Source organism: Pempheris klunzingeri, chromosome 7 (assembly GCF_042242105.1).
Source record: "Pempheris klunzingeri isolate RE-2024b chromosome 7, fPemKlu1.hap1, whole genome shotgun sequence".
Classification (NCBI taxonomy): domain Eukaryota; kingdom Metazoa; phylum Chordata; class Actinopteri; order Acropomatiformes; family Pempheridae; genus Pempheris; species Pempheris klunzingeri.
Window position 1 is genome coordinate 9695432 of NC_092018.1, and position 132387 is coordinate 9827818.

General features: G+C 43.1%; 1 protein-coding gene across 2 annotated transcripts; it reads left to right on the top strand.

The window, feature by feature from the left end:
- The first annotated feature begins 3443 nt into the window (after positions 1-3443).
- On the top strand, positions 3444-108729 carry sema6a (sema domain, transmembrane domain (TM), and cytoplasmic domain, (semaphorin) 6A). 2 transcript variants are annotated; one of them, XM_070833597.1, is made up of 19 exons: positions 3444-3806; positions 47684-47843; positions 48710-48827; positions 60781-60841; positions 62284-62346; positions 62964-63065; positions 69659-69749; positions 71108-71227; positions 71730-71818; positions 74150-74367; positions 76121-76252; positions 78196-78351; positions 80999-81172; positions 82905-83045; positions 83203-83280; positions 87803-87861; positions 88750-88770; positions 92076-92255; positions 104378-108729. In XM_070833597.1, exons 2-19 carry the CDS (start codon positions 47744-47746, stop codon positions 105538-105540), a joined length of 3066 nt encoding a protein of 1021 aa, XP_070689698.1. In that variant the 5' UTR covers positions 3444-3806; positions 47684-47743; the 3' UTR covers positions 105541-108729. The 2 variants fall into 2 exon arrangements, with proteins under 2 accessions (XP_070689698.1, XP_070689699.1); XM_070833598.1 differs by lacking the exon at positions 92076-92255.
- The last annotated feature ends 23658 nt before the right edge of the window (positions 108730-132387 follow it).

The window sequence follows — 132387 nt, forward strand, 5'->3', positions numbered from 1 at the left end:
ACGGAATTTAGATGTAACTACATGTTTACTCTTTTCCACTTTACACCCTTTGGGGAAAATAAACAGGCTGCAGTGCCCATTAAAGTACTAAGAGGAGCGGTAGCAGACAGATTCAGTGATTGGCCTGCAAAAGTGCTATGGCAGTTACCGCTGTAAATTCACTCAGTTCCTTTCTCGGCTGTCTGTATGATCCACAGGTGAACAGCAACCATTAGGACTCTGACAGCAGTTCCAGTGGCAGTTTTAACAAATGATGCTCCTCAAGTGGTCCAGCTGTAAAACACGTAGCTCAGCAGGCCTCGAATAGGCATCTTATCAGCTACGTCATATTGTGATATAAAAGCACAACAAAACTCCTGGGGCTCCAGCAGGCTGAGAGACCCCTTCTGTGGGTTTGTTACTTTTTTACAAACATTTTCTGCACCGGTTAATGTTTTGATAAGTAGTGTATGTTAGATTGTTAGTAGGTGTGCATGTTTAAATTATGTGTCATTAAGTGTTAACATACATACATATTCAATGTATGTTCATTTTAATAGGATATCTACTGGTGGTGGTGGAATATAGTCAAGTATTATACTTTACACTTTCACAATGAAATAGTGCACTTTTAGCTCACTGCAATTATCTCACAGCTACTAGGTACTTTGTAGATCCCAATTTTACATACAAAAAATATGATAATCTTATAAAACATTATATATTTTATAGATCAAACAAGCCAATATGTGAATATATAAAATTGTTGAGATTAGCTCTACCTTGACCAGCTTTGATATAAATAGTAAATGCTTGCCGCAGGCAACAATGATTATAAAACTATAAAAGCACCACCCTGCAGAATAAATACTTTTATTTTACTTTTACAAAAGTAAAATTGTAGTGTAGTTAAATAGTTGAATATTAACTATTTAAGTAGATAAACTAGCTCTACATCGACCAGCAACAGTGAAATGCTTCTTACACAATAGGCATTAGTATTATAATCATAAAAATATCAGTCACAGGGGCTATTTTCTGCAGAATGAGAACTTTTATTTTTGATACTTCAAGTAAATTTTTCTGATTATACATCTGTACTGTTGAATAAGTAGTACAGTATAGTAATATTTTCATTTCTGTGAAGGATCTGAGTAGTTCTACTACTGGTGTGGGGTGACAGCTTTTCATCAACAGTGGGGAAGGAGGAGCAGAGGAGGATGAAGTGTCAGAGGCACAGGAAATTGCTGGATGCTGTTACAAAGATTTTAATTCTACACGCTGCCTGACAAAGGGTGGGTGCAGCTCCTTTAGTATCTTTTCAGGCCGGCACAAGGGCGTGAATTAGTTGTAGGACATTGCTGGGAGCCAGTAAAATGAGCAGATGTCTGTGACACTGGGAAGGTAATGTTTAGATCAAGTTCCAGGGGGTTGGAGTGGAGACAGGAGGGTATAAGAGCTGCTGTAGTCTAGTGACGAGATGAAAAAAAAAAAAGCCTGAGTATGGAGCTGAGCTGAGTCCCTGAAGAATGGCTGGTGTGTTCCTTCTGTCTGTCCCAGCCGGGGATGTGATGGTTGTTCTATTTCAACTGCCTCTCCTCACACACACACGGAGTCCTAATGCGCCTGGGACAACTTTAGCAAGATAAACGAGATAAGCTCTGACACGAGCATATTTCCAGAGTTCAAACTAACCGGTGTGTATCTTGACATTATTGAGCTCGATTATACCCTGCCCGCCTCCCACACTTAGCAACACTTCAACTTCAAAGTGCATGAGAGAGAGTGAGAGAGTGCGAGTGAGATAGAGAGGGAGAGATTAAAGAATGTAAAGACGAGTTAGAGTGTGTGAAATACAGAAGGTTTGTATGTAGTTTGTTTTGGTTAGAGGCTTTCAGCATTTGCATCACTGTTGATGTTAGCAGATCAAAATGCTTTTTCTCATAGTATCCATAATGATTCACCTGAATATGCCAACTTGCACTCAAACACATCTCTCACAGAGAATTTTAATGAACTCGAACAAGCTGATGGTGAGATGTATGATATATGCACTCCAGGCAGTTAATTGGCAAAGAAGTGCTTGCATTTGCATATGCCCCGACCATATTTTAACTCGTCTGTTGCTTGTGAGATATTTTAAATAAATGAAACACAAACAGATTCCAAATCTTTCTGAGTCAATGATAGAAAAACAACAGAATGATTATGTTTTCTCCGTCGTATGCACAGCCCAGTGTGATTGCTAAATTGCATGATGGTAAATGAGTTTTGTTTTGAAAGGAAATTAAATGATAACAGACGAGGAAAGGATTGGCAGATATGCTTGTATTAGTTCACATTAAAGAACAACAATATAGTGTTTGGCATTGAGCCGGTGGAGGCAGCACTGTGCTGAGCTGTTACAGTAACAAGACAGCAATTGTGCCTGACAGGTCACTACTCTGGAGCACAATAACACTCACACGCACACACACACACACACCTACGCATACACTGCTGCTTTAACAGGTGGTCTGTTATTATATAATAATACACAATATCTTTGTCCCCGTTGGAGCTTATGTCCCTGTAAATGATCTAGATGTCTGCACAGGTGTGTTCACACTGTAATATAATGTGTGTCTGTGTATCTGAGAGCATGTGCAAGTAGTTATGTTTGTGTTTTGTGTCAGTTTTGCAATGACAAATTGATGCTGATTTTGGCTTGGTTATATGCTAAGAATGTGTGTGTGTGTGTGTGTGTGTGTGTGAGAGAGAGAGTGTGAGAGAGAGTGAGAGAGAGAGTATGCAGAGCATAGATCCCTGACATCAGATTATAGCCTAAGTGTACCATAAATGACTGTTAACTATTTGAACTTTACTGTTATTTGCAGACTTCACCTGATGGCCCCTCTGATGAGATCAGGGCCAGTTTAAGCAACGGCTCATTTGGAAAAACCCAATGACTGCAAAGCATGCGTTTCTGTGTGCATGCCAGCCTGGGACCGGGAGGGACCACCAGGGAAGGAGAGGCGGTCCAGAGCCCAGAGACAACAGATCAGAGAGCCTGAACACATACCGATTGGTATCGGCTGTGCACAAAACCCGGTCATGCCGGTGGCGCAATGGAGGACCCGCATCTTTATTGTTCCCTCAAAATGATCATTGACATTTCACATGACACATAGCCAGCAGACCAGCCGGCATGACTACACAATGCCAATTAATCTCATTTGAATTTCAAACTAACATTTTAACATTGAATCTGTTAATCGCGCTCAAGCTTTCTCCTTCTCCAGCGCGCATTCTTAAGAAATGCCGCTGCGTAAAAATAGAATTACAGTTGTCCATAACTAGCACCCATTGACACAATACCTCCCGTTCCAGAGACGTAGCTCCTCCCTGTGTATGTGTGAGAGCGCCCGCGTGTGTGTGTAGCGGGTGGGTGACAGCTGGGATCGCAGCGCTCCGCTCCAGTCTGGTAAAAGGCTTCATCTCCAAATAGGATGACCGTCGGCTTTTGTGGAAGGGACCGCATTCAGCGCCGTAGCTAGTTCTGGGACACCCGGTTGATTCCGTGCGTTCAGTTTACCTGAGGGGAGAGGAGTTTAAAAGCCAAAAACGTCGGTTTTTCTCTCTAGTGTGGATTTCCGATGGATATTCCCATTTGAAGAGGTGTGATTTCAGCGCGGCATGTAACAAAAAGAAGCGCAAGAGAGAAGTAGCGCTCGTATTGTTATTCTGAAACGTGCACCGTCTGAACTGCTTTGAGAGCCTCGTCTCATGGATTACTAAAAGACAGAGCCGTAAAATCACTCCGAGGCATATCCATTCATGAGCTGAAGGTAAGATTTCTTTGTTTATTTCAAACTTTAGGTGCGCTCGTAGCCCGTACCAGTCTCTCTCCGGCCCCGGGGGCTTGTTTTCTGTACAGCCAGGCTGCCGGGTGACAAGTGCATCAGCTTCACATGGTTACTTTATCATTTAAGGGTGGTTTCGCGTATTTATAACCCATTTTAAAGTTAAAAACAATCAAAAAGTGCCTTTTATTCAATTCATAAGAGATCTGCGATGATTTCCTGCAAGAAAAAACACCCCCTGTCGATATAAACAGAGCCCAATTTCGTGCGTAATCCCTCCTATACTGTTTAGCCATATGGAATAAAGAAGTGTCAGAGGACAGATTGCGAATCACTGTTGCGGAGTTGACTCTAAACACAAGAAAAAACAATGTCAGTATTATTCCGGGTAGCAGGTACATGTAGCCTATTGGAAATAAGAAATGTGCTCATGAGGAACTTGCAAGACTCGGAACGACTGTTCGCTCCTCTGACAGTCCTGTTTTTTTATAACCTCGTTGACTGTCCAAAGGTGTTGTAAAACTACAGTCAAATCTACCAGTTGTAGATTTAAAATAAAAATAGGATGCAGTAATCACACGAGTTCAGGATTTGTTATGAAACACTGTGTGTTTGCTCCATTAATACAGTGCACGATGGGATTCTCATTTGCCATTTATTTTCACATGATGAGCAATTTACATGTAGACTAATGATGCCGCCCCGTTCACAATGTTTGTCTCAGTTTTCATTCTTTCTGTACAACTCTAATCTGAATCATAGAGATTTGATGTGAATGAATCAGTCATATTAGATGGAGATTTTTGTTATTTTTATTGTTCTTAAGTGAGTTTCTCTGCAGGGTGAGACTTTCTCTCTCTCTCTTTCTCTCTCTCTCTCTCTCTCTCTCTCTCTCTCTCACACACACACACACACATATGCACACATCTACTAGGGTGTGTTCAGGGATGTGAAGCTACCAGGAGGCGGAGTGGTCACTATTACTGTGGTCCGAAAGATCAATGAAATGTTTGTAATTCTGACCAGGAGACAAAATTGCACAGGCCTCAAAGGTGGATTTGCCATTAAATGAAGTGTTTCTGCACATTATTTCTTTAACAAGCTGGGAGAGCAGATAGAGGCCTCACAAACCACAATCAGCAGCCTGACTGCCAACACCCAGTCATTGCCAGTGGTTTCCCTCTCCTCTCCTCTCCTCTCCTCTCCTCTCCTCTCCTCTCCTCTCCTCTCCCAGTATGATAGATCCCCCCAGAGGCACTGGGAAAGGCTGGAAAAAGGATTCAGCAACTCTAAATGTAGGTTATAGATTATCAAGTGTGCAGGGGTGATGATATAAATGGATGAAAAAGGGAGTTTTGAATGCCCACAGCAAAATGTGCCTCTTGTCAGCTGATTTTCAGCAGCAGGACATGGTGTTTTGGAAATGTGATTCTAGTATCAGCCTTTACAAAAAAACGAAAAGAAAAAACGATTGAAAGATTTAATGCCAACTCTGAGAGGAAAGGTTGCTGTATTTCATCTGTTATTTTTTTTAGATCACTGGAAATATTTGGTCTTCCTGTGCATGTTTTTTCATATGTAACCTTATGTTTCTGTGCAGCCAGTACACATGCTGTGCTTGGGATTACACACAGATCTTGAATATGAAATAGCAGAATGTTTTAACATTTTGCCAGTGCTCCTCCTACAACATTAGCCTCAAGGCATTCAAGTGTCCTGAAGGCATTTTTTTTTAGATGTTGCAAAGGCTGTAAACCCCACCACACTGTTTCATGATAGCTACAACACCACAAACCAGAGTGGAAATCCTGCTATTAACATATTATACAATGACATGTTGTGATGCTGATACATGAATTACAGCATGATTACCTTTGTGACAGCAGCCTGCCTGTTCTCCTCCTGGAGAGCCAGAATAGAGCAGTGCGACCTGAGTTGTTGCTTGTATTTGGAGCAATGCTCCGTGGAGCGTTTGATCTGCCGATCCCTCAACAATAGCAATGGGGATGGCATTGTGTGTGACTGATGTGGATTTGTCACACTGTGTTTGTATGTGTGTGTGAGAGAGAAAGGGAGAGGCAGAGAGAGAGAGGAAGAGAGGCAGAGTTAGTTTTTACCTTTGGCACTTAAGGACAGAGGCAGATGCAGACTGAATATGGGCAGTCTGAATAATTGATAAATAGCTTTGCTCCCGTTCAAATGAATTGGTTCTCTATTATAAACAACAAGGTCAGTAAGCTGCTGTTAACCATTGGTCCTCATTCAGTTAGTGTCAATACCAGCATTCAATACTGTGTGTATTTATGCATATTTTATAAAAAGCCATGTTTAATTGATGCATGTCCCTCTTGTGTGGGCTAGTGTTTTTTTTTGTTGAAACAATTAGTGAGAGAAAGCATCAAACCCCTCTCACTCATCTGGATGTGATTTATTGATGCTTAACCCATTTTCCAGATTCCACATCTTTCTAAATTGCTGTTGCTTCAGTTATACTGACAAATGACAAACTTGCTCTCGCAGCAGAATGTTAAAAGAAGGATAATCATGAGTTTGCGTATGTGTTTTAGCACATTTTGTTTTAGAAACACAGGTCAGCATAAGCAAAGAAGCTTGTTGTGTAATGGAACTGTCCATCACAGATGTTGCACGGCACATTTTGCTGATTTTAGCTGCACTTAAGTTGGCTTTCTTTTCAGATTCAATGGGAGATTGTTATGATTCAGAAGGTGAAAAAAGAAAGATATTCTAACCTGCTGTAACCTATTGCACAACTCGCCCTCTGTATAAACATTTTACTTAACCTTCTGCAGAACCATTTCTCTCATTTTTTAGGGGGGGTTACATTTCCCTGACCCTCTTAAGTTGAACTCATTATTTGACAAATGCCTTTCAATTTATCCTTTATCATTTTATCGTATCAACTTTGTTGATATGTTTGATTTTCTAAAGAGCCAGCAGTTTATTTGCTCACTGTCCCCCATCCTGTCCAATTTAGTTGGAACATATCACCCCCTGTTTATAGGAGATGATAAATGATATTCAGTGTCCTATAGAGACCTATTATATCTCACTGTGCAGTATGGTCTAGTGTGCTCTATTTACAGCATGGCTCATTGAAAATGTAATCACTCGCTAATCACCTGCTTCAACGTGTTGTTCTATGTTTTCTCTCTCTCTCTCTCTCACACACACACACACACACACACACACACACACACACACACACACACACACAGACACACACACACACACACACACAGACACACACAGACACACACAGACACACACACACACACAGATTCCAAGTTTCATTGTGTTGTTCTAACTGGCTGCTTTCTCCCACTTAGCCTTAACCCTTCCGGCTCCCTATAAATGACTCTACAGTGCAACCATTGAATTAACTGTCCATGTGCTAAATGCTCTTCATACTCGTTACATTAGCATAATTGATTGAGCTTGTTGTGTATGCCAAGAAAGCCAGAGGCATGAAGGACCAGGCAAAAGGCTTATTTGGGCTGGGCGCCGCAAGTCAGTGGCAGAATTGGCAGAGTGTCTGTTGGTGTGTTGGCTGTTGGTCCTTGGCAAAGCTTTGTTGTTAGAAATTAAGTGAATTACACAGTGATAGCCAGCGCATCTAGGAGAAGATTGTTGAGGAGCCAAACTTTACCGCTTGTGTGCCAAATGAAAACACAGCATGATGCTTCTAAACATCAAGTTTCTCTACATGGAAATTTTGCATTTTAAATACTTAGTACATGCGAGATTAGCATGCGGTAATACCTTTGTCACAGAGGAGTTTGGTCGCCCGTCATTACTGAAATGGAATGGAAAGGAAAATGCATTTGCAGGGATAATCCAAAAGCAGCAGGGCTTTGTGTGATTGCCTGGGAGATGGATGAATGACTGGCCTTGGAAAGAGCCAAGTCTTGTACTACAGATCAGATGATGTAAATTGTGGTAAACAGCATAAAAATAAGATGTCCTAATTCCCATCCTGCTGTTGCACTTTTACAGGTGAAAGCATCCAGCGGTGAGTCACTGAGACAGCCACAGTCTGTTAAGACTCATTAGGGCCGCATCCGCAGCTGTGGCTGTGGTTATTTCTGTGGTTAGTTTACTTGTTGGCAGCTAACAAGGAGGTGTGTGTCCTAAGGATGTTAAGCATCAGGAAACTCTGCCGCCTCTTCGTTTGCTCTTTTAGCCCTAACTCTGCCTATAAGGCATGTGTCTATGTGTCTACGTGTCTATGTGCGATGTGTAAGTCAGGCCCTTTCCAATTTTCTGTGTGTGTATTACCACAAAGCATGGAGGGTGGCAAATGGTGGTGGTGGTGGTGGTGGTGGTGGGGGGGGGTTTGAGTGTGTGTACTCAGTGTGTGTACTCTCTGTGACTATGCGTGCTTGTTTGCGTGGCGTTTGAGTGCATCTGTCCCTCCTCCCCAGGCCCCAGCGATTGGCACTGCATCTCTCATCTATTAATCATAGAGAGCGCTTGCTCTCTCATTCTGTTGCCATAGTTTCAGGACCTGAGACAGTGTTGGGGTGCCTGGCTGCCTAGAGAGAGGAAAAGTGAGAGGAAAGGAAAGGAAAGGAATGGAGAGAAAAGGAAAGGAAAGGAAAGGAATGGAAAGAGGTGTGACTACGGAGGAAGGGAGGAAATTATATAAACATTGTAGCGAGGGGAAGGCGGAACAATTGAAAAAGAGCGGAGGAGAAAAGAGGGGAAGTGATTGAAAGAGCAGTGGCAGGCTAACACACCAAGCAGGTCCTCACACCGTGGATGAGTGTGCTTCAAGAACCAAAATGGATTCCATTTTTATCTCAGCAGTGAAACCTCCATCTCCTTCTGTGCGTGCATCTTTTCAGTCTCTCTCACACACATATATAAACTCCACGTCTCTCTGTGCTCTCCTTCCGAAAGAGAGCAGAAGAATATTTTCACAGTAGGCATCATCTTGTGAATAGCATGCTCATGGGGCTGGTGCATCTCCAGTGTGTTACAGTACATTGAACGGCTGTTATTTCACCTTGCTTTACAATGAGAAAGCCTTCCACTGAGCTGAGATGGGAGATGGGCCCGTGCCTCCTGTTTCATGCTCAGTTGGATGTGTTGATGGCAAATCATGCTGAATTCATGTGTTATTCAATGATGGATTACTACAGAAATCGACCACTATGGAAATTTTCAAAGCAGGGAGTATCTTGTGCTATGAAGCCTTGTCTATCTGTGTCTGTCTCTCTGAATTTATCTGCCTGTCTCTCTTTCTTCCTTTTCCTGGCCTGTATTCCTTCTCTCCACCTTCCTCGCTGTGCAGAAGGAATACTGAACATGGACTGTTACTTTCAGAGAAGAGGTTCTTGTTTTGGCTGTAGGCTTTGTACCTCCCATATGACCTCATAATCTCATTTGGGTCTTTTAATGGCTAACCATGCACTAATGTGGTGGTTGTATTATCGCCTTGTCTCATCACATCATAGCCCGCTTGACAGTATTTCCAATGGGAGCTTTTCGGAGAGCAGGCAACCAGCAGCACTGTAATCAGCGGGATTCTCAGCACGCTCAACCGCCTTTCACTCACATTCGTGTACACAATTAAATATGAACTCACTCACAAAACACATAAAAGACACATGTAAGAGCACACAGTTCTCTCACCAGGGCAGTTTCTTTTATGTCACTAAGAGGGAAAAGGAATAAAGAGAGCTTGTCATTGTTACAGTGGTGCACAGTAAGTGCCAATGGGCAGAAACCCAAGAATACCTGATTGTAGAGTACACTGTGTAATTCTCCCTTCACCGTGTATGGACTTTCTGTTGGGGAATTACCATTAGGGGACAAAAGGACAAAGGAGGAAGTGAGAGGGTGCATTTGTTATTTGTGCTGATGGCACCGAGGTGCTTTTGTGCCTTTGAAGTGATGGGATTGCAGGTGACATCATAGCGGTCGCATTCCCAGGTGCAGCAGGTGAATTAATCCAGGTGGGGGAAGAGGTAAGGCTGTGTGTGTGTGTGTGTGTGTGTGTGTGCAAATCCGGCGTGGTAATGCTCCCAAGTATCTGTGGAAGCAGGCATGCATGGCTGTGTGTCTGGACGTGCATGTGTGCGAGTGCATCAGTCATCAAAGCAGAGGAAAGCCAGTGTGTAAGGTGATCTGTATGCTCATGGCAGAGCAGCAGTCATACTCTCCCAGAGGCTATAAGCCTCACTGAATGTGGAACAAGCAGGTTCTTCTTCTAAAGCCTCACTGCTGGTTTCCATGTGGCGGCCAAACGAGGCTAGACAGATTTGGTTTATCATCCATGTTTCTGGATTTCCTCCACAGCAACATTTCTGTTCAAATTATCTGTCAGCAGGGTTACAGTTTCACATGATCTGATATTGCTTTCTATCTCATGATGCAAACATTTATTTGATGGCCCTAAACCTGCCAGGGCGAGCACAGCACAAACAAGCAAGCATCGACTGATATCCTAGACAGCCAGTAATTTGTAACAACCATCCCTAGCTCATCTGACACGCTGATGATGATGACAGATTGCTTGTTATTGGCCCAGGGTGGGTATTAATTATTTCCAGGTGAATGGTAACTCTTTACAATGACCTGTACTTATTCTGGCACATAAACATGAAACATACAGTGATATGAAAGCAATCAAAACATTCTAGATACATTTAAGTTATGGATATTAGTTGCTAATCCTACACCACAAGTGTTATTTTAGCTTATACACACAGTGTCTCTTGCAGTAAATAGAAAAATACTGATTGCATGTGTTTCTTCAGAGTTTACCTTAAACCTTGTTAAGAAATCAGCCTTCTCCTGGTCACAGTGGCTGGCAGACTACAAGTGATTCCCCTGAGGGTCCTCTATTTCAGAATCCAATCAGGCAGAACTCAGAACAATATATACCTCTGTGTGTGTGTGTACATTTATTACATAGCTAATGAACAAATTGCAGCCATGTGGCATGGTCTGGTGGCGCGGCTGGTGAAAAAAGAGAGACACACACGCACAGGCTGACACACCACCACGCACACACACCCCAGTCCCCAGCCACGTCTTCCCCCTTCCCTCTTTTCACCACAATGCGCACACATGCACACACACTCAACCACAAGGCCCCCAGTGTTCTTGCCCTGTCTGTCCATCAGCTCATGCGGAGCGCTGGGCTGAGAGTACTTATCATCACTCTGCTGAGTGGAGGCCTCACAAAGGCCCTCTCACATCACACACACACACACACACACACACACACACACACACACACACACATGTACACAATTCAGTCAGCACAGGGAAACTCCTCGGTATAGCCAGGGCTGCTGAACTGATTAAATGTATGGTGTGACAGCAGCCTGAGCCAACACTGGGAGGAAAAGCGTCTGATGGAGACTAGCAGGCAGGTAGACAGATGAGACAGACCCTATCTTGAAAGAAAATACATTTAGATACTTTTAATTTGCTTTGCCAAATGCCTTGTGGATGAAATATAATTGCTGTCTAAATTTAATTGACCGGAAATGTTTTTACAATCCAAGAAGTGTAATATCCTTACACAACTCAGAGGTGAAGGGGTCAAGGTGAGCAGTTGCATAATGTAAAACCCAAGACTTTGACAGCAAGACCAGGGATCATGTTGTTTAGGCTGATAAAACATGGTTAAGGTTAAGGTTAAGGTTAGGGGAAAATTGTTGTTTTGGTTTAACGCTACCTCTCTCAACAGTGTTGACTTTTCCAATATTTAACCAGACTTCAGGAAGTTTTGTACCCTGTACATCACACCCTGTAAATAACACTCCTGTTGTTTTTACACTTCGGTTTTGTGGAGGTTAAACAAATTAGATATAATGTGTTAATTAGTGACCTTCAGAGTTGCAGTTAGGCAGATTACTTTTGGACAGAACCAGATTAACTGTTTCAACTGTTTCCAGTCTTTGTGCAAAGCTATCTTAGCTAGTTGCTGGCTGTAGCTTCATATTTACTGTACAGACATGAGAGTTTTATTGATCTTCTCATAAAATTCTAGGCAAGAAAGGGAATGGACGTGCTGCTCAAAATGTCAAGCTATTCCTTTAATCATGCTTTAGTTGCCAAGATATGATAAAGATATATTCAGTACGAACATTTTGAAATGGCAATTAACACTTTCCTCTAAATTAAACAGAAATGCAATCCAAGTATCAGTGTGTTTCTTTTTCATGCAAATTAGTCGTCTATGAGTGTAACTTTTACGTGACAGGAGGAAACATTTTGGGAAAGATACAGGCTGGCTAACAGACAGCGAAGGAGATATCCAGTAGAGGCAGATATTCAGGGGTTAGGGGGTATGGGGGATTGCACGGCCTCACAGAGGTATCTGGGATATTTAAGTAGACAGGTGGAGTGGAAGAGAGCCTGTCAAAGAGACTAATAGAAAAGCTGGATAGTTAGCAAGGGAGGCAGGCAGTGAGGTTTTAAGACAAAGAGTAAAGAAACTCAACACATCTACATTTCAAAATGAATTCTTGTGAAAAGAAATAATTTTTTTACCTCGCCCCCAACCATGCCCCTTTATTCTGGACAAAAGGAGCTCTGTATGTGGGCAGGTAATCAGGCAAGCAGGTTGATAGGCAGGAAGACAGACAAGCTGTTAGGCAGGAAAAAGAGAAGTTGTGCCTTGCATGATAATATATTCATTCATCCCCCACTCTGATAATGTTCACAGCATGCTTGGCTTGATTCATTCATCACAGTCTACTGGGGGCCTTTTTAAGTTATTTGTTAAAAAGCTTCTTTGCTTTTCTCAACTTGTTAAGGTTTTGATTTGCGTGCTGACGGGATTATTCACGAGGTGATTGCTTCTGGGTTTGTGAAGGTGTGTGGGGCTATGTGCATGTATTTGAGCTAGTTTCTTGTATGTGTCTAAATTGGTGTGTGTATAGCCTGAGAATTCTGCAATGAGACCTATTTTGGTCTCTGAGTAGTTTGGTTTGATTGGGCAGTGCAGCAGCTGCATACTGAAACGCTTCGTCTTTTGATCTACTCCCATCCGCTAACTAATCTGGGACCGTCTCATCTGTTTCGCTGATAAGTTCTCTGTATTTGTTTCTTGTGGGATCTGTTTAATTTCATCCAAATAACCAAGAAATCCTCTGTTTATTGATGGTGGTATTATACAGCAATTGAACCTTTGATTATTTAATTGGGTTTGGAGTCTGAGTGAGGAGGCATGGCTATGCGCCCAGCTCCACTGAAGAGAGTTTGATGAGTCAAAGCCGGTCAGACATCATCACAGAGAATGATTCCTGTTTTTGGAAGAGATTATTAGAATGTGTGTGTTTTTCTCTGTGTTGTATTCTGTTTACATAAAAGCTTTAAACTGCTGCTCCCAGCTGTTCGACAGGTAGGAGAAACAGAAGACAGACAATTCATTAGTCACCCCATCTTCAGTTTCTCTCTTCTTCCCTATGTTTCTTTCTTCTTCTGTGTACTTGTGTTAGAGTACATGTGAGCTAACCCTGGGTGCACGAGATCTAGTAATACTAGCTAGTCTAGTAATGCTACCCTGGTAACTAGATAGGAACACAGGCCATCTAGACCCACTACCCGTTAATCATTTACAGAACCTACCAATCTGGAAATGTTCTTTTTACAAGTTTGCACATCTGCAGTAGTTTGCACTAGTGTTTTGTCTTTTGCTTTTAATTAACCAGCTGTTTTCACACCTTGATTTAAGAAAACCCCAATCTTTCCAAGTTTTGGAGCATTGTTTTTAGTTCCTCCTTATTGACTCGATTATTAGAGCGAATAATGTTGCCATTGTGTTTTCAGTACGTGGCTCAACTACCTGGTCTCAATTTTGAGTTTATGCTGCAAAGTTACAGTATGTTTCATCACCACACATGGCAACAAAGAAATCAGACAGCAAAGAAAGGAGGTGGGATGAATCTTTGGAGGTGCAGCTCTGACCTAGATAAGATTGGGAGTTTGGAGCATTGAGTTGATCCTGCGGTGTAGGCCCATTGTTGTCATTTAGTCTGTACCACTGATCTTCATCCTTTTCCTGTGGTGCGGTGGATTTGTGTCTCTGTTCGGTCCTGTGAGATGCAGTCATCCAGGGCCAGCTGAATTCCCTCAAGCTGACTGGTTGATTGTTGCAGACTCTATCTAGAACAAACAGGTTTTCATGCAGCCAGTCGATAAGATGGGACATGGTGGTGTGTTCACACTGGCGCCGCTGCAGCAGTCATTTGCTTCACACATTAACAGGTGAAGGACTTGCGTGTTTGCATATGTGTGTTTGTCTGTCTGTGTGTGTATGTGTGTGTGTGTGTGTGTGTGTGTGCTCTTGTGTTAGTCAAGCATCTAACTCTGACCCAGACTTTAGTAAATGAACAGGCACAGATAGCCCAGACTACTCGGACATATTTCATGTCACTACAACACTGAAGAATGAGGATGTGGATTCAAATAAAAAAGATGATTTGTGTACATTACCAATAAAGTAGGCTCACATATACTCAGGTCTATGTACATCTTACACACACACACACACACACATCCGCATGCCCACACACATGCACACAAGCATGCGACATAATCATGTGAACATAAAATAATAAATAAATAAAACAAGACCTAATGCCAATAAACCTATGACAGCTGAGCAATTAAATTATAGGTTTGAAATACAGCCCATGGTAGAATATAGTCCATAAGTGGGATTCCACCTTTTTATGGCTAGCATGATTTTATGTACTTCTACTTGTACGTATCGACCATGACTATGTACAATGTACGTGGTGCAGCTGCGCTTGTAGGCACAAGAAGGAATGAGCAAAGCTTGTATTACAATAATGTGGGAGCAATTTTAGCAACACGTACAAGTCTGTTATTCAAATTTCATCGAGGAGACTCACTCACCTTTAGTGTAATGCACTCACAATTCCCCATTTTTTAATATTTAATAGTTGATATTTTATTCTGGACAGTGAGATATGCTGATTATGAAGGGCAGACCACTGCTAGGTTTCCGCTGTTTTCATTTCCACTTTACACTCGCGTCTCGTTGAGTGTGATTGTCTGTAAGAGGCAGCCTACATGGCCTCAATTACCTCGGGAGACTGTATTTCTTACCTCCACCACTTGCATAATAAGGCATGACTTTTTATTGAGTATTCTCGTTGCCTCTCCCACCATGGAGGCAGTCAGATAGTTATTCCTTCATCACGGGGATTTCCATGCTTGTAACATGTGGCTAATTACTATAGTAAATACTGCCTGAGTTGTGACCTCCGCATCAGCTGAATGAAAGGGTTGAGCACGGGGGAGATGCATTTAATTAATTGATTGTTATTTGGATTTCTCTGCGAATGATTGGAGTCAGTCTGACACAACAGAGGAAGAGTGGTGCTATATTTATCCAAAGCACCTTACCGGATAGCAACAGAGTGGATATTGAGCATGGATAAATCAGTCTGAGCTAGTTAACATACTGTTTGACTGTAGCGTGCAAAGTTTGGATAGGTATTAGGGATGTAGTGGCAGTCCTTTAGTCAATTTAGGATAATCCAAAGGGGGCAAAGTCTCTCATTCTGTTCTGACTGAGCAATTTCTCATCCGCTTTTCATCCTTAATTCTTTGTGCCACTGTATTGAGATTAAATAAAGATTGTGGTCAAGGGAGGTATCGATTTTAGTGGCTAGAATGCTAGCCGATTCTCAGGAGCTTTTATAGCCATTAGCAATAGTTATTCATTCCCCGGGATGCATTGTGTTACATCTAAGGAGAGTGTTGGAGTGGATGACGAGATTGTGATCAATAGAAACATTAATACTGATTTTGCCCTGTGTATCGTTGTCCGGCTTATGAATGACCACTGGCTTCCTCTTTAAAATGAAACCACTCATATCATGAGTTCAGCTCATGGTTCAAATGTGTTTAAATGTTGGCATCATATGATGTGGTCATAAGAGTGCAGTAGCAAAACCATAACAGGAAGGTTAGTCACAGGAACAGTTTGCTGACTACGGTAGGCCTGCCATATGCCTCAAGTAAACAGAGCTAAAAGGAGATATTATTCACAGTGGGATTTAATGAGGAGCTGAATGCAGAGAAAAGGGGAGGATCCGACAAGTGAGGAGGCTTTGGTTACCCTTTTAACTGATAGCTATCTCTCAAATGGACAGCGAGAGGAACGCACCTGTATTGCAGCCATTTGTAGAACAGGACAAATAGTGTATTTTATTACCTGGTGTATGATGGAACCTTATCCACCTCTGAGGGGTTTTATGGAGAAGTTTGATGAACAAATATGTGCGAGAGATAACAAGCATTGTGACGGTTAGCTGGAAATTCTAGATGATGAGCACACAAGAGTGCATACACACATACTTGCATGAGTACACACATACACTCACTCAGGCATGGAGGTATGTGCACACAAGCAAGCATATATCATAGATATAGCCCCTCCATGTCACACATACATTCAGAGCTCCACAGCACCACACATTGCCTCAGGTTGAAGACACACTATGCTATGGGTTGGGTTGTGTAAGTGTCCCTCTCTGGTATCTACTATCAAGGTTTTGGGCTGGGTTCTGTGTATCAAGTGTCTGTGGGTCGGACATGTGCTGGGAGTCAGATGACTTTGTGGTCAGATGAAGATCTGATCCGTTAGAAGCCTGATTCTCTGACTCAGGTCTTCTTTGTTTTGTCGGCGTCAGGTGCCTCCCGGAGACCACAATTAAATGATGAAAAGAGGTCACCCAGTATGTATTTGCTTATTAACTGAAACTATTAGCGGATTAACTGATTAGGCAATCAACAGAACATTAATTTACACTCAGTCATTTCAGTCACTTTACTCAAAAACAAAAACAACAGTGGTTCTAGCATTTCAGTTATGAGGATGTGATGATTTGTTTGTCATATATGATAGTAAACTCAATATCTGTGGGTTTTAGACCATTTGCAATTTAAATACATCACATTGGGCTCTGGGGAATTATATTAAATATGGTTTATATCTATTTTTTACTTGAAATTTTACAAAATGATCAATTGATGAATTAAGAAAATAATAAACAGATCAATTTGGTGAAGCCCTAATGTGGACGCAACACCATTAATTCAATGTACGGGTGGTAAATATGTTAAAATATACTGTGAGATGAAGGAAATGGAAAATTTGCTATGGCACATATATACTCATACCATGGTCATCATTATGAAATAACTTTCAAAGAGATAGAACATTTTATCCATGTTGCCCACCCTTACTCCAGTGTAATCAATTTAATGCCTTAGTCACAGAGAGACTAGTAAACCTCACACACCTAACACAAAATGAGGATTGTTCTGGCTGATGGTTTTTGGCACAACTACTTCCTGCAACTCAACTGGGAGCACTAAAACAAGGTATGACACAATATTGCTGCATAAAATACCACTTTGTCACACCATCTGTTGTTTCCAGTTCCTTTCAATTACAATATGTTTGTGAATTTGAACATCAAAGTGTGGCCAAACTAAGAACCCTGAGTCATGGTTTCCAGCAGCGTGACTATATCTTCAATTACAGATTTTGGCAGTGCAGTGAATATAGCATCTCTTCTTCTTTGTGATGTGATGAAAAGACATGTCACAGTGAGTGTAGGTAGATCTAATTGCAGGGTGTGTTCTGTATTTCCTGTACTGAAACACATTACGGATCTAATTTTTCACGTTAAAACAGAGAAGAACATGATTCCAGTGAGTGTTGAGTTGTCTACAATCAAGCCTATCTGATTGTGTTTCTGCCCACCCACCCTGCAGGCCGTGGATGTAAGCCTTAGTGGTCGATCACAAAGAGGCATTCAAGAAGACTTCCTCCCCCAAACAGATCAAATGTATAGATAATACAAACAAACTCGTGTTGGGTGCCTGACCAAAATACATGATATTTCCCCTCGTCTCTGTTTCAGTCAATACGGCTGTTCTTTTGAATGTAGCAAGCCTGTCTTTTCAGCCTTTAAGGTTAGCAGAGGAAAGTGTCAGGTCGCTAGAAAAGCTGATCTATGTGCCTGCAGGGTGTGAGTTTCACATTTGTCACCACAGGAAATATTACTCACATTTATAGTTTGCCCTTGTGCACTTACAGATATTTTGAACAGGTAAGACAAAACAGGAACATTTTGTGACATATGTAGTAAGAAGCAATTATTGTTAAGCTGTATTTGACAGTTGAATGAAGTCAATTATTTTTTGTTGTTGTAAATCTGTAAGTTCTTTTCTCTTCAGCTACTGTACAGTGGCTCATGCTAATTACCCAGTTCTTTGTCTACTTACTCTATACAAACATGTTCCACATAAACTCCTGTGCACAAGAGGATGTTTCCAATAAAAGGTCCAACCTCCACTGGGCCTATAGAAAAGCAAACAGAAAAGCTTTCATGAACAGAGCGGAGCACGGCTGAATCAGAATTGCATTGTGGTTATCAGCGGCAGCAGCAAAGCGAACATATATTTATGTCTGAAATGACCCTAAAATAGAAACAGTGCCTGTTCTCTACCTTCCTAAAGATTTCAGTTGTTGACATGATGTGAGATTTGAAGTGTTTCTGTGAGGAGGAGGTGGATGAGGAGAGAAGAGAAATAGATCTGCCTTTGGTGGAGGCTGGCCTCTCAAGTGCACAGTATGGTGCTCTTGCACTTGAAAGTGTGTGCATGTTTTTTTGTGAACATGTGTGCGAGTGTGTGTACATCAAAGTTGTTGTTTCATGTATTTTCTCTGTACTTATGCCCACCCTGCTGTGAGCTTGTGTGTACTTAGGTGTGCGGGAACGAGCGTCTTTGCTGCTCTGTCAAACCCCTATGAAGTAAATATTGCAGCGCTGGGAAAGCTGAGCCAGGAGGACCAGGCCAGAACAGCGGAGGCGAAACAGGGCACACAACCTGCACACAGACCCTTCTTTATACCCCATTAATAACACAGTTCCACGAAGGACAGCCTAAGGCCAGAGAAGGTCTGTCAAGGTGGTTCATTGTGTGTAAGGAAGTGAGTTGTTCATATGGTAATCGCTGCTGGAGCGGGTTCCTTCAGAGCCCGTTTGTTTTAGTGTAAGTTGTAGTCACTCATTTAAGGGGACTGGATGGAATGTGACAGGGTGCACTGCTGTTTAGTTACTGTAGCTTAATTGACCCTGAGAAAGGCGAGCGAAGGCGGGGGAAGGAGCAAGAAGGGAATGGGAGAGCAGAGGAAGAGGGAGGGCGAGGGAAACGGCCAGAACAGTGGGGGGCAAAAACTTAGAAGAGAAATTGATAGAGACAGAAAGAAAGAAAAGAAAGGATGCTTCATTATGGGAGAGGCAGCTCTCTGCTAGAATCTGTTTATCTGTTCAGTCGACAGGAAAAGTCTTATTGGTGAATGCACAGCACAATGAGATGGATTCCTCTGAAGTCCTTTCTACTAATGAGGCAACTTGTCCAGAATCATCATCTTTTTAATTATTTACTTCATTTTTATTTATGGTTGCAATTGTGTTTTTTCTATTTATTGCATGCTGATCCACTGTTTTATTTTCTGGGTCAGGGGAAAGCTGAGTCTTGTCTTTTCTCATTAAGCTACATTTGGACAACAGTTACAAAGATGTTGAGGCCCAGCAGGGGAACATATTTGAAAAGGTCTCTGCAAAATAGAAATTTCTACACCTACACGGGATCATGGACCTGAGCTTACAGTATGTGGCGGTCTCCGTATGAGGCATGGGATGGCAGATATTGGGAAGATATTGTAAGCAACAAGGCAGAGTCAGAGCGAGGCTAAGAGTGTAGCAGCTCTGTGAGGCTAGATGAAGGTACTTAGCTTTGCAGATATTTGGTCATAAACCAGTATTGCACATATTAAATGCTGGATGAAAAATTAGGGGATTGCCAAGCAGTTCATCCTGTGGGGACCATGAATGTGTGTTTTATGTCAATCTGTGCAATGCTTTTGGACATTTCACTCGAAACCACAAATCAAATGCCTCTTTTTACCGCATGGTACAGCCTGGTGTGACTCTTGACTCACTTGAAACCATTACGTTTTGGTTTTCCATTGGCAAAAGTTGTGGATAGTATCTGGTACCTCAGACTTTTTCACCTCAGTAGAGGTTCCAAGCAGGCTGAGCCGATACTAAGAGATGGAGTGAAAACACTGCTGAAGACAGATTGGACAGAGGGAATCATCACTTAGGTGACACGGGACATTGTGCCATGCAGTGGAACTAGTCAAACTGCACATGGTGGTAGAAAGTCAAAGAATCATCAAAGCCATTAGGATTAGGATCCATCCTCTAGGGACCATAACTGTGTGAAATTTCATGGCTATCTATCTCATTTTTAGTTTCGGAGGTGTTTCATTCTAAAACATGGGTGGACCAACTGACCTATTGACGTCCCAAGAGCCACATTAGCATGGCTATAAAAGATTCATCCAACTTGGTAACAAAGCTGAGTTTAACTGAACTATTTTCCTCAACTTTTTGATGAAAGAGTCGTTACTGTTCTTTCGGTTAATACAGCAATATACCCACTAAGACCATTAAAGTTTAATCTTATCTTAATGTGTACTCAGTCTCGACTGCACTAGTCCCTTCGGAAGAGGAGGCTTTGATAATGCTTTGTTTGTCTAAGCTTTCATATTCAATGTCAAGCTGTGTCTTTTTCTAAAGAACACAAAGTGTTTCGTGGACAGAGATAGTGTGTGAGTGTGTGAGTGTGAGTTTCTGAGTCAATGTGGGTGGGTGGGTGTTTGACTGTCTGACTTTCCCCTGAAGCCATAGGTAGGTTTAATCTGACAGATGTGATGGATGATTACACAGAAGCTCCACACACACATGCACTCACACACACACACACACACACACAAGACTTGTTGTGCGCTGCCTGCGTTGCCACCTTACTCCCTGATCTTTTAATCAAACGGTCACCAAAACAACAGTTCAAGAAAGACTGGCAAGGCCACAGACAGAGGCAGTCAGATAGTCAGTCCTTTCTCATTTATCTATCTTCCCAGTATGAAATCTCTCTTCTGTCTCCACTCTACCCGGAGGTCACAGGCTAATCAAAAATGTAGAGACCTCCACAGACCTTGGTCAGCCTCCCCATTATTTGGGTTAAAGCAGAGCTGCAATCGGTGGAGCTATTTTAAGGCGCTGGCTGCTGCTTGCCCTGTACTTCCTATATCTCTCAGTGGGAACACAGTCATTGATCTATTGCCTAGCAGCCCTCCTGCACCCCCCACCCCCATCCTCTCAGTGAGAACTCAGAAAGCATCTTTACCCTGCAGCTTTCACCTTCGCATGGCATACCAGCTCTACTGTGAGGAAACAAAATAGCAGTGTGTGAGAGAAAATCAGTGGAAAATGCTTTAAGTGACACCATCAGCTTCACATCACAACACCCTGAACCTCTTGAAAAACTTTTCTGCTCAGTGTTCGGTACACAGAGGCTAAGAGTTGTAGTTCATAAATTATAGACCCCGAGACCCTTGCCCTGGCCTGTGCAGTGTTTGGGAATAGAAAAGTATTCCTCAGGTATGTGGACTGAAACAAAGATAAAAAGCTGGCTGACTCTCCAGCCAAGCATTAAATAGCCTGGCTGAGCACTACTGCTGATGATGATGAACAAAGAGCCCAAGCGCCTCTCCTGAGAGGAGATATTTTTCTGTTTCTCTTTTGCTGTGTTGCTGCTGTTAAGAGGGGAGCTTGGAATTTTTTTATTAATGAAACAGCTTTTTGGAGTTGATCTTTTACCTGAGGAGTGACTAGACAAATTTACTTGATGGAAAATACATAGTGAAATTACTGATTGCCTGGTAAGTTTTGGGAGAGGTTTGGTATTATAGTCAGTTTTTCATCCACTAATTAGAAATGCACATGAAAACCAAATAAAACTCTATACCTCACTGTAATACCTCACAGTGGGTTATTTGCTGTAATTTTAAATGCTTCTTTGACCAAGTATGAGGTCATTTTGCAAGCTTCACCTGTTCTGGCCTGTCGGGACTCAGTGACATTGGAGCAGGGGTGAGCAGCAGGAGAGAGGGTTGCTGGAGAAAACTAATGTCCGACATTCATCTTCCTCCCTCTCTCTCTGTTTCTCTCTTCTCTCATGCTATGCTCTCTAAACTTGCTGCTGATGGTCAGTCTAGAGGAGGTGAGAGGAGAAAATGGCACATTAAATTTTGGAGTGTGTGTGTGTTAGTGTGTATTAGTATGCTTCATGAGGGTTAGTACCAGACTGTGTGCGTGCTGCTTGCATGCCTAATCTCTCATATAAAAAGTCAACAGAATCTAACTGTTCTTTAAAGAGACACTGAGACTTCAGGGCTGTTTGAATGTTAGAATAGTTAAAAGGCGAAAGCGAAGTAATTCAGATGAAATCCTCTTGAGTCTGTGTCGAGATGTAATGACTATGGATAATTATGACTCATGAAAGCGTTTACCCAAACTACAGGCATGGAGAAATCTGCCTTTTCCGTAAATGCTGGTATTGAAATGAATATCATCAGATGTCTTTCAAAAAATGCAATGGGAGAGGGGTTCGCTGAAGTGATAATGCAACTATTGAGACATCTCGTCACTGTGACATGTGTTTTGGTTCACTAGCGATTGGGGTGGTTCACTTGAAAGTTCCCCCTGCGCCTACTCAATCACCACTTTAGTTTACATAGTCTGCCCCTCCATCTGAGGCTCTGGCTGCAGACTATCCTGCTATGTCTTTGTTTGTTTTGGTAATGGATTCCAAGTTGCTATTGTTGTTTATGTCACTTGGTGATTGATGGGAAAAATTCACCTTCTCTTAACTCCCCCTCTTCCTCTCCCAAAACCATCCACGTATGCCTTCCAGGGTGAACACAACAAGTTCCATCCCATTCTCCTGACAAAATGACTCATTGGCATCCGGATGCTCACTTTTTTGGACCAGCGGGCCGTTGCCTTTAAATCAAAAAGGAGACCTTTTTGAAAACAAGGTTGAATCTGTGTGGCTATGACATTGCAGCCTCCAAAGGGAAGACTGAGATTATATGCGTGGAAGGTTTGGGGGTCCCTCTATTCATCGCCCATGTCACCCCATGGGGGAGGACTAATTGGTGGCCCCAAAGAGCCCCCTGTTTTGTTTGCCGGTGCTCACAAAGGCATCGGGGTGCGGTCGGGTAGAGGATGGGGGTGGAGGGAAGCAGCAGCGGGGATGGAGAGAGGAGCAGGTTTCCCATAGAATATTTGGCTGGGATGAACCGGAGGGGGGCCTCGCCAGTGGGTTGCAAGGGGACACGACATACTCATTCACTCACCCACTCACTCATTCACACACACACACACACACACACACACACACACAGACACACACACATATACACACTCTCAGTGGGGGACTCTGGTGCCAGTTGCTGGCCTCCTCCTCTACAAATGATCCAAGGCTGACCCACATAGCCAGCCATGTGTGAGGCTTCCCTTTATCCCACAGCCCAGTTGAAACATTGAGTTATGGGTGTTCTCTGGTGCTCCCTGCCTTCTCAGCTGGGACTGCACTGAGGCCCCATGTGGGCTGACATTGTTCACCCCGACCCAAGGACAATGAAGCTGTTGGCTGGGCAGAGAGAGGGTGAGAGAAGGAGAGAGAGGGAGGGGTAAAGATGGGTGGAAGAAAGAAAGAGGGAGAAAGATATAAAGTGATTGCGATGGATAGAGTGAATAATTGAGAGAGGAAGCGAATGGTTGAGAGGTGCAGATAGACAGATAAGATGTATAGTGTTTGGGGTAAAAGAGACAGAGAGAGATGGCATCTTTCGTAACAGAGCAGAGAGGGAGGAGATAAGAAACTTAGATGACAGAGGTGAAAGGAGAGCAAAAGATAGGCATGAGAGATAGGAAGAGTGAGGCAGTCAGACAGATGGCGAGCCAGACATTGAGCAAAAAGACTGTATGAGAAAGTATTGATTGCAATGTGTGCTGGGTGTCTTCAACTGTCGTTGCTGGATCCAGAGCGAGGTCGTTAGTGTCTGCGAAGCATGGAGCCACGGACATTAGTGGCTCTTTAACAAACTCTGTATTGATTGGGACTTAGAGGAAGACTTACATGTATACCAAGGGATAATGTCCTGTATGTAATTAGCGCCACTGCTCTGATAGTGACATTGCACAGGACATAAAGGCTTCAGCAAAAGGGGGAAACCATCAGCTCCAATCAGATAAATGTTTTTTTTTTTTTTTTTTAAAGTAAAAGCTCAATTTTATAATTTCTCTCCTAGCTGTTTTTATGAGCCTTTTAGCCTATCCACCCGCGACCGACATTCAATCTAGTTTCAGGCATTTTATGCTGTTAAAAGCAGCTGATGAAGCTAATACTAATAGTTTATCTTAAAGGCATAAAGGGGATAAATCAGGGAATGGGAGCGACGACCGTGTCATGGATCATTTAACGTGTTCTCATTCTTTCCTCGCTTCCACCGTTTCTCCCTCTCCATTTAACCATGATTAGTGACTGGCCCCGGCTCTCAAAGAGAGGAGTATAATTGACAAATGACTTTAGCTAATTAAGTGATTGTGGTGATGATTACTGAGAGAAAGTGTTGCCTCATATGCAGTGTATCAGGTCAAGCGTAGGTAAAATTACAAAGTGTAATTCGTTCCCTCCAGATTCAGGTGTTGCTGGAATTGCTGTTTTCGTGTCTGCTGACTTAATTTTACGCTATTAGTCCTGCCATTAAGAGTCTTTTGTAAAAATCATGCATCGTGATTAATAGGGTAGTAGGAGTCGTGTACTGTATGTATAGGTTTCTAGCACATATGCATGCACACTTGCCAACATAGAGGATTGGGCGATGTTGGCAGTGGTGGTGAGCGCCCACCAAACATGAAACTGATTTCACTGGTAAACATGAACATGCCCTGAAAAATATAGTGGCAACTAACAGTGGGAAAATGGGGAAATAAAATAGAGGCTCGCTATAAAGTTATGAAGGAAATGGCCAGAGAGTGGCAGAGTTTGCACTGGATTTTTAATCAAGATGTTAGAATGGTAGAGGCTCAGTGGTCGATGACTGTCGGTCATAAGCGATGGAAGATGGAATTGGCCATTGGACCAACCATAATAGACACCCATACATACGGAATAGATGTTTACATTCCCCAAGACAAACAAATTCATCTGTCAGATCCCTCTTTCTTGAAGTAGTCCCTCCGAGCTTTTTGTTTTGACATTTTGCAGCACTGGTGCCTGTAGTTTTAGATGAAAGATGGTGCTGAATTGAATGATAAAAGCTGTCTGGCAGGCAGCTGATGTATGTGAGCTGTCATGTTTTTAGGTATAGCTACAAAGATCAAACACTTGTTCATGTTGGACAGTAAAGACATTGCGGAAGTGTTAGGTGGCATCTTGAGAAAGAGCTTTGTATCAAAGGCTTTGTTGCAGTTAATTACTTGTAGCATTAAAGCATGCATGGCAAAGCGCTGATTTATGCACTTTTGAGTGCTTCAGTCAAAGGCAAACACTTTTATGTTATTTCATTAAAGTTCTTGTCTTATTCTTGGCTCACATTCTTACTTTTGCTCAGTTTACGTGTAAGGGTTGTCATTGATGAACTAAACTCATATGCATCTCCCAGCACTCACACTCACCAAACCAGCAGCATGCCATCAAAAGCTTAGACTTAAGCGCTATGTGTATGCAGCACGCTTGCTTCTGGAACCCATTTTAGAGTGGGGTAAAACCACATGAAAGGTCTGCCCCTATCCTTCCGCCCATACCCCCCCCCCCCCCATCCTTCGTTTTTTTTTATACCACTGCCTCCTTCCCTCTGCTGCTGTTCGAAGATTAGACAACTTAACTCGATCTTATAATCAGTGATGTCAACCGCGGATGAAAATACCCAGCCAAATGCATTTTGATCGCTCCCAAGAAGACGGAGACATATGCGGGCCATTACGCATTTTCCTCAAAGACAGCTGCTGCCTCTGGATCTCTGGACTCCCTGAAAGTCTCTGGCATAAATGGAAGGTAATTACCATATCAGAGATCAAGACTCTGGGCTCTGACACCACTTTTTCAATTACTCAGACAGGTTGTTAAGATGCAAATTCAACAAAATGGCTGAAACCCCCAGAGAGGGATACAGTTTCACACCCAAAGCTGCTTCTTGAGTTTCTTAGCTCATCACATTTTGACAGACAGAGAGAGAGGGAGAGATACAGGTTGGGTGGCGTGATGCAAACTATCTATAATTAATTTCATTCGTTAGCGTGACAACATCCCAATATTTCATCTGAGCGTGCTTTAATTTCTTAGCGTGCAAAATCACCTCAGTCAACCTTGATTCAAGTCTAAATTTGTGTTGATACTTTGCATGGATTTTGAATTTTTAAACCTGGTACATGTTTGTCTGGAACTGGAACTTTAATCTGCCCTCGTACCAAAGCTCAAGCTCTTCCATTAACCTTATACCTAAGAAAGTTTGTTTATCTTTAGACAATGACTTGTATTTTCCACTTGAAACATTTCACTGGTGTTTAGCCAGGGAGTGCTTCCACCACCATTTATGGTTTACACCATTGTGTACAAAATCACCTCATTCAAGTTTAATCTGTAAGATTGTTTTCATAGTTTTTTTGGATGATACCTTGTAAGGCAGATGAATTATGCAGCAACAATGCCCAGAACAGTACTATGTGTCTCCTGCTATAGTAATGCAAATCTGTGATTCTGCCTTCAGCACAAGCTCAGAAGAAATTATTCATTGGATATAAATATATTCTAAAAAATATATTATATCCAACGAGGATAAAAGATAATAGACAGCTATTCTTACTCCTTTCAGACCAAAATTGGCTTGAGCTGACCTCCTGACTGACCATCGTTAGCATCCTTAAAAGCCCAGCGCTCTCGTTTCTCTGGACAGTCAATATGAAGATATGAATGATATGAACAATGAGTGAAACTGGCTGAGCTTGGGTTTCTACTCTTAAGTCATTTTACAGTTTTCAGGAGTTGAATAACAATAGAAATTTCAAGGTTTCTTGCGATGTGGTCTGGAAGCTACCAGCGAGAAAAACATCATATCATCAGAGACATGACTGGACATTATATTTTGTTTCTTATGGCTCCCCGTTGAATAAATATGAATACAAGTAATGGCAGTAAAAGAGATGAGGGGAGACCCAGAGGGTATCAGTAGAAACGGTAAGTGAAAAGTCTGGAAGAGCAGCCTGGTTTCACTGGTGCTGCCAGGAACGCTGGGAACACTGTATGTGTGTGTGTGTGTGTGTCAGGGTCTAGAGGAGGGAAGTCTCTTGCTGAGGTCATGCCTTGTAGGTCTCTCCACTGGGGCCCACCCTGCCTGCCTGGCTGCCACACACACACACATGCACGCACACACGCACACACACACACACACACACACACACACTGGGGTTAGTGCCAGATAGAGATTTGAGGAGACTCCACGGCTCTGTGGTATGAATGGCTGTCTGTTAACTCTGTGTTGCCCTCCTCATGATGGCCTCATTATGATGGAGCTGAATTGTGTGCGTATGTGTGTGTATGTGTGTGTGTGTGTGTGTGTGTGTGTGTTTGTATAGTTGGCAAGATAGAGAAAGCAAGAGGAAGAGAGAGAGAGACAAATGCAATGACATAAAGGCCTTCATGTGCGTTCATGTGCAGCATGTTCATTTAGTGTGTGTGTGTGTGTGTGTGTGTGTGTGTGTGGCCATACTCCCGGAGTATTCCTATGTGCTGGAGTGCTGGAGTGTATCAACAGGATGTTTCTTCTCAGTGAACACTTAAGGTAGGATGTCTTGATACTGCAGAGGAGGAAGACTCCTACAGTTTCTAGGAAAGCACTGAAGGGCTTATGTAATAATTCATTAGAACTACATATTATGCACATATACACTAAGTTCGCTTGCTTTCTATTGTTAGTGCCGTGCCCAATTTTCCCCTTGACAATCTATACACAGAACTCATGCATTATGCAGATCGCACAAGAAGACTGGTTTGCTGTGTGAGGAATAGAGAGAGAGAGAAGTATGACTCCATGGCGAATTATTATAGCACACACACGCCACAATGTTGTTTACACATTCTTACATATTCAGAAAGAAAAGGCAAGAGAGATGCAATGATTGGGGTGGTGTTTTTTTACATCTCCCTTGCCTCCCTCCATCTTTCATGCTGCTTCTTAGAGTTAATAAAAACACTTTGGTGGCAAGGGGGGATTTATTTGCATTTCCATGCCATGCTTTTGCGTTCCAGCCTTTGTTTTCCTAAAAGTAAACACGAGTGTATCCATGTGTAGTGCCCTCTCTTTCCTTACCCCTACCTTCACCACCTCTCCCTCCCTCCCTCCCTCCCTACTCCCTCTCTAGTCTAGCACTTATCTCATTACTCCCTTGTGTGGATTATTTGTGGTGCTTACTCTCCTTACCCTTCTTCATCCCCCGCACATTCACAAGAAACCCTCATATTTACACCTCACTCTCTGCTCCCTCGTGCCCTACTTTCTCCTCCCTCTTCTCTCAAGAAGTGTCACCCCCCTCGTTCCTATGTATCCCATATGTATACTTCCCTCTTTCTTGTCACCCACTTGTGTTGCTCCCCATGGACAGAGCCCCCGTGGCCCCACAGCTCCCATTCACTCACTGGTGCCATCGCGGCAGCATAATAACTTTTAATCGGCAGTCCTCCCTGCGCTCCCAGTGTTTCATTATTGCAGCCCTGGCTCTGCTCCCTACTCAGGCGTTTCTGATTGTTGCCGGAGCCGCTCTCAGTGAGCTTATGCCGGCCTCCTACTTGATTATTAGAAGGAAAGAAAGAATGAGCGCATGAGGGGGGAGAGTGAGGTGAGAAAGATAAAGACAGAAACTGAGCAAATGATATATTTGCTCAGAGAAGAGTGTGAGTGTGTGAAAACTGTGGAGAAAGAGAAAGAGGGACAAACAATTAGAAAAGAGAAACGTCATCTCGCACAGTTTGAGAGCATTGGTCGGACTGCACAGCGAGCCAGCAAAGACTTTACCTTTGCTTTTAAAATAGTTAATCTGCTCCTGGAGGGGACAATGACTGCTTTAAGTCCCTCTTCTCTCCCTCCCTCTCTCTCTCTCTCTTTTCTAAGTCCATCCCTGGAGCTAAACCCCTCTGAGGCACATTGCTTGGATTAGCTTGTGTTGTTGTTGCATCTCGTCAGTTCTATAGCACCAGCTCTGGTTGAAAACACAGGAGTTATATATATATACTGGGAAAACCATTCATATAAAATGTAATCTTATACATCTATCTAAGATGCTAATCTCTGAATAGAGGGAAGTGATTATTTGGTAATCAAATGTTGTATACACTGAATAAAATGAAAATATAAATGTTGATGTCAAAGCTATTGGCTATTGGCAAAACATATTGGGGTATTCCTTACACAACTTCAATCCTTGAAACTCTTGTTTCATTTGTCCTTGTACCACTTGAGCGAGACGCAACAAAAGAAAAGTTGACATTACAGCTGCAATGTAATCTGCGGATCTCTCTTGTGTAGTTTCACATTCAGTATGTGCTCTTTTAAAAATAGTATTCAGTGTTGCAAATAGAAGTATTTGGGAAGTCGCCCAGTGATGTTCTCTGGCTGGTTTTTCTATGTCATTTCCCTCAGACTGTATTCGGGGTCTGGTTGGGAGGGTAATTTTACACTGACCCATCTGAAACATGTAAGACAGATGTGGTTGGTTGAATTCTGAAGCTTCACAGCACAGTACAGCATACTGTACTGCTTGTGCTGCCATTTAGCCACTGTATTGGAGACAGTACAATGAACTGTACTGATATATATCCTGTTTTTTTTTAAGGAGATTATATCTCATACTAGATTATCCTGTCCATTTGGATTAATGTGATGCACTGTTTGCATTTTAATGATCTGATTACACACATCACTTACAGAGTCACATGTAAATGCACTGTAGGGATCCTTCATATCTACACGTCCTGTCCTCAAGTAGCCCTCATCCAGCTCGTCTGCCAGAAATTAAGTTTATATGCTGCTGATTTATTTTTCCAATTATGTTTTGTACAGCAACATAATTGCTACCTGGATTGTGTTCCATGGCAATGTGTTTTCTTGGACGTGCTACCTTTATGTATTGCATACAATTTATAGGAAGGTGGTCAGGGTTATTTGCTACGAGTGGATATTGTATGCTAGAGTGGATTTACACAAAACGAGAGAAATTAATGAAATTCGCTGTGGGTGATCATTTTACTGATGCATTCAGTATCGACATTTCATGAGAAATCTTTTCAAGATGTGTCTGCTGTTGCAAATTAATAGTATACATACATAGTTTCTAGAGGGATGCCTCATCACATCAATACATGATTCAGTGCGAATATGAGATTTGTATATTTGGATGTATTTGCAGTTGAAGTACTCAAAGTAGCAATAAGACAGCATAAAATGCTCTGCTACAAGTAAAAGCCATGCAGCCAACATTTGATTTAAATGGGCTAAAATTGCAGAAATTACATTACCAAAATATTTGTAACGTTCCAAAAGTAAAAGTAGTCATTTTGCCCATTGAATGGCCCATTTCAGAATAATGTGTGTTATATTATTGGTTGTACATCATCATGTTGCAGCTGGTAAAGGTAGAGCTAATTTTTAATGACTTTATATACTGCTGAGTGTGAATCTCCCTTTGGGGATCAATAAAATCTTATTCTAACGTATAATACTACATACTATAATACTACAATAATAACCCCTTTTTATTTGACTCATTTAATATTCAATTGTGATTCTCAGTATGATTTTCCCGTAGAGAGAACTAAGGGCTAAAAAGTTGGCATAATAAACATTAAAATAAGAAATTTTAAATTGAAGTCCTTCTATAAAATCATTTCTATGTTAATTTTCTGTGAAGGTCTCCTCTACTTCCATAGGAGCCTTTGTCTTTGAAACCTGTCACCTTTGACCTCTCTCCTCATCCGACTCTCCTCCAGCGAGTCAGCTGCATATCCTCGTGGCATGCTCTGCTGCTATGGCACGAGGGGATTAGCTGCTGCTGCCTGTTTGTGTTGTCTTGTCTTCCAACCACTCTCATCAGCCAGTCAACAGACACCAAGGAAGCAACAGAGGACTTGTAGTCGAGCAATCCTGAAGGGCCATTTTACTTCACACAAGCGGTTTTGACAGCACATCACTTGCCAGCTTCAGTCTTTTGACAGATGTAGACATGGTGTCAAAGGGCAAAGCAGATGTTTGTCTGTGTGCTTCTGGACACATATCAGTTGCAGACATACCTATGTGTCCTGGACTGTTTCTACAGAAACAGCTAGGATGCAAGCAGTGTCTTGCTGTACCTGCAAGACAGAAAGTGGCCACAGAACATCCTTACTGTTCCTCTACTGTAGATAGCATTTGACATTAAACCAGCTCTAATATACAGTAATATCCTCTGCCAATTAAAATATTTAGACATGCAGGGTCTGAGGCTGGACCTCCCTGCCGAATCTACCTAAATACCTTCGCTAAATCACCTCATAACGATTCGTAGCAATTGTCTCCTAACCTGTCAGTACGTGATTTTAATTCATCACATTAATATGCCACAAGAGAATGAATCTCTACAGCATCATTTCACAGATGGGTTATCTTTGCAGAAGGAAAATGAAAATGAAAAATGAAGTCTTCTGGAATGATGCACAGAATTGGTTCCTTCAGAAACAGTCGCACTGAAGTGACTACCAATTAACAATCTGAGTTAAGTAAGAAACAAAGATAAAGAATAATTAGACAGTATATAAATGTGTTTTACACATGCTAATGAATTCTGTCAATTATAGTTGAAGGTCTTATCTAGGCCGACTTTGTAAGGGACTAGTGGTTGTACCAAAGTCATTTATTATTATTATTATTATTGCAAAAAAAATCAACTTTAATCAAAATACTATAACCCCAGAATTATAATGTAGCAGTGTGGTGAAGGTTTTGAATCAGGACAAAGCATTTTTGACGGGGTGGAGTGGCAACTCTTGGGGTTTGGATTTGACTTGAGGATTTCTAAAATCCAGACTATGGGGCTCATTTTTGGTGGTAACACAATACATGACACTACAGCTTCTTTTTCCATGTACAGTACTGACTTCAGCAAAATGATTCTGACATTGTAGTTAGGAATTCTGAAAAAAACACCATGAAATGTCATAACAATTTTTCTTATTCTTAAACTGAAAAAGGAAAATACACCATTAGATCTGTTTGGATGTCATGGAGTCTGCCACCTATATTTCATAGGATTGCACAAATGCAGTCAGGTTGGACAAAAAGTTAGATGATCTTTTAAATGAATAAATAAATAATACATGTGTGCAGAGACTCAAGCTAAGAAAGTGTAAGATAAAGTCCACAAAAACCATCTGTAATGCTAATTATCTCATTGTTGTATTATCCGTCTTTTACAGATTCAGTTACCACAGAGTTTTAAGGTAAAAATAGTAATCCGTAGATCCTCCTTTAACAATGAGACTAGATGCTGTGGAGAATCCGTACTGCTGCACTTCAGCTCATAAGTCAATTACACAAAGTTTGCATTTACAGTAACAAGCTACTCTGAATATTGGTTTCAGGATTGCCATAGTGAAAAAATACACACACACACACACACACACACACACACACACACACACACACAAAATCTAACTTCATGATTGCTAAGTTTGTTTAAGTATCTCTCAGTAAGCAAGTAGTCTTATAAATTCTGCAGGAGTATTTTTGTTAAGCCAGCTTGATCAGGGTATTAGGCCTCAGCATTGTCTGACAAGATAGCTCCTTTGCATTGTTTTCTGTTTAAAAACTGCATGTCAGAGGAATTAAATGCACAAACAGTTAAATGGTTTAAGTTACCGGATGAGCAACTTGATCCTCTTATGTCTTTAGGGGCCCTAACTCTATCAGTAAAGTACAGATTTCATTGTTGCAGCAAGCAGACTGTAAAGTGCTGTCTTCCAGGCTTTTTCTGTGATTGCAATGACTTGAAGGTTTTCTTGCACGTGTGTGTTGCTACAGGCTCTGTCCTTGGATTAGAGATTGTGCTGGTGTTAATGGTTTGGATGGGATCATATCTGGATGGATGAAAGGAGGATTGGAGGGATGGATGGAAAGGAGGGGCAGGTTACCCCATGGGAATCATCAAAAGAGAGAATGAGGGAGTCAAGAAGAAAGGGAAAAAGGGAGGACATTGCCGATCTTCCTTTTTTCCTTTTCAAGGCCAGTGTGAAAGCAGCTGAGGCCTGCGTACTGTTGTTGCTTTTTAGCTGAGTGGATATTTGAACCGTGAGCAACCTGTCTATCTGTCCTCTGTCTATCTATTCCTCCCTCCTGCACCTCCTCGCTCCTTCATTTTGTGACTTCAATTCCATTAAGTTGATTTACATTATTCAGACAAACTCATTAATCACATTTCCCCCTGGATATAATCTGCTTGTCAATCTGAATCCTAGCGAGGGTGAGGAGGAGAGGGAAGCAAAAAGAAAAAAGAACGATTGAGGTAAGGAAAAATGAGGTAGACAGATGGATAATGTTCTGCTGGTAGGTCGCTTGGGCTAAACAGCCAAACCAGCGCAGTTCCCTGTGATTACCCTCATCTTTATAGATATTTTGTCTGCGTAAGGAGAGCCAGACTTGTGTTTATCTCAAGAGCCAGATGGACATGAGAGAGATAGAGAAACACAGAGAGAGGAAGGGAGAGGTAAAGACGGAGAGGGGAAGCCAGAGACGGGGGCAGGAATGGAACTAGAAAAAGAAACTAGAAACTAACAGAGAGGGAGAGATGAGGAGTCGGGGGAGGCTCCAGCCACAGTCTTTCAGTTGATGATGATGAATTACTTTGACAGAGACAATCAGGATGAAATGTTAATGTGAGTGTGCCAGAGGATGCAGTCACAGCCAGACTAAGTCCTCGTATGGGGAAATGGGATGTTTAGTTAAAGCACACACACACACAGGCAGATGTACTCAAATGTACACATACTTGCTTAGATATACAGTCATGCAGCAAATCATTGAGGAAATGGAAGTTATATTTGCCGGCTGTTTGTTTGTGTACATATAGCTGCAGTGAGGGGTGAAATGTATGAAATGCCACGGCTCTCCTGACCTTTGTATACAAGTAGGTGTGCATCTGTCTGGGCAGTGTTTGCTTCGGGAGCTAAGACGAGCTACTCATAGAGTGTACCAGCAGCTGCGTGGGCTGCTGGGCTTGCCTACAAATCCATATTTTCAAATCCCAGGATGTGCTGTCACAAAACAATTGAAAACTTTGGGTCCTAACACCTCTTGTGCACTCTGTTTCCTTTCATTCTATCTTTTTCTAATGATGGTAGTTTTGGAGTAGCCAAGAATTTATTTTGATAAAGATGGGTGGATTTTCTCACTTTATTTTTCATGCATGGCTAGTAGCGTGTCTCTATCGATGACGATGTCGGTTGGTTGGTTGAGACTGAAATTTCCTAACAACCATTTCATAGATTTCCATTAAATATTGTACAGACGTTCATGGTTCCCAGAGGAATACTCCTAATGACTTTAAAGAGCCTCTGTCTTTTTCTGTAAGTACAGCCTCACAGAGCCACTAGCATGGCTATCCACCACTAGTCTTGTTTAATAAAACAAGCAAAATCATCAATCATCTATAAAAGAATGTGCTTCAAAATAAAGGTGTACAGGCCTGCTGCTGTGGTCATGAATCAGTGTTACCTGGCTCTCAATCATTTAGGTTGATGGAGAGTTGCTATTCCTCTGTCTCTTTCAAATACCAAAGTGTCAGAGACAAAAAAGGGGCCTCCACACACACGATTCATCAAACTCTCCTGACAAGTGGACTGACATGATAACTCTCCATCCACTGAATAAACAGTTATGATAGATGTGTCTGCTTAGCCAAAAAAGGAGTTTTTTGTTCTCTTTAAATCCGCCCCTCCACTAACACACTTCAGCAACCATTCCGTAACTTCTCTTCAAACTCCCTCCTCAGATCTTTCCATGAACTATGGGAGCGTATGATTAAGAGACGCTGGTTTAAACCTTTTTATACCTGATGTGCTAAAGGTTTGTTGTCTGGCAGACAGAGCAGGAGACAGACAAAGAGCAAGACAAGGAGGCAGGCAGACAGAGAAACAGCTAGATTTTTTTCTCAGTTTTGATTGAAAGGAAGCAGTAATCTTGGCATTAGCTTAACATCACGGCGAGTGGGCTTGACAAGCTCCGGTTTCCCTCTGTGTTTCCGCTGCGTAAAGCCTAGGAGCTGCAGGTAGGCACACGCCCACCATCTGACCGAATGACTGTAACACAACACCTGCAAGGGCAAGCACATAACCACATGCTGGATCGCACAAACACACACAAAAGCCTATCACTGGAGTCTCTCTTGTCAGTCTCTTCACACTCCAGCCTTCATTCTCACTCAGACTGGAAACAATAGTTCAGGGCTGAGGCTCTTGTCACCTTCAGTCTGGCTGGCTTCGTTTTTATTCTCCCCTCCTCCATCCTTATGCTGACAGGAAGTCATAAATGCAGATCTTTAGATGTTGCCCGAGTGGGGAAACGGAAGAGGTTAAAAGGTTACAAGGTTAAAGATGAAAGCAAGAGGAATTGGTTGAGGTTTTAAGCAGAAGCCTCATGTGTGTGGTGCATTCTAGTAATCTCTTTGTCTACTGGTGAGTGGCCTTTTGAAAGTTTTTCAAAAAAAAGAAAAAAGTAATCAGAATTTGTAAGCGTGAAATGGGAGGCTGTTAAACCTTTTATCACTTGAGAGGAACAACACTTGAGTTATGGTGTGAAAAAGAGAAAATAGATAAGAAAGAATAATTGTATCCTCCACTTTCCAGATTGCAAAGTTTCAGCAATTGAGTTATCGTAAACTGTAAACAGGTTTTTCTTCCAGTTTGCTGCTCATTTGTACTCTGGAAATTATCTTACTTCTACCTGTTCCATTATCTTTAACTATTTTGAGTGGATTATGGATGCACCTGACTTCACATATCATTGTTTGTGGGTAAAACAACAATTTCCTAAACCTATTTAATTGAGTAAGTAATCCTTGAGTTGAAGTTTCAAATCATTTGGAGTGGAGTTTACTTTCCAGGACTCAGACAGAAGAGACAGTAAAAGAATATTTTTATTTTCATTTTCACTCCTCTGAGGATATGAAGAAAGCAGTAACATTAAACACTCCAGATTGAGTTTTTATATCGGTTGCCCATTGCCTCTTCCCTGAAAGCTAGCCTGGTCTGGCCTGGCCAGGCTCAGCTCGGCTCTAAGACCCCACAGAGGGGAATTTACAGCCATGATGTATAGCCCTAGCCACTGAATTAATGCAACATTTCCATTAGAAAAATTGCATGACACTGCTGATATAAGAAGTTAGTGATCACAAAGACGCTGTGACACAGCATGGAAAATTACTTATCGGAGAACCGTCATCTGCTGTTTGCGGAAATTTGTGACGAGAGGTAGAGACAGAGGCTGCAATATATACGTTCCTGTGGAAGGGCAGAGATGAGGGAGTGAAATGCTGAGAAGGATCTTGTAAAAGCCCGTAAAATTGTCATGCGATGCTTGAAATAAATTCAAAGTCTCCAAAATACGACCTGTGTTCATTGAAATCATGTACTGTAATTATAGCACAATTACCTTACATATGAGAAACAGCGATGTGAGTCTTGGTTCAAGGAAGCTGTTAAACAAATGCAAGGTCAGTACAGACTGTACTGAATGTCTGGTCTCTCTATTTGTTAATTTAATTTTCTCTTATAAAACTTCTGTTAAGTCTTCTGTTTTGACACGATCTTCCTTCAGAAAACAGCATGTATTTTTAGTTGTCACATGCTGTTACGTTTTCAATTAGCATTTGTACTTTTCGCTCATGCTACCCAACCAGCCAACCGTTTAAAGTGCTATGGGCACTTACCATTACCATTACCATTACCATTACATCACTTACAGTAGGTAACAACAGGACGAACATCGGGAGAATTGTATTTCTTTTCCCTATGCTGATCACATAACATTTTTAACTTGATTCACTTTTATCCCGAGGCTGTCTTTTACACTGCTGCATAAATGAACTTCAGAGCTGCAGAGCAGCTTCTCTGTATTGATTTTGTGGTCTCATTATAAAGAATACACCTCTCTTGTGGCACCAGAATTCATATAGCTCATTACATGAACCTGGCATTCAGAGTTTATGAACTTGTGCTTCAGTGCCATTCATGCAAACACTTTCAGTTTCAGTCAAACATCTTTGACATTAAAAACCTCACATTCTACCTTTAACTTGCTGTTGCAGTGTTAATGACTGTCTAATTAGCTTATACATTAGCTCATACCCAAAGTGTTATATGCACAGCAGCAATAAAAACATGTTGAATTAACTCAGGTTAACTAATAGTCCAGCCCCATGTACGTACAAACCTAAAGGGATTTTGTTTGCAGGCTCAAAGCTAATTGTTAATGGATAGTTAGTCTGCACTATTACGTGGGCTTTGCACTTAATAGGTTCAGCATCTTGCACATAGATTTCAGTTCTTATTTATGGCTGTTGCTTGCAGATGGGGTGATTGAACACCAATCACAGCCAAGTTAAGGTCATAAATTGCCTACTTTCAATACATGCACAGCTTTTTGGATTATTTGTTGCCTTTTAGAGGCAGTTATGGATTGAAATTTTACTTGTGATTTACCTCATAAGCCAAGACAGGGTACAGGAAAAGATTTAAATGTGTCTGTTTTCTACTAAAAATATCACACGCCCACAGGCTGTCACTGAATGAGGGCTTGCCTGTAGATAGTCCTGTACTCCTGTTGTCATGAGTGTCTTACAGCTAACTTGCAACAGACATACTAGTCTCCAGCATTGTGGGTATAGTGACACACTAAGCGGTCTAATTTCACTGATTGGCTTGGCTCTAATCAGGTTTAGAGACAGAGACATCGGTTTCCTGAAGGATTACATTCTTATAGCACTTCTCTTATGTATCGTTGAAAGAATCTATTTAAGTCTCTTCTTCTCTCCCATTACTTCTGTTTCATTTCTCCTCATCATTCCCCCTGCAGTGTAATTTATTTGCAGTTAAACCAAAGCATGAGCAAGACAGAAGAAGCCTTCAAAAGACATCCCCATGTCACAGTTGATCACTGCTTGCATTGCGTTACCTCATCTTGTGACATAACTGTAATGGTAATGGCAATCACCATTCTGCTGCAAACTGACAGCATTCATTTGCAATAGGCTGTACTGCATTGTGTTATACATTTTTTGTCATACATTTTGTTTTGCACACTGGCGGGGCGTCTCAATGATCTCCCCGCCTGAGCATTGTCATCTCGTTCATTAGTTTAGAGCTGGATGCATGCTGCATCGCTCCTACAATATGGTCTGTGGAGATAACAACATTCAGACAGATTCATTCTGTACATTGGCAATATGACAGCTACTGTGGTACAATGTGTTGTCAGTCAGTGACTGTGGCCTCGTGCAGCAGCAGGATTGAATGTCCTGGTTTATCGGAGATGATTCATAATGCTATTGGATATGATGCACTAACAGAAAACAAGATACTCTGTTATCAGTATCACAATATCACGGGCTAACACAGAACGTAATTGTATTTAGTTTATTCCATCCTCCATTATAAATATATGTTTCCTGTCATAGAGGAAAATGGAGAGAAACAGACTCTGTGGGATAAGGTTTTATTCCATTCTGAAGATATATGTGGTGTTTAGTTGCAGAGAGGGCAGGGGCGCTGAGAGAAGGAGGGAAAGGAGGAGAAAGCGAATGACAAAATGTAATGTACAGGGACTGATTGGACAAGGTGGTTTGTACTAAGTGAATAAGGAACAGTGACAGATAATGAGAGACAGGCTAAGAAAGAGGGTGCTAGTGGTGTGCTCTGCTCTCCCCCGACCCGTGGCCAGCACATTACCTTAATAGAGATTAGCATCATGCTCAGTCAGATCTGATAGGCCTGTTGCTGTGGAACGGAAGGCCAGCTAGCCAGTTATCAGCGAGGACACAGAATCAATCAGCATAATGGAACCTGCATCAAATGAACTGGGAGCTCAACAAGAGAAATGCCATTAACAGAGCTGAAATGATTTTCCGTGAGAGTAAATCAGCAAATGAAATCATGCTACATTTGCAGACTTTATGACTGAAACAGATGCACATGGTATCCTGTATTACTTACAAGGTAACATGCATTTTATGGCTTTGACTTATTTATTTGGTCAGAAGGGCATATAACGGATGATATGTATATGCTGATGTCTGCACTATGCTTCTCACTGTTTGCAGCATTGCATTAATAACTGTGCAGTTACTAAAAATGCACGACTTATAGTCAGAACGAGGCGGCAGAGAGAGGTTTACATTATGAACACAATGAGGCAAAGGCAGAGATCGCATCACACCTTGTAAAACTCTGAAACACACCTATTATGAAGAAGCAGGAGGCTGTGAGACGTGAAAACTGCACCAGATGGATGCAACAACAGAAAACCATCACACCTCTTATTCAGTCCCTGCAGGCCACCCGCTTATATCCTGTCTGCCTTTCCAGTTTAGTTTTGCAAGGAGAGTAAAAGAACACAACAAAAAAACAGCTGCATAAGTTGAACGATAAAGCACATGCATTGCAAAGTGAATACTTGGAGGCATTTAGACTTTTGACTTTTTTGCCAGATGTTTTGAGATTTTGGTCACAGAGCTGAAGCACACTACAAGGTTAAAAACAAGCGCTATTTCATCATCATGGTCTCTGTGCCTCTGTCCAAGAACAGAGGTCATGTCCGTTGCAGATACTGATGCATATGATTTTCATGACCTCATACATATATGCCATATTGATTCTAAGTTTATGTCTACTTAGTCAAGGTCCAGGAAGTATAAAAAATTCCATCTATTTCCTCCAAATCTCCTTGAGCCTATTATATCCATAGTAAAAACCACTTAGTGCGCCGCCGTTGAATATCGACTTTGAGACTTATCTCATTTACAGTCCAGGCCTGTCGAGAAAAAGAGTTTGTAACTATCCAGCTCTCGGGCCAGACTGCTATTGTTTTATTGATTGCTCATCCTCTTGTATTTGTGGGAAAACTACCCCAGGAACACTGTGTCCCTCAGCTACTTCTCCCATACTCCTCTAAATACCCAAACAAATTTCCGCAATGACTCAAAGAACTTGCGCATGAATTGCTGCAAGTCTATCAAGCTCTCCTCTCTTCTCCTTAGTGGACAACTTTTCCCTTCCTCCAGAAATTACATTAAAAAATCATTTTAGGGCTCATGCATTTTGGATTTGGAAATACTTAACCAGAGACCCACAGAAATGTTTTTTCTGTTATGCTTCTCCCAGCTGATGGCTTAGCTGATGCTTACTGAGGACAAGAGTCTGAGGATGATCTGCCCCTGCATTTAGTTCTTCCTGTATTGGACACACATCTATAAACATATTCTCACATGTTTTCAACCCCAGGCAGCCTACTTTAAAGCATTAATTGACTCACCAACCTTACAGGCTGGAAGTCCCAGGTTTGTATCATGACTAAGCCTAGCATGGCATGGTGCAGCATTGCCTCAAGGCGCCCTGCAGTCGGCCTTCGCAAAGTGAGTTTCCGAGTAATATGTGCATTATGCCGTGTGACAGTTTCAACACCCCCATCGCTGCTCCACAGGGCGCTGTGCTTCAGTCATTCTGGCATCTGTCTCTCTGTGGAGATAATGTGGCATTTAGCTCAGTGACATCCTGACATTTTTTTTACTGGTGTTTCTTCTCTCCAGAACCTCAAGAGAAATGCCGCAGTCTCAGTTTGTATCCTTCTGCTCTTTTGGCCACGGTCAAACTCAGCACTAGACTGACAATCTTTACTCAAAATGACCAGTTACTGTAAAGACTGTCAGAAGTTTGGCCTTATGTTATGAGGTATATAAAAAGAAAAGGGATAAACAGGGTGATGTCAAACAATCAGAAGGACAGGCAGAGTAGCATCAGACCCAAGAGATAATTGGATCAAAAGAGAGACGGAGAAGGCCATGTGCTACCAAGCATGTCCTTATCAGCAGCAATTTTCTCTGCTTTGCCCACACAGCTCTCTATCAGCTGCTTCCAGATTGATTAAGTTGCCCCGCTTGTATCATCGCGAGCGATGATTGACAGGCCTGGAAAAGGTTTTGATATTTAAATGTGTAACCTCCTTCTTTTTTTGGGGTCAATCTCTTAAGCACCAGTTGTGTGTGTGATGTGAGTTGGGCTTTGTGTTTGTGTGTGAGGTTGAATGTGTGTCACAGAGTGGGGGCTTGTTTTGATACATAAATGCTTTTTTTCCAGACAAAGCAAAGGAGCAGCCTGCACCACACTCACCTTTTTCTTCTTTGCCACCATTCTCGAGGAGATGAAGAGAAGTGAAAAGAATTAGGAGGATGAAGAGAGTGGAGAAATGATGGTGATACCATAACAAATGTTTTCATTAAGTCTGTTAGCAGTTGTGAGGGAGCATGGAGGACAAATGGCTACGTGGGCCCAGTAGACAAAGAATAAACAAGAGTCTACAGCCAAGCACCTCTGTGAGGCTGCACTTAGTCACAGCCGGGCTTTGAGCTAAATGCTAACATCAGTGTGCTTACATGCTTACAATGATAATGCCAGCATGCTGATGTTTAGAAGGTATAATTTTTAGTGTCAACATTTGCTAATCAGTACTAAACACAACATACAACTGAGGCTTTGGCTCTGCAGGTATAAATTGTTGGACAAATGAAACTTCTGACCTGATTATGATGCTAGATGAAAAGTTAAGGGATCACCAAAGTGGAATCAGAATTTGCCAAATTGAATGAAATTTTATGAAACATTTCACATTCACAAACAAAAATGTCATTTGCACATAATTTCATGGCAATTTATCCAAAAGCTGAGATTGCTGCGGATATATTGACCAACTGACTGACCGATATTGCCATTCCTGGAGAGAAATGGATAAAGAATATTTTGTAGGTATAAATGCCTGATATCTCCTTTAGTTGCTGAGTGTTGAGTCTCCATATTTTAAACCCCAATTTTTGGTAATGTTTTAGGCTATTCAAAGTCATATAACATATTTTTTGTCTAGTGCTAAAGCCTTAGAGGTTACCCAATTTTAGGAGCTCATCTCAGCCTGACTAACAAGTTCTTGACCTACTTTTAAGCAATGTAGTCAGTTATAGGTAGTTATCTCCTCTCATCTTTCTCCTTGCTTGATATCTGCTGTTGGCAGGGTGGCACTAACCTGTTCTCCTCTTCCCCTCTTTCCTTTCCTTTCTTCGTTATACTTTTTCCTTTTAGTTTCTATTTATTTCATTGGTAATTTGCTACAAAGAGTGTCTTCAATACATCCTGAAAAAGGATATCCATTGCTTTGCGACAGATAATTGTTTTTAATGATTAAGAAGCACAGAGGCATGTCCAGGCCTAATGGCTTTTAGATCACAGAGGCAGAGTTATAAGATAGCAGCTTATCTCTCGTCAGACGAATGTCTTTGTTAGGTTGCTGTTCTACCAAGTTGGAGGTTTTCCTCTGTTCTCTCACTGCTCTCATTTCTCTCATTCCCTCTCTTTTCCTTCTCATCATTTTCAGTTGTCTTTGGCCAGTTTCCAGAATCAATCCGTCACCTCTGTAAAGGGAGACGTTCTTGCATTTGGGCTTCTGTTTCAATAAAGGGCCTACAGCGACAGGGTGCCTCATTCATGTCCACTTCATTGTCTCTTAATAATCAAACCATGATGGATTACCTCCATACAGATATTCATTTGAAAGCTACATCAAACAGACAAAAAATGGGGGGAGGAAAAGGAAAACACCCGGTGCTTTTTGATAGCTCAAGGCCTATTTGTGGGAGTGTGCACATAATTGTGTGTGTGTGTGTGTCCATGTGTGCCTATATTGGATGCTAGTTTGGCTTTTGTTCTCAAAAAGACAGGCGGGTTCCTCCCTCTGGCTCCCTTTCCATTCCCTCCTCTTATCTTGGCCTCTTGGGCTCAGGAAGACAGCTCCTCCTGTCTTTTCTCTCTGATTTATCAGGCCAAGGTTGACAAGTGTAAACACCTGCCAGAGTATCCTTCCCAATTGGGAGCCCTAGGTGGTTGAATGTGTTCCATTTTTTACCCCCATGTGGTGGATCAATGTATTATTCTCATCTGGCTGTCTTTCCAAAGTTCTCTGCTTGGTCTTCTTCTCCTTTGCTTTCACACCTCACCCAAAACACCAGTTCCTCCTGCCTGCATGAGAACAGATGTTACTATGGATGGTGGTCTAAAACTCTGTTAGGTTTAACAATATGGTATTTATGAGTTGTAAAAGAGCACCATTGTAGTTTGGTCTGGTGTTGTGTTCACACCCATGTGTAAGGTCTGCTTGTCACACATCAGAAACCTCTGAAGTTGCTGGAGTTCCCCTGCTGTCATTCATCCACTCGTAAAATAACATATTCTTTTATTCAGTTCCAGCAACTATGAAAAGTGACACACAGACAAATCACTCTTCTTTTTCAGAATTTATTTTAACTTTTATTCATGTTCATTCATGAAGGGTTGTCTTATGTCTAGTAGTTTGGAGGTGTGCAGTTAGCTTTGCTTTTATTTGTCCAGTTTTTGAGCCATTCATCACCGAGTTTTCTACCGCCACCGAAACACAACATGTGATTTAAAGTAATCAGTAGATTAATCAATGAATTAGTAAAACAATGTCTGGACAGTCCACAAAACATGTTATGAACAGTTGTCTTTTTACTGAAGAAATAGTCCTGTTGACAGTGTGAATAATAATGAGTAAAGACAAATATTTTTTCCTTATGAATTACTACACAAAAATCCTGAACTGATGGAAAACACAAACACTCTGTACTGTATTCTGCTTGCATCATCTGTTATAAATTTCCAATTAAAGATACAAATAGCAGCACCTCCTCCGAATGTGGTGACTGGCCACAATTACAGACGCGTAACAGAACATTGCCAGTAAGCTACTCCTTCTCTTCGGCATTCCTGTCATCTGTAAACCCTTCAGCACCAATCTGCGGACATTGCCCAGACTGCCAAATATAAACACAAGCAGGCTGTGCCCGTATCAAAGCTGTCAGACAGCATTTACAAGAAGCTGCTACTTAAAAACCTTCATATGGAAGTCTTCCTCCAGACTTCAAAAACCTATCTGGAAAAAGACAAATAACTGTTATTCTCAGTAATGACAGTGACATGTCTGAAAACATCACTACTTCACTACACAATTTGATCACATGACCGACAACACATAACCTTACGTCCTTACCCAATGGACCAATTATTCTATACAGCTTTGCCGTAGAAAGCCACTTATATACAGAGCAGTCATTCAGACTTTGTGACAAGGAGACTAATGGCCATGAGGCAAGCAGTGAACAATGTGCAAACAAACACAAACACAGAAAAAGTCCAGAAAAAGTGGTGTGTAACTGATCTCCTGAATGACACATGTTTTCTGATCTGACGCCATTGTCAGCAGGGCTGCATCATCACTTTCTTCAATGATAGTTATAGATCACAGTCTAGGAACAAACACGACTTTGTTAAGGAGAAACTCAGCTGTCTCATGTGCTAAAGTCTGACTTTTATTGACCTATCCACACACCAGACCGCTTCCCTCTGCAGACTTTGCGGCTCTGTAACAACGTCACACTTCCTCCTCCTTTTTCCCTGATGGACATGGCTACTAGAGGGCTTTGTCACTTGTCACTTTGTCAAATGTTGTTGGACATTTGCTGAAACAAGTCTTTTTTTTGGGAGGACAGTTTCTGAACACATTCAAAAGCATCGGTCTATTTCCAAAAGGTCTGATGTAATTAAATGACAGCCTCTCATTTCATTGCGCAGTCTGATGGCTGGCACTGTGGGAGCCTTCAGGAGATCAATGGCTGGGATGTTCTCAAGATGCTAGCGTGTGTGTGTGTGTGTGTGTGTGTGTACGTCTTTGGGAAAATCAACCAAGCTTACTTATGTGTGTCTGAACCTGTGTTTTCTGTTTATTTGTGTGCTTAACTAGACTGACAAACTAAATGACATGTAGTATTTCCTTCCTTTTCCTCACCTAATAAATGTGTACCTTTGCATGTATGTTTAAGCCCCAAGCACCCGTAGCTAACATGTTGATGTAACAGCAGCAATAACATCATTAGGTCTGATGATGTGTTTATTGTTAAAGCTAATGCAGTTTGGGGCAGCTGCCCCCATAGGGCTGCTCAGTCTGGGGCAAGGAAGTGGTTAAATCCGTCTGTGTGTTTGTAATTGTTTGTCTGCTTTGAGTTTTATGAATTTGTTTATTACCAATATAGTTATAGTTTTAGTTTATGTGCGTTTTCTTCCAGTTTTCTGGTGCATTTGCTTCTTGCAAGGACACAAGGTGACTGAGTGTGTGGGTGAGTGTGTGTGTGCTTGCACATGTGTGTGTAGTTATTTCATAAGATGGTGGGATATGTAGAGGGATTCTGGGGGGTCCTTGTGTTTTTATTACCTGCTGGTGGCCTCCTGCCAGCATCTAGCTTGATTAACTCTCCCCTTTCTGCTTTACACACATGCACACGCACACACACACACACACACACATACACACTTACACACACACAACCAGCTACTTTATCACAGAGAGCGTGCGGGAGGTGTAAAGGAATAGCAGCTAAGGTTCTCAAAATGTTATTATCTATTAAAAGCTTGAGGAGGAGGCGGAGGTCTCCACTGTTACTCTTTATGTCTTCTCTTTGGTTGCTTTTCAAGGAGAGCTTTTACAAGAGAGGAAATCCACACACTTCCACCTGCGCAAGTATGGTTTTTGGTAGTAGGTAATTTTTTTTTGTTCAAGTTTGAGCACTTCTATAAGCCGTGATTCCTGGATCCTAGTGTTCTCAGTGCGTGTGTGTGTCTGTGTGTGTGTTTAAACATTAACTTTCTAGTGCTGTGCAAAAGTAGCATTCAACATCAGGATTTAACACACACGGTCACACTCACACACAAGGAAGCAATTTGCTCTTCCACAAAAAGAGTGTAATTTGGTAAAGACAAACCTCAGACAGGTCCTTACTGTACAGTGTAGAGAGAATAAAAAGCCCATTTTTATTTACAAGTTGGTCGGAGTTTGAATGTTGTAAGTGTAGCTCACTCGACTTTCACTGTATGATACAGGTGAGAGAGGTATTTCTTCATAGAATATAAAATAAAATAAAAAACTGTAAGGATAAGAGGTGTAGGCCAAGGAGGGAGAAAAGAGGGAGGGAATGGAGCGGCTTGTGAGATCAAGGTCGTATCCAGGCTTTAGTATTGGTATTCTCCTCAGTGTTAAAGTGATTCTCCCAGTGAATAGTGTTTTCATTCCTCTCCTGAATGAGATTCACAGGAGCATGGAGAGAAAGAGAGAGAGAGAGAGAGAAAGAGAGAGAGAGAAGGGGGAGAGAGAGAGACATTGCAAAGAAAAGTAACCCCCCCACTCTCTCTCTCTCTCTCTCTCTCTCTCTCTCTCTCTTTCTCCTGTCTTCCTCCCCCCCGTCCGTTTTCCCTCCTCGACATACAATAGCGAATAAACAACTTTTATCAGACTGGAGCAAATAAAATCGACTATTTTATTCAATTCTTCATCCCTGAAGCATCCTCTACTCTATCCACCTGGCAACATCTCACCCTTGCAGCTTTAAGTGAGAAAAAAGAAGAGCATGCTTTATGCAAATTAAATGCTTTATTCTTGATTAGATTACAGACGCAATAATTGTCTTGAATGATTTATGGGTGTAATTTGTTGCCACAAACTGCAGTGGAAAAAGCACAGTTGCTATGGTTTGAACACATTCAATCAACACAATTTAGGGCATCTGCTATAAAATTCACTTCAGTGGACATATATACATTAGCCTGCGTTAGAAAATTAGATTGTTGAGGTTGTGATTGTGGAGGTTGTGTTTCCAGGATTTAAAGATAAATAGTCAAGAAAACATCTGTGAGTCAACAGTTGGTGTTCAAGGTACACACCAAGTGCAATGACAAATAAGATGAAGAGGAAAGAAAGTGCAAGCGTGCAAGAGGTTCTTAAACCAATGCTGTGGTGAATTGGAGGGCTTAATGGCCATACTGATGCATGTATTTAGCCCCCGGTAGTCATAGGCCTGGTAGGAGTTAGGGTGTTGGATTGCTACCCTTGTAGGGGTCTGACAAGTGGGAAATTAGGTACTTGCCATGCCATCCCGCCCCATCTCCAGGTACAGCTGATACTTTGCAGCAGGCTAATCTCAACAAGAGCTCTCTCTCTTCGCTAAGACCCTGTCACAGAGAGAGAGAGCGAGAGAGAGAGAGAGAGAGAGAGAGAGGCACAGAGATCTTCTCTGCCTGACATCGATCTATGACGCATATTACCACCCTAATCCAATTAATTCTATTTCGCTTGCAACGCGACTAACTTGAGTCATCGAAAATGCATATATAAATATATCTCTGACAGATTGCAACGGGCCGTGCAAAATGCACAAACAGCTAATTCAGGTGGACTTGAATTTGTTTAGCTAACTCCTTTCTTTTCCTGCCTCTCCTCGCCGCCCCCCCCCCCCCCCCCCCCCCCCCCGGCTTCTGTGTTTCTTTGTTTTACACAAAGAATGCAGAAACCGAGGAGGGAAAGTAATCGAGGAGGCAGTCAGGTGAAAACAGATTGCTTTGACAAACTTTGTTTTCTTTTCCCTCTTTTTTTTTGTCGGCCTTCCCCATCTATTTCCCTTCATCCCCCTCCATCTCCTCCTCCTCCTCATCTACCTCTTCTATGTCTCTTTGCACAGGCTGAGGTAAATCTGTAGCAGAGGACCAGCAGCAGCAGCAGCAGCAGTGTTGGTGCGACCATGAGGTCAGAGGCCTTGTTACTCTACTTCACGCTACTGCAAATAGCCGGGGCGGGCTTCCCCGAAGACAGCGAGCCTATTAGCATCTCACACGGCAACTGTAAGTATATCTTTCTTTCTTTCTGTCTTTCTTTCTTTCTGTCTTGTACACTGTCCCTCCACTCATTACAAGTCCTCCGTCGTTCTCACCCTGCACTCTTTTCCCTCTCCTCTTTGTCTTTCGCTTCGCAAATCCCTCTCTTGGTATCTCTCTCACTTGTTCTATCCCTTTGCTCCTCCACATCCCTCTCAACCCCTTGCTTCCTCTGCAACCCCCACCGCCCTCTTACACTGAATGCATTTTGAAGGCATGGAGTGTAATTTGGTGCCCAAGGATAGGCTCTCTACACACACTGAAATGAAGGACTTAAAGCAGCATTTGAAACGGAGCCCACCCCACATCAAAGGATAATCCTCTATTTTTCTGTTGGGCTCCTAATGCTGTGTGTGATAGCGCAAACGCTGTAGCAGGCTATAAAGATAGGGTCATTGTTTCATCTGTTTTGCTCTGTGTTTCTCCATCTGTCCTGCCCCGTGCTAGCTCCTCTGGGCCGAACGCTGTACCCAAAGCTCCTGGCCAGGAGAGCTGAAAGAGAGGCCAGCCAGCCTCACATAGACCTGCTCCTCTACCAGATTGTTTGGCCAAACCAAGCACTTTCATCCAAAGTCACTAACAATAGAATGATTGCATGGCACAGTGCAGCACATTTTTAGCCTACAATTTATGGTTGCAGGAGGAGTGCAACCAACAACTGCGGTGGTGTTTTCTCATCCTCGAGTTAGACCTAAAACCCATGAGACACTTGACTAAAGCTGTGCAATTCATAAATTCCAAATACCTGTTGATATTGTCATAGTTAAAACACAAATAAGTGTAAGGTTAACACACGCAAGGATTCATTTTTGTTCTCTGTATTCTGTTTGCAGACACAAAGCAGTATCCAGCATTTGTAGGCCACAAACCTGGCAGAAACAACACCCAGCGGCACAAACTGGACATCCAGCTCATCATGATCATGAACAGGACGTTATACATCGCTGCCAGGTGGGTGATAGTAGCTTTTTAGTCCGATTTTTAATTTTTGATTTTTGATGCATTTTCACCACTTCCAGGAGATCCTGACTTACTGTTGCTATTTCAAACTTACTGCTGTGCTACTTTTCTGTGTGGGATAAAAGTGCAGGCCGCTGTAGATTAGGATTAATTAAACTGAGCAAGCGTGATTCCTTTGGGATTATTGAATCCTTCATCATCCCCTCTCATATTACAGTTGCTGATTGAATTTGACTTTCAGCTATGAATGATTCTCATCAGTTACTGCCAATTGAGGATTGTGATCATGCTTTTAACTTGATAATGGCTGAGGGCTGTGAGACCCACGGCTGCCGGGCTATCAAACTAAACTTCGGAGCCCTGCTGTCCTGTTTTCGTTTAAAAAATGTTGGGAATCAGGAGGAACGAACCAAGAACAAAACGCAGATACTTTAAAACACTTATCAGTCTGGACTTCCATTACATCTGTGTTTTCTTCCTCGGGCTCCCTGTCTGCATCTTGTAACAGTGCCCCTGAGGACTTGTGCCATGTTTTGGTGAAACATACAAGCAGACATACAAACACACCTACACATGCATTTATACAGATGATAATTATAAAAGAATTTCCTTTTTTTTTTTCTTTTTTAGAAAAGACTACTTGATATAATTCACATTTACAGTCATCTATACAGCCTCTGTGTTGCAGATAAACAGTGATATGGCACTAGTACAGAAGTTTTGACTCCTTATTTGTTGGCAGCCTAGTTGCCCTCACAAATCGATTTTTTTAAACTCTTTGTTCCTCTGTCTGGCTTTCCTTGTCTGTCACCTGTCTTTATTGCTTTCTGTCGCGGTCAATGTGTTTTTCACCTGCACGTCTTTATTTTTGTGTGACTCAACTTTCAGAGATAATATCGCCCAATTACTCCATCTGGGGCCACCGAGTAAACTGATATTGATTTTGTTTTCTTTCTTGTCATCAGTATGTTTGAAATGTTCATGTCGCTTCACCTCATGGCGAAGTGAGCTATCTGTGAAAACGGTCACCTTCACTGCAGTCTTGAATGTGCAGTATATCATTGAGGCAGCACTGAAAGGGTCTAAACAAAATGGATCCTTATCTGTTTGTTCTGTGCCGTCCATGGCTAATTGAGTGGCAGGCTTGATTGGATACTGTTAAAAGCCACAATTGGGGTCTTTCTTTGTTTTCCTCCCAAGCATGTCAAATTAAGTGGCTGAGAGAAGCTGCTGCTTCCAGTGGCAGCGCTTTTTAACATATATTGTAGTCATTAAGGGGAGGTGTGTGGAGAGTGGGGAGGGAAACAGAGAAAAAGAGGGAGCCTGTGCATGTGTGCGTGTGTGCGTGTGTGTGTGTGTGAGTGTGTGTGTGTGTGTGTGTGTGTGTGTGTGTGTGTGCGCGCGTGCGTGTGTGGTGGGGCACCAGAGACTTTGGTCTGCCTGTTGTCCACCTGCTCCACATGGGGTGGCAGGGGCCCGAGTGGTAGAGCAGGGAAATGAGACACAGAAGGTTTATGGGAGGGGTGTGTTCATGAGAGTGTGTGTGTGAGAGAGAGAGGGTGTGTGTTGCCTAGTTTAGTATGCTGACCAGTTGTCGCATGGATTTAAAAGTGATTTCGTGAGTGTGATGTGTGGCTGTGTGTGCATATGGAGGTACTTTTTAGATGACGAACATGTGTTAGCATGCCTGTGAGCTTGGGGACTACAGCCTGTGATCATGTCTGCAGAGAGTTGCACATGTGTTTGCGTGTGCATGTGTGAGGTCGCCCGGTGCGTTGGTCCCACACTTGCATACTTGCTTAAAACAGACGGGAATTCTGACACATGGCCGAGGTATGTGACCCCTGAATAACTGGAATGGCTGCCTCAGATTAGACCAAGCCGGATGACCGCCATTGATCCTGACAGAGAGAAGAATGTTGGAGTCAATTACATGGATGGGCAAATGACCGCCTGTGCACAGAAATCCATCCGCACTAGCAGGATATCGATAAAGACATGTAAAAGTTAAATGACAAACAGTTTAAGCCGAACAGCGGAGACAATCACCACTTCAGAAATCAATGTGAAAATGAGCCAACGGTTGAACCCAGCAAGACTCGAGCTAAGAAACAACGAACAATGCTGCAGAAAAAAAAAAAACTAGGCAACATCAATAGTTGCTTTTATGATAGTTGTCCAGTCAAATGACTTGTTTATTCTGGGGCCAACATCACACAGCTTTGCCATCATGCCTCGAGACCAGTAAGCCTCAGTTCTTGGTGCGTAGCAGCTTGCAGATGGCCACTGTGAACGCAGTCCAAAGCTCAACACTGTTTCAGGCTGTTTTTTGAATGGCTGCTCAGTGTATTAAATCCCTTTGGCTCCTGTTTTGGTGCTGGCAATAAAATCACAAGATTTTTAAGCTGTGAGATGCATACAAACATAGCAACTGATGAAATTGTAAATAGACAAAAGTGGCTTAATCCATAGAGGGAAAGAAGCAAGTCTTTGGCAACAGAGGTACTCTGCAACAGATGCAGTGATTGATAATTCATCCTCGGGTTTGAGCCTTGAATGAAATGTATTGATTTGATGGAATCAGATGCTCTTTTTGTGGTCCTGTTTGAGCCGTTATATGCAGACTGAAAATAGCCTCTGCTGATGAGGTCACATGTTTTTTTCCAATACTTGTTAAGTATCATTAGCCCTCTTACACTCATATATATTGAATGTTGATCATGAATTCAGTACATGGCTAGTTTAGTCCCTTAATATTCTGAATTGTATTCCATGACTTAGTTTTCATCAAGTGCATTATCCAAAGGGACAGTACTGCCTGATTAGACTGGGGTTTTTCATATGCAGGCTATCAAAAAGCCTCCTGTTTGTTCATTTTTTTACAAAACAGGCATTGGACTGAATATAGAGCTCACTTATCTAATTCTTTTTCAAATATCTGCTCTTAACAAGAGGGATCCACAGCAAAGCTTTCAAAACACTCTCTGAACAGATGCAGCTGCACACAGAGAAAGTAGTTAACTTTTGAATCATAGCAAGAAGTTTTTTGTTGTCTGTTGAGATTCAACCTTGTTTCAAGTTAGCTTATGTGCAGCTGCTGTTTCAAACGTTTTTTTGATACCAATCAGCTGTACATTATCCACAATACACTGAGACATGATGTGTAGTAAAGTACAGGAAATGAATATAGAAACATCGTCATGTACTATCTCAGCGGTTAATGTGTCTGTTGTCATATGTGTTTCACGTGTTTAGCAGCAAAGTCACATTCAGTAAAAAGCAGTAAACTGTTCTTGATGCAGTGAGGGACGGATGCAGGAGGATTCCTATCCCAGCGGTCCATATTTCATGGTCAGGGTGCACTATATACAGCATTCAGAGGGAATTCATCATGGGCCAGGGGGAGATTTATCATTCTGATCTCTGTGTGCATGTTTCTCTCTGTGTGAGAGTGTGTTTGTGCATGAATATAAGCGTGTATGTGTGTGTACAGCTGCATGTCACTCCTCTCCACTGGGTATATGTGTGTGTGTGTGTTAGTTTGATTGAAGCCACTTTCCATGTAGCAGTTAGAAACACGTATCCAAACTCTAATCTTCATTCTCAGGCTTTTTCCCGCTTTGCCTCAGGAACATCAAGCTCTCTGCTGTCAGTCCCGAGTATGTCAGTTGACACTGTGTGTGTGTGTGTGTGTGTGTGTGTGTCTGAACTTTTACCTTTTAGAGAACTATTTTGTGTTTTAGAACATTTTGCAAGAATTACATAAGCTGAAGAGGTGAAAACACTCAACGTGTGGCTCCCAACAGGATTACAGTTACAGTTAGGTATGAAAAAAAAGAAAAATGTATAAAAGACAACCAATCAAATACATACATATCAGCCAGTAGTGTACCTTCATTTAGATGGTTTGGGTATATGTTCATGTGGTTTAACCAGTGAGGCAGGGATGTTCACAATAAAGGACCGAGGTGACTCCATATTTGCTCCATTAACAGGAGAATCATATCTTTGAGGATGCACCAAAACTTGTATAGAGGAGGTAAAGAGAATTTAAACAGCTTTCACAAATCTAAATTCAGATGATTTAGTTTTTTTTCTCCTATAGTTTTGGTCATAATTTCTATAAATTAGGTTAACATTGCAGTCACAAAAGACATGCTTGTATATACACATGGGGCTGATGGAGTGAAATTCAATTCAGAGAGCTTTTACTTTATTTGGAGGTAAAACTGGGTGTTAGCGCCTCCTTAATACCCAAAATAGTAATAATCACTCATTACCCAACATGACTGCGTGCATGCACAACTACAGAAATGATGACAGTTCAAATGTGAACAAGGAAGTTGGACTGTAAACTACAATGGATGTTTGCGATAGACAGTTTCCTGTTTGTTCTCCAGACAAGTTTCACTAACATGGAATATTTTGTTGAAAATGTGATTTTCAACAAAAACTGCTTCTTTTCCGCCTTTCCACCAAGTTCCAAGATTTCAGCAATTTCCACACTACACAATGTTATTGTTACGGATAGAGATGAAGGCTAAAACCCAGTATGAAACTAGAATTTCCCTTTGAGATCAGGGTAAAGTTTGAGGACATGAGGAGAAGAGGCACACAGAAAATGAGACACACAGTCCGTACATAATTGTGTGTGCGTGTGTGTGTGGTTAAGTGTTACTGTACTGCCTGCCTAGCGAGCATGCCCCAGGTCTCTCCACATGCAGGGCATAGTCGCCATTCCTAGCCCTCAGTCGGCCCTCACCATGGTAACACCAACCACACTCTGTTTATACCCCTCTATGAGGCTGGGAAGCATGGGAACCAGAGAGAGAATGTATGTGTGTGTGTGTGTGTGTGTGTGTGTGTGTGGGAGAGAGAGAGTCAGACAGTGGGAGACAGAGAGATAGATCAGTGTGAGAGTAGAGGGACCAAAATTTGTGGTTGCCATTACATCTCACAAGAATACACACAAAGACGCACATATACACCCCCAAAAATCCAGATTACCTTCTTTCACTTGAGTCCTCTGGAACAGTCGTTCCACTGTGGCTGCTGTTCTTCCCTGTCGGGTCTCTTTGGGTCTCGCAGTGGAGGCCACTAGAGTCTCCATTATTGTAGCTGCACCAAATCCTGTTAAAACCCACTAATGACTGGGATTACACGGTTGCCTCCTCTCCCTCTCCTCACAGCACCAGCAACATCCAGCCACGTCCACACTCTGAAACAAAGCTTGCAGCTCCAGTAATCATAATCACCTGAATTAAAAGTTGGAACAAGTTTCCATTCAAAGCGTAAAATGTGAAACATGTAAAATACTTCCTTTATCATAAAGTTTTAACATTTTTTTATCAATTCATCCAGCAAAAATATACAGCGCCTGGGAATCTTAATTCATGTTGTCGAATTAGCGTCGAGTTATTGTAACAGCAGGAACTGAAGTTACAGGTTGTTGTGGCTACTGCGGTTAGTGAGGGAGGCACACCCAGAGTGTTAGAGGCAGGCTAGAAGTTGTGTTTTGATATTGGGATTCCTACACAAATACTGACTTATTTCCTTTACAGTATATCAACATTGTTAGGACATTGCATTGATTACTTTTTTCTTTGTCCCCTTGAAACTGTTTTATATTCAGCATTACTGGCTTGGTTTGGCTGTTAGCCTAATATTAATGCAGTGCAAAATAAATAGTGAAAGTTGTCAGGTTTTCACCAAAACAGTGAAAACAATCTAATCTAGATGAGCTGCCTGGGTTTGATTTTGAGTATGTGGACTTACTTAGGATATTGTGTATTAAAAACAAGATGGTGTAATCCTTTACATCCCTTCACCATATGTTAAAAAGTTGCCAACATTTCTTAATAGCATGTTCTGTTAGTTTGCATGCACGAATAATTAATTCATGAGCACAAATTAAGTTATTCAAAAACATATATTACTAACTTAAGAGCACTAAACATGCTAATTCCTGTACGAACATGGCTCTCTTGCAATAAAAATGGAGATGGAGAGGAAAATATTTTGAGACTGCTGGATAACTGTTAAATCAATAAATGTAAAGAAAATCACATTATTATGCATGCATTAAACATGCCCCCGCACCCCACTGACAGAACCATGCACAAAAACACACGCTCACACACACACACACACACACACACACTCACAAAAAGAGAGAATAAAGAAAACCATAATGAGAAGTTCAACCTTCGAAAAGAACAACCTGCCTCAGCTTGGGGGTGAGTGAACTCTGGCTTGTTGTATTTCATGCCACCACATCACTGAGGGCCTCTCTATGCCCTTAGCCCATTCAGTACCTCAACAACTCCCTTCACAGCCCAAAGGTGCCTGCTGGCTTCCCCGGTTCCCTCCCATCCACTTTGTGAAGAGGATTTGAACCAGGGAAAGCCAAAACAATGTACAATGGACCCTCCTCTACCACCCATGATCCAGCTTATGAAGACAGAGGAATATGGGTGAAGAGGGTGATGAGAGAGAAAGGGTGGGAGGTGAAGAGGAGAGTGGACGTGCAGGCATTTGGTTTGCGGAAAGAGGGGTGGTGGCCAAAGGTGCGGGGTGCATGCTAATCGCGTTCCTCTCTTTTCTACGAACAGAGTGCAAGATAGTTTGACAAAGGCCCGGCAGATGGACCAATCTGGCCCGCCGTCACCCCAGAAGAAACGCGCTGTTATGAAAACGACATTCTTCCACACAAAGCCCCTGTGTTCTCATGGCCACGCATGGCTACATGTCCGACGAAGACCCTCAGTGTCACTCTATTGCTCTCAGTCTCACACTCTTACCCGCGCTCACTTGGTCCACTGTCTTGCCTTGATCTTTCAGCTCTTTCTCTTTGCACCCATCTTTTTTCAGTGCCTCCATATTTGTCTCTAAGAGGATATTTGCATACCTTCCATCCTACTCACGCATTTTTGTCGCCAAATTGCGGGAAACGCAATGACCCCCGCCAAGTGATTCACATTGACAACCAATGGTCTACATTGACTGTCAAAGGCTTCCGTTATTTTGCTTTCCCCAGAAACTCACAGTGTTTTGAATTTCATCATCAGCTGCACAGCTATACACTAGACCCTTATCATCCTCAGAGCATGTTTGATTCATGGTTTACAGTTGAGAGTGAGAAAATGACGGGAAAGGGAATGACCTGCAGCAAAACATCTTCGGATAGATTTCAGTAAATGGAGTCACTCGTAGACAGTATCCAAATAAAGACGTGGTTGCACTCGACAAATTCCGTCTGGACTTTGAATTAAGAGTCTAAGAATGATGTGAACCAATTAGAGAGGTGAGGTGAAAGGGACAGTTGCATGGTTGTATTTTAAATACAACAGAAAGTTGTTTTTTGTTGATTTAGCCAACCTATCAACATGGTCAGCAGTTGGAGCTGCAGCAGTGGCTGTGACACACCGCTCAAGGAGGAAATTAAGATACTTTAAAACCCTCAGTGCCCGATTGCTACAATTTGCGTCAAAAATGACACGGTGTCCCTGAGTCATACCTCAGTCTTATCTGGACACACCAACAGAATATGCATATTTTCAGATTCAGTGTGACTTACACTCTCTGAGAATTTTGCCTGAGAATCGTTGCATTTTTAAGTTTTCTTCAGTATCAAAGTAATCCAGTGACAGATGTGGAAATGTCCATGGCAGCATTGCAAACCAGAACTGCTAACAGCTAACTTGGCATACTTTTAATGGTGCCAATTAGCCAAAATCTGAATAAATATAGGCTAGCTCACAGCCCACAGGAATGGGCACAGTGTCAGACTTTGAAAAACCCTGGTATGGAATAATTATAATGAAATCTGAATGGGCTCAGGACTACAGACATAAGCTTCCTGACAATTCCTGATAATATTGTTGGACTGAGTCTGAAACATGTGGTGTGACTGGTTCAAGATTCACCATGAAATGTGACGGTGACTGGGCAATGGTTAGAGAGAGTTAAACTGATGGTGGAGAAGAAAAGAATACATTAAATGGCATCTACATTGGTTTTTACTAACAACAGCTATTTCTAATCTCATACTGTGACTAGTAAAGATTCCGTACTGCGCTTTGTGAGTTATTAGTGAACTTATATAAAGGATTTTACTTGATCTAAAATTTCTGGAATAGTAAGCAAATTCATTACACAAACACTCATAACAAGCAAAATGTAAATGTGTACTTCGCTAATGTAAATGGATTATATTCTAGAAAACAATAAACAATAGACCTCTTATTTCTGCGTTCACATTGAACTGCTCAGTGCAAATAGAAAACAGGCCGTTGCATAATAGAATTAGGTTGTATCATTACTCTTTGCCATATTTTTTGCCCTAACAGCACGGCAGCTTTTGCTAAGGCCAGTTGTTTAGTCTGAACTATGCTCAGTGGGAAAGAAATGTCCTGAAATCTGACCTCAGCTTTAGGCTGCTAGGTCAGAAGGTCTTTTTCAGGTTTTCACGACTCATAACAAGAAAATATTTTAAAAAGCTGACATGCGATGTTTCTAACTACTAAGCTGGAAGTCTGCAACACTTTGTAAGACCACACATTGTGGGTTTCTGTTATATATAAACTTCCTGTTAGTGCTCCAACCTTTAAAATATCAAAGTGGAGTTCAGGTGGCCAGAGTGCAGTTTACCAGAAACCTTTCTAAGGCAAGAAACTCTCACATCTAACTTTTAAAATCATCTGTAGTATATTTAGTGATTGTCTGTTATGTCTTTTTATTTCGTGCACAACTGCATTAAGGAATTAGTTGATTAGTTAATTAGCAGAAATTTAATCAGCAACTATTTTAAAGACGCAACACGTATTTATAAGCACAAATGTTAAATATTCTCTGGCTGCACGTTTCCGTCTTTTCTCTGCTTTATGTAAATGTAGGTTGAATATATTTGGGTTTGTCTCTGACTTTACATAAACAAAATGATTAATAGATTAATCAAGAAGATAAAGAAAATAATCTGCAGTTTATTCAGTAAAGAAAATAGTTGTTAATTAGAGCCTTAGAACTCCAATAATAATATTGCATGCAAAGCGTTTTGGTAAAGGATGTCACATGTCAGATGATACCTCGTAATGATAATGTAACTTTGCGAGGAAATATGGGGAATGAAATTATGGCTGTGATGGATTGTGTATTTCAGGCAGGTTTCCCTCCTCAAGTTGATTTTCATAGGTTATTAGATAAATGGCAACCACTGGCTGCCTAGAAGGTAGGAAATCAATTCTAAAACTTCAGGCTTGCTTTGGAAAATGGCCTGCAATAATGTTAGCAATATTCAATCTGTAGTTTATGGTCTACAGCGTACAATACCACCAGTGTAGTCCTTGAAGACCCTGCTTTCTGGCCTCTCTTTTTCACCATGAAGTTATATAGATGTGACTCACACACCAGAGGGAAGTGACTGTAATAGGAGTTCAGGTGCAGTGGTGAAGAGGTGAAAGAGTGCCTGTGCGTGTTTGTGTGAGCATGTCTCCCTACACATGTGTGTGTTTAGAAAGCTGGTGTTGACACAGACACAGCCGCTCCATTGTCCTCCTCCATCTCGAGTCAGGATGTTTGAGGGACGCCTCATCGCTTGGCTCCCTCTAATCTCTGCTGGAACCAAAAACCCTGCGGCTGGAAGGCCTTGGCCCTTGAGGATGCTGTCAGCACCAGAACAAGAGAGGCACAAGTCAGGGAGCATAGCTAGGAAGGTTACTGTCGAAAATTATGAAGTAGTCAATTATAGATTTCTCATGAGCTGTTTTAAAATTGAAGGCAGTAAAATAACCCACGGGATTACACTAAATCTGCCAAGTAATCCTCTGATTTAATAGCTTTTGATTTAGTTTTAATATAAAGTTTGAATTTTAATATAAAGATATAAATGAAGTTAAATGAACAAGTTGCCGAACTTTAGGAGACATAGCTCAGTATTATTGTGATATCATCCATCGCCGGTATCATCGATACCGTTTCTTTCAAAAGCAATGGTGCTTTTTGAAATCTTTGACCAGTTATGGTTGCCATTTTACTAATCAAATTTACTGTAGCTCCATGATATATATCCTGTTACCTTGGCTGCAAGGCGAAAGAAACTCTGGGACAGAAGGGCTGTTCAGGAACCCTGGAAATTCAATCCAGATCAATTAGCCTGAGTAGCACAATGGTACTGTAGTGCTACCAGGGAGCCTTAATGAAAAACATTTTGCAGCAGAGTTTGCGGTTTTAGCCTGAAATGCTCCATTTTTAGTCATGGCTGAGTGCACAGTGACAATCAGCATCTGCTATTTCCTCCAGCAAGTGAACTTGAATCTAGGAAGGCCATGGGATTCATCTTGGTGGCCTAAAGTTGACCTGCTTCTCTCTTTTTATGATTTCATGGATACATTTGACATAAATTATTTCATTATAATTTCTAATCTGTAACTTAAAATTTTTTTTTGTCAGTTTCAAAAAGCAATCAGGAATCTAGCTAATTGATGAGCATATGAAGGTCAACCACAGATTAGGAGGCATGAGGAGTCATAGGTGGATTTTCAAAAAGAGGGTTTAATCATCTTAAAATGAAGAAAGTAATTCAGAAAATATACAACAAAGTTCTGGGCCTATAAACAAGGTCAACTAAATGAAACCAAACTCAGAGCTTTGAGACAGATCAATTGACTGTGCACCACTCTGATGAAGGCTAGATAGCCTAAAACATTTAGTGAGGTGAATGAAGCATGGTGTATTTTAGAGGAGTTTTGTGGTGTATTATTATTTTGACCCACCTGGAAAGAAGGAATAGTGACTGACAAGATTTTGCCCATGGCCTCACCGGAAATGTGTCCTCTCCCACTGAGAAAGCAGCACTGTTTTCTTAATTTCAACGGCTCTCAAAGATTAATTATTCAATTTAAGCGTTGAGGCTGATAATGTACAGTAGACTGGATTTTATCCTCGAGGAGATGGCGGTGGCCCCCAGGAAAGCGATATAAGTGGATTCATTTCAAGATGCCTGTTCCTCCAAAGACTTTATTAGATTTAGTTAATGAGAGAGCAAGGCAGGCTGACTGGCTGAGCGCAGGTTGGGGAGCTGGAACGTAATTAAGCCGTGAGTCTGACGATGCCACTGTTATACACTTTGATTAAAAACACGTTCAACAGCTAATCTCCAACAAATTAAAGCAGTTACATCGTTTGGCACGGTCACCTTTAGTTCTCTCCTCAAATGAGGAAACCCCCCCCCCCTGTCTTTCTGTCTTGTGTGCTCACACCTTCAACCCTCTCCCCACCCCACTGCACCCTCCCTCTCCCTGTCTGCACCCTAATTCTTCACGGTAAGTAGGTATAGCTACATGCCTGGTCCAGCCGGTCTGTCTGTCTGAGATGCAGTTAACCATTTGTGGGCTTTATGTCTTCCATATGCCCTAGTGGGCCCTATATGGCTGGACTGTGTAATACAGGAGAAGCCTGTGTATTTCCAGGCCAGCACACACAAGTCTTCTTGTCTGAGCTATAATGAGTGTTAGTATAGATTTCCTGTGGCTCAAACACTAGGCTTAATTGACCTGAACAGCTCTGAGTGACTTGGCACCTCCCGTCTCAACCTTCCCCTCCTCCCCTACACCCCCCTCTAGACCTTTCTTTGGGACAAAGAGGCTTTGTCCCCGGGCCTGCGCCACAGTGCTCTAAACCTTTGTTGACTGTTTCTGTCTGACAGAGCAAATAGCTCTGGCCTCCTTTTGTTTATTGTCATTTTTGAAGTTTGAACAAAGTTTATACAAAGCCCCATTTTCTGACGTTGTTCGCTGCCTGCAGGGGGAAAACAGAGGAAAGAAAAGAAATGGGTTTATTGTTTGTTGAATTTTTGACTGTCTGCTGCTGTCTGACCTTATATCTTCTCATCTCTCCTTTCTCTCCATCTCTCTCCCCCTCTCTCTTGCCCTCCCTCCATCGCTCGCAGGGATCACATATACACGGTGGACACAGACACTGCCAACAGTGACGAGATCTTTTTCAGTAAGGTGAGTGAGACGTCTGTCTCTGTGAGGACGTGTTGTTCTCAGCGTGCTGTGATTGACAACGTAACCCTAATAACCTGGCTCTGAGTGAGACTGTCTGTTTATGTGTGCACGTGGGTGTATACGTCTGCCTGCCAGCAGTCTTACTCTCCTGCTCACCGGTGCTCGCCTTGCTGACCCCGTTAAGAACATTATCCAATCAATCAGCTAGCAAACCGCCTGCGTCATCCGTGCTCATCAGTGGGATGGCGAAAGGTCAGATGAGTGTGTAACGGAAGCTGAGAGGACAGTAGAGGAAGTGAAGAAAGAGGAGGAGGGGAAGTGGGTAGGAGAAAATGAGCAGGAAAAAGACAGGACAAAAAGAGGCAAGAGTAAGATTAGATGGATTGCAGAAGGGCGAGAAAGACAAGGTGGATGCAGAGGAGTTAAAGATCACATTGTATATTTTCTGATTATTCAACAAGCGCCTCATATTTACTCAGGCCCTTGGTTGTAATAACCCACTCCAACCACTTCTTGCTGGCATCACTTGCTCTTAACATAATACATGCAAAGAGAATTCAAACAAGGCCAATCTCATGTATACAACAACCCGCCGCCCCTCCACCTCACCCACTTCAATGTCAAAGCCCAGCAAATGGGTCTTAATGAGAGCAGGCTGCAGATGAAAGGCTGGTGGGAGACGCGCAGATTGATTGATGACTGAAGGTCTTTAATCAGTGGCCGAGCTCCAAACATCTTGTACAACAGCAGCGGGCGCACGGCGGTCTGAACCAGTGGATCAGCGCTGACCCTCAGGCCACACGAGTGAGGGAGGAAAAGAGGTGTATGAGTGTGTTTATGTGTGTGTGCATGGCTAGATACCAGATATAAGTTACAACTGACTGGTAAGTGTGTGTGACAGTGAAAAAGAGTAAAAAAAGTGCTTATATGTTTATGTGTTGACTGTGTAGTTGACTGGCAGGTACTGGCTAGTGCTGACCTACAGGCCAAGGCAGTGTGTGTGTGTGTGTGTGTGTGTGTGCGCGCGTTGTGTGTGTGTGTGTGTGTGCGCGTTGTGTGTGTGTGTGTGTGGATACAAGGATGTCCAGCCTATCAATCCACAGAAATGAGCTCTCAGCTCTGAGGCGGGATCTGTCCTTGGACAGACTCTGTTCTGATCCGGGGTCAGTATCGTATTTCCTCCTCTCTGGCAGAGAATTAGAAGTTCAAGGAGGTAAATTGATCTGCAATCAGTGCTTAGAATAAAGTTCACCTCAGAGCAGGTGCTTCATTAGGAGAATCAATGACGCAGGATCTCAGATGATGATTATTGATCAAAATATAGATTGGTTATTCAGCTCTGTGGTCTCATCTGTTGTTTCTCTTACCTTAATGTTTATTTGTATGCTTTCTCCCTCTCTCTTTCTCTCATTCGCTCCTTTACTTCCATCGTTGTTCTCCAGAAAATGACATGGAAGTCCAGACAGGCAGACGTGGACACTTGCAGAATGAAAGGCAAACATAAGGTAGAGAAAACACACACACTCAAACACACAAATGCCGCCCCCCTGCTTCAACTTCATTTACAGAACAAATGCCACCTTACCTTAAACACTTCTTGAGTGAATCACACATTATACAGATGTCAATTTTCACAGTCTCTCTGTTTCCTTCCCTCTCACACACACATTAAGAGACACGGGAGACTGGATAACACATGTGTAGTTCCTTCCCATCACAATTTATAGAGCACATCAATGAGAATCTTCATTCAAATGGCAGAATAATTTCCTCCTGATGCTCTGTAAGTTCTGACAGAACTGTGCAAGATGAATAAAGATTTCATTATTGTGCTGTAAAGACACTGAAAGGTGCATTAAAATCAGCTGAAATTTGTCTTAATGTACCATGAGGAAATGCTACATTTAATGATTATATGCTTGATGTTTGTTACACATGCCTCTCTCTTGTCTGTAGAGCACTACATGGTGTGCTTCAAAAGAAAGAAAAGTCTCTCTTGTTTTAAAAACCACATGTGGTTTTCAGTGTAAAAGTGTCTGTTATAAAAGACACAAATGTCACCGTGGGCTTCCTTTCTTCTTTCCCTCTTTCTTCTTTGTGTCCTGGCCTGTGCTCCCCAAAGGATGAGTGTCACAATTTCATCAAAGTCCTCCTGCAGCAAAATGATGACACCTTGTTTGTTTGTGGAACAAATGCTTTCAATCCCTCCTGTCGAACATACAAGGTAAGGAAGCACACACATACACACACTCACACATATTTGCACATATAAACACAGCTTTTCGATCCTCTTTGGCCTTTTTTTGACCTCACATACTGCGCGCAGACAATCCTTTAAAACTCCTGCTCTCTCTATCCGCTGTCTCTGTTTTTTTTCCCCCTCTGTGACACTCTCATAAACACACTCAGGGATATTGTTCACTTGCAAACTCAACCATGTGGGAGTTTGGGGTGGGGGGGTTGAGCTATGAAGCGATGGACATAGATGGATGACTTTCACAGCTCAGCAGGCCATCCTCCTATGTCTTTATCTCCAGGTGTACTTTGACATGCTCGATTTAGAAGCTGATAATCTACCTACCATCTTGCATACACACACAGACACACACAGAAACGCAAGTGAAGGCGCAGTCCTGAAATCTGATTCATCCCTCTTTCTGCCTTTCTGGCAGTGTTCATGCGGGCATGTCTAGAATAGTTGTGCACCTTGTGAAGATGCTTTTTTAATGACCTTGGGTCAACAAAGAGTGTAGGTGGACATTAAGATTGACTTCATGGACACAAATAAAGTCGTGAAGGAAAGACGCAGATGGAGAGAGGAAGCAAGTTTGATATGCAGGGAAGCAGATGACCAAAAAAAGGAAAAATATACAAAAGAATATAAGTGAGGACATACAGGAAGGCTTAAAGACAAACATAAAAGCAGATGGGCTGCTGCTGAAAATGTCCCAATTCTTTCTTCCCTTGTGACATAAATCGGATGTATTTTGCTGCTTTAGTGAGCAGCACTGACATTACATTGAATAAATCTTAGCTCATTCACAAGACGATTTTAACAACTTTAGCTGTGGCAGGTGGGCTGACCTAGTGTCAGAAAACCAGGAAAAAATTGTTTTAAGTTTAATTGGTAATTACCAAAAATTGCATCAAACTCCAAGGCCCTTACTATGCCTGAAATATGCCGAGAACTGAGGAGTGCAGGAACTGTGGTTTCAAAATCATTGTCACTTCACTCAAGTATCCTGAGGGGTTATATTGTAGAATAACTATGAGCTGTCAGCCAGAGAAATCAGATAAGAACAACATCATACAGGAAAGAAAGAAAAATGCAATCAGACAGACTGGCAGACAGTAAGAAAGACAAGAGGACAGATAGAACGACTCAGCAGAGGCTCTGTCCTGAAGGATGTTATTGTTTGGTTTGTTAGGATGTGATGAGATGTTATCTAGGTGGCCTGTGGGGAAAACTCTTCTGCTCTGGTTCACTAGATCTGTTTACCAGAGAAGCAAGACATCTCCGTTCTGTTGCCTTTGTGCCTCAGCATGCTAAGCACACATAGCGGACATCTTTCAATTCACTGACTCCTCCTGCAGGGAAAGTGGAATTTATGCCTCTGCATTTATCAGGCGTGGTTAGCTTTTATAGCTCCTGCAGTTACGGTTTCAAGGTTTGTGTTTTAGCTGTTACCGCGTTGATATTGCTGCAAATACAGTAGACTTAATGGGAAGTGAGGGAAAGTGCTGTAAAACGCAGTGAGGCCTTTTAAAATGGCCATGCACGCTCGTTTGCCTGTTCAAACATAAAAATCTATACATAATGTACATAAATTACTGCACACGATGGCTGGTATTTCACTAATGTCAAAATAAGAAATCTTTGTTAAAAATATTTTGTTTAGTTTTGTCAAAAGTGTATATCCATAACAATATGGTAACATTTTATTTATCATTTTATTTATTGTGGTCATTAAAATATTTGTCAGTGGTTCAAATTTGGCCCATCCAATTAGCCGTTGTATATTTTAGTGTGGCATTTTAATGTGCTTCCAAGTGGTCTTTAAAAACACTCCTCAAGTCCACTGACTACACTGTAATTATTTTAGCTGAATAAAATGGCCATTTCAGACTGGAAATAATATAATCAATATGTCATGACTCAATTGTGATTAAAGGTTAAGGCTGTCAAAAGATACTGGCTGCATGAATTTTATAAAAACGACCACTCATTAGTTGCCTACAATACATACAAATGCCTGAGCACATGTGTAGGAAAAAAATACAAGTGTGTATGCACCCAAAAGAACACTGACAACTGTGCAAACAGGCAAACATACAACACACATATTTTACAAAACCATCAGACACACACACACACTGTGCTGCTGGCAGGCTGGCAGACTCTCTGGGCAGATACCAGGCCTTTGATAGCGTGCTGGGTTCATCCACTCTGCTTGGACAAAAGTGTGTGTATGTGTATGTTTGTGTGTGTGCTTGTGGTTAAATCCACCTTGGCCACAGTTTGCCTCTCCATCTCCCCAGTGTGACGGCGCTGAAAAGAGCTTCTGTTTTGGGGCCAGCCTCATCCCACATTAATCAACAACGCTGCAAGGGCAAGCGGGAGAGAAGGAGGGATGGAGAGGGAGCAGAGGTGGAGGGGGAGACAGAGGGGGGAAGACAGAGGGGGCAGGAAGGGCTCCAGCCCAAACTAGCAACACCCCACACTGTCTTCTGTTCGAACACCTTTCCTGCCTGGTTACCTCTTTATTTTTACAAAGCTACCAATCTTCTCTCTTCATTAATGTCTTCTCGTTATCCGCCCTTCACTTTGTGTTATTGGTGTCGACACAAAAACACACACGCACGCTGATACACACATACATGCATGAAGAAAAAACACAGACAGACACCTTGGCAGCCATGGCACAGTCCTCTCCCTCGACACCTCACAGCACCCAACTCCCTCTCTCCTATTCATCCTCCCCCTCTCCTGCCCTCCTCCCTCTCTTCTTCTCTCCTGCCAGCCTTAATTCCTCTCCCCCTCCATTGCTCCCACCACTCCACCATCTTTCCCTCTGTTGCTTTCTCCCTCTGTCACTCCCTTGCTGTGTTGTAATAATAAGCACCCCATCCAGCTGGGCTGATATATGACTGGAGTCAGTTTCATCGCCTGTTGCCGGGCGAAGCAGGGGGAATCAGTGGGGAGGCTGGGAGTCAGTGGGTCCCAGGTGATGCGTCCTTGACTTCATAGGTGAACTGAGGTGTGCTGGGAAATTTCATCTGTGCCAAGTCTTTGCATTTGAACATTGACTGAGAGATTTATTCTAATCAACAATGTGAAAATGTATGCACACATGCCATGACAGCTGTTTGACTGACTTATGCTCATTACAAAGACACACAGAAGTGCACAGAGTTAACAGTGATTAATAATTGCACATCAGGACACAGAAACAAGCAAATTATTGTCATATTAGTGCAATGCTTGTTCATCATTCTTGTACCAAACGATGTATCATTTTAGAAGTTGAAGGTTCAGATATATGAGGTTCTTCCTTCATTGACTAAAATAACAATTTTCTTCCAACAGCTGCAAAGACTCCAGTTTCCTAGTCCAGTAAAAGGTGGTCAGGGAAAGGGTTCATCCTCCCATAGCTTCAAAACAGGTTGCAGAGAAATGGGCCATGACTATTAATCTCCCAGGGTGATGTGTCCTTTTTTGGTTCACACAACCGCTTCTGGTCCAGGTGTGATCTTGGGCACTCGACCTTTATAGATGTGGAAGGTTGTGCAGGTGGAAATATGAATTGAATACAAAGAAATATGTGGGGACTAGTCTCCGCTGCAAACAAAAAGTATGTCAGGATCTGTAAGAAAAAGATGTACTTTTTCTCTTTTATAGCAATTAAGCTGTCAGTGGCTGTCCGTTCTGACACCAACAATTAGGACAAAGTCATAAATCAAAATCCAGGTACGTTTATTTTGGAGCCAGTGTCGTCACAGAAATTAGATTTGCCTCAGAAAATATGCGCTTTCCCGTTCAGTAAAATAAACAACGAGACAGTTTAAAGCAAACAGTTAATAAGTGGGACACTTACCCTAAGTTTGTCCACAGTAAGATTTCACAAATCCCTCAGCAATGGTAAATAAAGCCCATAAATGTGTTTTCACAAAAACAATAGAGACAGATCGTGTCCCTCACCCCGAGTTCTGAAGCTGATGCTGAACTAATTATAATACTCCTGATGGGCATGTTTTGGATCTACATTGTGTTTGTCTAATTAATTAGCATATAGCCTATGGAAAACACCAATGAGCTGTTATAGTAATTAATTCATCTAGATACAGTGCACCCGGAGCCAAGGTTACTGTACATCCGTCTGCTACAGTAGATCCCTACAGAACAGTGTGTTGTTAAAGCAGCACTGACGAAGTGTGACAGAGCTACTGTTCCCCTCCCATTACTCTGAATTGCGTTTCTACAAAGGTGAAGCACTTCTTTATCTTTTGCAGCTATTGGAGTTGACAGCATAATACGATTTGCCTGGTAAACGAGGTAAACAAAATCCATCTGGCTGTTTGAACATCAAATTTCTTTATGGTAATGTTTAAAAATGATGTGGTTCAGTGTGGCAGTTTTATGGATTGCTATTGCCTGTTTTAAGAATATTAGATATTACTTTGGACAAGGCTAACAGGAGCAAGTGGGTAAATGAGCACTCTGCTTTTGTTTCTCCAAACATGCCAACTTGACAGGAGACCGGAGCTGTGTGTATATCTGTGGCGGGGCAGGGAGTGTCTTCCTCTGTTCAAACAGCAGGAATAGATCAGTGACAGCCAGCCAAGCCCAGTAGACAGAGGTCACTGCCTCAGTGAAATCAACTGAGGGGATGGGGTGGTGGGGGCAGCCGCTGTGGCGTGAGAGATATGGGAGTGTGTGTTTGTGATGTGTCAGAGAAGGAGGGAGTGTTTGGGTTCTGTAGCCGACACAGAAGGTGCTGACGTTTCAAGCTTAACCGCCTTTCCCCGTCACTCTGTACATTCAGACGCTCTGATTCAGTGGATGCACCTGACCTTCAGCTACTCATGTCCCTTATGATTAACTCAGCCTAATCTATAATTACAGTCTCTCCTGTCTAATAACAATATATATCTTCAAACCGGCTCGCCTCCGTATATTATCCTCCTATAATTTCTGAAGAAACAGAAGGAATAGGAAATCAAGAAATGTGCTGCTGCTTGTGGTTCTGTGTTTGTTGTAAAAGGTCACTTGTAATTTTCTCTGCCAAATCAGCCTCAACAATTTCTCTGGCAGGCTTTTCCAGCATTGCGACGGAGTGTGTGTGACCTTTTTAGTGGGCAGATGATAACCGTTTCCGCCGAGACAGGAATAGAAAACAAAATGACCTGTTTAGAGACCAGAAAGGGCGGCGTAAGCAGTTTGCAGTCTTGGCAAGCTGCGCTCCTCTTTGTCGAGAGAAAGGGAGAGAGTAAGAAAGCGAGAAAGTAGAGTATGAGAGAGATAGAAACAGAGATAGGAAAGAAAAATTACTATGTATTATGAACTCTGTAGGCAAACTGTGTGTTCAGTTGTCTTCCTTGACCTCAGCTTCTAGCCACTGCAGCATGGCCTTTCCTCTCTTCTCTCTTGTGTGCGTGTTTGTGTGCTGGTCTTTAGCCAGGATGAGAGAGTGTCCTAAGGCTTGCTGGAGAAGACAAGCCAACCCATAGTGAGATGATAGCGACTTTTCACCCACATCTGATCCTCTGCCATGCCCTGCCAATCGCACTGCAGCCAAACTGGGCGCAAAATAAGAAAATCTTGTCTAAATTCCAATTTGGCGAGATCATCCCACTGAGCTCTAAACTAGACCACTAGTGCTTCTCAAACAATGGACAGGCCCTCAAAATAGCTCATGGAAATGGGACTACTGAGTGACTGAATGGCTGAATTAGCTGTAAGTTTGGATAAACTACACTCCCAGAGCTGAGAAAAGACAACTTTTAAATTGTCTTGGTTCAGAGTTAAAACTAGGATCACTCTTGAAATAAACCAAATCAGGGAACAAGTCTTGCCCAAGGAAAAGCTCTGAGTGCAATACAAAGTTGAGGCTGCAAAATAAAAAAAATTACTGCTGTATGATCTAGTATTTAAAAACTACTGTGGTTTAGTAAGAATTTCTCACGTTCCCCCCTCTGGGCCCTGCGCTCACCCATTTTTCCAATACCCATTTATTTCCTCTTCACAGCAAAAGAGCAGACTTTAGAAAGCACTGCAGTAAATGTGTTAAAGATCTGTCTGGAGGGTTGTTAAAACTCTTCTTTAACACCAGTGCAGTTGAAGAATAAAGGATGGCAGGGGGATGCAAACCACATCCACCCATACAGTGGAACATGTTGCTGTGGAAAATGGCTGTTTTTTTTTTATTTTTATCTCCCTTCATGACAGTTTCCCAGATACTCCCTGATGGACTGCTTTGACCACTATCAGTAGGACACCAGAGTGGTATCCACGGGATATTAGTTTAGGTCAGAGTTAGATGGACACACTCCTGGGCTGGGTACCACAGCTTTTTGGGACTATTTTATTATGAGTCACACCACAGTTTTCCACTTAAACACAGTATTTTTGTAGTACTGCCTTCAAATTGTCATTGTTTTGATATTTTAGCGTATTTCTCATTTTGTTCCTCTATATCTTTTCCTCCTTCTGGGAACCAACACTTCCTGTCTCAGTTGTACTTGAAGTCCATTGTTTTGTTTGACGACACTACATTGTCATGGCCCTCGTTTGACCTTTCATCTCATTTGTGACCCCAGATGGACACCCTGGATGCTCTGGGAGAGGAGATCAGTGGGATGGCACGCTGCCCATATGACGCCAAGCACGCCAACGTTGCCCTCTTTGCTGGTAAGATTACATGCACCTGTATAGGTCAAATTAATAATTTTATCTGTATTTCAAGTACTGAATGGTGTTTGTAACGACAATGCGTTTCAATCTATAAGTCCTGTGGCTTAAAATGAAAAAAAATCATCACACATTTCCACTTGGCGAATAAAGATGAAGTATGTGTGAACTACTTATTGACTGCCAAAAGGCAAAAACATTCATTGTAATTTTCTCGTATCTGCACTTATTAAACATTGGAACATGTTTGAGCTAGATGAGAAAGTTGAGTCTATTTGAGTGAGGGGATTAGTTGCGGTTGTATTTAATATTGTTCTTAATACCCTGTGGTTTACACTAATAGCAATACTCTGACAACATGTCAAGAATGAAAGCCAATCTGTGTTACAAGCACTGGAGCAAACTGTCAAACTCGAGGCCATTTTTGCTCTATGTCAGGAATTTGCTGCATTTTTAGAGCCCTGGAAACGCATCAATAGTATTTTGAGGACAGAATCATCTTTCTTATGCTTTTATTGTACTTTTCTGTGATCCTCTTTGTCTCTTGTTCGCTTTCTTTCAAAATGTTCAAGATTAAAAATAAATCATAAACGGACAGGACAGAATGAGTCAGTTTTCCGTTGGCGGGGTGAGATTCTTCTGATGCCACGGACCCGCAGGCTGCTAAAGACATTCAGTCCCCACTCATATTTGCTGTGAACCGATTTATGGCAGTATTGATGAGCTGTCCCCGCCTGTTTAAGGCCGAGGAGGAGAGCAAACGCCTAGCTTTACCAGTTAATGTGTGGCAGAGCTGCTTGGAAGGAGCTGGAAGCACTGAGTAATCAAGAGGGTTCCTCTGACTGCTATCCTTTCAATTATGCAGTTTGAGTTTCCACTGTGGTTATGGCCGAGGCAGGCTGAGGTCATGCTGGTGGTGGATTGTGTTCGTGAAGCATGTGTGTGTACGTACGTGCCTGTAAGTGTGGGTTTCTGTGGGCCTCTAAGACTGTGTGTGTGAATTCAAGGGCTTGAGTGTTTATTTGTGCTTTTGAAGTGTGTTTGCAAGAGTGAGCAATTACAAATGTGCAACATGTTTAAGTGTGTGTACAGCCTGTTTGTTGTCCATCAGAGTCTCTTCGGTTTGTGTGATTCATTCATTTTCCAGGTCTGAGCCATATGAAACATGTTTGTGTATCCAGCCACAGACGTCAGGAATCTCGGAGTGGCTTGATGTGTTTTTCATTTGACTTGACTTTACTCTCCTCACCTTTTTCTCTTCATTTATGGCTCTCTCTGTTTCTCTCTTCATTCTTTTCTCATCTCCATCCCCATCTTTCCTTCTCATTGCTCTTTCCGTCCCTGTGTTCCCTCTCCAGATGGCAAGCTGTACTCTGCCACCGTAACGGACTTTCTAGCGATCGATGCGGTCATCTATCGTAGCCTTGGAGACAGCCCGACTCTGCGCACTGTCAAACATGACTCCAAATGGCTGAAAGGTGAGTAAGGGGGGACACAAACAAATTCTCTGTGGTTGGTAAGCATCCAGCTGACTGACAAGTTAGAAAACAAACTTGGGCTTTGACATGTATGCTTGACCATGAGTTTGTGTTTTTTGTGATTTATGATTTGTATCTATATATGTCTTTGTGCCTCTGTGTATGAATGTAGGTATTATGCCAAAGCTATACGCTCTGTTTGATGGAGTCATTTTGCCAACCTGCCCTCATAGGTTTGATGTAGCCAGGAAATTGGTCTACCCCGGGGAGAAACAAGCACAAGTCCAGGCTGTCAAAACTCAAAAGAGAGCTCCTTCTTTCTTATTATGCAAATTGTTTTTCTGATATGATGGATGATAGATTGAGGCACTCAAGGCTCACAGCCAGTGCTTTTCTGCATAATATAACAGATATTCCAGCTGTTTACTGTGAAATATGGTGTCAGAACTGTTTTGTCATGGCAAAATGTCACTTTGACTTTATTTTTTTTTTTTGCCTGCAGAGCCTTACTTTGTCCAGGCAGTCGATTATGGGGACTTCATTTACTTCTTCTTTCGGGAAATTGCTATGGAGTACAACACAATGGGAAAGGTAAGCAGAGGCCCTCTTCTTCTGCCATTGTTTGAACTCTAATCACAAGTGACTTCCTATTTACCGGGAGAATCAGGAAGTACCTTGGGAAACTAACAGGATATGGGTGTATCACATAGCTGGAAGGAGGCTTTCAGGAGTTGTAAAGTTGCCAAACATTTTTCAGTAACAGATAAACACTCTGCAGGATGCAGTACTTAAAATAGAACCAAAAAGAAAAATCTGTGGATGTCTGGAGATCCCATTTTGAAGTCTAAATATACCACTTGAATTGCACGTCCGCATCCGTCCGACTGTGCTCTCAGTTGACCTATCATCTCAATGTTTCCCAAGAGGAATTCCACAAAGTGTCTCTGAGAAATGAGACGAAGTAGAAGAGGTTGAAGAGGTCGAAGAAGAAACAGGCTTTCCTCAAATTTTACACCGGAGGGACAGTAACAGATATTTTTCTATTAATCACCTCAGTTCAGTGTTAGACCCTGCCCTGAGACGGTTTAATTGGATACCAGGTAGAAGAAAATGCGTTATGGAAATGAATTGCTCAATATGTATTTGTCAGAATAAATGAAAGGAAACACACAAGAGAGAGTGAGAAAAAGAGGCGAGAATGGAGCAGAGGTAACAAGAAACACAGAAATAATGAATTCGCTGCAGAAAGTGACAGGCATGTGTTATCCAGAGCATGAATACAGATCAGGCCTCTCAATCTGCTGGGTGTTTTGAAAGCAGCGTCAGTATAATTATGTATGTCGTGGGAGAACTGATGGTGCAGTGAGCAATTTAACATTTAGTGAATGATATCTCTTCATTATTATTAAGTAGATTGGCCTTCCCTGACAATGTATGCAGTTGTTTGTACTTTGTGAAAATTGATAAATCTACTGTGGCGGGATTGTGTTTGCTTCAGTTTTAATGTTGGGTTGTGGCAGTGTTATCTCGAAAATGCAAAGGGATACATTTTTCATCACACAATTGAATTAACAAGGCTTGAGTGAGTATTTGTTCAGTGTGAGTGATTGGTGTATTTGTACTTGTTTATGTATGCCTGTGTATGTGTGTGTGTGTGTATGCGAGTCTATTGGATGCGACCAGGTAACACACAGACAAGCCAGTGTTCAGCTATCTTTAGCTAGTAGAAATGTGAAAAACTTGACAGCCTCACCTGTTGTGTGTATAATCAATCATCTCAATAATCCCACCGACCCATTTAGGTCTGTGTTTGTGTTTGATAGTTGAAGAGTGTTTGTGTTTTCTTTGCTTTTCTCCATGCATTTTTGCATTAGTTGTACTCTATGCATGGATGAGGGTATGTTTATGTGTGGCTGTCCTCTGGTGTGTGTGTGTGTGTGTGTGTGGAGAGAGAGAGATCTGGTTTAAATGCATGTTCGCTCCCATTCACACTGTTTACTCTAGGTTGCAATTTCAGGTCAGGGTTAGATTTATTGCTGTTAAGTATAGTGTGACAACAACTAATTACAATACTGACTGTATGATCTTACGGCAAAGTTGTAATTACAGCACCGGCTCCCATTTGAAGCTGTATACTTTAAATTTTCTGTTGCCAGGTGCTGACTCTTAAACAGTGTATCAAACACACCAATTTACTCTTCTGTGTCTTTAATTTGCTATAAACTGATGAAACATTGGATTAAGACACTGTGGTGTCTCCCAGAGATTTTTGTCATTTAAAAGTCCAAACAGGGCCTTTAGTGTGCTCTGCTGGGAATCAAACTAAGTAGTTTCTTACAAAGAAAAGAAATTATAGCCACTTATGGATTGCTTGCATAATAGCTGTAAGATCACTATTTTTTTAAACCAACTTCTGGCCTTAAAATGGAATTCAAAATATGTTTACAGATCTTGGGGAGATTAGTGGATATTTGAAAAAAGTTATGCACAGCCTTTTCTGAAGAGGTGCGGCTTGAGTCACCGTGGGATGAGTCTTGCAGTTTGAAGATAAAAAAAAAATCTAGGATTGTGGAGAAGGGAGGTTACCAGATTTCTGTAGCCAGCTTTGCTCGAGGCGAGCAGCTCAAGGCTATCTTAGGCGCTACTAGCATCACCTACTTGAATCTCTGATTGAACTGCTAGTGGTTGATTTGGATTGTGGGTAATGTAGGCACCAGGTTGTGAAAGGGAAGAAGAGTGCATGGAATACAAGAGAGGATATCTCTGGTTCTGCTGCATAGGTTTTGATCTGTATTTAATCAGATCAAAATAACCAGTGCAGTGCCAAATCTGCGTCGTACAGTTTGAATGAACTGCTGAACAGTTCAGTGCAACAGGCTGACACTGCAGATGTGACAGATGAACTGTGTGTGTCTTGGTCAGGTGGTGTTTCCTCGAGTGGCCAGGGTTTGTAAGAATGACCGAGGAGGCTCGCCCCGTGTGCTGGAGAAGCAGTGGACCTCATTCCTCAAGTCTCGCCTAAACTGCTCCATCCCTGGTGACTCCCACTTCTACTTCAACATCCTGCAGGCTGTGACAGATGTCATCCACATCAACGGGAAGGACGTTGTGATGGCAACCTTCTCCACACCTTACAACAGGTACATCGAGGAACAGAACAAATTAAATAAAGCGTTGAAAAATCAACATTTGTATTGAACCCTGGGAGGTTTTAGGCTTTAGGCTGGAAGTGATTTGTTGAGGTCATTGTATTCAGGGATTTTCACATCTCAAATGAGTTCATGTGTGTCATCAACCGTTTTGCACTTTCCAATTATTAACCCAGTCATCTTTCTCAGCTTGAACTACTTTTAGAAAATGCCCTCAATTCATCAACATTGTGGAAATCTGACCTTTGTTAATGTTAGTAGCGCGCACTCTTGATGTGCCTCATGGCGACATGTTATTCCTGAGACTACTGGGTCAACATTTACATCTTCTGTCAAAACACTTTTGTTGGCCTTTTGGCATGCAGGTGTTTAATCATATTTTCCCTTTTATAATTCATATTCAGAGCTGCTTTCATATTCATAGGTAGAGGGAGTTGTTATCTAAATTGAAAATTACCACAAAGCCATAGAGCTTGGCTGATAACTTGCACATATTGTAATTTTCTATTTTATGGCTGCTTTTTAGCAGATAAGACAATTGCTTGTGACAATGCAATTGAGCATGGTTAATGGACATTAAAACCCAATGAAGCAGTGCCTCTGAAAATTTCTATAAGCGCCGGTTTTGATCCTGGCATTAATTTTCCATTTCATAGTCAGGGGGTGAAATTAGAAGGAGCACATTCAGGCTGTAGGCAGCACTCAGGGTTTGTGTCGTTTAATTGCCTGTCTGGGTGTCTGGCTTGCTTGCTAGCTGGCTAACTCACTTGCTGACTGGCTGGCTCGTTCACCATCTATCTGCCTAGTTAGTAGTCCGATTCAGACAGACATATGACTGTCTCACTTTCTGTACATATCCAATACGAAGGGTAATTACTGTAATTTAGTAGCCAAGCATCAAGAATCAACAGCTTTCTGACCTTGTTCTCTACAATACTGCCCTTGTGTATGCTGTCTCTCTCTTGTCTACACGAGTTTACCCCATGATGCAATAGTTAGAAAATCCAGCCAGCTGAGAGACATTTCTCTTTAAAAGAAAGTCCAATAAAGAATAAACAATTCCTAGTTTCTATTCTAATTTGTGAGGGCAGATGCATGAAAAATAGAAAAGTGACTCAGCAGTCTGCTATGCATTGATTCCACACAGACAGAAAGAAGCCATTGGCTCCACTGTTATCACAAAATGGGTGTTTTCCCCCTTAAGTGAATGGCAATAAGATAATCTGTTGTCCACAGTGGACTTGTGATGAACTTAAATGTCTCGAGGCTTTTGGGGAAACCCGCTTTTGGAGAAAGAGTTTGGGAATGTGTGTCCCCATGTGGCTTGGTAGGCACAGACACTGTAAGTAATAGACTGCTACATACAATAACACTACATTATATGCATTGATATAACAGTGCATATAATCAGTGCAGAAATAAGAATAATTGCTACTAGAACAATCAATCAATTCTATGCTGAAACATGGAAGAAACTGCAAAGTTTTGCCATAACAGAATATAAATATATATACTGTATGTATATATATATATAGTGACATGTCTTATTTTCAAATCAATGGCAACATGACACACATGACTGTATCTCCCAGTGTAAACACGCAACAGCCATCCACTTGGGATTTGACCCAATAATCCATTTTCTGTCTCCTGGTGATATTCCAGAGTAGCCAAGGTGTTTCTTTGATATGTTCAGTTGAGAGGATTGTTTATGGGTTTTGTGTGTGTGTGTGTGTTGTGGCAGTATTCCAGGCTCAGCAGTGTGCGCCTATGACATGGCGGAGGTGGCCAACACGTTCACAGGGCGTTTCAAAGAGCAGAAATCCCCAGACTCCACCTGGACGCCTTTTCCTGAAGAGAAGGTTCCCAAGCCAAGGTACAACAGCAGTTAATTAACCACATCACACACACACACACATACATGCACACATGGGATTCAACACAGTCTGACACACATACAGTACAGTCACATTTTCTCCTCTTTCCTCTCACTCTTTATTCACACACACACACACACACACACGCGCGCGCACGCACACACACACACACACAAGATAGGTGGCCCTCTAATGAATCCATAACACTCGTGTTAATATCACCACATGTTAACCATCTTTCGATACATTCCTCCTTTTTTTGGTACATTGACTCTCACCTACATACGTGCACAGCCACATTTACGCAGATGCCACTTCTTTTCACAGTTGCACCTCTAACCCATTACCTCACCTCTCCCTCACACACAGCTGCATCAAAGAAGGACACAGTATCAACAAATGAAGCATGAGATCATTTTACAGATGGTTGGCTAATTCCACAAATGCACCAGCCTGATCAATCTCCCATCTATTGCTCGCTAATTAGTGTGCTAAGAGCGGCTCTTCTATCCTCCAGAAAAAAACAGATTTACTACAAAGATCTGGGCCACGATAATTGTTGGTGCCCTGTGTAAGTGTGTGTGTGTGTGTGTGTGTGTGTTCCCATATGGCTGAGGAGGCGTTTCCTTACTGAAAGCCTTTACTCTACTGTGTGCATTCAGTGAATGTGTTAGTGTCCTCAATTAGCATATAATTACTTGTTTATGTTCAACAAGGTCAGACGTTGCAAATATCAGATATACCCGCTTTTGTTTCTGAAGTGATTGATGCGATTGATTTCATTTCCATCCTCTGATGCATTCAGAACGTTTATCTGCAGGCAAACAGACGGAGAGTTGTAACAATGCCACCTAGGTCTGGTCCTGCAACAGACTGTTCCTCCATGTGCTAGACTCTCATTACAGGTTTTCATATTAAGAGATGTCTGTTTCTATTCTGCCCTCCATATGTCTGCTGACATGGATTTAGCGTCAATAAAAAAAAGTGTTTAAATGTCACTGTGTTTTTTACAGTGATAGAAGGTTCTGTACATGTTGGCTCTTAATCTAGCAATATCAGTTTGGAAGTTCATTTAACATTAGCTGACTTAAACTCATCTGTCCAGGAGAATTACTTACTTACTTACTTAATGTAAGGCCAAAATACAGTACCTTTAATGAAAACAGTGTTTTCAAATAAGTTTAAACTATAGATTTCATAGCAGCATCTCTTGCAGGAATGCATGGTTTTAGAATAAACTAAACTAACTAAAGTTTTTCTTTGAAACTTTCTCCTTTCCCATGATAGAGATGGATATCGGAAATATAAAACGGCTGATTTTTCTTAATTATTGGATTCCATTTATCCTGCTTAAAGGAATATTTTCATAGGAAGATGAATATACATAACTCTTGAGGTTACACATATATATTTTTTAAGGGTTTGGTCCTTACATGTTGACAGTGCCAGACATTGCCACATGGCCACCTGGCTAATATTTCTAGGGCCTGGTGTGGATTATGTGGTGTGGCAGGGTATCAAAGACTACACAGTAAAGGGGGTTTACAAGCTCTCAGAGGTGAGATGCCTGCAAGGGGATATGCTATCAAAAGCAGCTTCTCTTTTACAAGCAGCTCACCAACTCCCTGTAAAAGGATCAGATAGATAGAATGCCTCAGTGCTTTACCCCCGAGTCCACAGAAAAGAAGAAATCCTGTATCCTCTGCTTGACCAAAGCCGCTTGGAATGAGAGTTTAGTCATTTAAGGCTGCACTCTCATTGATTTTAGGGAAGTTGAACTTTCTGGTTTCTATAGGAGCTATGGCCTGAAAAATTGCTAATTTCCCCTAAAGTCAATGTAAAGTTTTTTCTTTTTGTGCACTTTCCTCCTTCTACTCACCATTTTTTACTCTCCCATCATCCCTCCTCCCCATCGCCCCTCTCTTCCTCCTCTTCATCGCAGGCCTGGCAGCTGTGCTGGCACTTCATCCATGGAGAGGTTCAAGGTATCCAATGAGTTCCCCGATGACACACTCAACTTCATCAAGATGCATCCTCTGATGGATGAGGCTGTGCCCTCCATTGCTAACAGGCCCTGGTTCCTCAAGACCATGGTCCGGTAAGTGTTACACACTCCAAAGGCGGCTGTCATTGGAGGTCCATGAGCCTCTTCAGCCCAGGACAATAATTACATGAAGTGCTGCTCTGAGTTTCAGGCTCATTAAAACACAGTAGTACTCCACCACAAACCAGCCACTGACCTATTTTTGCTGTAGTAGAGGAATCACTATAGTAAACTATCGCTCCCAGAGTGATCATGTAGTAATCTGATGTGATGAAGACAGTAAAGTATTTGAATTGTCAGTGATGTTTGTCTTAATGCTGAAATGTGTTAGGTACTGTAGATGAGACAGCTTCATGCAAACAGAGATTTCATATTTATACTCATAGGCCCTTATTAAGAAGATTATTCCAGCTAGGTGTAGTCTTTGTCTCAAATTGCTCGTTTAAATCCTTTGAGGATATTTCAAAGAGAGGCTAGTGGAGTACAAAGTATTTTTCTCTTGTTCTGTGGTTGGCTTTCCCCCTGAGTTTCTGGAGTTGAGCCCATTTCCCAAAAGCCAGTGCACTGTGGCTGATGCCATTTGATCAGAAAGGTCTGTCTGGCTTTGTCTGGCTTTTAGCTACACTACACTCAGACATTTCAGCCAGCCTCTAGGGGAATATGACAGCACACCGCCATCCCATTGGCGAGGCAAAACTAGCTGACAGAGCATTAGGTAAAAGTAAAAAATTGCGTTTTTAATTTGGACCTGGGTCTGAAATGCAGCTGTTCAAGATTTAAGGTTAGGGGTGCTTGTCAGACCCTTGCCAAGTCTCAGTGGTGGTAACATCACTTTAAAGATAAGCTACAAAAAGAATTCTTCCCAGGTTTTACACATTATTTGCATCGTATCACATCTTGCTGCTACTTTGCTGAGATCTGACCTACATACTGCACTGGCTTAGTCAGAATATGATCAGCTTTCATCAAGGTTATCCCTACAACTCTCTATCTGTTCATTAGTGCGCTTTAATGTACAACCAGATAATGAATAACACAGTGTTTCTATCTTTACATAATCAGCAATCAGACTATGTTATATGATTTGAAACGACACAACAGTGAGCAGAGCCTTGCATGCAAGTCATAGTTGGTAGTTAAAAGCATTATGTAAGCTCAAAAAGCATCATGACGGCATATGGGATGGAAGAGGAGTGAGGCCTTTTATGATATCTGTCACAGTCTCCATGTGAATACTACCCTTGAGCTGAAGTCAACTGGAAAGATAATCAGTAATAAGATTTGATCCCTGTTATACCCTGGAGAGAACACTCCAATATCCGGCAAAAGCTTTTGCTGCAAATTCTAAAAAGCTATTCTGTCCTGAGACTTGCTGTGCTGTGGCAGGGACCTCAGCTGGCTGGACACAATGAATCAAATGGAGGGGGAAGATACTCTGAAGAGTTCCCCTCTTGAGATATTTACTATCCTGAATTGGAAGGACAGTGAATGTTTCAGTCCTTGAAATTGTATTATTTTTCTGGGATCAATTCCCATTGACACCGTTCCTTGGAGCGCCTGATCACAACACATTAGACCTTCAGATTTCTGTTATTGTTAATTGGATGAAGCCATAAAACAGAGCATTTTAAAGAAATGTTTTAAAGAAAATAGAAGGGGATGTAGGCTGAGAGGATATGGCCTTGATTTTTTAATGGTCTCATGGTGTAAACACTTTAAAGTTAAAGTTAAAGAGTTAAATTTCCATTCATCACATCATCACATCCAAAATACATTTTGGACCTTTATACCCATTTTAACATTTAACATTTTAACAACACTCAGTAAACCATTAATGATGGTAAAAGTGGACTTCTAGATTTCCGGATAAGCACTCGTCTTTAATCTCTGAATCCAGTCTCCTTCAATTAAGAAATCATGAAACCAGGCATTTGCATGATACACATGGATATGCATCTGTGATGCAAAGAAATCAGATGGTAAATGTAAATAGCCTTAAGAGGTATCTCATAAAACCTGTTCTTGTTATTTGATCCGTCTGAATTTTCCTTCTTATGCCCACAAGCACAATAAGACACCAAGCCAAAACACACTGACTGGCAGGTGTCTAATTTGCTAACTTAGATCTGCTCAGTATGTTTTTTTTTACAGACAAGGAAATGAAAATGGAATTTTAAGCTTATCCATCTGGGTGTCAAACTGTGTGATCAGCAGCTGTCAGTTAGAGAAGAAAGCAGAGCTCACTGTTGTCTGTTACTTGGGTAACTTTTTTGTAAAGTTTTTCTCTGACATGCCCTATGGCAATCTCATTGAGCTTCTAATGAAATAACAATCAGTTAATGAGATGAGACTGCGTTATCTCCCCCGCTGTTCCTTATTCGCTTTTAGACATCTGACGTAAATGATGGAAGCCAAATCAATTGATTGATTGATTATATAATCATTATTTGGAAAATTCTATTCCGTTAGTATCTATTTATTGATGCAAATTAAATTTTACACGTTTTTGAATGTGCTCTAGTAGACACAGCACTGTACTGGGACAGAGTTCAAAACATTTATATTAGATCCCCGCTGGTGTTCTTCATCACCATCTGTTTCTCTTCTAATTGGCAAACTTGTTCCTCTGTTAGTGCGCAAACTGACTAATTAATTGATGAGTGATTGATTGATTGATTTTACTCTGTATTCTTTATTCCAGGTATCGCCTGACGCGCATTGTGGTGGACAATGAGGCAGGTCCCCATAAGAACCAAACAGTGGTCTTCCTGGGATCTGAGAAAGGCATCATCCTCAAGTTCCTGGCCAAGATGGACAATGGTTTCCTCAATGACAGCCTGTTTCTGGAGGAGCTCAATGTCTACAACCCTGACAAGTATGTAGCTCTGGGTGCCCTTTTATATGTGTGAGAGAGATGGATAGAAATAGAGAAACACATGGATACAGTTGCTACAAACAAAGGAACGTCAGTTATTGCATATGTGTGTGTTACAAAGAGAGTGTGTGTACGATTTTGCATGTTTCCAACCATCTCCCGGCTCAGCCAACCCACCAACCCACCAGCTCCATCAGTACCAGTCAGTTTCCCCAACTCAAGCTATATAGTGAAGCCAGCCAGCCAGATGGCTACTCTATCATTTAAAAGAGTTTTATCAGGTTACACTCTGCCCAACCACAGCTACTAAATTAAAGACATAGACCCTAAGGCTCTGGATAACGTAGCGTAGTGGTTGGGAACCACAGCAGAGCCCAGCTCCTCCAAATTGTTGGCTGATTAAAGGAAACACTCACAGACACACACACACACCGAGGTCTGTGTTTGTCTGCAGAGCCAGCCTGGGATCTCTCGCTAATACATTACACGGCTGTTGGTGCATGTATGGATGTGAGTGCGTGTGTGCGTTCACAAGTGCGTGTCAGCTGGGTATGGTGGGTGAGCGAGTTAAGCATTGTTGTGTATTTGGAGTAGAAGTGAATACGGAAAAAATCAGCCACAGTATGAGCCTGCCAAAACAAATATTTAGTTGAGGGGTAATGGATGAGGGAGAACGAATGGCAGTACAGAGGAGGGAGAAAGAACAGAGGAGAGGACCAGAGAGGAGAGATGGAAAGAAGCAGAGCGGAGAATGCCTTATTGTGTTAGACAGCCGAGAAGAAGAAGGGAAGGGAGGCGAGGACTTGACAGGAGGGCTTTCAAGGTTACCACTGTTTGTTATCCAACATGCTGCAGCCATGTGACGAGCCTTATGGAGGGGATGAAGGGCAGGCCCTGCCTTCCCTCCTCTGCCCTCGCTGTGTCTCCTTCTTGCCTCCTCCCTGCATCTTTGTTCCCCTTCCCTCCTCTTCTCTCTCTCTATGGCTGGGGTAGAGCGTTTGTCGGCTGCTGGCCATCTGGCCACAGTTGCGTACAGTAAGTGACTTTGCCCGCCTGCTTCCCTGCCTGGCTGGATCAGCGCAGGCCCGATTGTCGTGCATTACCCAGTGTAGATGGACTGTAAGCCCTAATTGAGAGCGTTAATGCGGGACCAGAGCACTGCAAAGGGGAGATTAAATCCCAGGAGTTGGATGGCGGGATGGAGAGAGGAATGGATGGAGAAAAGGGATAGAAAGCTTGACACGCCCAGAGGGATTAGAGTGTGCTCCTATGGGGCTGAGTAGACAAAGACGACTAGCAGGGATGGAGGAATGGAAGAATGGTAGAGCGGGGGGGGGGGGGGGGGGGGGGGCGGAGGGAGTTAATGTTAGTGGGTTTTACAGTTAAGTGCGGTGTTATTGCTGACTGCTCACAGTGCCCATCTGTCTGCTTATCTGTTGTATCTGTATCGTCCCTTCTTTATCTCTCTTTATCTCTCACTCTGTTCCTGACCCCATGTTTTTCGAGTAACTGTGAGGTAACCCTAACCTCACAGTTTGTCTCTCTGCCAAATCTTAATCTTCCTCTTTTTATCTCTTCAAATGAACTGTTAACTCTCATTTTGTGACTTCTTACATCTCACCTCGACAACTTTTTACAAGGCTTTGTCCCTAAATAACTAGGTAGTTGAGGGAAAGACAGAATAATCCACATTCTCCTCTCTATTCTCTGTCCTCTACTCTCTCTTCTTTAGGTGCAGTATCGATGGTGTGGAGGACAAGCGCATCATCGGCATGCAGATAGACAGCAAGAGTCATGCTTTGTGGGTTGCTTTCACTTCCTGTGTGGTCAAAGTGCCGCTGTCTCGCTGTGAAAGACATGGAAGATGCAAGAAGTAAGTTTGATGCTTGCACATGAAACTGTCACTCATTCACAAACAGCCAAATGGTTTTGATTCCCTCTGAAGGGGGAAATCACTATTCCTATACAAAATGATGAGGGGCTGATGCTGTGTGTGTCTGTGTGTGTGTGTGTGTCTGTGTCACATCCAGGTCTTGTATAGCCTCCAGGGACCCGTACTGTGGTTGGGTGTCGGAAGGAGCATGCAGACAGGTGGTTGGCAATACCAAGTAAGTGTGCAAACACATTCACAATAGTTTTTATTAAAAAAGTTTAGGTGTTAATTCTGAAATTAATGATGGCTGGATGTTTCACACTATCGTGGCTTACTGGGACACTTGAATAGATTAAGGCCTTTGTCAATGTTATTTGTAACACCTGTACTTTTCCTGCTATAACAAGTCAAATGGAGCTTTTCTTGTATGAAATGTCCATTCCATGAGCTTAAAATTCTTTCCCACGTGTTGCTTAACTAAAGGTGCCAATTTGCAGGAACCTGATAATGCATTCATCTGTTTAAATCAGTTGACTTTCAGACAGCAACCACTTTGCTCCAAATCACAACAAAGTGCTACAGCTTTGGTTTGTGCCTATGACTGGCTTCTTTTTGATGGCAATGTTGAGGCTTGTGGGTAACGTAGCATTTAGATCCATCCTCCATCTGAAACAGATTATTAGGATTTTTTTTTTTTCTCAAAAACAAAGTTCCACTCATTAAAGCTTTTAATATTACCCTAGAGTATTGTTTAATTATCCAGGAGACTGCTGTGCTTTTGTGCTTAGGAACACAAGGAACATTCATGAAGAGAAAAGTTTGAAAGGGGAAATTTAGAAAATACTGGTGATTTGATAAAGCTTGAGACACGTGTTTTCCAAGCAACTTTTATAAAACAGTATCCCACTTTCGTTGTCATGCCTGGTGGCACTTCTCTCTCTATTTGTCGTGTCTGTGATCATTCTAATTTTATGGTGTGTAAGTGCAATTTCCACCAGCTGAAAGGGCTATTGGAAGGATGAATGGAAGGAAAGTGTTGTTTGCCCCAGGCTCGAGGTCGGGTATGCAGGGCTGGGGAAACTCGATGGTCGCGGTAACTATAATTTGTGGCTGTAGTTATGACACAGAACCAGATTATGCTTTCTGAACAAACAGCATATGGAGTTTTGTGGTGGGAAAAACATTTTACAGATGAAGTCATAACAAAAGGACCAGTGCTCCAGTGGCTACTTGACGATGAATGAATTTGACCAAAATGATTGATGCAAAATGATTGGCCTGGCATGCCAATACACCAAAGGCACACATACCCACATGCACACACAAGAAACACACAGGCAACCCATCCTATTATTATTCGTAAGGCTACAGTGGACCGCTCTGATTGAGTTTCCACTTTGGTGCAGGAGCTGACACAGAGGCATTAAGAGGGCAGATGACCTCGCTCCTTTACAGTGCAATATTTCTAAGTGAGAGGGGGGGATTAGGCCCAGTAGGATCTGTTGGTCTGTGGTGAGCGATTCAAAGCATTTGCCAGGCTGGATAGAGCGAGGGATGAAACAAGTGAGGGGAGAATCAGAGGCATTTTTGTGTTAAATAAAAAGGTTTGCTCATATAAACAGGTCCTTGCCGAAAAGAGACTTTTCTTTATCATTAGTCTCCCTGTCTTACTTGTCTTTTCCTCATTAAAAAAAACTCCAGTATTGCATCATCTCTTCCTGTTTCCTTGTCTGTCTGTTTGTCTAAGTGTCTACCAGCAACCTGTCTTCTCACCTACATATGCCCATCCCTGTCTGTGTATCTATTTTTATCCATCTTTCTTTTTCTATCTTTCCTCTCACATATTCTTTCACTCTTGCATGCTTCCCCTCCTTTCTTCTTCCATCTGGCCTCAGCGCTAGTGTGCCAGCTTTCCTGTGTGGAGTTATGCCTCTCATACCTACTGCCCATGCACAGCTTGCTCTCTGGTCTCCTGCAATATGGTACCCAGTTACCCCCTGTTCATGCTGATCACATATGATCCTATATGGCTGTTATTATGTGAAGTGAGTGTGCTTCACTGAGAAGAAATTTGAATGTTAATAATTATTTGTTAATTATTTAAGGTGTTGTCTCAGACTCTTCTCTGGATCAGGGTTTTCGCTGGGTTTTTACACTGATCAAAGCTGCACACATATACTGACATATTTCTTGGTGAAACCCTAAATAATAAAGTATATATATATATTTAAATAAAAGCCATTAATCAAAATGAATAGATGAAACATTATGCATACTGACTTTATACTGTATGTACAGTATATAAGTCCCTGGTCGCCCAATCACTTCTGATATGAATAATTAACACTATTATGCCTGACCTGCATTTCACAAACCAAGTCCCCTCTGTGAATCTCATCTCACATAATAATCACATCTGATGCAAGATAGAATCAAATGTGGCCTTGGCTGCCTCTAGTTATGTACAGTGCAGTTTGATCTGATTTAAATATGTATTATGCAGTTGCAGTGGGATCTTAACCCTTAGCTGAACTGTCTGTAGTGTCACATTCCAACACACTGCACTTTTGTTGCTATAATGCAACCTCTAAGGGGCTCGAGCCCTATGAGTAAGGGTTCACGCTATAGTTCATTCACGTTCACATGTGCCAACTAAGGCCTAGACACTGCATCTGTAGTGTGACTACTCATTGTTAATTCATCTCGAGACCAATGGGATTTAAACCTTGTAATCTTCATCCCAACACAGTTTCACCACAGTATGTAACGTTATTATCAACCATGGAAACCAAGACCATGAGGCCCCCAGTATTTTGGTCTTGTCAAAGCAGCCAAACAACATTTTATGGCAGGGTGGGACAAGGTGACGAAGTCTGTGAGGAAAGTCTGGCAGATACCAGCAGTGCTTGGACGGCATTTGTGCTTAGATAGGCTTAATTGAGCAACTCTGCGTCTGCTTTGTGATTATGAGTGTGTATGATAAGCAAATCAGATAAGAAGATTAAATGTACCCCCAGATATGAATAGAGGATGCTGCTGTTGTTGTTTATGTGGCTGTTATTGTGGTTGCTTTTAAAGGGAAATTGGTTATCAAGAGGGTAGAATTTACAATCTCCAATCTAATTAAGGTTCTGTCAAACTGGAGGAAAAGATGAATATAAATGAATGCATGAGATTTTTCAATCATCTCCAACATAAATATACATGAAGTAATGACTTTGACTTTGTTTCAGATTTCAGAACAAAACAGCAGAAATTGTCTAGAAATCTCTTGTACTTGTACTTGTTGTCAGGTTCATGCTTTGGACTCTGATCAGGGGATAGGGGTGGGCGATGTTGTTTTGGAAAATCATTCTTCTTCATGCTATAATTGAGACCAGTGGAGGGTGAGGAAGATGAGAGGCGGGTGGACAGGCAAGAGGAGCATGACTACTGAGGGGGGAGCTGAGGAGGACTGTGAAAAGCTGTCATGCGTGACTGTGATCCTGGTTGACAGTTGGTCCGCTCTGTTTCACAGATCTCCTTACTGCCTGCTTGGTGGTCTTTCAGGAAGAAAACAGGTCTCTGTGCAGATTGCATCAGAAAATAACATCTCCGAAACTCACTCTCCCCTCTCTTTCTCCTTTTCTCCCTCTGTGTCATATGATGGACCTCAAGCATGGTTACCCCTCACTGCCCTGGTCTTGGCCCATGTGATTGGGACTGCAGCCTCATGTCTCTACTGAACTTAGATGATGTCAGATACTGAGAAATAGGAGAAAAGTTTAAACAAAGTGAAGTTCTCATAAAAACAGTTTCACATTTTTCAAACATTTCACCCATGGTTTTTAAAGGAAAAGTCAAACATTTTGGGAAATATGCTTATTTGCTTTCTTACAAAAAGTTAGATGAGAGGATTGATACCACTTTACTGTCTGTTCGGTAAATATGAGGCTGGATCCAGCAGCAGGTTAGCTTAGTTTAGCATAAAGACTGGAAAAAGGGAAACAGCTAGCCTGGTTCTGTCCAACAGTAACAAAATATGCCTACCAGCATCTCTCAAACTCATTTCTTAATATGTTATATCACTTTTGTTTAATTTTATCGAGGGTTTTGTTTCAGACTATTTCTTCGCCAAGGCCAGTCATTTTCTGGAATCTCCGCTCTCTGCCTGGCAACAGTTCAGACCCAAGTAACAGTCCAGCACATAACGCCCATAAAGCCACCAATTACCAGTTTTACAATATGTGTTATCACTGGGTTTTAGAGGTGCTGGTAGGTGGATTTTGTTACCAGTCAGGCCAGCTGTTTCCCTCTGTTTCCAGTCTTTGTACTAAGCTAAGCTAACTGGCTGCTGGCAGTAACTTCTCTCATCTAACTCTCAGCAAGAGAGCAAATAGGCATATTTCTCAAAATGTTGACCTACTCCTTTAAACTACACACCATAAGATAACAAATAGTGCAGTTAAATAAAACATGAATCTATTTGTATCATCACTACTGGCAATGAATCCTGTGCCAGCTATGGATTTACGAGCCTGCCAGCCTTCTTCATAGCCACTGATTTTAGGCCTCCAGGGCACCTGCTAGGTGTTCTTTGATTTTGTTCCAGTATAGGGCTTTCTGCAGCCTACACTGTGTGCAAGCATAGGGTATGCTGTGTTTGGGGATGTTTTTATAGTAGCTTCCCTATAGCTTTCTTACTTTGTTAGGAGTGGCGAGCCTGCATGGCCTGGCCTGTTTTCCGCTGCTGACCATGATGTCTCTGTTCCCCGCAGATCAGCCTTTGAGCAGGACGTGGAGCATGGTAACACAGATGGCCTGGGAGACTGCCAAAGTAAGCAGGCCCTCTTCACTCTTATCTTTCCTCCTCTATTCTATACCCCCCCACCATTCCTCTCTAGTCTGTTAACTCGGGCTCCCTCTTCTCTAGGCCCTTCGTTTCCTTCTTCGCTGCTGTCACCTTTTTCTCCCCCGTCTGTTCCACCCTCACAATCCTCTCTTTCAGCCTTGTCCATCCATCTGTCTCTTTCGGCTCTCATCCTCTTCTGTCCTTCCCCCGCTGTTTCTCTGCTCCCCTGGTCAATAGAGTGTTGTGTCCACTTGGGCAAAGACTGGGTTCCTTCTTGGAAATCGCTATACAGAAACACAACACAAACATTCAGCGACACACAGGGAAGGGATTTTACTTGTGAGCAGTCGCGGGGGCTCATTTTGAAATACAAAAACAAGACAGGGCTCTGAACTTAGTCAGCCTCAAGAGTCTTGAAAGGTTTCTTTTATTCTACGACACAGTGAATGGCACATATGGAGAATATATATTTGATGTTTTAATGTCCAGAGTAACTGTTTGGATTTGTCAAATGTGATACTCCGCTGAGGTTTTATTGAGCCTCTCAGTTTAAACAAGAAACTTCAAAACAAATCGACATTAAATCAATTATCTTGGTCCATTTCAATTTCACCTATTTACTTAGAATAAATGAAGGCGGTGCGTTTTCCCTTCAGTTTCATCAGCTTGTTAAGTCAAGGAAAGCTATAGCATTGAACCTCCATTAGCTGTAGGAGCTATAGATCACCTCTGATTACAAGTTAGGAGAATATCGAGCAGCCAGTCGATTCTGAATTACTTTAAAAGTCATGGCTTTTGATCATGTTAAAGCATAATCTCACCTCACTGCAAGCAGTAACACGTCTCCCCTCATTTCTTTTCTTCTTTTTCTAGACACCTTTGTGGCGCTGAATGGTAAGTATCCCACATCTACTGTGGAAGCAATCAAATAAAAGACAGGAGCTACATTTCATCTCCCCTGACTCTTTAACTTCAGCCACACCTCTTCATCTAGTCAATCAATCATCCCCTCTCAAGGAAATGAAAACTCCTCCCACACGTGTAAAGACTGGTTATTAATGACTCAAGGTTTTAACTGAATTCATTTCATTCCTTCTGTTTGATAGACATTCCCTCCAGTTACGAAGGTAATGAAACATCACAGAACGGTCGGTTAATTTCACCTCTTGTCGTATTTCCCCTCATCCAGCCCTTTTGGTATTTAGATTAAAGGATGTAGAATTAGAAACCAGAATTGCAGAATTAAAAACCTCTAATGCTGATTCTGATTCTATTAGTTTTATTAGACCTCCTCTCTATCCTTGTTCCCATTTCCTCTTTATCCCCTGTGCAATATCATTGATTAGCTCTGACCTTTGCTTCTCTAGTTGGATGGATCAGGTTGTTGGTGATCTAGGCCCTTGATGGTGAAGAAATGTTTCAGCATGCACATTAAAAAGGACGTGTGTCCACAGAGGGAGAGAGAAATGGCCTGTTTAGAGTAAGGAAAGATCAAATCAGTTTCTGCCAACTGCCACTAAGCATGTGTAGACTCTCTGCACACTCAAAGATAATTCAAAGAGACCAATGTAAACAGCAAATACATTTACTCTCCTAATCACACACAACATAACAATCGCACTTCACCGCTAGCTGATATCACTCATCACTCAAGTCTTGTTAAAGAATGATAAACAGTTGTGATTAGCCCGCAGCAAAGTCACTCTTATCCATAGAACCCACACCTACACTCATATTCAGCTCATTTTTATCTGATCGGGGGATGCATTAGTTTGGTGTTCACTGAATGTCTCTCTCACACCGCCATATCTTGCAGCTGCCAGATCAAAACAGTCAGATCCATACCGAATGACAAGAATAGATATTTTGAAGTGGTTCCAGAAAGCCCAGCTCTCTATCCCGCCCCCCCTGTGACTGTACCCCCACTGTGATTCTCCCTCCTTTCAGAGATCGAGGGTCAGAAAAAGCATCTGTGTTGCTGTGCACCCCTATAGTGCTGAGTATGCTCCCACAGGCTTGGCTGTGTGTTTCCAGGCACATACACAAACACACACACACACATACAACACCAAGTTTACAACCCCCCAAACAAAGTCTCAGCCGTTGCCCCAGCCCCTCCGTCTATCTGTCAGTGGTTGATATGGATTTGAAGATAAATAAATGCCCCCTCTCCATTCTCCTCTCCTCTACTCCAGACTAGACATCCTCGCCTCTCTTTTAATCTGTAGAAAGAGAGGGATGTGCATCCGTCGGCAGTTTAGGGCTTTTTTTTTCCTGATCCGTGGAGGAGCTCTGAGGCTCCGAGCTCTCTCTCTATGTGTGTCATCTGCCTGAATTGCACTTCCCCTGGCGGTGGGGGAATGAATTATAAAATAGGCCTGTCACACTAATCTCTCAGCCTTGGGCCAATAGTTAAATAAATCATTTTAATGATTGCCATGCCACACGGAGGAGGAGGCGGAGGCTCAGGGTGGTGTTGTGTGTGGGTGTCTGTCTACCAGCAGCATCAACGTTAGCCCCCTGGAATGCCTCCCCCTCTTCAAACACAAGCATAAACACATATTGAAAAGGCACTTGCACATCTGCAAACGCACGCACACACTCATTGCTGTCACTTCCTCCGTGGAGAAAGCATGTCAGAATGGGAATTGGGGTTTCAGCTCCATAGAGGCTGTTGATAAAAGTGTTGTCACTCTTCATCTGGGGGATCTAGATTTTTTTCTTAAGCATGTTGCTTAAATACATTGTATTAAATACAATATATAGCTCGTGCAAAATTGTGTAGGGTGGCTTAAATGTTAGCATGTGGGATGGTAATGTGATTAGTATGGTTCAAAAATAAACAGTCAGACAAAGCTTATGCACAGATTCTGTTTATGAAAGAAGACGATAAACCTGAGAGAGGCGGATGCAGGAAAACACACAGATTGTTCTGTTGTTCTGGACGTGCAGTGACAGACGGAGAGGAGATAGATATGATCCATCATTCACAGATGAAAGAGTACTTTGTTGCAATTGTCAGATAATGTCAGACTTTAAGGTGTTAGAGGACCTGCAGTGCATTCATTTCCACAGAGAGATAGCCTGTGTGTGCTATTCTTGTTAAAGACTCATCAGTGTAACTTGCTGGCTGTGTTATGATACCCTCTTCAACTGTTGGCCAGTAGTTCATTTAGCCATTAAGGAATTTAATTACAGGGAGGAGTCAGATCAGAGAAAATCCATTAACTCTTAATGGCATATTTCTGATGATTGATCTAGCCATGTTGCTGAGGGCCCTGCTAAATAAAGATTACTGGAGATATGAAACATTTGGGAGAACCTTGGTTTAATAAAAAGAAAAGAGGGAAAAGTGATAGTAAATGTGAAATACAAGGAGAGGACAAAAGTGGAGACCAAGGAAAAGAAGAAGGGTAATACAGATATATGAGAAGAAGGAAACAAAGAAAAAAAAGGAAGGATGAGAGGGAAGCAAAAAAAAGCAAATCTTAAAGAAGCTGAACCAGAGAATATTTAAGCTTAAAAATGAACTAAAATGATCAATTATCAGTAGTAGTAGTTGTTGATTCATTTTCTTTCAATCAACTGTTTGTTTCAGCTTTAAAACAAACTGTGATTTAATGTGCCAGAGGTTACCCGTGCATATCAGAGTGAACTGAACGCCACTTGAAAAGTAACAGGAAGCTTTATGAGTAAAGAAGAAGGTTACAGGCAGGCTTCTCAACAGCAGGAGTGATGGAAAGAAAGTTTGTCTTTTGTCCTTCATATCAAAGGTAGACACCCTATGGTGATTGTGGAGAAATACGATTGTACTCTGCTCTGCTCTGACAGGCCCCACGGAGCTTTGACATGTCAGTCAGAACAGGTGGGGAGAGAGTGAGAAAGGCAGAGAGAGGCAGAGAATGACAGAAAGATAGAAAGTCCATCCTGAGAAACACATGCGCGCACACACACGCATTTACTAATGAGTTGCCCCTGGTCACCAGGGAGAAACACTTTGTTGCCTCACACAGCCCAGCTGCTGTCCTTGTGTGTGAGTGTATCTGTGTCTGTGTGTTACTTTAAAGGAGGAATAGACGTGTGTGTGTGTGTGTGTGTGTGTGTGTGTGTGTGTGCACCCCTGCTGGCCTGTGCTCACATGCACTAAAGCCTGTCCCTGTCTGCCTGGAGCATCGGTTAACCTGTGTTGTGTCCGGCAGGCCACCATCACCGCCACCATCACCACACGCTCTCACTCCCCACCTCGGCCCTACCCGAGGCCGCTGAGGTCCCCCTGGGGCGGGGCCGCATGGTGGAGCGGAAGGACCCCCCCATGAGCTCAGACAAAGGGGAGGACCCCTACGTAGCCGTGCCCTCTCAGACTCAGCCCGAAGCCAATGGTAAGCCTTGGAACACAACAGTGAGCAGTCAATTTGGCCCTTTGTCACCTGTGGCAAGGAAGGGGGGAGGGGAGGGAGGAAGGGGAAGGGAGGGGTTTGTGTAATTGAGATTTACGGCTGCCTGGCTGCTTCCAGCTGACAAGGTGTAGAGATAGTGGATCGGTTTCACTCTAGGGGACGAATTGTCTCACACTGTGCACGTAAACCCCCCACAGAAATGTATGCAAACACACCTACACAGTTCATACATATGCAGACACATACACACACACATTTTATGCTCGTTAAGACACACAGACGCACGCACAAACACTCTGTAGGATGGATTTATTATCCGTAGACCGTAATGTCCCACAGGAGATGTAATATCCAGACCATTACACTCTGAAAAGGAAGATGGCGATGTATTTATTTCCTCGAGAAGATGGCCCCGTCTCCGGTTCTGTCATGCTTTGCGACACAGTGACATGACATTGAACGCCCTTTTCTCCTGTGTTAACAACCCGGCTAATGCTGTACCACCTCAAGGACGGCTCGCTGGATAGATGAGACGGAGAGAAAAGGAAAGAAGGGAATGAGATGAGCGGGATGACACACACTGGAGGGGGGGAAGGAAAAAGGTCACTGCAGTGCTGCCGATCCATGTTTGTCCCTTAATAAAACACATAGACCTATTACAGATCCTATAAAACAACATGCAACATGTCCCAATTAAATCACATAGTTTATGCTATTAGAGGCACATCGCCATGGCCTTGAAGAAATATTGATTATTAATAATACTGATTCATCATAGTGCTAGCATAGTAGAGGCCTTCTATAAACATACCTTATATAAAAAATGAGAGAGAAAAAAAGCAGCTAATAAGTAAACCGTGGATGTAATATAAGACCTGGATACCGGGCCACCCCTCAGCCTTGCTTACAGTATATTGTTAAGCCATGGGGTATAGACTTTGTAAAACTTTCTTTCTGAATGATGTCTCCACTGTATCACAAGCCATTCACTAGTCCAGCTTGGCTAGAGGCATAATGGGATGAGCACGACTACACTGCGTATTCAATGGGCCTCATACCCTGGAACCTAACCTGGAAACTAGAAACTTTTTTGGTGTGTGTGCCAGACGAGCAATTCTCACCGGCCTGAATAGGTGCCATTCTCAGTCCGGTGTCCAGTTTTTACACCCATGGCTGAGAGTAAGAGATTTTTGCCAATAACAATGGATGTACTACAGTGTGTCTTTTCAGGCTAAAAACTAGTCTCAATTTGTGCCTCTCGCATGTTACATTCAAGTCACATTACCAAGCATCCAAATTGTCTGAAAAACATGTACGCAGTGATCTTTGACAAAGCCAGAAGTTAATTTGAAGACTCTTCAAGCATCTGAATTAAAAACATACTCTGTCTGTTCGACCATAAAAAAAGATTTTGCAAGGCATCTCTCAAGTTTTGCTTTTTAAAAAAAAAATCTAAAACCAAGATGGCAGCTGGAAATGACTTCACATCTCCTTCACTCCAAAACATTTTAGATCTGAGGAGAAAAAAACAAACAATTAAAACAATAAAAAGATAAAATCGAATAAAATCCCCCACAATGAAGAAAACAACAACAACAACACTAATGATAAAACTGAAAAGACATGTTAGAAGTAAAAAGGTGAGTTAAAATTAATAACAGGATGTTTTTAAAAAGATAAGTTTTGAGAAGCTATTTAAAAAAAAAAATGTCACTAACTTTTCAAGCCTCTGATCCTCTGGCAGGGAGATCCAGAGCTGAGGGGCCCTGACTACAAAAGCCCGGTCACCTTTAGTCCTGAGCCGTGACTTAGAAACAGCCAGCAGATCCCTGCCTGAGGATCTGAGGCTGTGCTGTGGCTCATAGGGCAGCAACTCAGAAATGCAGCTGTGAGCTGAATCCAGCGTGAGTGTCTGTTGGTGAAATCTAAAATCAAATCTAAATCTTACTGGTAACCACTGAAGAGAAGATAAAAAAGGGGGCGAATGAATTTGTGCAATGTGAACCAAAACTAAACAGTGTATTATTAGTTATACTGTTATTTTTTCATATAAAATAACAAGTTCATATTTTTTATATTTTGTATGTCAAGTAGTTAGCAAATACAGCTGTAATCTAAGAAACAGGTGAAAAATCTTTTTTATGGTGCAACAGAGTTCTAGTCTTAGACAATTTTGTAAATACCTCCAGCACAGCGGTTGAGTGTGTTGACAGGTAGGACATTTGCAATATCAGATACAAAGTGATGCGACTCCAATGTAATGTTGATACAGGAGAGACACACTAGCTGAAAACACGCCGTCTCTTATAATTACAAGCACTAAAATAAGGGGGTTCAGTCTGTCACAGTACATACTCCAGTGTCTCCTGTCTATGGAATAAACAGAGGCAGTGACTGCAGCATGTCAGCTGGAAGCAGTAAAGCACCAGTGGGTAGATCCGAGCACAATGGTGGCAGAGACTTCAGACAGCATGCCTACAGCCAGCATCACAACATGCTGTCGCTCCCCTTGTTGCCTTTACCTGAGCAGGTGTAATATTACTCGTGCCTCACAGGGAATGGTGAGAAAATCTATACTTTGAAAATCAGACGTTACAAAAGCTAAAAGCCTCCTTGCAATCATTGAAGTTCCAGGAATCTGGGACTCTTCTGCCGTTTCCTTCCATGCTCAGTTAACGGCAACAGGGCTTCACATTTCAAAACAATGCTTCCTGCTGTTTTTTCTGTATGATCATTATTGTTATTATCATTTTTATAAGACACCTTTGCAGCTTGTTTCAGTATTCTGTTCAGTTCTATTTCAATTTCAGCTCAACAGCCTTTTCTTTTTCCTTTTCTATACAAGCTCTGATGAGATTTGTTTGATTTTCTTGTGTTGGTTTCGTGTGAGCAGTTCTTGATATTTTGCATGGCTTGGTCTGAGACTCCATCTTTCTTTGCTATTTATATATTTGCCTTTTTCCTGCTTTGATTGCTTTGATGGTATTAAGCACAGTTTTGCCTCCATGCAGCTTAATGCTTTTCAGCATGGCAAATTGAGCACCACAGTCAACAGTATACTCTCCTCCACCCATCCTGCCTCCTCTTCCTTCCTGTCGCCCTCAGTATTATTGGCTTCAGGTGTCAACTGTACTGTGAAAACTTAGCAAACTGCGTATGTAAAAGTGAAAGTGGAATCAATATATGAGAAATGATTATGGAGAAAATAATTGAGTCATTTTATCTCCATTTTAATGCCTCAGAGATAAATCCATGCAGCCCATTTTACTGAAGAAATAAGAGATAAACATTTAACCATACCATTAATCTTTCAAATTAAGTAAAAAAAAAAGTTTATGCTTGAGTGAAAATGTATCAGCTCATATCCAACGTCGTTTGCAAGCTTGTTTGTGATTTAAAAGAAATTAGAATTACTCCCCAACTTTTTCATTTGCAGTCAAGACATTGTGGAATCTTATCTGCTAATGAATATTACAGTGCTGGCAATATGTATTAGCCTGACACCACCAGAGTAATTAGAAATGCTGCAAAATGATGAGTATTCACACACTGATGATATTTAGCACCCAACAGCATCATTATCCAGCATTCCAGTGGGGCCATTGCAGTTACCAGGTGGCCGCTGGTGTTTCACAGTACATTTGAGCTTGGTGTTTGTCTGTCTGTCTGGGCCTCATCTGTCTCTGTTATATTTTCCTGCACTCCCGTCACCCGACCATACACCTCTCCCCTCGCCTCCCATTGTTCACCCTGCCCCCCCCAAACACCCCCAGCCCTACCACTTTCCACCATCTGCTGCCATTGTGATCAGTCTCCCTTCCACAGGACCTCTCATCTGACTGGGATGGCATGTTCCAAGGCTATACCTTACCTAGTGTAAATTAATTCCTGAACCAATTTATGGAGCCTCCTCCCCCAATGCCCCTCCCCCCTGCCTCTCTCTGTCTCTCTCCCTCCTCCATCTCTGCACCTCCTCCTCCTCTTCCCCCTCCATCTCTCCCCTTGTAGTGTGTCTCTTCTCCAACTGGAGTCATATCTCTTCCCCTGTCTGCAGGAATGAATTCTTGCCCTGCTTCCCTCCTTGCTCTCTCTCTTTCTCTCTCTCTCTCTCTGTTTGGCTCAACTCCTCCCCCTCCCCCCTTTACATCCACCCTCCCCCAACACGACCTGTAGCCACCGCTGTGTTGCTCCAATTTATGGGTTCATTACAGCAGCTATCCAGGGTAGAAAGGAATGGGAGAGGTGGAAGGAAAGAGGGATGGAGAGAGACAACAGGGGAAGGAGCCATGGGAAATGAGGGAGAGGAGAAGGCGAGAGAGAGAGAAGGAAAACACATGATAAAGATTTATTAAACAGAACAGGACAATAATGTAGCAGTGAAGGTTATAAAGGAGAGAGTAAGGAGATAGACAGTAGACAAACCAGCCGAACGATAGAATTGGATGAACAAGATTGGAAAAAAGGGGAATAAGAGAGTGTATAAGATGTAGTGAGATACTGTAGCTGAAAGAAGACCGTTTCTCTCTATCCCTCTCAGTCTTTTGTTTTCATACTGGGCCACAGTTTTAATCCTGAAGACTCTACATTCTGTATTTTATCTTTTCCCAGCTAACTCAACTAATCCCGGCTGAAACAGTGTTGTGCCGAATAACCTGCAAGTGCATGTGGTGCAACCCTGTCTCCTAAAAATGACGAATTAATCAGGAAATATATAAATAAATATATATTTTTTTATTTCTTATCAACACAATGACGTTGTTAATTAATTACCAAATCGAAAAACGGTTTACATTAATCATATCAGCAAAATGTTTCCTGACAGAAACAAAGGAACAGTGTTCACAGCATTGGTTGAACATTGAAAAAGTCATCAATGGCTTGGAGCTCAAAACAGGATCTAAAAGTTTACTTTATTAACATTAAACTAGAATCAATAATCCTCCCCAACCTCCCAATGACTTGCACATGTTATATATTAACGTAGCACTTCTTATACTAGAAAAAATGTTACCTGTGAACATAAACCAGGTAGCAACTACGGCTCTTAACACAATGTAATTGGGAAAACGGTACTTGAATGTAATTTCTAGGAGACATGGTTGGTCTGTCGAGATGGTTTGTTTTGTCATACTCACAGGATGATGATGAAGATTCACAGGATGAATATTCAAAAGTGTCATCTGGCTTAAGATGATGCATCTTGTCAAACAGAAACTTGATTTGTGAATTAAAATCGGAGAAACCACAATGTTTTTTTTTTTCCAGCCACACCAAGTTTCCAAAATCAGAATTGTGGCATTTTGATTATCTTTCTTTGTCATTAGTAACGTATTAAAAGATATGATTTCCCCCTCCATGTCAGGATTTCATGATAATACCAGTTGTCTGACAGCTGCTCTGCAGGGGTTATTTTCAGCTGCAGCAGCTCCTGACACCTGTGTGTCAAGGTGGTATGATAGAGGGGGAATATGACCCCACTCACACAGGGATGCAGCACTTTATTTTTTACATGCCAAAAAGTCTCGATAGCCTGAACATTTCACTTCATCTCACTTTCTGGGAGGCAGTTGAAGAAACATTGCACCATCATTATTGGGGATGCCATGCCAATCTTGAATGTTACCTGGAGTTACAGTGTAGAGAAAAAATGCCAATGTCAAATGCACCCAATGCTAGCAGAGAAAATTGATTATTTTTTGTTTACAGTAAAAAAACAACAACATTTTTATATTATATTTTAATGAATTCTTCTGTCATTGCTTGATTCCCTCCAGCTACATGCCCCTAGAAGAGAACTGTAACTTTTCTGCCAAATTTGTAACAACGGTTATGTTTGTACTGTGAAAAACCAAAAAAAGTCAGTTTGTGCAGTTTGGAAGTGTCCATTTAACCACCAATCTATCACCAAATTAGCTCTGCAAACTAAACTCAAAACAAGCAACTAGTGCCAACATGAAGAAATTAGCATTTTAGTAGCAATTTCTCCCGTCAGTTTATAACCATCAAGTATTACCTCTCAGCTATATTTCTTCTACCACTGGAAAGCAAAAAAAAGATAGATGACGGTTTTCGTGGTTGTCTGATTACGGAGACGTCTCTCCTTTCAAATGACCTTTCCTTGGAGGTGAGCTGACAAGATTTGAGGTAACTGACGTTTTACTTTAACACGAACTCTGCTCACTGTCAGATGAAACACTTGCACAATGGTGACTTTTTTCAGGACCCTATGATGGCGAGCGCATTGCATTTCATGTCCTATAAAATAGGATAATAGGATTTAGGTTAAAAGATGGTGAAGTGGTCCTTTAAATTACAATGTAGCAAGGGAAAAAAAGTCATTTTTTAATCAGCTAATTCTACAACTCATATTCGTGTCATTATTATACCTTCTATATTGTATGAAGTGCAGGTTTCTGGTTCAGTGTTTCTTACCGGCCAAACATTGTGATAGGACTTTGTGAGCCAGATGAATTATTCGCAGCTCATTGTGAATCATAGTAGCAACAGTGGACTGGATGTTTTCCCGGCATTATGCACTTCCCTGACTGACGTCAAGCCATAAGCCGTAATTTCCTCCACTGATTAGCTTATTGTTCTCTCAGCCAGCTTTTGTTTTCTACACACATTTGCTGCTTACTTTTCCATTTATATGTTTTGGTTATACTTTACCTCTTGCCATTGCTGGTTCACACAAAAAGCTCCTTATTGTCTTTTTGGCCACGTTAGACTCAATCTCATATCACGGCAGCTCATCCTTTTGTGCCTTTGAAGCTCGTATAAACCACATTCAGCTGTCATTATTCTACTTTGTACTGAATTTAAATGGTTATGTTCATAATGTCCATAAGTGAGCCACTCAACAAGTAGATACAAGCTGTGTCTTTGTTCTCTGGTGCTACTAAGTAGGGCCTGTTCTATACTAAAACATTTCTGAATGATTATCTGTGTCTGCATTTATAACCGAATGAGTTACAACACACATAGCACTTTAGTCATCCATAGAAGTCAGACGCTTGTCACTCATTTTCAGCAGTCATAGCATGAAAATATCCTCTTGAATGGGTCACCATCTGTATAACTATGACTCATCAAGATTGAATACTAATTAATTGGAGAGGGAAAAAAACGCAGTGGAGTTTAGACTACAGTTTTTCTCCATAAATAGTGATTAATGAACACCTGCAGTAAACCTGTGCTGCCAGGGATAGCAGTGAAATCAGAAATAACTGGATTAATTGTTTTAGCTGTATTATTCATGCTGAGCATATCACTAACACAAACAATACTGTCAATTTAAGGCTTCGTACACCTGATGAAAAATGTTTACAGGGATGTCATTTAGGTTGATTTCCTTTGAGTATTATGTACTACAGTTTGTATGCAGGGAGGTGGATAGGTTAGTACATCAGTGTTAATAACTGAGGTGCATAATTATATAATTAAGGGTTTAATTATATCTTAACTGGCTCATCAGTATGCGGTGCACTGACTCAGGATTGTCTGATGAATGCTTTAATATTAAATAACACCGTTACTGCAAGTGCCTCTTGAACATAAACATACACAAGACTTAATGGGATTATATCCTAACTGAACATAGCACTTAATGAATTGCTGCCATCATCAAAACAGCAATGTCCTTTTTAAAAGATGACAGCAAGCAAAGCCCTGAAAGCAAAAAAGACATTTCTAAAGTTCTTGCCGCAGTAAAGTGTAAACTAAAGTAGCAAAGGCATTAAACATTTTCAGCTCCTCCCCTTCATCTCTTCTTCTACTCCATTAGCTGACAAGGTCCACTGTTCTGTCTTTCAACAAGTGACACATCAGTGAGTGCAGTTAAGTCTGATTAAGATTTTTATCAACTCGCAGACACCGTCTTTGTGTAACGGCCTGCAGTCAGAGGTTAGCGCCCTCCCTGTAACCTCTCTGTGATGTTTAACTACCTTTGAAGTTGAACAGCAACACAAAGACAGGCTCTGTGGGCTTAAGTCAGTTGGTTCTTCTGAAGAGATTAAAAGAGTGTTAAAGTGTCTATGTGTGTCAGACAGCCAGATACAGAGAGAGAGAGAGAGAGAGAGCATTCACAAGTTCCAGTCACAGCAGATTACAATGTTTCTGATTTACAAGTCAGCGTTGCCGACCCAGGCTGTTTTGACAGCGAGGAATATCTGAGTATCTGAGATATGTATTTAATATCTGAATGTTGAGGCCCGAGGTGGTGTGAAATTCAAATCAATTCAACCGCTGAGAGAAGTGTCGAACTGCAGGATGCCTTGTGAGGCATTCTGCCATTCTCGAGGCAACCAGAAGATTATAAGTTACTGTACAGTCAGAACCCTAACAAGATGAGACTAAAGCAGGAAATCTGTGCGTCTTTGATACGTTTTCAAGGTCACATTGTGAAAGTTTTGAAAAGTTTTGCAGGATCACAAATGGGCCTCAAAAAATGAGTGGCACCACCACCTTGATTCAAAACCCTGAAGTCCTATGATTCGACAGAGACAGCTCCCATGTCCTCCGTGGCTACTTTCATTCTCTTTGATGTTAGGATGAGAAACAATTCCTCACATGAAAGATGGAAGTCTTCAAAGTTTCGTCTTTTTCTTTCTTCTGTATTTTACCCAAGGCCTTGGGCTAAGTACACACACTAAATAGGAAGTGTGTGTGAGTGCAAGTGACGTGAGTGATGGATGGAAGGGGAGAAAACCTGAGAAAAAGAGTGAAAGGATTTTTTTTTTTTTAAAAAGACACAGACAGGAAGGACCACGCAGTGCAGGTTAAATAGGGCTTTAACCTCGCTTCTCTCGCCCGGAATAGAAGACAAAGATCTAGCTTCGCCTCCTTCACCAGAATGGACACCCGTTTGGCTCTGCTTCCCCTCGCCTTTGTTATTCAATGTGAAATCCAAATCCCCAGTCGAAGAAAGTTAACCTTTAGCAGCAATAAATTCACTGTCATTAAAATTCATAACAGTTTTGACTCGCTCTCTCAGCATGTAAGCACTGTAGACAGAGATGGATGAATGTATTTACATTTAACAAGGATTATGGAAAAACTAGAGATTTGCCAAAGTATTTGTTTATGCTCATACTTTCATTTTCTTAGGTAAATGTTTTTTTTTGGGAGATTTTCAGGGCTTCTCTCCTCAGGTGAAGCTGTGTTTCTCTTCCTTTTCTTCTTTGTTCACAGAGGCGCTTAACCTCAAATGGCACCCGTCACCATTGTCGTTTCTGCCAAAGGATGATAACTCACAAAGACCACAAGGTTATAATTAAAGTCTTCCCAGTTTCCACTGAATAGAGCACTTACCATATGGAAGCTGAACAGTGAAAGAAAACACTCTGAAGCAGAAAGAAAGTCAGAAAAGTGATTCATTGTTTCTGCGAAGGAGAAAAGTAGTATGAGAGTCAGAAAAAAAAAAACGATCTAAGTGAGGACAGCAGAAAGTCAACAAAATGAATGATAGCAGGGAGGAAAAGTATCTCTCTCGCTCGCAGATGTTACTGTATGAGATGGGAAGCAGATGTTTCGTCAGACAGGCGGGCCATTTGGTCACAGGAGTCCGCAGAATAACACATGTCAGACCGTAATGCTTCACTGCAGATAACACTCATCACTTCTCACACTATCTACACAGCACGGCACATCCTTGATAAGAGACGATTTTGGCCAGAAAATAAGTTTTTAAACCTTTTGTTTAACACTAAATGAGGTATGGGCAAGCTGTGTGTTGTCAGCACTCTATTTAAGACAAAAGTGAAGTTCTGTTTTTACAATAAATGAGGGATGATCTGTGCAAAAGTAACTGAACTAAGTAACTCCAGGTTGAGCTTTAAAGTCAATGCAAATACTGAGACATTGCTCAGTGCTTTATTTCAGCTGGGAAAACATGTTTAAGTCTTGTTTTTGGACTAATGAAGTATGACTGCAGCTAGTGAGGATTATGGATGTTAGTTTAAGAGTCTGGATTTCGGTTCCACAAGAACAGATTACCATGTTGTCTCTGTGTCTGTGTTATGTCTCGCTAAGGAGACACAGAAAGAAGATATTCTTTGAGTGTGTCCTCGGTGACACAGCTGGGCTGAAAAGCCTAAACACGATTAACCAGCCCCTTCAGGATTTTGCAGAATTATTGCAACTAACGCCTCATTTTGTGGCATCTTCTGTTGGAAAATTACAGAGCAAATTAAAACACATTGTATGATGATCTGCAAGAAAGGTGAAGCAATTTGTGGAAATGGCAAATTTGCAAAAGACAAAATTACAGCAACCTGCCTGTTGACAATTGTTTTATTAATTTTTTTAAAATTTTAATGTTTGCATCCCACACAGTGAGTACAGTGTTTGTGCTCATGTACTGTAACTGTTGTGGATTTAAGTATCTGTAATATAAGTTTAAAGTTAAAGGTAAAGTGCGTTTAATGTCCGGTCCAACTGATTTGTTCATTTGCGTTCTCACAATCAGCTCCTCTGGAAAATGTCTAGATAAGTTTGGGGTTGCAGTGCATGTGGGGCTTTGTCACTTTGCTGTTGAAGAAAATCAACAGACAAGACAGGGTCATTAGGGGGGAAACTAAAAAAAAGCAAGACTTTATGAATTCACGTCAGTAAAAAAGAATCCTTTAAGAGGTTAAGCAAAAAATTATACAGTCATAGCCATATTCAGCCATTCTTCACAGTTTTATGTAAATTCCTGGTAAATGAAAATGTCTTTGATTTGTAAAAGCTGTTATACAAATCACATCACCCACACAGTGCTTATTTTAGAACTAAGATTCACTGTAAACACACTTCCTCTGTATGAGACAGGCTCGCATAATGGATTATGTGAAGTTAAATTCCATTCATACATATGAATGTCAGGTTACCGTCCGTAGTCATGTCATCCAGAGTGACTGAAAGGTTCCATCTTTTTTGCATATTAAAATTTTGCAGATTTTTTATTTGACGTCAGGACACAAACAGCATGCACACAGAAAATCTCAAGTATGTATTTCATGACATATACACATATACGTACTTATTCATATGAATATGCCATGATACATGAGACCATGAGTGCAGTGCAGGTGTATAACTGAGTCTCAATATCAAGACCATCGGTGCACTGTGGGAGTTTTTTACGTGATAGAGCCCACCTGCCTAATCCTCTGTCTGTGGTAACTGATCTGCGTTGGCCAGGGGTCATCTGTGAACGCATTATAAATCTCTCTGTTGTGGACTGGTGTGTTTAACCCAAGGGACAGAGTGCTGCATGAGATGCCGACATTTATCATGTAGACATGCACAGGTTATCATCAGTGTGAGTGTGCGTGTACGTGTGTATGTGAGTTTTGAAGGGGCTGCGTGTGTCCACCCTTGTGTGTATGTGTGTGCAGATTATTGTTGACCCCATTTTATTACACACAACCCGCTGCTCCCTCTTTCCCACAGCTAGGATACTTCATAGCTGCTTTTATTGAATTATCTTTTATTTGGCCGTATCGCGGCGCGTCTTTGCCAGTCTTTGAAAGTGGTGCTTTCATAAGACACTGATGACAGAGCTCATTGGATTTAGTGTCTAATCAGAGGCTTTTTAATGTATTCTCTGTGATTCATGAGATTGGATCCATTTATGAAAATTTATGAAAAGTCTCCCATTTGCATCTATGAGAAGAAAGAGTTTGGGTATTTCAGGCTCCTTTATCTGCGCTCATATCTTTTTTCATTTCAGCAGAGGGGGTTTATCTGGGATTTAAAATGTGAATCATAATCACCCCTCCAAAACACATTTTCAGTCTAAGATTGGATTTTTGAGAAATATTGAATGCTGCTACTTCAAGCAACCATTTACGCCTGTTTTGAATAGGTGGTCCTTATGATGGGATAAATCCATCTTCATTTACATGTTTTTCATGAAATTATTTAAACCTCTAATCTTTTTACCCAGAGAATATCTTTTAATTATTGTAATTCAATATCATTGTCTATTTTTGGGTTTCTCTAATAATAAACATCTTGCCCATTTTTTCTTAGAAACAAGATCCTACAACACAGCAGCAGCAGTATCATATATACTTCTTTTAGTCTGTCAGTCTGAATGTCATCTCCACATCTTTCTGCAGGTGTGATCCGTGAGAGCTACCAGAAGGGTCGTGACCAGTTAGTTCCCATGACCTTGCTGGCCATCGCTGTCATCCTTGCCTTTGCCATGGGCGCCATCTTCTCTGGCATCATTGTCTACTGCGTCTGTGACCACCGGCGGCGAGACATGGACCTGACAGGCCGCAAGGAAAAGGACAGCCACCACCTCCACTCCCGCCGGGGTTCTATGAACAGCGTGACCAAGCTGACGGGGCTTTTTGAGACACAGGCCAAAGACAGTCGCCCCGAGGCAATCCTTACCCCTTTGATGCACAACGGGAGACTGACACCAAATGGGAAGATGCTGATAAAAGCAGACCAGCACCACCTGGACCTTGCTGCTTTGCCAACGCCTGAATCCACCCCCATGCAGCCACGACGTAAGCCAAGCCGGGGCAGCCGGGAGTGGGAGAGGAACCAGAACCTCATCAATGCTTGCACCAAGGACATGCCATCAATAGGCTCCCCTGTTATCTCTACAGACCTGCCCCTGAGGGCCTCACCGGGGCACATCCCCAGCGTTGTAGTCCTGCCTCTGCCACAGCATCAGCACCAACTCCAGCCTCATCTGCAGCAGCACCAGCAGTCCTACCAGCATGAGTATGTGGAGCAGCCCCACCATAGTGACCTCAGCATGGGCCACAGTGTCATGGATGACCAGGGGGCCACCCTGGAGTACAAGACAGTCAAGAGCCCCTGTCACAACCTCAACATGGTAGATCCAGATGGGGTGCTGCCACCACGTGTGCCCCAACGAGAGGCCTCTCTCACGATCCCTCCAGCTGTCCCACAGATGGGCAAACGCCTGGAGGTCCACTCATCAGTCTACGGGCTGCGGAAAGGATCAGCGTCTGCAGCTTCCGGATCCTCCGTCCTCAAGAAGCACAACACCAACTCGTCTAACTCCTCCCATTTGGCGAGACATCACAGCTTCAACCGCGTGGAGACTCCGCCCCCTGCACCTCAGAGGGTGGACTCCATACAAATGACAGCACAGGGCATATCTCTGTCACGGCAACCTGGAATGAGCTCCTACGGTTCACTGCCTCGAACGGGCATCAAATATCTCAAGCCTGATGTCCCCCCAAAACCCTCCGTAGTCTCACTCTCAACAAAAGTCAAGTCCAGTGACTCGTGCACATAGTCAGCTAGTTAGCCAGTCAGTCCAATGTGAACGGACAGTAGTGAGTTTTTTTCTGAAAGAGAGAAAAAACAGGGAATACTGTACAACTTGCATCTCCTTTTAGTGTTCTTTTGTTTGTTTGTTTGTTTTTGGTGTAAAGTACAGTGGAAAATGCAACACAGTTTTTTTAAGAAAACACTTTCTTTTTATATAAATATGTAAATATTATACAAATGGTTGTCGTCATTTGTTGCAGTCATCGAGCTCATGCTCTGGCTGACTCCCAGTTCCTCTGTACACACACATGGTAAACATGTGCTACTGAAACATAAGAAGATGATGCTGTCCTGAATATTTCATCCAACGACGCCCTGTAGCATCCAAGGCGGTGGCTCTCTTGTTTGTGGTGTCTTCGGCCACTGGGACTTGACCTGATACTTCATCATGCTGGTAAAAGCACATAAGAAGACAGCACGGGGGGTTTGGAGAATAATGGTTGTACAGTACCTTGAGGACTGGGAAATCTGTGCGAGCAAGCACTCAGAGAGACTGAGCTTGGACTGAAAGGACAGACAGCTGTCTGAGTTCTGTCAGAAACTGTGAAAAGCCTCTCAGTGTTACAGCAATCAAGTTCTGTCTGGGTTCGACCGAATGCCTGGGCCAGAGGAATCTCCTACTGTACTGGTTACTGAATAACACATGACTGTTAATACTAATAGCTTGTTGTATTTATTTTTATTAAGTGCTTTTGAAAAAAAAGACTGACTTTCTAGGCTCGGAGAGAGAGAGGACAGAGAAGAGATCTTTTAATATTAATTAATCAAGTGTGAGAAAAAAAAAGTATTTAAAGTCATTAAACTGGAGCCCGTAGAACTTTCTTGAAGACTAAAGGTCCACTAGGTCTTACTGTGTGCTCAGTGGGACCCGCAGCTTGAGATATATGTGACCTCTGTGAAGAGGAGGAGATATTTATTTAAACTGTGCCAGACAGGGACTTTTACCTTTATGGACCAGAATTTCCATTGTTTTAGACCAATCATAAAAAAGACTTCCTGGATCTCACCCTTTCACTCCTCCAATGAGCATCTCCCTCAATCAACACTGTGGTTTAGCGTGAGTCAGTTACATTCGTCCTGATTGGTTGCTGGCTTACCGGTGCCATCAAAGTTCACTGTTGCATGTTGCAAATATAAGAGAAGCAGCTGCAGCAACAGTATGGGAATCTGCATACACACATACAGAAAGAAGCTGCAAGTGATGCTGCAACCAGGCGGGGCGATGCATCCATCCTGGACCGCATCTTCTTTTCTGGCAGCGTCACGCAGATGAGCAGGTGAAAAAGAAAACTATAAAAACATCTGTATTGCCTGCTTCTTTTTCCACATGTAAATTTGTGCCTTACACCCTAAAGTAGTGACAATGTTTTCTTTATTAGCTGTTAACTTTGTCTCCTTGTAGTATTTTTTTATTTTTCTTACGTCATGATATTTCCCTGGTTTGATAAAAATGCAATTAAAGAATGTAGGTGTTATTGTTGTAATTCTGGTCCCTAGACATAACACACTTACTGTCCAGAGGGAAAAGAGCAACGAGGATTTCTTTTCTTCTTTCACTCTTTCTCTCTCTCTTACACTCACACACCCACGCACACATGCACACACGCATAGACATATACACACTCATCTTTGTGGTTCATTTCTGATTGTGCCATTAATGCGCTTAAAGCAGCCCTTTATGTTGTGCTGGCAGTGTCGATGAAGACGTTGTGAGTGTTTTTGATTTTATATTTTATACAATTTAAAAGTCCTGGTATTTGTTTTTACTTTTTTTTGCTGTCTGTTGGTTTAGAGTGATGGTTGATTGACTGATTAACTGAGCAATTAACATTTGTTACTTGAGAAGGCCAATGTATGTGTATCTTTCTGGTGCACTGCAATAATAATGCAACTTCAACACTAGCAAATGTACAGTATGAGACGCATAAGCACCCAATGTACTAACACAGTTCTAGGCTTCTTGTGTGCATCGTAACACTCAGTTGTTAGGCAGTCGCATAAACAGGCTGGTTCCTGTGAAGAAAGTTGACATTTTCAAACAACATTAAAAAAATGTACCGTATTTAACCCCCCTTTTGTAAGAGACGAACACGGTTCTAGGAGGTTTAGAGATACACTTTTATTTTGCTTCACTAACTCTCATTATCAAAGCCTTGTAAATGGCTGAGAGTTTGACTAATCTGACCTTTTTTTGCTTTCACTTCCTTTCTACTTGAGGATTTTTATTGATCACCCCCAACACTTAAAATCAACGGAGCACTCCCTTAGTGTTGTATGTGTAGATAGGTAAAAAGTTTTCTTGATATCAAGCAATTTTCTGTTTCTCAATGGAGGAAAGCCAACTATGTCTCAATCCACAGCTAACGTGAGAAGGCCGTGAAGGATCTGTGGCCTGACTATCGTGTGTACATAGACACTTGCAGGGTTAGGTTGCAAATGACAGGGTCATGGGCAACAGAGTAGGTCAAAGCAGGAGCTGGGGGTTGAGATGCCCCTTCAAAAATGTGGTCTGGGGTCAGTTGAGACAGTTATTCCACTGATTACTTAAATCTTCAAAATGGTGCAAATGGCCCAAGATTAGTACGAAGATAGATATCCAGATATCCACTGCGTTGTAGACTGGTCACAGGACATCGTAAGGCCCTGCTTACACCCTCCAGTGTATTGATGAGTGCATGAACCAGCAACTTCCCCAGGCCTGGAATAATGCTGATGTACGACTGAACATTTTTTATCTGGAAATGTTCAGGTGCAGCGGCTCTCGCCTTGGAGAATTGCCATGTCTACACGGAATGTGAACAAGAAAATCTGTCTAGGTCAGAAGGTTAAATGTCCACATCCTGTGTTGACGAGAAAATTTAGCTGTACACTTGATTCTGTAAGTGTTTTGATGTCGGAGAAGGGTTTGAACATTTTAAAGACTGGATTGGGTTTGACTGTGAAGGCTGCTGTGGACAGTGAGGTTCTTTGGTGTGTGCCTTTTTTGTCTTTCACCCTTGTTATAATACACTGCTATTAGATGCAAATCAACTCTCTTCTCAACTTCTCAACCTTTTGAACTTTGTAAGCTTGTAAGATATTGTGACGTCACAAAGTTTTTTGCCCTACTCTCTTCACTTCCTTAACATCTGATTCACAGCTTAATGTATGTTGTAAAGAAAAAAAAACTCTTTAATTTAATGCAAAATGTAATTAAAAAAAAAAAAAGAAAATAAAATTCTTGTCATGAAGACTGTGATATGTCCTTGACTTTTTCACTTGTTTCTCTGCCTGAGGGGCTTGTCTATATACTAGGAACATCTTTGAGTGTTGAATATAGTGTAACACCGTTTGGGGAAAACTGAGACTGAGTTTTGCACAGAATTTGGAGATTCTTTCAATTGAGAACCCGTGTTTAAAGAAAATATTGTACTTTTATGACCTCAAGTGCACTAATCTTTACTTAAAAAACAACCGCCAATCCCCTTGACAGCTGAGAAACTTTTCTTCAGAATAAGATATAAGATAGTACTTCTAATACAAAGCACATCTAAGTCTCTTCTAAGTAATCTTAAGACTAAAAGTCTTAAGTTAAACTGAAGTCGAATAGAAAGTGAAAATAAAACAGTGTTATTAGCAGAGAGAAGAGGTATGTACCTAACTGTACTATTGATCCTGTCGGTTAAATGAAGCGAACGATTTGATGGAGATTGGGAGTAGCTTTCTCTTCAGCACACTGGTACAGAAGGCACTCTAAATCACCTTTTAAACTATAATACAAAATTGTCCACTGAGGTATTAGGAGTTCACAAGTGTAGTGTTGGGTTCGGGGTAATCAATTTAATCCCATACAGGAAATCAATGAACTCTGAAGGCAAGTGCAAGTCAATGGAAGGATTCCAAAATGCAGGTGATCATTTCTTTTCTTTTAGTTCAGTTTAAACATTTATAAGCAACAGTAAGGTGATACTCTGTCAACAACACTTTGTTTCTGGAGATCCCAAAGTTTCTTGCGGAGGGATTATTATAGGTTTAAAGGTTTAAAGGAACAAAGCTAACATTATGAAAGGTTGTGTGTTTATCATTTACCTCATGTAACAAGCCAGGTCAGGTGGCTGCTTAGATAGTAACTAAGGGAATATGTAAACTGAGCAACCCAAAAAAACAGAGAAATACAAAAAGTGATAATACCATGGCAAAGCATCTTTCTATATCTGTCTCACATCAGAGCCTAACACAGATCTTATAAACAAATGTTATCTCCTACAGAGCATCCGCGCTGACTAACACTGACCAAAACAGCTCCTATTTCAAATGAAGGTCTTCAGTTTCATATATTAGCACGTCCTTGGTATCATTTTGTCTGGAAATGTGCCTTTGGCAGGTAGTTTGACAATCCTGCCTTTGGTGAGTTATAAGTTACAATCATGGGTACAAGTCAGACGGTGCATAGAGATCAGATAACCAGGATGTGGTGCAGCTAATGAGGCCTGTCGCTGCCTTCACAATGCTGCATTGTGTTGCCTCCATTCAGGCACTTGTGTGTTGTTGGACAACTCAGAGATCAAGATTCAGATATTCGCCACTAAGTCATTTCCAACATGACAAGAGCACAATGATATCTAGTGTTGACTAGTGTGAGCTGGTATCACAGAGTTAGTCAGACTGAGGCTTGATGACCTCAAAAGTCAGTATTAAGGGGTCAAAACAGGTGAATCCTATGTCTTTGGGTGTAAGAGGACTGCTGGACCCAGACATAAAGACAACATGTTGTTGTCAGGACAGATATCAGGCTATAGCGCTCACACACATGCTAGTAATCCAGAGCATGCAACTTAATCCGTGTCAATACTAATATAATATAAACCACAACCCTAATGTTATTGAATGGATTTATTATTTTAGCCAGTAAATATATGTTATAGTTTTCAACTGTCTGTACATTAGCACCAATGAAATATCATAGTGTTAATGAATAAAGGGTTAACAGTGTTAGTCATATCATTTATAAGTTATGAATTTTTGTTTGGCAAAATAATCATTTCACTTGTTTACCAATACTTTTTAATGCAGGAACGCAATTGTGGTGTGAGATGTGCTTAGAGTGCACAAGTATTACAACATATATAACAGTCATGTTGCAGTCACTATGTCTGATACTTTTATTAGTTTAATATGACATTCATGGCACCGAGGAAATGTAGTTTCTGTTAATATAACTGGGGGTAATTTGAGTGGATTATTAAAGCCCATTAATTAAGTGTTCTTACGTGAGAGGTGTTAATATTTTGTCCACTCCATTTGTATTAATGAGGGCAGACTAAGTATTAGAAACACCTCTCAGGATAAAACTGTACATCATAATGTTCAAGAAAGTTGGAATTATTGCAGGAGTGTTAGTTTTAGTGAGGTGTGCCTTTTAATTTGGCAACTGAGTGTACGTCATTTGTGCAGCATGTCAGTCAGAGATGCAACTAGGAGCGCAAGTGAGAGTGAAATCTGTCAATGAAAAGTTACTTGATGTTAACTGTCCCCTGTATAATAGATATTCCAATATCTTAAAGCATCTAGTAATCCAAAAGTAAGTATTAATGGCTCTTTGTTTAGTGGTTGCTGTAGAAAAACTGTACTGTACAGTGTAGAAACACTGTATGTTGCAAATCTTTTCACTGTGTATCAGTAGCAGTCATGCTGGCTCATGACCCGACATCATGACCTGTTGGTCCAAGAGCTCGATGGCTCTATTCCCTGCCAGCGACAGCGACAGCTACAGAGGGCAGCCTGCCAGATTTTCAGCAATCCCAGCAACAAACCAGCCACCCAGCCAGCTGACTAGCTAACCAGTCAGCCAGCCATTAAACCCTCTAGCCAGCCTTTAAGTAAAGCATGTAATAATTCATGCAGCCGCCTGGCCCCTGCCCCCACAACTCCAACACAACTCTAATCCACCCTGGCCGCGGCCCGACAGTGCTCATTTCGAGTGGCCCGCAATCTGTGGTCACAACAAGATTAGCCATGCGCTAATCCTCGCCGTCCCATCCAGCTATCATTATCTCTGCACTGATACCGTCTGCATCCGCTGCTGCTCTTAATGTCACACATCTTAGGTTTTTTTTTTTTTATGCATTATTCTGCCAAAAAATGGTTGCTGCAGCTACAGGCACAAAAGAAAGAGACACAAAAGCATAAGAAGATAGAGACAGATAAACAAGCTGAAGAGATAATTATCTGCTTTGTCAAAAAAGAAAGAGGCTGCATAAATTCAACTCAAGTCAAAATGCAGGGAGGTAGACACGCACATTATAGCACACAGTAATGTGTCCCCTGTGAATTAATATGACACTATGAGTCATTAATGGACGTCAATAGGCCCCTTAATGGCCATTCTCCATGTTGGTTGGTTTGTCGTTAATGTGTCATTGTAGGAGTACATGTGAGCTTCATGGTGGAGTCTGTGTGTCTGTTTTACAATCGTGTGTGTGTGTGTGTGTGTGTGTGTGTGTGAACAGTAGAATCTGAAATAATGATGTGAAGAAATCTGATTTCATATTTGACCTTAAATTACTTTATTACACAGAAAATAAAATAATCTAAATGTTAGCTGAATAATTAAACATGAAAAATCTATGTAATAAAAAACTGGAGACTCTTTTTGGTGTCTGGTTTTTTAACCCTTTGATGCACAACATATGCACACCCCTTCTAATACACAACATGGGTCCAAAATGACCCACATTCATTTTCTATGTGATTTCATGCTGGGTGAGTGTCTCTTTGCTGTATCTTTTGAAATCAATTTATTTTATGATTGAATATTCCAAGTATTCTTTTAATATCTTGTTTTTGAGTAATACAGGTCATTATTATCAATTTTCCTTTCTTATTTTATGAACAAAAATAGGTTTTTGTATTTTTACATCAAGTTTACGCACATGGGTCAAAAAGGACCCGTTTATCTAAGTATGATTTTAAATCAAATGACTTCATACTATAACAATAATTTGCTTTAAATAATCACTTTAGCAGTGGTTTGGGCCAAGCAATCATGCATTTAACGTTTTAAACATGTTTATTTGTCATTTTGTCACACATACACATACCACTGATGGCTATTGAACTGAACTGTATCTGTAGTGTAACTATCGTGATGTGGTGAATGTGACCAAACACAGGTGTGCCTTAGGCTGGCCACAACAAAAGGCCACTCTGAAATGTGCAGTTTTGCTTTATGGGGGGGGGTCTGGGGGGGTCAGAAAACCAGTCAGTATCTGGTGTGACCACCATTTGCCTTACGCAGTGCAACACATCTCCTTTGCATAGAGTTGATCAGGTTGTTGATTGTGGCCTGTGGAATGTTGGTCCACTTCTCTTCAATGGCTGTGCCAAGTTGCTGGATATTGGCAGGAACTGGAACATGCTGTCATAAACGTGAATCCAGAGCATCCCAAACATGCTCAATGGGTGACATGTCCGGTGAGTATGCGGGCCATGCAAGAACTGGGATGTTTTCAGCCTCCAGGAATTGTGTACAGATCCTTGCAGCATGGGGCCGTGCATTATCGTGCTGCAACATGAGGTGATGGTCGTGGATGAATGGTATAACAATGGGCCTCAGGATCTCGTCACGGTATCTCTGTGCATTCAAAATGCCATCAAGCAAACCGCTCACCCACACGACGCCACACATCTGCCCTGAACAGTGAAAACCGGGATTCATCCATGAGAGCACCTCTCCAACGTGCCAGACGCCATCGAATGTGAGCATTTGCCCACTCAAGTCGGTTACGACGACGAACTGCAGTCAGGTTGAGACCCCAATGAGGACGACCAACATGCATATGAGCTTCCCTGAGACGGTTTCTGATAGTTTGTGCAGAAATTCTTTGGTTATGCAAATCGATTGTTGCAGCAGCTGTCCGGGTGGCTGGTCTCAGACCATCTTGGAGGTGAACATGCTGGATGTAGAGGTCCTGGGCTGGTGTTGTTACACGTGGTCTGCGGTTGTGAGGCCGGTTGGATGTACTGGCAAATTATCTGAAGCGTGTATGGAGACGGCTTATGGTAGAGAAATGAACATTCAATTCACGGGCAACAGCTCTGGTGGACATTCCTGCAGTCAGCATGACAAAACTTGCGACATCTGTGGCATTGTGCTGTGTGATAAAACTGAACATTTCAGAGTGGCTTTTTATTGTGGCCAATCAATCACAATCAAACGTTTTCTTAGGTAAGATTACAATAACTGTAAAACAAGACTTACATGTATCAGATGTACAAAGGGAGCTGTGCTGAGCAGTGACATGTGGCAGGCGAATAGTTGTCCACAGTAAACACGTTACGAATTGCAAACATGTACAAATTTCAAAGGTTCCCACCAAATACCATAGTAAATTCATGTGTGTAAACTTGATGTAGTCATACAAAAGCTATGCTAGTTCATGAAGTAATAAAGTAAAAATAAATATGATGATTTGTGCTAAACAAAAACAAGAATATTTACTGAATCCTTGGGATACTAAATGACAGAATACATTTATTTAAAAGATATAGCATAGAAACACTGAGCCATACATGAATTCACATAGTAAGTGGATATGGGTCATTTTGGACCCATGTTGTGCATTAGAAGGGTAGTGATACAAAAAGTGTTTTTATTAAAAAAGTAAGAAAGGAAAAAATAAAAGAAGGATGTATTATGATCAAAAACAAGTTAATTGAGGAATTCCTGGAATGCTGAATGATGAAATTAATTTATTGCAAAGATATAGCACATAAAAACTCAGTCGGGTCACTTTGGACCCATGTTGTGCATCAAAGGGTTAAAAGTGATCAGTAACTGTTTCCCAGCAGGTCTGGAGGTGGATCAGGCAAAAAAGAGGCAATTTTGCATCCGCTCCCAAAACGGCCATTTCCCAGACCAAATAGGCTACTCTGTAAAGGAGGCCTAGTTGTGTTTGATTGGATAGTTGGGCTGTCAGTCTGAATTCATGGGCCAATGGAGGCGCCCCTTTGGCCCCGCCCTACACCTGTGCAGCAGGTGAATCCAAGCATGCATGCACTCAGACATGAAAGCCCTGGAAGAACACACACTAGCATCCTCAGCAAAGAATTGCACCTTGAACTGGAATCCATGTGCAAATACCAACCGAAGTGGTGAGTGAACCCTGTCATCTCATACACCAACCAAACCCTGCAGATTTATTTCACATTGAACCCAAGTTTAATGTCTTTACCTGTTCACCTAAACAGGTCAGGTTTTTTTGGTGGACCTGGTGGACATGATGGCGAGCTAGAGAAGAACCACTGAACAAACCTCCCTGGTCTGGAGTAAGCTTCAAGCCTGGTGTTTGGTGTAGGCCTCCAGCCTGGTCTGGAGTAAGCTTCAAGCCTGGTGTTTGGTGTAGGCCTCAAGCCTGGTCTGGAGTAGGCCTCAAGCCTGCTTGGGTGCTGGCTCAAACCTGGTGGTATTAGGACTGCTGTAATGGTAGCGTACTGTGCCAACAAACTTCTTTTTCCCCCTTCTTCAATTTTTCCTCTCCTTGAGATTGAGAGGGACTTTAAAGGGACATTATTGTTTTTTTCTCTTGTGTGAGTTTTGTTTTTTGCTGTTGGAACTTATTTATTTTTACTTACTTATTGATTGTGTAATTTAATTCCTTGCAAGGTTTTATGTTTTGTACATTTTCTCGTTCAATTTATTATTTTTGCTGGTTTCCTTGATTTACATCAAGCGCTTTCTGTTTTGATACAGTTGATAAAACCAAAAAAGAATTGGTTTGGTTCATTGGTTTTCCTCCAGCTCCATAACCGTACCTTAATTAGCCCTGTTCTTTAGTTGATGATTTATTTATGATTTAATAGTGTATATATATATATTTACATTTATAAGTAAAATACACAATTTAATTTATAATATTTCATCATATGTGTTACCCATCCATTTCCTTGACCCCGGGGTCAGCGTTTTTGGCCAATCCCCCCTCCTCCACTGTTTTGGCTGCCACTTGTTTTCAGGCCGACTTACCACATTAAAAGTGATCAGTAACTGTTTCCCAACAGGTCTGGAGGTGGATGAGGCAAAAAAGAGGCAGTTTTGCGTCCGCTCCCAAAACGGCCATTTCCTTGACCCCGGGGTCAGCGTTTTTGGCCAATCCCCCCTCCTCCACTGTTTTGGCTGCCACTTGTTTTCAGGCCGACTTACCACATTAAAAGTGATCAGTAACTGTTTCCCAACAGGTCTGGAGGTGGATGAGGCAAAAAAGAGGCAGTTTTGCGTCCGCTCCCAAAACGGCCATTTCCTTGACCCCGGGGTCAGCGTTTTTGGCCAATCCCCCCTCCTCCACTGTTTTGGCTGCCACTTGTTTTCAGGCCGACTTACCACATTAAAAGTGATCAGTAACTGTTTCCCAACAGGTCTGGAGGTGGATGAGGCAAAAAAGAGGCAGTTTTGCGTCCGCTCCCAAAACGGCCATTTCCTTGACCCCGGGGTCAGCGTTTTTGGCCGACTTACCACATTAAAAGTGATCAGTAACTGTTTCCCAACAGGTCTGGAGGTGGATGAGGCAAAAAAGAGGCAGTTTTGCGTCCGCTCCCAAAACGGCCATTTCCTTGACCCCGGGGTCAGCGTTTTTGGCCAATCCCCCCTCCTCCACTGTTTTGGCTGCCACTTGTTTTCAGGCCGACTTACCACATTAAAAGTGATCAGTAACTGTTTCCCAACAGGTCTGGAGGTGGATGAGGCAAAAAAGAGGCAGTTTTGCGTCCGCTCCCAAAACGGCCATTTCCTTGACCCCGGGGTCAGCGTTTTTGGCCAATCCCCCCTCCTCCACTGTTTTGGCTGCCACTTGTTTTCAGGCCGACTTACCACATTAAAAGTGATCAGTAACTGTTTCCCAACAGGTCTGGAGGTGGATGAGGCAAAAAAGAGGCAGTTTTGCGTCCGCTCCCAAAACGGCCATTTCCTTGACCCCGGGGTCAGCGTTTTTGGCCAATCCCCCCTCCTCCACTGTTTTGGCTGCCACTTGTTTTCTGGCCGACTTACCACATTAAAAGTGATCAGTAACTGTTTCCCAACAGGTCTCGAGGTGGATGAGGCAAAAAAGAGGCAGTTTTGCGTCCGCTCCCAAAACGGCCATTTCCTTGACCCCGGGGTCAGCGTTTTTGGCCAATCCCCCCTCCTCCACTGTTTTGGCTGCCACTTGTTTTCAGGCCGACTTACCACATTAAAAGTGATCAGTAACTGTTTCCCAACAGGTCTGGAGGTGGATGAGGCAAAAAAGAGGCAGTTTTGCGTCCGCTCCCAAAACGGCCATTTCCTTGACCCCGGGGTCAGCGTTTTTGGCCAATCCCCCCTCCTCCACTGTTTTGGCTGCCACTTGTTTTCTGGCCGACTTACCACATTAAAAGTGATCAGTAACTGTTTCCCAACAGGTCTGGAGGTGGATGAGGCAAAAAAGAGGCAGTTTTGCGTCCGCTCCCAAAACGGCCATTTCCTTGACCCCGGGGTCAGCGTTTTTGGCCAATCCCCCCTCCTCCACTGTTTTGGCTGCCACTTGTTTTCAGGCCGACTTACCACATTAAAAGTGATCAGTAACTGTTTCCCAACAGGTCTGGAGGTGGATGAGGCAAAAAAGAGGCAGTTTTGCGTCCGCTCCCAAAACGGCCATTTCCTTGACCCCGGGGTCAGCGTTTTTGGCCAATCCCCCCTCCTCCACTGTTTTGGCTGCCACTTGTTTTCAGGCCGACTTACCACATTAAAAGTGATCAGTAACTGTTTCCCAACAGGTCTGGAGGTGGATGAGGCAAAAAAGAGGCAGTTTTGCGTCCGCTCCCAAAACGGCCATTTCCTTGACCCCGGGGTCAGCGTTTTTGGCCAATCCCCCCTCCTCCACTGTTTTGGCTGCCACTTGTTTTCTGGCCGACTTACCACATTAAAAGTGATCAGTAACTGTTTCCCAACAGGTCTCGAGGTGGATGAGGCAAAAAAGAGGCAGTTTTGCGTCCGCTCCCAAAACGGCCATTTCCTTGACCCCGGGGTCAGCGTTTTTGGCCAATCCCCCCTCCTCCACTGTTTTGGCTGCCACTTGTTTTCAGGCCGACTTACCACATTAAAAGTGATCAGTAACTGTTTCCCAACAGGTCTGGAGGTGGATGAGGCAAAAAAGAGGCAGTTTTGCGTCCGCTCCCAAAACGGCCATTTCCTTGACCCCGGGGTCAGCGTTTTTGGCCAATCCCCCCTCCTCCACTGTTTTGGCTGCCACTTGTTTTCTGGCCGACTTACCACATTAAAAGTGATCAGTAACTGTTTCCCAACAGGTCTGGAGGTGGATGAGGCAAAAAAGAGGCAGTTTTGCGTCCGCTCCCAAAACGGCCATTTCCTTGACCCCGGGGTCAGCGTTTTTGGCCAATCCCCCCTCCTCCACTGTTTTGGCTGCCACTTGTTTTCAGGCCGACTTACCACATTAAAAGTGATCAGTAACTGTTTCCCAACAGGTCTGGAGGTGGATGAGGCAAAAAAGAGGCAGTTTTGCGTCCGCTCCCAAAACGGCCATTTCCTTGACCCCGGGGTCAGCGTTTTTGGCCAATCCCCCCTCCTCCACTGTTTTGGCTGCCACTTGTTTTCAGGCCGACTTACCACATTAAAAGTGATCAGTAACTGTTTCCCAACAGGTCTGGAGGTGGATGAGGCAAAAAAGAGGCAGTTTTGCGTCCGCTCCCAAAACGGCCATTTCCTTGACCCCGGGGTCAGCGTTTTTGGCCAATCCCCCCTCCTCCACTGTTTTGGCTGCCACTTGTTTTCTGGCCGACTTACCACATTAAAAGTGATCAGTAACTGTTTCCCAACAGGTCTGGAGGTGGATGAGGCAAAAAAGAGGCAGTTTTGCGTCCGCTCCCAAAACGGCCATTTCCTTGACCCCGGGGTCAGCGTTTTTGGCCAATCCCCCCTCCTCCACTGTTTTGGCTGCCACTTGTTTTCAGGCCGACTTACCACATTAAAAGTGATCAGTAACTGTTTCCCAACAGGTCTGGAGGTGGATGAGGCAAAAAAGAGGCAGTTTTGCGTCCGCTCCCAAAACGGCCATTTCCTTGACCCCGGGGTCAGCGTTTTTGGCCAATCCCCCCTCCTCCACTGTTTTGGCTGCCACTTGTTTTCTGGCCGACTTACCACATTAAAAGTGATCAGTAACTGTTTCCCAACAGGTCTGGAGGTGGATGAGGCAAAAAAGAGGCAGTTTTGCGTCCGCTCCCAAAACGGCCATTTCCTTGACCCCGGGGTCAGCGTTTTTGGCCAATCCCCCCTCCTCCACTGTTTTGGCTGCCACTTGTTTTCAGGCCGACTTACCACATTAAAAGTGATCAGTAACTGTTTCCCAACAGGTCTGGAGGTGGATGAGGCAAAAAAGAGGCAGTTTTGTGTCCGCTCCCAAAACGGCCATTTCCTTGACCCCGGGGTCAGCGTTTTTGGCCAATCCCCCCTCCTCCACTGTTTTGGCTGCCACTTGTTTTCAGGCCGACTTACCACATTAAAAGTGATCAGTAACTGTTTCCCAACAGGTCTGGAGGTGGATGAGGCAAAAAAGAGGCAGTTTTGCGTCCGCTCCCAAAACGGCCATTTCCTTGACCCCGGGGTCAGCGTTTTTGGCCAATCCCCCCTCCTCCACTGTTTTGGCTGCCACTTGTTTTCAGGCCGACTTACCACATTAAAAGTGATCAGTAACTGTTTCCCAACAGGTCTGGAGGTGGATGAGGCAAAAAAGAGGCAGTTTTGCGTCCGCTCCCAAAACGGCCATTTCCTTGACCCCGGGGTCAGCGTTTTTGGCCAATCCCCCCTCCTCCACTGTTTTGGCTGCCACTTGTTTTCAGGCCGACTTACCACATTAAAAGTGATCAGTAACTGTTTCCCAACAGGTCTGGAGGTGGATGAGGCAAAAAAGAGGCAGTTTTGCGTCCGCTCCCAAAACGGCCATTTCCTTGACCCCGGGGTCAGCGTTTTTGGCCAATCCCCCCTCCTCCACTGTTTTGGCTGCCACTTGTTTTCTGGCCGACTTACCACATTAAAAGTGATCAGTAACTGTTTCCCAACAGGTCTGGAGGTGGATGAGGCAAAAAAGAGGCAGTTTTGCGTCCGCTCCCAAAACGGCCATTTCCTTGACCCCGGGGTCAGCGTTTTTGGCCAATCCCCCCTCCTCCACTGTTTTGGCTGCCACTTGTTTTCAGGCCGACTTACCACATTAAAAGTGATCAGTAACTGTTTCCCAACAGGTCTGGAGGTGGATGAGGCAAAAAAGAGGCAGTTTTGCGTCCGCTCCCAAAACGGCCATTTCCTTGACCCCGGGGTCAGCGTTTTTGGCCAATCCCCCCTCCTCCACTGTTTTGGCTGCCACTTGTTTTCTGGCCGACTTACCACATTAAAAGTGATCAGTAACTGTTTCCCAACAGGTCTGGAGGTGGATGAGGCAAAAAAGAGGCAGTTTTGCGTCCGCTCCCAAAACGGCCATTTCCTTGACCCCGGGGTCAGCGTTTTTGGCCAATCCCCCCTCCTCCACTGTTTTGGCTGCCACTTGTTTTCAGGCCGACTTACCACATTAAAAGTGATCAGTAACTGTTTCCCAACAGGTCTGGAGGTGGATGAGGCAAAAAAGAGGCAGTTTTGTGTCCGCTCCCAAAACGGCCATTTCCTTGACCCCGGGGTCAGCGTTTTTGGCCAATCCCCCCTCCTCCACTGTTTTGGCTGCCACTTGTTTTCAGGCCGACTTACCACATTAAAAGTGATCAGTAACTGTTTCCCAACAGGTCTGGAGGTGGATGAGGCAAAAAAGAGGCAGTTTTGCGTCCGCTCCCAAAACGGCCATTTCCTTGACCCCGGGGTCAGCGTTTTTGGCCAATCCCCCCTCCTCCACTGTTTTGGCTGCCACTTGTTTTCAGGCCGACTTACCACATTAAAAGTGATCAGTAACTGTTTCCCAACAGGTCTGGAGGTGGATGAGGCAAAAAAGAGGCAGTTTTGCGTCCGCTCCCAAAACGGCCATTTCCTTGACCCCGGGGTCAGCGTTTTTGGCCAATCCCCCCTCCTCCACTGTTTTGGCTGCCACTTGTTTTCAGGCCGACTTACCACATTAAAAGTGATCAGTAACTGTTTCCCAACAGGTCTGGAGGTGGATGAGGCAAAAAAGAGGCAGTTTTGCGTCCGCTCCCAAAACGGCCATTTCCTTGACCCCGGGGTCAGCGTTTTTGGCCAATCCCCCCTCCTCCACTGTTTTGGCTGCCACTTGTTTTCTGGCCGACTTACCACATTAAAAGTGATCAGTAACTGTTTCCCAACAGGTCTGGAGGTGGATGAGGCAAAAAAGAGGCAGTTTTGCGTCCGCTCCCAAAACGGCCATTTCCTTGACCCCGGGGTCAGCGTTTTTGGCCAATCCCCCCTCCTCCACTGTTTTGGCTGCCACTTGTTTTCAGGCCGACTTACCACATTAAAAGTGATCAGTAACTGTTTCCCAACAGGTCTGGAGGTGGATGAGGCAAAAAAGAGGCAGTTTTGCGTCCGCTCCCAAAACGGCCATTTCCTTGACCCCGGGGTCAGCGTTTTTGGCCGACTTACCACATTAAAAGTGATCAGTAACTGTTTCCCAACAGGTCTGGAGGTGGATGAGGCAAAAAAGAGGCAGTTTTGCGTCCGCTCCCAAAACGGCCATTTCCTTGACCCCGGGGTCAGCGTTTTTGGCCAATCCCCCCTCCTCCACTGTTTTGGCTGCCACTTGTTTTCAGGCCGACTTACCACATTAAAAGTGATCAGTAACTGTTTCCCAACAGGTCTGGAGGTGGATGAGGCAAAAAAGAGGCAGTTTTGCGTCCGCTCCCAAAACGGCCATTTCCTTGACCCCGGGGTCAGCGTTTTTGGCCAATCCCCCCTCCTCCACTGTTTTGGCTGCCACTTGTTTTCAGGCCGACTTACCACATTAAAAGTGATCAGTAACTGTTTCCCAACAGGTCTGGAGGTGGATGAGGCAAAAAAGAGGCAGTTTTGCGTCCGCTCCCAAAACGGCCATTTCCTTGACCCCGGGGTCAGCGTTTTTGGCCAATCCCCCCTCCTCCACTGTTTTGGCTGCCACTTGTTTTCAGGCCGACTTACCACATTAAAAGTGATCAGTAACTGTTTCCCAACAGGTCTGGAGGTGGATGAGGCAAAAAAGAGGCAGTTTTGCGTCCGCTCCCAAAACGGCCATTTCCTTGACCCCGGGGTCAGCGTTTTTGGCCAATCCCCCCTCCTCCACTGTTTTGGCTGCCACTTGTTTTCAGGCCGACTTACCACATTAAAAGTGATCAGTAACTGTTTCCCAACAGGTCTGGAGGTGGATGAGGCAAAAAAGAGGCAGTTTTGCGTCCGCTCCCAAAACGGCCATTTCCTTGACCCCGGGGTCAGCGTTTTTGGCCAATCCCCCCTCCTCCACTGTTTTGGCTGCCACTTGTTTTCAGGCCGACTTACCACATTAAAAGTGATCAGTAACTGTTTCCCAACAGGTCTGGAGGTGGATGAGGCAAAAAAGAGGCAGTTTTGCGTCCGCTCCCAAAACGGCCATTTCCTTGACCCCGGGGTCAGCGTTTTTGGCCAATCCCCCCTCCTCCACTGTTTTGGCTGCCACTTGTTTTCTGGCCGACTTACCACATTAAAAGTGATCAGTAACTGTTTCCCAACAGGTCTGGAGGTGGATGAGGCAAAAAAGAGGCAGTTTTGCGTCCGCTCCCAAAACGGCCATTTCCTTGACCCCGGGGTCAGCGTTTTTGGCCAATCCCCCCTCCTCCACTGTTTTGGCTGCCACTTGTTTTCAGGCCGACTTACCACATTAAAAGTGATCAGTAACTGTTTCCCAACAGGTCTGGAGGTGGATGAGGCAAAAAAGAGGCAGTTTTGCGTCCGCTCCCAAAACGGCCATTTCCTTGACCCCGGGGTCAGCGTTTTTGGCCAATCCCCCCTCCTCCACTGTTTTGGCTGCCACTTGTTTTCTGGCCGACTTACCACATTAAAAGTGATCAGTAACTGTTTCCCAACAGGTCTGGAGGTGGATGAGGCAAAAAAGAGGCAGTTTTGCGTCCGCTCCCGAAACGGCCATTTCCTTGACCCCGGGGTCAGCGTTTTTGGCCAATCCCCCCTCCTCCACTGTTTTGGCTGCCACTTGTTTTCAGGCCGACTTACCACATTAAAAGTGATCAGTAACTGTTTCCCAACAGGTCTGGAGGTGGATGAGGCAAAAAAGAGGCAGTTTTGCGTCCGCTCCCGAAACGGCCATTTCCTTGACCCCGGGGTCAGCGTTTTTGGCCAATCCCCCCTCCTCCACTGTTTTGGCTGCCACTTGTTTTCAGGCCGACTTACCACATTAAAAGTGATCAGTAACTGTTTCCCAACAGGTCTGGAGGTGGATGAGGCAAAAAAGAGGCAGTTTTGCGTCCGCTCCCAAAACGGCCATTTCCTTGACCCCGGGGTCAGCGTTTTTGGCCAATCCCCCCTCCTCCACTGTTTTGGCTGCCACTTGTTTTCAGGCCGACTTACCACATTAAAAGTGATCAGTAACTGTTTCCCAACAGGTCTGGAGGTGGATGAGGCAAAAAAGAGGCAGTTTTGCGTCCGCTCCCAAAACGGCCATTTCCTTGACCCCGGGGTCAGCGTTTTTGGCCAATCCCCCCTCCTCCACTGTTTTGGCTGCCACTTGTTTTCTGGCCGACTTACCACATTAAAAGTGATCAGTAACTGTTTCCCAACAGGTCTGGAGGTGGATGAGGCAAAAAAGAGGCAGTTTTGCGTCCGCTCCCAAAACGGCCATTTCCTTGACCCCGGGGTCAGCGTTTTTGGCCAATCCCCCCTCCTCCACTGTTTTGGCTGCCACTTGTTTTCTGGCCGACTTACCACATTAAAAGTGATCAGTAACTGTTTCCCAACAGGTCTGGAGGTGGATGAGGCAAAAAAGAGGCAGTTTTGCGTCCGCTCCCAAAACGGCCATTTCCTTGACCCCGGGGTCAGCGTTTTTGGCCAATCCCCCCTCCTCCACTGTTTTGGCTGCCACTTGTTTTCTGGCCGACTTACCACATTAAAAGTGATCAGTAACTGTTTCCCAACAGGTCTGGAGGTGGATGAGGCAAAAAAGAGGCAGTTTTGCGTCCGCTCCCAAAACGGCCATTTCCTTGACCCCGGGGTCAGCGTTTTTGGCCAATCCCCCCTCCTCCACTGTTTTGGCTGCCACTTGTTTTCAGGCCGACTTACCACATTAAAAGTGATCAGTAACTGTTTCCCAACAGGTCTGGAGGTGGATGAGGCAAAAAAGAGGCAGTTTTGCGTCCGCTCCCAAAACGGCCATTTCCTTGACCCCGGGGTCAGCGTTTTTGGCCAATCCCCCCTCCTCCACTGTTTTGGCTGCCACTTGTTTTCAGGCCGACTTACCACATTAAAAGTGATCAGTAACTGTTTCCCAACAGGTCTGGAGGTGGATGAGGCAAAAAAGAGGCAGTTTTGCGTCCGCTCCCAAAACGGCCATTTCCTTGACCCCGGGGTCAGCGTTTTTGGCCAATCCCCCCTCCTCCACTGTTTTGGCTGCCACTTGTTTTCTGGCCGACTTACCACATTAAAAGTGATCAGTAACTGTTTCCCAACAGGTCTGGAGGTGGATGAGGCAAAAAAGAGGCAGTTTTGCGTCCGCTCCCAAAACGGCCATTTCCTTGACCCCGGGGTCAGCGTTTTTGGCCAATCCCCCCTCCTCCACTGTTTTGGCTGCCACTTGTTTTCTGGCCGACTTACCACATTAAAAGTGATCAGTAACTGTTTCCCAACAGGTCTGGAGGTGGATGAGGCAAAAAAGAGGCAGTTTTGCGTCCGCTCCCAAAACGGCCATTTCCTTGACCCCGGGGTCAGCGTTTTTGGCCAATCCCCCCTCCTCCACTGTTTTGGCTGCCACTTGTTTTCTGGCCGACTTACCACATTAAAAGTGATCAGTAACTGTTTCCCAACAGGTCTGGAGGTGGATGAGGCAAAAAAGAGGCAGTTTTGCGTCCGCTCCCAAAACGGCCATTTCCTTGACCCCGGGGTCAGCGTTTTTGGCCAATCCCCCCTCCTCCACTGTTTTGGCTGCCACTTGTTTTCAGGCCGACTTACCACATTAAAAGTGATCAGTAACTGTTTCCCAACAGGTCTGGAGGTGGATGAGGCAAAAAAGAGGCAGTTTTGCGTCCGCTCCCAAAACGGCCATTTCCTTGACCCCGGGGTCAGCGTTTTTGGCCAATCCCCCCTCCTCCACTGTTTTGGCTGCCACTTGTTTTCAGGCCGACTTACCACATTAAAAGTGATCAGTAACTGTTTCCCAACAGGTCTGGAGGTGGATGAGGCAAAAAAGAGGCAGTTTTGCGTCCGCTCCCAAAACGGCCATTTCCTTGACCCCGGGGTCAGCGTTTTTGGCCAATCCCCCCTCCTCCACTGTTTTGGCTGCCACTTGTTTTCTGGCCGACTTACCACATTAAAAGTGATCAGTAACTGTTTCCCAACAGGTCTGGAGGTGGATGAGGCAAAAAAGAGGCAGTTTTGCGTCCGCTCCCAAAACGGCCATTTCCTTGACCCCGGGGTCAGCGTTTTTGGCCAATCCCCCCTCCTCCACTGTTTTGGCTGCCACTTGTTTTCTGGCCGACTTACCACATTAAAAGTGATCAGTAACTGTTTCCCAACAGGTCTGGAGGTGGATGAGGCAAAAAAGAGGCAGTTTTGCGTCCGCTCCCAAAACGGCCATTTCCTTGACCCCGGGGTCAGCGTTTTTGGCCAATCCCCCCTCCTCCACTGTTTTGGCTGCCACTTGTTTTCAGGCCGACTTACCACATTAAAAGTGATCAGTAACTGTTTCCCAACAGGTCTGGAGGTGGATGAGGCAAAAAAGAGGCAGTTTTGCGTCCGCTCCCAAAACGGCCATTTCCTTGACCCCGGGGTCAGCGTTTTTGGCCAATCCCCCCTCCTCCACTGTTTTGGCTGCCACTTGTTTTCAGGCCGACTTACCACATTAAAAGTGATCAGTAACTGTTTCCCAACAGGTCTGGAGGTGGATGAGGCAAAAAAGAGGCAGTTTTGCGTCCGCTCCCAAAACGGCCATTTCCTTGACCCCGGGGTCAGCGTTTTTGGCCAATCCCCCCTCCTCCACTGTTTTGGCTGCCACTTGTTTTCTGGCCGACTTACCACATTAAAAGTGATCAGTAACTGTTTCCCAACAGGTCTGGAGGTGGATGAGGCAAAAAAGAGGCAGTTTTGCGTCCGCTCCCAAAACGGCCATTTCCTTGACCCCGGGGTCAGCGTTTTTGGCCAATCCCCCCTCCTCCACTGTTTTGGCTGCCACTTGTTTTCTGGCCGACTTACCACATTAAAAGTGATCAGTAACTGTTTCCCAACAGGTCTGGAGGTGGATGAGGCAAAAAAGAGGCAGTTTTGCGTCCGCTCCCAAAACGGCCATTTCCTTGACCCCGGGGTCAGCGTTTTTGGCCAATCCCCCCTCCTCCACTGTTTTGGCTGCCACTTGTTTTCTGGCCGACTTACCACATTAAAAGTGATCAGTAACTGTTTCCCAACAGGTCTGGAGGTGGATGAGGCAAAAAAGAGGCAGTTTTGCGTCCGCTCCCAAAACGGCCATTTCCTTGACCCCGGGGTCAGCGTTTTTGGCCAATCCCCCCTCCTCCACTGTTTTGGCTGCCACTTGTTTTCAGGCCGACTTACCACATTAAAAGTGATCAGTAACTGTTTCCCAACAGGTCTGGAGGTGGATGAGGCAAAAAAGAGGCAGTTTTGCGTCCGCTCCCAAAACGGCCATTTCCTTGACCCCGGGGTCAGCGTTTTTGGCCAATCCCCCCTCCTCCACTGTTTTGGCTGCCACTTGTTTTCAGGCCGACTTACCACATTAAAAGTGATCAGTAACTGTTTCCCAACAGGTCTGGAGGTGGATGAGGCAAAAAAGAGGCAGTTTTGCGTCCGCTCCCAAAACGGCCATTTCCTTGACCCCGGGGTCAGCGTTTTTGGCCAATCCCCCCTCCTCCACTGTTTTGGCTGCCACTTGTTTTCTGGCCGACTTACCACATTAAAAGTGATCAGTAACTGTTTCCCAACAGGTCTGGAGGTGGATGAGGCAAAAAAGAGGCAGTTTTGCGTCCGCTCCCAAAACGGCCATTTCCTTGACCCCGGGGTCAGCGTTTTTGGCCAATCCCCCCTCCTCCACTGTTTTGGCTGCCACTTGTTTTCTGGCCGACTTACCACATTAAAAGTGATCAGTAACTGTTTCCCAACAGGTCTGGAGGTGGATGAGGCAAAAAAGAGGCAGTTTTGCGTCCGCTCCCAAAACGGCCATTTCCTTGACCCCGGGGTCAGCGTTTTTGGCCAATCCCCCCTCCTCCACTGTTTTGGCTGCCACTTGTTTTCAGGCCGACTTACCACATTAAAAGTGATCAGTAACTGTTTCCCAACAGGTCTGGAGGTGGATGAGGCAAAAAAGAGGCAGTTTTGCGTCCGCTCCCAAAACGGCCATTTCCTTGACCCCGGGGTCAGCGTTTTTGGCCAATCCCCCCTCCTCCACTGTTTTGGCTGCCACTTGTTTTCAGGCCGACTTACCACATTAAAAGTGATCAGTAACTGTTTCCCAACAGGTCTGGAGGTGGATGAGGCAAAAAAGAGGCAGTTTTGCGTCCGCTCCCAAAACGGCCATTTCCTTGACCCCGGGGTCAGCGTTTTTGGCCAATCCCCCCTCCTCCACTGTTTTGGCTGCCACTTGTTTTCAGGCCGACTTACCACATTAAAAGTGATCAGTAACTGTTTCCCAACAGGTCTGGAGGTGGATGAGGCAAAAAAGAGGCAGTTTTGCGTCCGCTCCCAAAACGGCCATTTCCTTGACCCCGGGGTCAGCGTTTTTGGCCAATCCCCCCTCCTCCACTGTTTTGGCTGCCACTTGTTTTCTGGCCGACTTACCACATTAAAAGTGATCAGTAACTGTTTCCCAACAGGTCTGGAGGTGGATGAGGCAAAAAAGAGGCAGTTTTGCGTCCGCTCCCAAAACGGCCATTTCCTTGACCCCGGGGTCAGCGTTTTTGGCCAATCCCCCCTCCTCCACTGTTTTGGCTGCCACTTGTTTTCTGGCCGACTTACCACATTAAAAGTGATCAGTAACTGTTTCCCAACAGGTCTGGAGGTGGATGAGGCAAAAAAGAGGCAGTTTTGCGTCCGCTCCCAAAACGGCCATTTCCTTGACCCCGGGGTCAGCGTTTTTGGCCAATCCCCCCTCCTCCACTGTTTTGGCTGCCACTTGTTTTCAGGCCGACTTACCACATTAAAAGTGATCAGTAACTGTTTCCCAACAGGTCTGGAGGTGGATGAGGCAAAAAAGAGGCAGTTTTGCGTCCGCTCCCAAAACGGCCATTTCCTTGACCCCGGGGTCAGCGTTTTTGGCCAATCCCCCCTCCTCCACTGTTTTGGCTGCCACTTGTTTTCAGGCCGACTTACCACATTAAAAGTGATCAGTAACTGTTTCCCAACAGGTCTGGAGGTGGATGAGGCAAAAAAGAGGCAGTTTTGCGTCCGCTCCCAAAACGGCCATTTCCTTGACCCCGGGGTCAGCGTTTTTGGCCAATCCCCCCTCCTCCACTGTTTTGGCTGCCACTTGTTTTCAGGCCGACTTACCACATTAAAAGTGATCAGTAACTGTTTCCCAACAGGTCTGGAGGTGGATGAGGCAAAAAAGAGGCAGTTTTGCGTCCGCTCCCAAAACGGCCATTTCCTTGACCCCGGGGTCAGCGTTTTTGGCCAATCCCCCCTCCTCCACTGTTTTGGCTGCCACTTGTTTTCAGGCCGACTTACCACATTAAAAGTGATCAGTAACTGTTTCCCAACAGGTCTGGAGGTGGATGAGGCAAAAAAGAGGCAGTTTTGCGTCCGCTCCCAAAACGGCCATTTCCTTGACCCCGGGGTCAGCGTTTTTGGCCAATCCCCCCTCCTCCACTGTTTTGGCTGCCACTTGTTTTCAGGCCGACTTACCACATTAAAAGTGATCAGTAACTGTTTCCCAACAGGTCTGGAGGTGGATGAGGCAAAAAAGAGGCAGTTTTGCGTCCGCTCCCAAAACGGCCATTTCCTTGACCCCGGGGTCAGCGTTTTTGGCCAATCCCCCCTCCTCCACTGTTTTGGCTGCCACTTGTTTTCAGGCCGACTTACCACATTAAAAGTGATCAGTAACTGTTTCCCAACAGGTCTGGAGGTGGATGAGGCAAAAAAGAGGCAGTTTTGCGTCCGCTCCCAAAACGGCCATTTCCTTGACCCCGGGGTCAGCGTTTTTGGCCAATCCCCCCTCCTCCACTGTTTTGGCTGCCACTTGTTTTCAGGCCGACTTACCACATTAAAAGTGATCAGTAACTGTTTCCCAACAGGTCTGGAGGTGGATGAGGCAAAAAAGAGGCAGTTTTGCGTCCGCTCCCAAAACGGCCATTTCCTTGACCCCGGGGTCAGCGTTTTTGGCCAATCCCCCCTCCTCCACTGTTTTGGCTGCCACTTGTTTTCAGGCCGACTTACCACATTAAAAGTGATCAGTAACTGTTTCCCAACAGGTCTGGAGGTGGATGAGGCAAAAAAGAGGCAGTTTTGCGTCCGCTCCCAAAACGGCCATTTCCTTGACCCCGGGGTCAGCGTTTTTGGCCAATCCCCCCTCCTCCACTGTTTTGGCTGCCACTTGTTTTCAGGCCGACTTACCACATTAAAAGTGATCAGTAACTGTTTCCCAACAGGTCTGGAGGTGGATGAGGCAAAAAAGAGGCAGTTTTGCGTCCGCTCCCAAAACGGCCATTTCCTTGACCCCGGGGTCAGCGTTTTTGGCCAATCCCCCCTCCTCCACTGTTTTGGCTGCCACTTGTTTTCAGGCCGACTTACCACATTAAAAGTGATCAGTAACTGTTTCCCAACAGGTCTGGAGGTGGATGAGGCAAAAAAGAGGCAGTTTTGCGTCCGCTTCCCAAAACGGCCATTTCCTTGACCCCGGGGTCAGCGTTTTTGGCCAATCCCCCCTCCTCCACTGTTTTGGCTGCCACTTGTTTTCAGGCCGACTTACCACATTAAAAGTGATCAGTAACTGTTTCCCAACAGGTCTGGAGGTGGATGAGGCAAAAAAGAGGCAGTTTTGCGTCCGCTCCCAAAACGGCCATTTCCTTGACCCCGGGGTCAGCGTTTTTGGCCAATCCCCCCTCCTCCACTGTTTTGGCTGCCACTTGTTTTCAGGCCGACTTACCACATTAAAAGTGATCAGTAACTGTTTCCCAACAGGTCTGGAGGTGGATGAGGCAAAAAAGAGGCAGTTTTGCGTCCGCTCCCAAAACGGCCATTTCCTTGACCCCGGGGTCAGCGTTTTTGGCCAATCCCCCCTCCTCCACTGTTTTGGCTGCCACTTGTTTTCTGGCCGACTTACCACATTAAAAGTGATCAGTAACTGTTTCCCAACAGGTCTGGAGGTGGATGAGGCAAAAAAGAGGCAGTTTTGCGTCCGCTCCCAAAACGGCCATTTCCTTGACCCCGGGGTCAGCGTTTTTGGCCAATCCCCCCTCCTCCACTGTTTTGGCTGCCACTTGTTTTCAGGCCGACTTACCACATTAAAAGTGATCAGTAACTGTTTCCCAACAGGTCTGGAGGTGGATGAGGCAAAAAAGAGGCAGTTTTGCGTCCGCTCCCAAAACGGCCATTTCCTTGACCCCGGGGTCAGCGTTTTTGGCCAATCCCCCCTCCTCCACTGTTTTGGCTGCCACTTGTTTTCTGGCCGACTTACCACATTAAAAGTGATCAGTAACTGTTTCCCAACAGGTCTGGAGGTGGATGAGGCAAAAAAGAGGCAGTTTTGCGTCCGCTCCCAAAACGGCCATTTCCTTGACCCCGGGGTCAGCGTTTTTGGCCAATCCCCCCTCCTCCACTGTTTTGGCTGCCACTTGTTTTCAGGCCGACTTACCACATTAAAAGTGATCAGTAACTGTTTCCCAACAGGTCTGGAGGTGGATGAGGCAAAAAAGAGGCAGTTTTGCGTCCGCTCCCAAAACGGCCATTTCCTTGACCCCGGGGTCAGCGTTTTTGGCCAATCCCCCCTCCTCCACTGTTTTGGCTGCCACTTGTTTTCTGGCCGACTTACCACATTAAAAGTGATCAGTAACTGTTTCCCAACAGGTCTGGAGGTGGATGAGGCAAAAAAGAGGCAGTTTTGCGTCCGCTCCCAAAACGGCCATTTCCTTGACCCCGGGGTCAGCGTTTTTGGCCAATCCCCCCTCCTCCACTGTTTTGGCTGCCACTTGTTTTCAGGCCGACTTACCACATTAAAAGTGATCAGTAACTGTTTCCCAACAGGTCTGGAGGTGGATGAGGCAAAAAAGAGGCAGTTTTGCGTCCGCTCCCAAAACGGCCATTTCCTTGACCCCGGGGTCAGCGTTTTTGGCCAATCCCCCCTCCTCCACTGTTTTGGCTGCCACTTGTTTTCAGGGCCGACTTACCACATTAAAAGTGATCAGTAACTGTTTCCCAACAGGTCTGGAGGTGGATGAGGCAAAAAAGAGGCAGTTTTGCGTCCGCTCCCAAAACGGCCATTTCCTTGACCCCGGGGTCAGCGTTTTTGGCCAATCCCCCCTCCTCCACTGTTTTGGCTGCCACTTGTTTTCAGGCCGACTTACCACATTAAAAGTGATCAGTAACTGTTTCCCAACAGGTCTGGAGGTGGATGAGGCAAAAAAGAGGCAGTTTTGCGTCCGCTCCCAAAACGGCCATTTCCTTGACCCCGGGGTCAGCGTTTTTGGCCAATCCCCCCTCCTCCACTGTTTTGGCTGCCACTTGTTTTCAGGCCGACTTACCACATTAAAAGTGATCAGTAACTGTTTCCCAACAGGTCTGGAGGTGGATGAGGCAAAAAAGAGGCAGTTTTGCGTCCGCTCCCAAAACGGCCATTTCCTTGACCCCGGGGTCAGCGTTTTTGGCCAATCCCCCCTCCTCCACTGTTTTGGCTGCCACTTGTTTTCAGGCCGACTTACCACATTAAAAGTGATCAGTAACTGTTTCCCAACAGGTCTGGAGGTGGATGAGGCAAAAAAGAGGCAGTTTTGCGTCCGCTTCCCAAAACGGCCATTTCCTTGACCCCGGGGTCAGCGTTTTTGGCCAATCCCCCCTCCTCCACTGTTTTGGCTGCCACTTGTTTTCAGGCCGACTTACCACATTAAAAGTGATCAGTAACTGTTTCCCAACAGGTCTGGAGGTGGATGAGGCAAAAAAGAGGCAGTTTTGCGTCCGCTCCCAAAACGGCCATTTCCTTGACCCCGGGGTCAGCGTTTTTGGCCAATCCCCCCTCCTCCACTGTTTTGGCTGCCACTTGTTTTCAGGCCGACTTACCACATTAAAAGTGATCAGTAACTGTTTCCCAACAGGTCTGGAGGTGGATGAGGCAAAAAAGAGGCAGTTTTGCGTCCGCTCCCAAAACGGCCATTTCCTTGACCCCGGGGTCAGCGTTTTTGGCCAATCCCCCCCTCCTCCACTGTTTTGGCTGCCACTTGTTTTCAGGCCGACTTACCACATTAAAAGTGATCAGTAACTGTTTCCCAACAGGTCTGGAGGTGGATGAGGCAAAAAAGAGGCAGTTTGCGTCCGCTCCCAAAACGGCCATTTCCTTGACCCCGGGGTCAGCGTTTTTGGCCAATCCCCCCTCCTCCACTGTTTTGGCTGCCACTTGTTTTCTGGCCGACTTACCACATTAAAAGTGATCAGTAACTGTTTCCCAACAGGTCTGGAGGTTGGATGAGGCAAAAAAGAGGCATACTCACGTGCAGA

Coding starts and splice junctions, on each gene's coding strand:
- sema6a (XM_070833597.1), top strand. CDS start 47,744: ATGAGGTCAGAGGCCTTGTTACTCTACTTCACGCTACTGCAAATAGCC. Junction 62,347..62,963: donor GAATGAAAGGCAAACATAAG/GTAGAGAAAACA, acceptor TGCTCCCCAAAG/GATGAGTGTCACAATTTCAT. Junction 78,352..80,998: donor TTCCTCAAGACCATGGTCCG/GTAAGTGTTACA, acceptor TCTTTATTCCAG/GTATCGCCTGACGCGCATTG.